The sequence below is a fragment of the Eleutherodactylus coqui genome, chromosome 7 (assembly GCF_035609145.1).
Source record: "Eleutherodactylus coqui strain aEleCoq1 chromosome 7, aEleCoq1.hap1, whole genome shotgun sequence".
NCBI lineage: Eukaryota > Metazoa > Chordata > Amphibia > Anura > Eleutherodactylidae > Eleutherodactylus > Eleutherodactylus coqui.
Window position 1 is genome coordinate 93,331,622 of NC_089843.1, and position 144,179 is coordinate 93,475,800.

Consider the following 144,179-nt stretch of genomic DNA (forward strand, 5'->3'; position numbering starts at 1 on the left):
CAGTTGGGGGGTCGTCTTATACGCCCCGTCGCCTTATACGCCTGTATATATTTTTATTGTAACACATTTCTGGATGAATTGCAGGGAACGGCTTATATATTTAAGCCCTTCCCGACAATTCATCCTGCGATCGCCGGCAGCCCATTGCTTTCAGTGGAACCTGCTGTATTGCTGGCTCCATTGAATTCAATGGGCAAACATCGTTCTTCTCTGCCACAGCTGTTACAGCTATGGCAGAGGAGTACGATCTTTACGCTGACAGTGCGGGGGGGGGGGTGCCCACTCTTGCCGCTATTGTGGCTTAATAGTGGGACCTGGGAACTTGAGATGCAGCCCACCATGTAGCCCCTCGCCTGCCCTATCCGTTGCTGTGTCGTTCCCATCACTTTCTTGAATTGCCCCGATTTTCACAAATGAAAACCTTAGCGAGCATCGGCGATATACAAAAATGCTCGGGTCGCTTCAATGGGGTTCGTTACTCGAAACGAACCCTCGAGCATTGCGAAAATTTCGTCCCGAGTAACGAGCACCCGAGCATTTTGGTGCTCACTCATCTCTAGTCGCTAGGATCGCAGACGGCAGTAGAAAAGCTTACAGAAGGAAGGAGAGGGTCAATATGTGATAATATACACTACCGTTCAAAAGTTTGGGGTCACATTGAAATGTCCTTATTTTTGAAGGAAAAGCACTGTACTTTTCAATGAAGATAACTTTAAACTAGTCCTAACTTTAAACAAATGCACTCTATACATTGCTAATGTGGTAAATGACTATTCTAGCTGCAAATGTCTGTTTTTTTGTGCAATATCTACAAAGGTGTATAGAGGCCCATTTCCAGCAACTATCACTCCAGTGTTCTAATGGTACAATGTGTTTGCTCATTGGCTCAGAAGGCTAATTGATGATTAGAAAACCCTTGTGCAATCATGTTCACACATCTGAAAACAGTCTAGCTCGTTACAGAAGCTACAAAACTGACCTTCCTGTGAGCAGATTGAGTTTCTGGAGCATCACATTTGTGGGGTCAATTAAACGCTCAAAATGGCCAGAAAAAGAGAACTTTCATCTGAAACTCGACAGTCTATTCTTGTTCTTAGAAATGAAGGCTATTCCATGCGAGAAATTGCTAAGAAATTGAAGATTTCCTACAACGGTGTGTACTACTCCCTTCAGAGGACTGCACAAACAGGCTCTAACCAGAGTAGAAAAAGAAGTGGGAGGCCGCGTTGCACAACTAAGCAAGAAGATAAGCACATTAGAGTCTCTAGTTTGAGAAACAGACGCCTCACAGGTACCCAACTGGCATCTTCATTAAATAGTACCCGCAAAACACCAGTGTCAACATCTACAGTGAAGAGGCGGCTGTGGGATTTTGGGCTTCAGGGCAAAGTGGCAAAGAAAAAGCCATATCTGAGACTGGCCAATAAAAGAAAAAGATTAAGATGGGCAAAAGAACACAGACATTGGACAGAGGAAGACTGGAAAAAAGTGTTGTGGACGGATGAATCCAAGTTTGAGGTGTTTGGATCACAAAGAAGAACGTTTGTGAGACGCAGAACAAATGAAAAGATGCTGGAAGAATGCCTGACGCCATCTGTTAAGCATGGTGGAGGTAATGTGATGGTCTGGGGTTGCTTTGGTGCTGGTAAGGTGGGAGATTTGTACAGGGTAAAAGGGATTCTGAATAAGGAAGGCTATCACTCCATTTTGCAACGCCATGCCATACCCAGTGGACAGCGCTTGATTGGAACCAATTTCATCCTACAACAGGACAATGACCCTAAACGCACCTCCAAATTGTGCAAGAACTATTTACAGCAGAAGCAGGCAGCTGGTATTCTATCGGTAATGGAGTGGCCAGCGCAGTCACCAGATCTGAACCCCATTGAGCTGTTGTGGGAGCAGCTTGACCGTATGGTACGCCAGAAGTGCCCATCCAACCAATCCAACTTGTGGGAGATGCTTCTAGAAGCGTGGGGTGCAATTTCACAAGCTTACTTCAAGAAATTAACAGCTAGAATGTCAAAGGTGTGCAATGCTGTAATTGCTGCAAAAGGAGGATTCTTTGACGAAAGCAAAGTTTGATGTAAAAACAATGTTATTTCAAATACAAATCATTATTTCTAACCTTGTCAATGTCTTGACTCTATTTTCTATTCATTTCACAACGCATGGTGGTGAATAAGTGTGACTTTTCATGGAAAACACAACATTGTTTGGGTGACCCCAAACTTTTGAACGGTAGTGTATATATAGGAATAGATAGAGGGTTAATGCTTGATTTGTGTAAAGCTCTGTTCCCCCTTGTCACCCCCCCTTCCCTTCAGAGTTTAGTGAGATTTGCAGAGAAGGAATGTGTGCTTCTCAAGGACAAAGATTAGAGCGGAGAACCCTGGACAAGTAGCCTTGCTTGCTTGAACAGAATTGAATCCATTTGTTTGCAGGATGAGGACAGTTGCATCATACGCGTTACGTCCTGTGTGAACTCTTACTAATATTTGAATGAGACTTGACTGCATGAACGGATGCAAGTTAATGACCCGTGTTCAGACTGTAATGAATGTAAAATGTGTGATGTAGGTGCTGTGTGCTGATGAGGTGTCAGTCAGCCACCCACCGCATGTAGGCGCTGTGTGCTGATAATTTGGAAGCCTGCCAACAAGCCACAATTATACTGCCACTGAGAGAATGTTCTGTAGAAAAAAAAACAAAAAAAACGTGCAAACGGTCATACCTGTACTTACACCTGCTGCCAAACTCTGCACCTTTCTGGGCCTTGTTTCATACTGCCGCCCATGGGTCCACTCTGTTTCCGCTCTTATGCAACTACTCCATGACTGCCTTTCAATCATTCTTTTCTCTCTCTCACCCCTGAAGCTCATTTCTCACCCTTTTACACTTTATCATTTATTCTTTTCTGTACTGAATTTTCTGGCCAGGTGACAGTATTGACACAAAGGCACGGAGGACAACCACGGCCACTTGGGTACTACCCCAGGAGGCTGTATCCAGTGGCTCGAGGAGCTCCCTCATGTGTTTGTGCGGTGGCAGCAGTACAGGCAATGGTTGACAAATCTTCGGAGTTGGTATTGAACTACCCCCTAGTGGTCCTCACCCCCCCCCATGACATCCGGAGCATATACACGCAAGTGCAACCCAAGCACTTATCTCTGGCCTGTCAGATCCAGCTACAATGTGCTCTTTTCATTCTTTCCAATGTTGCTACTCCTTTCAACCTGGCTACTCTTTTTTTTAATTTTTTTATTAAGTACCCTAGTTTAAAGGGGGGGGGGGGGGGAGAAGATATAGGTGATCTAGGTATTGCAGGTCAGCTATTTTTAAATAAAAAAAATATATATATATATATATATATTTTTTTTTTTTCTTCTCTCTTTTCCTTCTTGCAACAAGGTTATGATCTATTTGAAATAGAATACCAGCCTGATTGTCTAGTGGTAATCGGTGCAAGGGGTTTCAGGAGTGCCAACTCAGCTGGCAGAAACTGAACCACTTGAGGTAATGTTTAAAGGGTCGCGATTCCTCACGCGCTTCCTTGTGCTGGAAGGTCCTGAAAGCATATTGGGAACTGACGTGATGGGACCCTTGGGATGTTGTATCAAACTTCACCCATCCGGTGAGGCTCGTATACACCCCGGGTCTGAAAGTCACCCGACCTTCTGTCGGATGGCAGCAGACCAAGCGACACCTCTCCCTGTCCTCACTCTTACGCACGCAGAGGAACAAGCTCTTAGCCCCTTGGTCCGTCAGTACCCCCTGGCACATGTCCAGGAAGATGCAATTGCAGACACTGTCTCTTCTTTATGTTAACTTAAAGCCCTTAAAGGGGTTGTCCCGCGAAACAAAGTGGGGGTATACACTTCTGTATGGCCATATTAATGCACTTTGTAATGTACATTGTGCATTAATTATGAGCCATACAGAAGTTATTCACTTACCTGTTCCGTTGCTAGCGTCCTCGTCTCCATGGTGCCGTCTAATTTTCAGCGTCTAATTGCCCGATTAGACGCGCTTGCACAGTCCGGTCTTCTTCCTTTCTGAATGGGGCCGCTCGTGCCGGAGAGCGGCTCCTCGTAGCTCCGCCCCGTCATGTGTGCCGATTCCAGCCAATCAGGAGGCTGGAATCGACAATGGACCGCACGGTGCACCGCATTAGGTAAGTAAGAAGTTGCCGGAGCGCGGGGATTCGGGTAAGTACTGGCCGTTTTTTTTTTTTTATTCCTGCATCGGGTTTGTCTCGCGCCGAACGGGGGGGCTATTGAAAAAAAAAAAACCCGTTTCGGCGCGGGACAACCCCTTTAAGGAATGTGTCTTCCCAGCCAATACCCCTTTTGTTCCCCATTAACAGAAAGAGTTTAAAGGGCCAGCCAGACTGTCAGTAATTGTTTGCATTTATTTTCAGAGGAAAGCAGTACTGCTGGACAGTGCTGCCATAAGGGGCACGGAATAGCCCAAAACCAGTTCCCCAGATTCATGAAACTGATATTAGATGCCTGGCCAATTCCCGAGGGCACCGCCCTCTTGTAATATGTTGATGACTTACTTTTTGTGTGCTCCTGACCCAAATAGTTGCCTCAATGCATCACTAAGCCTTTTGTGTTTCCTCCATCAGAGTAGAATGGCTGCAAAGCCAGCAAGACAAATTTCAGTTCTGCAAATCTCACGTAGTGTTCCTGGGCCACTGCCTAGGTCCAGGTACTAGACACCTGACGCCGGAACGCACGAAGGTGGTAAGTGACATGCAACTTCCCACCTCCCATGCTCAGCTGCGTACCTTTTTGGGACTGGACTCATACTGGCGGCCGTGGACACGCTCTGCCTCCATGACCATGCAGCCTCTGTACGACTGTTTGGGTTTACGGCCATTTGCCCTGACCCCGCGGGGAAAGTACAGATAACCAGTGCACCCGCACTGGAGCTGCCAGACTATGACAAACCTTTCCAGATGAACGTCACTGAGATGGCGGGACACGCCACCACTGTACTGACACAAATGCATGGTGACAAAAAGCAACCTGTAGCATACTACAGTGCCCATTTTGACGCGGTGGCTAGAGGGTCTCTATCATGCGTCCGAGCGGTTCTAGCAGTCCAGGCACTACTGGACAAAAATTCTGACGTTGTCCTAGATCACACCATGGTGATCTACACCCCACAGGACATACATGGTATCCTGACTCAGGTAAGCCGCAGACATCTGTCTCTTGCCAGACAGATACAATAGAACTCGCAGTGCATTCCTCCTCGAACATCTCAAGCCAAAGGTGCACCACCTTGAATCCAGCCACCTTACTTCCATTAGGTGACGTAGATTCAAAATGGGGGAGTAAGTACAGGGGACTAGCTTTTTGCAAACTCCCTGACTGACGAACAGGAGGCATTTGACATCGGAAACCAGCATGACTGTGTGGCCCTCATGGCCCAGGAAACGGCTGGGTTTGCGCATGTCACAGACAAGCCCCTGCAGAACCCCCAGTTTGAGCTGTTTTTGGATGGATCTAGATACCTAAATGATGAGGGAAGGTTTGTAACAGGTTTTACAGTGGTCACGCAACAAGATGTCCTAAAAGCAGAATGCCTCCGCATGTCTCAGGGCAGGAAGCGGAATTGCAGGCCGTCACTGAGGCGTGTAGAGTGGCAAAAGGCAAGATGGCAAACATTTACACTGACTCCCGGTATGCATTTGGCATAGCTCATGATTACAGCCCAACATGGAAGGCCAGACAGCTTGTTACCTCAGCAGGACAGCCAATTAAGAATGATGCAGCGGTGCAGAGTCTCACAGAGGCCCTACTTACTTCGACCTGACAAAGTGGAAAGCTCACACCAATTCCTACAACAGAGAAACAAGAGGCAACGCCATCACAGACCACACAGCAAAGGCAGCGGCCCTCAAGCCATGGAAGAAAAGAAGAATTTAACAAAAACTTTGGACTTTGATACAAACTTTGGACTTTGATACAAACTTTGGACTTTGATACAAACTTTGGACTTTGATATAAACTTGGACTTTGATATGCTAAAGACTTTTACAGTTACAAGCCAGCAAGGAAGGAAAGAATAAATGGACTTCATATGGGAGCAGCAGAAATGGGACGACGTATGGCAAACAGTCAACAGCACTTGCCCACCACGGTCCCTGTGCCCCATGATGGCCCAGCTGATGCACGGAAAGACACACCTATCAAAGCAGCAATGATGTCGACGCTTGAACGAGGACGGGTGGCTCCTGGGTTTTCTGTAGCTGCTGCATCATCATTTGTCCAATTTTGCATGATCTTTGCCGTAAGCAACAGGGCAGAAGTAAATTTGCCACATAACACTTGCCTAGACCACTCTACCCATTTCAGGGATTGCAAATTGGCTACTCTCAACTCCCACTTGTTGGGAAGTATGAATATGTGCTTGTTGTTGTTGATTTCTTTTCAGGTTGGAGACCTACCCCGTTACTAAAGTAAATAAGCAGGTAACCGCACGGAAGCTCATGAATGAGGTAATCCGCAGAGACGGGGTACTAGAGACAATTGAGAGTGACAGAGGTACACATTTTACAGGTAAAGTGATGCGAGAGGTGATGTCAGCCCTTGGAGTGGAACAAGCGTTTCACACCCCATACCACCCGCAGAGTTTAGACAAAGTTAAAAGACTAAAATGGTACGCTTAAGTTAAAAGAAGTGTTGTTTGGCTCTATGCCAAGATTGGGGCTGTATCATCCACAGGCCCTACAGCAGGGCTATAACACAGTAGCCGGATATGTAAAGCACCTGTGTGACCAACTACCAGTAACCCAGAATCTAGTCTTTTTCTCCCATTCCAGACCCAGAAAACCTAGGGGGATCTCACTCCCTACAACCTGGAGATTGGGTGGTCGTAAAGAGGCGTGTCCGGAAGGGGCCCTATCAAGTCCTGCTGACCACACCTACTTCAGTAAAGTTGAAGGAGCTGTTGCTTGTCTTGAGACTAATGGGACTTTTCACGCCCTACTCTGCCCCCCATGAGAAGAAAAATGAAGGACATTTTGTTTATTGATGGACTTTTTGGACTCCTCACTCCATGCTTCGCCCTTGTGAGAGGGTGCAAAAGGACAATGCCCAGAACCACTTTGTTAGACACCACCAAATACTGGTAGATGGACTGAACACCTCACAGGTGAAAGACTGTTGGACTTGTACACACACCTGGTGCCACTAGTTTTCCTTTCTTGGCTGTTCCTGTTCCGTCGAAAGAACTGTTTGCATGGACAAATGAAAACTCAGAAACCAGAGATAGCTGGTGGGTAACACATTTAGTTCTTTGAACCCTGCCAATAGGTTTTCTGGTTTAGGAGATTGGTTCATGGGGATTCTACGAAGTATATTACAAATTGTGATGATTTTATTATGCATTTATAGAGCAATTAAGGTTATAATCTCATGTATTTCTAAATGTACTGAAAAAGTTTTCTCTGCGCCGATATGAATTACGTGTTTATGGACTAGGAGTCGTACTTGTCTTGACTCCATGTCCAAAATGGGGGAGATGTAGAGGGTTAATTTAGTTGCTAGGCTATCAAAATACGAATAAATAGTTTTAAATACAAAATGTGTTTTGGTTAGAGAAACAGGTGGTTAAGAATGGACTTCTCAGAAGCAGTCCAAGGTCTCTGTCTTATCTAGTGAACAAGAACATCCTGTGTTCTAAAACCAACAAGCTGTACTGTCTCTAAAACTTCTTCTTTTGCTTTCTCATTAAGAAGAAATGTATCCTTGCAATTATTTGCTGACCACAAGACAAGCCCCTCCTGTCTGGGCAGTGGTCTATGGTCTTTATAATCCAATGTATTTCTTTCAATAAACTAGAAGTCATTTTGATCACACTCTGGGTCAGCGTGTCTTCTCCGAGCGCTCGTTAATTGCTTATACCAATTTGGACCTAGGCGACATCAGCACTTTGGTCCCCCTTGGAGGACCCCCGACACTGACATGACCCACAGTTTCACTGTGTCTTTTAGAGAGGGAAGGGGAGGGGGAGAGCTCCAGGCTGCCACCTGGGATTTCTTGGTTTTCCTTCTTTGTGATACTTAGCCCACTTCTTTATAGCAGCCTTGTCTCCTACTGAGCTATTGTTTCAGCTGCAGGCTGGGGGGTTCCCCAGCAGCCACTCAGTCTCTTTTTCCCTCCTGTTGTGAGGCAGCTTTGATTGTAATCTCGGAGTTCCCTACTAGCTGCTCAGTGTCTCTCCCCTTCTGCTGTGCTACTGTTCAGTCTATCCTCCCCCCTCCTGTGAGGCAGCTTTGATTGGAATCTGGGGGCTCTCCAACAGCCACTCAGTGTCTCTTCCCTCCTGCTGTGCAGATGCTTTGGCTGTAGGCTGGGAATTCCTCAGTAGCAGCTCAGCCTCTCTCCTTATCGGCTGTGTAAAACGGGATGATCAGCTGCGGCCACAGGCAAGGCGACTGCAGGACTCCCAACACCTCTTGATCACCTCCTCAGCTTCCTCCTGAAACTATGTCCGGGTGTATGGCCCTGCTGTAGTGCTGTGCTGGCTTCTGCTTGTTACCGTGTGGATCATGGTATACATCGCATCCTGCCCTTGTCCTATGAATTACATAGGAAAAACAACACAGCAGTTCAGGAGACGCATTCTCGCGCATATAGGCAATATCAGAAGGGAAGAACGCATGCCCTTAGCCGATCACATGCGTCTGGTTCATAAAGGTGATGAATTCAATCTTAAATTCCAAGGCATTAAAATCATATGATCCCAGGGAAAGGGTGGTGATATTGACAATCATGGACTGCAGAAGGAGGCACAATGAATATATCGAGTGGACTCAGTACACCCGAGGGGTCTTAACGAGATACTATCTTTCACTAGTTTTCTATTACTGGATCACTCCACTCATCCTTTGTTTTCTTCTTTCTCCCTCTCTATCCATCCCTGAACCCACCTTAAATCCATATCCATACATAATTATCTGGATTCTTTAGAAACTTATAATATGATCAGTTTCATAAAAGGTTCTATATAGGTTGAATATACTGTGGCTCTATGGCGTTGTTTTATTATGACAATGCACCATCTATCTCTTATCTATGTCTGCACCACTCTGCCATTAGCAGCGGCGCCGTGACATCATCATGTCCTGATGCTGGGCCGTCCCTTCCTAAAGGCCGGCAGCGGTATCTTCTCACAAGGTTGCAGTATGGGACACTCCTTTTTCTTCTATCATTTACATTGCAAGCATCATGGTTTCCATGGTGCTGCATCACATGACAGTCACATGATCGCTGATCTTTAACATTCACATTGCAAGCATCATGGTTTCTATGGTGCTGCACCACATGACGGACACATGATCGCTGATCTCTGGAGGCGGTCCCTTAGCAACAGCTCCTACATAGCATCGGCACATCACTAGGGGCGTTACTAATTTACACGCCCACCTTTTGATTGGATAATGAGATACATACCCTCCTGTAGGCTGGACCAGGCAGGGACTATATAACAGGAGCATTGTGGCTGGTCTCTCATTGCTCTCCAGTCTACCACTAAGGCTGGAGACTATATCTGTGTCCTTGTTTGTTATTTTTAAGGGGTATGGGGAATTTTTCCTGGCCTTGGCAAGATTGTTCACTAGGGCTTTAGATAGCTGAGCTTCAACTAGCCAGTTTTCCACCCAGTCAGACAGGGACAGCATAGTGGAGAGTATTCTAATCTACTAATTTGAGTATTTTTGTAACACTCTTAGGGCGCCCACCCACTGGCGTTTGCGATTTCCGTGCGTGAAAAACGCAGCGTTTTCGGCGCGTTTTTGGCGCGTTTTCCGCGGCGTTTTTTGCGGCGTTTTCGCGGCATTTTCGCGGCTTTTTCGCGCCATTTCCATTGACATTCATGGGTGCATTACGAGAAAAATAAGGACACATATGCAACTGACAGTTCCTATGTTAAAAAACGCAACGGACCGAAAAAAAAAACGCCAGTGGACAGGAACACATTCAAAACTAATTGCTCTTGAGAAAAAACGCAAAACGCAAAGGAAAAAAAAACGCCAGTGGGTGGGCGCCCTTATTTTTGAGTGCTATACTTTATTTTAGCTACTCCATACTACTCTCCTTTTTTACAGTTGTTCTGGAGGCTCACAAGTGTTGCTTTTCATTTTTAGAAAACCAGTATTCCAAACATCCTCCTTTTGAGCCATTTGTAAAACTTTCCAAAGGTTCTATTTTTTCATGGGTTCCTGAGGAGTCGCTCTTGCGACAAGATGCGTAAAACCACGAACTGAACCGAGATCTGAATATGAATAAAATTTGTAACCAAATCTGAACCCTTTAGCAAACAGACTTGCTGGTCCAACTCACTGAACCCATCATCCATGTTGAGTTTGACCAGAAATTCAATTCGCCGCTTAAACCTTTTCCTTATCTCCATTTGGAGTTGGCTTCTCAGACTAGGGGTTAAACCGCTTTAGGTCGTGTTATATGCTGCCCCACACTTTTGTCGGTATACCCAGTCCTGAATATTCCTAAACAAAGGGGGTTGTCTACCAGACCTCCAATGCCCCTATTTAAGCACTGCAACACCTCACACCTATGATGAGTCGTGCAGTCTCTATATACGATTGCTGAGTAATATCCTTCCACATTGCCGTTTTTTACCCGGCAGGGTAGTTACTCACGATTTTGCACTTTTAGAGAGGTGGAGACATATATATTGATCACCTCTTTTACGCTGCCAGAAACAAGTTCACACTGGCACCATAGTCATTATTACATAGGTGTAAGGGGAGAGTTCTGTAGGCTATTGTCTGCACCTTTATTGTAGGTGCTTAAGATAGTACATAGCCTACCGCTAGTGTATATGCACGTGGGTGATGCAGTTTTCTTGCATCAGCCTCACTTGATACATATTTGTTTGCCTTTTGCTACTGCTCCTAAAAAAAACATATTTAAAGTTTTTAAATTGTATTTAATAAAGGTTATATTTTAAAGGGGTCCTCTCCCGTGACACTGGGTCGCTCGCAGTGTGCGCTCGCTGCACCATCTTGTGGCTGCCTCTGAAATCGAGGACCCTGCTTCTCCTTGCTTGCCAGGCATAGAAGGCCATGGTGAAAAATAAAAAAAAGGTGGCTGAGAGAACGAAAATCTCCTTCACTGCTGTCCAGCAGCTCAAGAAGGTCACTCAGGGCAATCTGCAGAGTTGGAGTCCAGGAAATAAGGTAATTGTCTGTTTCTTTTGTGTGATAGCTTACTCTTTCATGTGGCTGCTCTCTCTGCCGACTTAGCCACACCTCCAGGACTTTTAATATATTATCACATTCTGTAATTGAGAAGGGTGAGCAAGGCCTTGTTTTATATGTTTCATCTGCCTCTACAAATGCTATTATGCAGGCAATTTCAACACAAGCTAGTGGTGTGAATATGCAAAATGATACACAAAATGAACCTATTCTATGTACTGTTTTTCTAGCTGTGACTAAAAGCTATACAGTTTGGTCTTGGATTTATAAGACATGATTTGCAGAAAGTTACTGAAAGATTATTTTAAGCAGAGACACATATTAATGAAATAAACGAAAACATTGTTCTTATGCAGGATACAATTAGTACATTCAAGCAGTTTATCTGTATTTTGCAATATAAAGCAGAAGAATTGTATCTGGATAATTTTTTGAGATCAGGACGTTATTTTAAAGAGAGTTAAAGAAATGAAAAAGCTAACTATGCATGGTCTTCGTATAGCTGTATTTCTATATTATTCAGTGGATATACAAAAAGTGTTTTCAGTTTCATAGTGTTAAAAGAGAAGGTTATAGGGATTGCAGATGCCTTATGCTATTTTGCATCTGGAACAGCTGAAAGTTGTGATACAGCCGGAGACTTTTTTCTTTGATAATTCTAGGAATGCTGCCTCCTAGATAAAATAGAACAATATTTATATAACAGTAATGAGTAGTCCTTTATATTAGTGGATTACACAGGTCTGCGATGAAAAAATTGTAGCATATTTAATTAGTGGGTTTAACAGTATTTTTTGTGCTGATTACGGTAAAAATAGTGAAAAATTCCATCACCCCTAGATAAGTCACAAATTTCACCTGAAATTTTCTTATTTTCAGGGTTTTTCAGGTTCGGTACGTGTACGACAACGAATCTAAACTGTCTGCTAGGCGTGACCTTGACTGCAGTCAGTGACTCAGTGTGGAGCCAGCCACTGTGGTGTACGCATCAAACAGTTTTGTGATACAGTATTTAGAAGAAATGGCTACTAGAAGATGTGTCAACTCTCCTAACTGTTTCTGTAATATTTGTGGGTCTTATACCGTCAAGAAGCAACAAAGGAACATTTCTAATTTTGTTCAGAAGGTGTATTTTGCATACTTTGGTATGAAATTAGGGGACCAAGATAAATCTTGGGCTCCCCATATAGTGTGTTCTGTGTGTGTTGAAGAACTGAGACAATGGTTTCAAGGTAAGAAGAAATCATTTCGTTTTGGAGTACCCATGGTTTGGAGAGAGCCTAAAAATCACAGTGATGACTGTTATTTTTGTTCTTGTTCAGTGCAAGGTTTCAATTTAAAAAACAGGAAGGACATTTCATACCCAACCAACATACGTTCGGCTATTCGCCCTGTTTCTCATGGACCTAACTTGCCTATTCCTTCACCTCCGGATACCCTGGACAATATTTTAGACGATTTAGACCAAATGTCACATAGTAGCAGCGATAATGATGACAACTATGATCCAGGTACCAATGACCCTGAACTTTTCTCTCAATCAGACTTGAACGATTTAGTATGAGATCTGGGCCTACCAAAGGATTCAGCGGAAGTGTTAGGGTCTAGACTTAAAGAAAGACATATGTTAGCCTCCGGTGTTTCATTTTCATGGTACCGACTTAGAGAAAAGGAATTTGTCCCTTTTTTTTACACAAAAGGGTGAACTAGTTTTCTGCAACAATGTACCTGGAATCATGGAAATGTTCAACATAACGTATGACCCAGAGGAATGGAGATTTTTCATAGATTCGTCAAAAAGGAGTTTGAAAGCCCTACTTCTTCACAATGGTAACCAATATGCTTCTGTGCCTGTTGGACACTCAGTCCATTTGAAAGAATGCTACGAAAATCTTGGGTTTGTTCTTAATAAGCTCAGCTACTCTGACCATAAATGGACCATTTGTGGGGATTTGAAAGTTATTTCCATGTTACTAGGTCAACAAAGTGGTTACACAAAGTTTCCATGTTTCCTCTGTGAATGGGATAGCTGTGACAGGAAACAACGCTATGTCAAGCAGACCTGGCCAATCAGAAAGGCTCTTATTCCTGGAGTTAAAAATGTTGAAAGACAAAGTTTAGTGGATCCTAAAAAGATCTTACTTCCACCACTTCATATCAAATTGGGACTAATGAAACAGTTTGTGAAAGCATTACACAAAGAAGGAGAGTGTTTCAAGTATCTTTGTGAACAGTTTCCTGGTCTATCAAATGCTAAGCTGAAAGAGGGAGTCTTTGTTGGGCCTGACATAAGAAAACTTTTAAAAGATGAAATCTTTGTCACTAAAATGGAAATGGAAGAAAAAAAAATGTCTGGAATTCATTTAAACTTGTTGTAACAGGCTTTCTTGGAAATAAAAAAGACCCAAACTACAAAACTTTGGTTGCTGAATTGTTACAAAACTACAAAATCTTGGGCTGCAACATGAGTGTGAAAGTTCATTTCCTTCACTCACATCTGGACTACTTTCCAGAAAATCTTGGGGCTGTAAGTGAGGAACAAGGAGAACATTTCCATCAAGATCTAAAAGAAATGGAGCACAGATACCAAGGTCGATGGAATGTCAACATGATGGCAGACTACTGTTGGATGTTAAAAAGGGAAAATTCACAAGAACACAGCCGAAAAAGTACCAAAAGAAGCTTTGATGGAAAAAGAAAACGTTTTTACAAAGACTTATAATAACTTTGCAACACATGTGTATCACTATTAGGCCTTAGTCACACGGGCGTTTTTTCCCGCGATTTGCGGATCGCATGACGGATGCGCATCCGCAAATCGCGTGACCGGGGCCAAAAAATCGCCCAAAAAAACTGCTCCTAGCAGCGTTTCATTAGAAACGGGCCGGAGCTGTCCAGCGCATTGAATTCAATGGAGCCGGCAAAACAGCCGGCTCCATTGAAAGCGATGGGCTGCGGGCGATCTCACGATGAATTTTCGGGAAGGGCTTAAAAATTAAAGCCCTTCCCTGAAATTCATCCAGAAATGTGTAAAAACAAAAAATATATATATATATACTCACCTGGTCCCGGCAGACGGAGTTCAGCTGCGGCCGGCCGGCAGTTCTCCTGAACTGCTCTGAGTAGTATTCAGCAGCCGGGGATTTAAAATCCCCGCCTGCTGAATGAGCTGCCTCTGATTGGTGAGCCTGTGACCACAGGCTCACCAATCAGAGGCAGCTCTCACTCACCCATTCATGAATTCATGAATGGGTGAGTGAGTGCTGCCTCTGATAGGCTCAGCGCAGGGACCAATCAGGGGCAGCTCTCAGCTGTCATTCAATAGCTGAGAGCTGCCCCTGATTGGTCCCTGTGCTGAGCCAATCAGAGGCAGCACTCACTCACCCATTCATGAATTCATGAATGGGTGAGTGAGAGCTGCCTCTGATTGGTTAGGGCTGTGACCAATCAGAGGCAGCCCATTCAGCAGGCGGGGATTTTAAATCCCCGCCTGCTGAATACTACTCAGAGCAGTTCAGGAGAACTGCTGGCCGGCCGCGGCTGAACTCCGTCTGCGGGGACAAGGTGAGTATATATTTTTTTTAACTTTTTACACATTTTTGGATGATTTTCAGGGAAGGGCTTATATTTTTAAGCCCTTCCCGAAAATTCATCCTGCGCTCGCCGGCAGCCCATTGCTTTCAATAGAGCCGGCTGTATTGCCGGCTCTATTGAATTCAATGGGCAAACATCATTCTTCTCTGCCACAGCTGTTACAGCTGTGGCAGAGGAGAAGGATTTGTGTTGTATATGTTCTCAATGGGGTCGGCGCTGCTGCCGCCGGCCCCATTGAGTGCATATAGAGAAGACCAGGAATCGCAAATCGTGCCTATCTGCTGATTTCTGTTCTATAATTAATCGGACAAGCGCATAACAAGCGCTCATGTGTCCGATACCATTGCAAAGCAATGGTTCTATAAAATCGCCGATTGCATGCGCAAATCGCGTGAAGATCGCGTGAATGACAGCTGAGAGCTGCCCCTGACTGGTCCCTGCGCTGAGCCAATCAGAGGCAGCACCCACTCACCCATTCATGAATTCATGAATGGGTAAGTGAGAGCTGCCTCTGATTGGTGAGGCTGTGACCAATCAGAGGCAGCTCATTCAGCAGGCGGGGATTTTAAATCCCCAGCTGCTGAATACTACTCTGAACTCCGTCTGCCAGGACCAGGTGAGTATATATATTTTTTTTGTTTTTACACATTTCTGGATGAATTTCAGGGAAGGGCTTATATTTTTAAGCCCTTCACGAAAATTCGTCGTGCGATTGCCGGCAGCCCATTGCTTTCAATGGAGCCGGCTGTATTGCCGGCTCCATTGAATTCAATGGGCAAACATCATTCTTCTCTGCCACAGCTGTTACAGCTGTGGCAGAGGAGAATGATTTGTCTACTATATGTTCTCAATGGGGTCGGCGCTGCTGCCGCCGGCCCCATTGAGCGCATATAGAGAAGAGAACAGGAATCGCAGATCGCAGATAGGTGCGATCTGCGATTTCTGTTCTATAATTTATCGGACGAGCGCATAAAAAGTGCTCATGTGTCTGATACCATTGCAAAGCAATGGTTTTATAAAATCGCCGGACGCATGCGCATGCGCAAATCGCGTGTAAAAACGCCCGTCTGACCGAGGCCTTATGCTTATTTTAGCTAGGTATTGTTGTTGGTATTTTGCTTTTACTTCATGTTAAAATAGTAAAAACAAATAAAAAATTTTCAGTTTTTTGTATTTTTTCCAAATACTTCAACTTTATTTTGTAGGCAAGCCTTACGTGATAGAAAAAAAAACATGTCATTTTTGAAATCTGTGCAAAAAACTACATAAAGATGATTTAACAAAATCAAAACAATTTTTAAAAAAGTTTTTTTTGCAGACCTGTGTTATTGGTGCAGTATTTGACCACTTGAAATTAGATTATTTCTCAAATAATTGGGAGATTCCTGGGTACTGCTCCTTAGTATTAGTGATCTTACTGTGATTTTGCTTTATTTTACCACTATCACTATGCCTAGGTGATTAAATCCCTGGGGAATATTGGCATATGTGTGTGTGGTTGGGTGTTGTGGGGTGGTATTTTTTTTCTTCCCTCCTCTCTCCTTCTCTTCTATCATGCATTGCAATAGCATCTTAAATTATATGTGTAAAATATAAATAATGAATTTAATTTACCACTGTTCAAGAGGTTAATATAATTTCACTGAATGTGTAGGGTATGGGGGATAAAACTAAAAGATACGCTGTTTTTTTTATCTATTTCAACCAGCTACTGTTTGTCTACTAAAAACACACTTAACAGGAGATACTATGTATTTGCTTCACCATTCTGTATGGGCACGTTCTTTTCATTAGGTGTACTCGAGCAATTCACGTGGAGTAAGTGTACTGATTCATAAAAATATCTTTTAAATGTGAGTCATCTTTTATAGATTCCATGAGGAAATTTGTTTGGCTTAAATGTATTATTGCACAAAATAAATATTTTTGGTGGCAATATTTATCCCCCTGCCATATTCCAGTGAATGTATTAAGAAGATTTTGGAATTTGTGGCTATATATCCTGCTGCTCGTACATTAATTGTGGGTGATCTTAATAATTGTCTGGATCTCTATTTGGATAGATTTAATAAAGGCCCTTTAGCGGCTTCTACTCCCCCAACTGCTTTTGCATGCTTTATTAATGAAATTGTTATTCCCCTTAATGCAATTTCTAGAAAAAAAATATCCTAATAGGTACTCCATCTTTGTTTCTTTATGTTCATAGAGTGGAATATCTACCATGAACTTTACTTGTCCTTGAATATGAATGGTGGGGGTTTGGTTTGGATAGAATGTTGAGGTTAAATCCCTTTTGGTTGCACCTGCTTGATGGTAATGGTAGAGCAGAGGAGGCTCTAGTGGAATTTTTTCAAATAAATATTGGCTCTTTCTCAATGTCTGTAGTGCAAAATGCTGTGAAGATATTTATATATGGTCAGATTAACTTTAGAGATGAGCGAGCCTACTCGGCCATGCCCCTTTTTTGCCCGAGTACCGCGATTTTCGAATACTTCCGTACTCGGGCGAAAAGATTCGGGGGGCGCCGTGGGTGAGTGGGGGGTTGCAGCGGGGAGTGGGGGGGGGGAGAAGGAGAGAGAGAGGGCTCCCCCCTGTTCCCCGCTGCTACCCCCCACTCCGTCACGCCTCCCCCCGCCCCCCGGCGCCCCCCGAATCTTTTCACCCGAGTACTGAAGTACTCGATAATCGCAGTGCTCGATCGAGTAATTACTCGAAACGAGTAGGTTCGCTTATCTCTAATTAACTTACATAAGTCTAAATCCCTATGTCATTAGGGCCCTTCAGTGATAAGCTTTAGATGCAGAGAAATCGTATATATATATAATCTCACTAATAAGGCAGAAAATCTATTGGAACAGGCACTGAGAGGTGTTGCATAGACTTTTTATGAAGCAGAAGATCTTTGAGCAAGGGGAAGCAGGGGGTTGTTTTTTTGGCTTCTAGAATTCAGGCACAGGAATCATCATTATGTTGCAGTATTGAGAAGACCTGATAATTCTTTGGTTATAACGGAGGCTCCCTTGACACTGAATGAGATAAGGAATGTAGTAGCAACACTTCCTAATAGTAAGATGGTTCTTCCAAATTAATTTTTTATGTGCTATCAGGATATGATTTTGCCACATTTATTGATGGTTTTTAATGAGTTATTGCATAAAGGCATACTTCACCATCACTGAGAGATGCTCTGATTGTTTTAATTCCTAAGGCCTCGGTCAGGCAAGCATTTTTTTTAGCACCAATAGGTGTGCAAAAAAAATTGCATGTGTCAAAATTGCATGAACGGGCAATGTTTCATGCACAGAAGACTCGAGCTTCATGCGCATGAAAATCGCCCATTCACTGCTCCAGGAGGAGAGAGAGAAGAAGCCCCGCAGGGCTTCAGGATTTCCCCATTGCAGGGAGAGAGAGCGGAGCTATGGGGGATTAACCCATAGCACAGAAAGAGTGGGCAGGGCTATAGGGCTTCTCACAGAGAACCCCCCATAACAAACATAGAGGGATGTGGCTAGAGGGGTGGGGCTAGAGGGTGGATACCTCTAGCCATACCCACTCCTCCCATGCTCTCAGAGGAAAGCCCTGTAATCCCGCCCCTTTATCTCCACGCTATAGGGAAGTCCCTTGGGGAGAGAGGGAGAGGGAGCCCCCTACTGCCCCCCACTGCTTGGGAATTGCCCAGCAGGGGGGCTGGAGCAATACCTGACTGCTTACAGCAGGACATGTAAAATGTGCTGCACAGAAGCACATTTTAAATGACATTGTAAATTCATGTTAATTCCCGCAGAGATTAACAGAACACTTGGGGACTTCCCTCATCCCTGCGGGGATTAACAGGCGTTAACAGTGGGACATTTAAAATGTGCTTCTGGGCAGCAGGTTTTAAATGTCCTGCTGTTAGCAGCAGGGAATCTATTCCCAGCACAGGAGTTTCCTTTAACTCCTGCTCTCATAGGAGACAATGGAAACTCCTGCACATCATGCACCAAAGATAGGTTAGATCCTATCTTTGTTAAGTGCGCACTGTTTCGCGCACCTAACAATCTCTCATGTGAGCGCTTCTATAGGAACCCATTGGTTCTTTTAGAAGTGCTCTTTTTGCACGTTTATTGGTGTGCAAAAAAACACTTGTCTGATTGAGTCCTAGACCAGGGAAGGATTTGTTGTTTTTTCTGATTCAGCCAATATCACTATTGACCACTTATGTTAAAGTCCTGGTGAACGTACTTGTGAATAGATTACTTTTTAATAATGATTTATTTAATATATGAGGATCAGACCGGCTTTATGCCAAATAAATCAACTGCTATTAATTTAGGGATATTATATCTGAATCCCCAGGCGGATCATCAAGTTTGTGGGAACAGGACTGTTTTTTCAAAGATTTTGACAGTATCGAATGGAATTATTTGTGAGCTGTTCTTCATAGGATGGCTTTTGGTGATAAATTTGTGACATGGATTAAACTGCTCTTTTCTATGCCAGGGGTAAGAGTTAGGCCTTAGTCAGACGGGCGTTTTTTCGCACGATTTGCGGATCGCATTACGGATGCACATCCGCAAATTGCGTGACCGGTGCGCGCAAGTCGCCCGCAAATCGCCCGAAAATCTGCTCCTAGCCGCGTTTCATTAGAAACGGGCCGGAGCTGTCCAGCGCATTGCATTCAATGGAGACGGCAATACAGCCGTCTCCATTGAAAGCAATGCGCTGCGGGCGAGCCCGGGATGAATTGTCGGTAAGGGCTTAAATATATAAGCCCTTCCCTGCAATTCATCCTAAAATGTGTAAAAATAAAAAATATCAATGTACTCACCTTCTCCCGGCAGCCGGAGCTCCGCGCGGCCGTCCTGCAGTGGGTGTGAAGGGGGTGTGAGTCAGACCTGCCCCCTGATTGGCTCAGCGCTGAGCCAATCAGAGGCATGCCTCATTCACACCCATTCATGAATTCATGAATGGATGTGAGTCAGACCTGCCCCTGATTGGCTCAGCGCTGAGAGGCAGCAGTCACTCACCCATTCATGAATTCATGAATGGGTGTGTGAGTGTTTTCAGCCTCTGATTGGTCAGGGCTGTGACCAATCAGAGGCAGATCATTCAGCAGGCGGGGATTTTAAAGCCCCGCCGGCTGAATAGTGCCAAGAAGCAGTTCAGGAGAACTGACAGCGGCTGCGCTGGACTCCGGCTGCAGCGGAAAGGTGAGTATACAATTTTTTTTTATTTTAACACATTTTAGGATGAATTGCAGGGAAGGGCTTATATATTTAACCCCTTCCCGACAATTCACCCCGCGCACGCCAGCAGCCCATTGCTTTCAATGGAGCAGCTGTATTGCCGCTCCATTGAATTCAATGGGCAAACATCGTTCTTCTCTGCCACAGCTGTTACAGCTGTGGCAGAGAAGAATGATTTGTCTTCTATATGTTCTCAATGGGGTCGGCGCTGCTGCTGCCGGCCCCATTGAGCGCACATACAGAAGAGAACAGGAATCGCAGATCGCAGATAGGTGCGATCTGCGCTTTTTTGTTCTATAATTTATCGGACGAGCGCATAAAAAGCGCTCATGTGTCCGATACCATTGCAAAGCAATGGTTTTAAAAAATCGCCGGACGCATGCGCATGCGCAAATCGCGGCTAAAAACGCCCCGTCTGACTAAGGCCTTAGAGTAAATGGTCCTATTTCGGAATGGATGGTGTTGGAGAGGGGAGCCAGGCAAGGGTGTTCCCTGTCCCCTCTTCTCCGTGCTCTTGCAATTGAGCCCCTGGCTGTTTTGATAAGGCAATCACCTTCTATAGTTAGATTGCAGTATGGAAAAATTGAGAGATGTATTTCACTATATGCAGATGATCTATTGTTGTATACAGGGAATGTGAATAGATTGATGAGTCCTGTTATGCCCATCTTTGATGTATTTTGGTAAGATATCATGTCTAACTATTAACTGGGGAAAATCAGTAAATCTTCCTTTAGATCTTTTGCTGGTGGACTATTAATTAGAACATATACAATTACAAAACCTTTAAATATTTTAAAACTCTGGTTTGGATTCTATCATGATATTTTTTTATACTCCATACGATATTTAGGAGTTTATTACGGAATAACAAATCTGCTAGAATTAAATTAGAGACTTTTCAAAGAGATAAACGGACTGGAGGGTTTGTAATTCCAAATGTCTGGATATATTTTTGACGTCTGAATTGCAACAGTTGAAGGGGTGGGTAGAAAGAAATGGGATGGGTTTGAGTAGCAGATTAGCTTCTAAAGTGACAGGTTGTAGCCCACTATAATGGTATGTGAGAGAGGGATGAAAAGGGGAAAAAACGGACTATATCCAAGAATTATTTTAATAATTTAATTTTACAGTATAAATGTCAGTAAATTTTGCAACTAGGTGGATTTACTATATACATTCTCCTCTGGAGGAACCCTAAATAGTCTTTTTTTTTTTTTTAGATTGGATGGATTTTCACCATGGGAGAAGAGAGAGGTAATCTTTTTGGAACAGGTTTGGGGGGCTTTTAATAGTTTTAAATAATCTAGTGATATGATGTTCCCCACAGTTATTTTTTCTAGTTTCTTCAGTTACGACATGTGTTTGCTGCTTAGGCCTGGTCAGTATCTGTGCTTACAGTTAGACACCCTGTTCTACACCTAAGGGTGTAATATCTTATTTATGTAGTCAGATGCTTTCCTATTATTTACAGAAATTCCCAATAAGGGTAAAACAAAAATGGTAAAAAGATTTAGGCCATATTAGTGAAGACAAATGGAACATAGTGTTGCGTATGATTGCAATCATATCTATCTGAAAGTCAATAAATATCGTAATTGACAAGGGCATAATGATTATCATACTCCAATAAAGTTGTTTGACATGGGTTTTAAATTAAACTCAGACTGTCCAAAATGTTATATGAATGGTGCAGATTTAATGCATATTGTCTCAGATTATATGACAATTCAGTGAATTTCGAAATGGGGTACTAGAGTTAATTTAAAAAATGTATCTTGTCATTATTGCTCCTACAGAACTTGTATATTGGGGATTGTTGATGGGTTTGATGGACATACTCTTTTGGAAATTCAGAGAGCATTGTATCAAGCACAGAAGTTAATTACTGCCCGTTGGATGCAGCCTACCCTCTGCTATTAAAAGATTGAGTTGCAAAGATAACACAGGTTATATCATTGGAAAGGGGGATATATTAAAAAGAGGCTGTTTGATAAGTTTGAGGAAATCTGGGGAACATGGTCTGATATATGTAATGGATCATTAATATTAAGCACTGGTTGCATTGAGATATTGTAGAAAAGCTGACGGGATTTAGAGAGGGTGAGGGAGAGAGAGATAAGAGGGTGGAGGAGAATTAGGTTATTTTTTTGTTCTTTTGTTCTGTATGTGTCTAAATATTCTTTTTGGGGGCAATGGGGAGATTGTGATTTCTTTAAATATAGTGATTAATTGTATTGTTTGAGTAGGATAATGATATGTTTTATGCATATTATGCTTATGCAAGTTGGAATGTGTAGAAATTTAGGGGTAATTGTATTCAAAAATGTAACTTCATTAAAAATGATCTGATTTAAGAAAGTTTGTAAATTTTGGCAGATAAACCTAATTTGCAATGGGAGTTTAATAGGGATGAGCGAGTATACTCGCTAAGGCACTACTCGCTCGAGTAATGTGCCTTAGCCGAGTATCTCCCCGCTCGTCCCGAAAGATTCGGGGGCCGCCGCGGGGAGGGGAGCTGCAGGGGAGTGCAGGGAGGAATGGAGGGGAGATCTCTCTCTCCCTCTCTCCCGCCCACTCTCCCCTGCTCCCCGCCGCAACTCACCTGTCAGCTGCGGCGGCCCCCGAATCTTTAGGGGCGAGCAGGGAGATACTCGGCTAAGGCACATTACTCGAGCAAGTAGTGCCTTAGCGAGTATACTCGCTCATCCCTTGTAATAATTTGGATTGAAACTGTATGTAAAATTATGGAGGGCTAACAGGCTCAGTAAAGCCTGCAGCAACTTCCACACTGATGATAATGGCAAAGCAGATATCTGTACTGACCTATGGGAAGGTTGTGTTACGTAATAATGTGATACACCACCTCTACAATATATGTTCAGTATGGAGATTCACAAGCAGTGAATTCCAAATTGTATGGAACTCGCCAACTGATACAAATGATTTTGCTCATCTTCTCCCAGGAGCTTTGGTTACCTGAATATTTATGCAATTCCAGAATACAGGAGGAATTTATTAAAATTGGCATTTCATATGCCGGTTTTAATCTAAATTGCCCTGGAGAAATATGTGCCAAACTTATTAAGTTCAAAACTATGTTGGCTATGAGCTGGCATCGATTTGTGCTATAATTTATACTAGTTTCTGGTGTAAATTATAGTAAATCTGTCAAGCCCTAGATGCCCTGCCGCTCACACTAAGTCATAGCCACTTTTTGTAAAGGAGAGGTACTAAATGTATAACAAGTCACAAATTATTGCACAGCTGTGGTACACAACCTTTAATAAATCCCTCCTTTCAGCATATTCCAAGATAGAGCTTCAATTTAAATATCAGTAGTAACTGTAATAACATATATATGTAACAATATAGTGTTCTATGTTTTAATTTATTAGGTTTTATTGCAAAATGTACCTGAATTGCACTCATTCCTCTTTAGGTCTGTTTTTGTATAGGGTATAAATAAATCAAATTTTAATCCATATCAACCTATATAATAAATCTGCCAGCATCTCTCGATTTCTGTTTCTGATTAATTACAGCAAAATTCAACAATGAATCCTGTTCCATCTCTCACTGCCTTCCCATGTTTACTAGTTGTTGAGAGTGAAAAGCAAAATAATTTGAAGGTCAGACAACTGTTATCAAGTACATTCATAAGGGGATTAAGCTTCTGCCATAAGGAATGGTATTAATGTTGTCTAGAAAAGTTTGTGCTTGAAAATCGACTGTATAGAATTGAGTAAAAACTTGTTTTCTTTCTGGGCGATTTCCGCAGAACATCCAGTAACGTGTAAGGCAGAAGGGGCCTCAGGTGCAGTGTTATATATTTAATGTATTCAAAAAACTCAGATTTAATGCTGTTGCTCAATCTGTTTTTATTTCTGGATCACTGCATTGTTGTCAGGATGAAATATATGGCATTTTCTAAGATGAAATATAAAGTTAGCTTTCTGACAGAAACTCATATTTTTCAATATACCTTCTCTATTTTCTAACAGGCTTCTACATTGACATACAAATGCATCTAGAGTCATTTGCAATTTTTCTCACAATATGTTCAATGTGGGAGCCTCAGTTTGCCCATATATTATTCTTATTGTAGATAAACCTAAAAACTAAAGTACATTGGTTTATGGTGATTCTAAGCACTCGTGTCATGGCCATGTTAGGGTTTCGTACAAGCTATAAGTTGGATTGAGCCACCACACACATCAGGTGTACATGTATGTTGGCTATTGCCAAGGGGTTAAAATTCAACTATGCATCTATGCTAAATAATTTCATATAAAAACTTGGAGTTGGAGCTCCAGTTTTTGTAAGGCAAAGCTCCAAATCTTTTAGCTCCCTTCACAAAGTAAAATTATAAAATTCAAACTGCCATAGAGGAGAGCTCAGGAACTTACTTTATACAGATTTATAATTGAGTTCAATGTAAATATGTATGCAGAAAGCTCCCCCTAGAGGCAGCAACAGGCAGTGAGAATTTTAGAGTTTATATGACTGTGTTAAGAAATTTATAGCTCTATACCATTACTTTGATTTTGACTAAAAAAAGTTAAATGGTGTTCATGGACATTCACCTTAACCTGTTAGCAACCTACAACATAATTTTACATCATATGTCACTCCATACCGGTAGTTGTCAGCTGTTTCTGACAGCTGGAAACAATGGCCACCATCAAAGTAGCTCTAATCAATGTTGTATATCTGTTTAGATATCACTGTGAATGTAGACTATGGCATTGGTGCTGATAGGCCCATATGGCAGCCTGGATCCTTGTGTAGGCTCTCAGGGCTGCTCTGTAGTTCAGCCTATTAAAGGAGTTGTTCACTTTCTAATGTTTTTACGTTTTTTATTTATTGTCCTTAGTTATAGAATAGGAAATCATACAAACATGTGTATAAGAAAATTGTAAAATTCTGATCACATTCCTTTCTTATATCAGTGCAGTGCCCCCTATTTGCACAATAGAATGCTTTAGTCCATGGACTGGTCTGTCAATTGTAATAGCTGTCAGTCATGTGACCCACCAAATATGTCATGTGACCCCTGTTTTTCAACTGATACTGATCTGACATCTAATAGCTGAATAGTAGATTATTGAAGAGAAGAACTCACAAAATATGACTACTTGCAGCATCATCGTGTCTGTCAATGTCTATGGAAAAGCAGCTCTTATTATCTTCTTCCCATCTCCTATGGCTGCTCTTTTTCCAGTTAACACCTTAACACTATATGATGTAAGTTTACATTCTTGCTGCAGGGTACTTAATGCAGCAGGATGTAAACGTACTTCAAGTGGATGGTGCGGGCTCAGTGAGAATTAGAACATTGCTCTTCACTGTTAACCCCTTACATGCGGTGATATATGTAGATTGCAGCATATAAAGAGTTCACAAAGGGAGCTCTGTGATGTAATCACGGAGGGCCGATGGGTTGCCAAGGGAACAGGATACCAGATACTGGTGTCCCAACTTGCCATCACCTATGATCGCTATTGTAAGCAATAAGGCATTGCAATACAAAAGTCCTGCAATGCATTATCATATTGATCATTGCTGAAAAAGTGTAAAAAAAGTTTAAAAAATATATATTTTTCACACTTTCTTCTATTTGTATATATGTGTGTGTGTGTATATATCTATATATCTATATATATATGAATTCCACATATTTGGTATCATAGTATTCGTAATGACATGTACAATAAATTGAACACACTATTTATCCTGCATGGCAAAAATTGTAAGAAAAAAAACAAAAAACTAAAAAACAGAGGCAAAATGCTTATTTTGTTCACTTTGCCTCCCAAAAAATGCATTAAAAGTTATTTAACAATCTATATGTATCCCAAAAAGGTACCAACAAAAACTACAGCGCTTCATGCAAAAAACAAGCCTACACTGAACTCCATGGAAAAATAAAAAAGTTATGGAACCTTGAACGTAAAAATGTAGAAAAAATTTATGATTTCCAAAAAAAAGAGTTTTATTGTGCAAAGGCAGAAAAACCTAATAAAACAAAATTATTTGGGGATCTTAAGAATCATACTGACCCGCAGAAAGAATGTATCGTGTCATTTATGCTGCATGATTAATGCTGTAATTTAAAAAAAAAAAACACTAGCAGAATTCATGTGTTTTTTCTCCCTGCTCTCAAAAAAAAAAAAAAAAAAGTTTTATAATACATTATATGTACCCAAAAATGGTACCAATAAAAACAACAGTTGGCCATGAAAAAAAACAAGTCCCGATATGGCCATATCAATGGAATAAAAAAGTTATAGCTTTTGAAAAGTGGAGATTAAAATCCCTGCCGTGTTCTTATAGCCAAAATAGAACATGTCCTTAAGTGGTTAAATTTATTAACAACAATATGACAACATCAAATGGAGAAAGTTGTGTGGTTTTTTTTAACAACTTTGTTAAGAACAACTGTTCAAATACACAAGAGTCTTCAGGTGATGTTCTCATGTTATTGTTACTAAAGTTAACTAAAAAAAGAGCACACAGAGGAAATAAGAGAAAATATAGGAGCTGCTTCTCCTGCAGACACTGACTGACATGAGACGACTAGTAATTATTAGAAAATTGTAGTACCAATGTTTCTGGTGGAACAATGTGCCACACAGCTGTGCTACATGGTACATCCATTATGATCCCCACACATTACACACACAGCTCTACTACATTCATCCTGATTCCCACACATTACACACACAGCACATCACACATACAGCCCTGCTACATGGTACATCCATTATAATCCCCACGCATCACACACACAGCTCTGCTACATCCATCTTGATTCCCACACAAGACAAACACAGCTTGGCTTCTCCTACAGCAGTTATGTCACCACAGGTCCTTTAGCTCACCGGATCTTTGAGGTGACAGTAGGTCGGTGTCTTCTGTCAGGACCGCTGAGTTGTGTCTGAGATAATAACAGCTTAGTTGTATTCTCATTTTGCTATTTTTGACCTCCTCTTCCAAGAGCCCTAATTGTGTTCTTCTGTCACTCAGACTCTGTCTTTTACATATCCTGTAGGACCTGTAATGATGTCACCAGGGTGCAGAGCATGAGAAAAACCCACATATAGTACTTTCTACCAAACTGCAGAATGGCTACTCCCACAGCAGTGATGTCACAACAGGTCCTTTAGCCCACCGGATCTCTGTGGTGGGGGTAAGTCTGTATCTTCTGTCAGGACTGCTGAGTTGTGTCTGAGATAATAACGGCTTAGTTGTATTGTCATTTTGTTATTTTTGTCCTCCCCTTTTCCAGAGCCCTAACTTTGCTGTTCTTCTGTCGGTCAGGCTCTGCGTTTTATATATGGTGTAGGACCTTCGATTACATCACCAGGGGGCAGAGCGATGACATCACCAGGGTGGAGCATAAGACGCACTTACATATATACTTACAGACAAGTGATCATTAGTAGTTTGATGTTGTAAGTAATAATACTATGTGATTTCTGCTCCTCAGTAATCTACTATTCATCTATTAGATGCCTGATCCATCTCAGTTGAATAACAGGGTTCACATGACATGTTTGGTAGGATGTCCATTACTATGGACAGACTGCCCATGTACTTTACCATTCTGCTGTGCAAGTTTGAATCACTGCACTGGCAAAAGAAAGATATGTGGGCAGAATTTAAACACATGTATATCAGAAAATCGTTTGACTTCGTATTCTATAACTAAATAAATGAAAGCAGTAGAAAGTGGACAACCCCTTTAACCACTTAATGACATTGCCTATTTTGGCGTTGAGGACCAAGCGATTTTTGGTATTTTTCCATCTCCATTTTTCAAAAGCCATAACTTTTTTATTTTTCCGGCGACGCGTACGTATAAGGGCTTTTTTGCGTGGCGAACTGTAGTTTTTATTGGCGTCCTTTTTGGGTACATTGACTATATCGTAAAACTTTTATTATTTTTTTTATGATAACAGGGAGAGAAAACGACTCAAATGTGCCATAGATTTTTTTTTTATAGCGTTAATCATGCAGCATAAATGACACACTAAATTCTTTCTGCGGGTCGATATGGTTACAACGATACCAAAATTCTTATATTTTTTTAGGTGTTTACACTTTTTTGCAATAAAAACCCTTTTTTTGGAAATTTTTTTTTTCTCTATAGCTGCATTCAAAGTCCTGTAACTTTTTTATTTTTCTATGTACGGAGCCCTGTGAGAGCTTATTTTTTGCGAGACGAGCTGCAGTTTTTATTGATACCCTTTTTGGGAATGTTCGGCTTTTTTGATCACTTTTATTGCATTTTTTGGGAGACAAAATGCTAAAAATTAGCATTTTGCCTCTGTTTTTTAGCGTTTTTTTTACGCTTTTTGCCGTACAAAATAAAAAAGCATGTTCAACTTTTTGTACGCGTCGTTACGGATGCGTCAATACCAAATATGTGGGGTTTTAATTTTGTTTTTACCTTTTTTTATGCTAATATTAAAAAAAGCACAAAAAAGTTTTTTTTTATTTTTTTTTACATTTTTCTTTTCTTTACACTATTTTGAGTCCCTCTGAGGGACTTACAGTACTGCACTTATGATTGCTGTGATAAGGCATGGCAGAGCTACCAGGGTCCTGTGGTATAGTATCACTCTCGAACCCCTTTCCTCTTCGGGTATGAGAGTGGAAAGGTTCTCCTTATACCGTGGGTCGAGCAGTGTGTACACCCAGTAATCCGTAGTGGCCAGAATGCGTGTAACGCGAGGGTCACGAGAAGGGCATCCTAACATGAAGTCAGCCATGTGTGCCAGGGTACCTGTACGCAACACATGGCTGTCCTCACTAGGAAGATCACTTTCAGGATCCTCCTCCTCCTCCTCCTCCTCCGGCCATACACGCTGAAAGGATGACAGGCAAGCAGCATGGGTACCCTCAGCAGTGGGCCAAGCTGTCTCTTCCCCCTCCTCCTCGTGCTCCTCCCCCTCCTCCTCCTCCTCAACACGCTGAGATATAGACAGGAGGGTGCTCTGACTATCCAGCGACATACTGTCTTCCCCCGCCTCCGTTTCCGAGCGCAAAGCACTGCCTTTATGCTTTGCAGGGAGCTTCTCAAGAGGCATAGCAGAGGAATGGTGATGCTAATGATTGCAGCAACCCCACTCACCATCTGGGTAGACTCCTCAAAGTTTCCAAGGACCTGGCAGATGTCTGCCAACCAGGCCCACTCTTCTGTAAAGAATTGAGGAGGCTGACTCCCACTATGCTGCCCATGTTGGAGTTGGTATTCCACTATAGCTCTACGCTGCTCATAGAGCCTGGCCAACATGTGGAGCGTTGAGTTCCACCGTGTGGGCACGTCGCACAGCAGTCGGTGCACTGGCAGATTAAACCGATGTTGCAGGGTGCGCAGGGTGGCAGCCTCCGTGTTGGACTTGCGGAAATGTGCGCTGAGACGGCGCACCTTTCCGAGCAGGTCTGACAAGCATGGGTAGCTTTTCAGAAAGCGCTGAACCACCAAATTAAAGACGTGGGCCAGGCATGGCACGTGCGTGAGGCTGCTGAGCTGCAGAGCCGCCACCAGGTTACGGCCGTTGTCACACACGACCATGCCTGGTTGGAGGCTCAGCGGCGAAAACCAGCGGTCGGTCTGCTCTGTCAGACCCTGCAGCAGTTCGTGGGCTGTGTGCCTCTTCTCTCCTAAGCTTAGTAGTTTCAGCACGGCCTGCTGACGCTTGGCCACCGCTGTGCTGCCACACCGTGCGAAACCGACTGCTGGCGTCGTGCTGCTGCTGAGACATCTTGATTGCGAGACAGAGGTTGCGTAGGAGGAGGAGGGTGGTGGTTTAGTGGAGGAAGCATACACCGCCGCAGATACCAGCACCGAGCTGGGGCCCGCAATTCTGGGGGTGGGTAGGACATGAGCAGTCCTAGGCTCTGACTCGGTCCCAGCCTCCACTAAATTCACCCAATGTGCCATCAGGGAGATATAGTGGTCCTGCCCGCCTGTGCTTGTCCACGTGTCCGTTGTTAAGTGGACCTTGGCAGTAACCGCGTTGGTGAGGGCGCGTACAATGTTGCGGGAGACGTGGTCGTGCAGGACTGGGACGGCACATCGGGAAAAGTAGTGGCGACTGGGAACCGAATAGCGCGGGGCCGCCGCCGCCATCATGTTTTTGAAAGCCACCGTTTCCACAAGCCTATACGGCAGCATCTCCAGGCTGATCAATTTGGCTATGTGCACGTTTAACACTTGAGTGTGCGGGTGCGTGGAAGCGTACTTGCGCTTGCGCTCAAACACTTGCGCTAACGACGGCTGGACGGTGCGCTGAGAGACATTGGAGGTGAGGGTGTGGGTGCAGGCTGGGAGACGGTCGTGCCTGTGTCCTGAGAGGGGGGTTGGATCTCAGTGGCAGGTTGGGGCACAGGGGGAGAGGCAGTGGTGCAAACCGGAGGCGGTGAACGGCCTTCGTCCCACCTTGTGGGGTGCTTGGCCATCATATGCCTGCGCATGCTGGTGGTGGTGAGGCTGGTGGTGGTGGCTCCCCGGCTGATCTTGGCACGACAAAGGTTGCACACCACTGTTCGTTGGTCGTCTGCACTCTCAGTGAAAAACTGCCAGACCTTTGAGCACCTCGGCCTCTGCAGGGTGGCATGGCGCGAGGGGGCGCTTTGGGAAACAGTTGGTGGATTATTCGGTCTGGCCCTGCCTCTACCCCTGGCCACCGCACTGCCTCTTCCAACCTGCCCTGCTGCTGCACTTGCCTCCCCCTCTGAAGACCTGTCCTCAGTAGGCTTAGCAAACCAGGTGGGGTCAGTCACCTCATCGTCCTGCTGCTCTTCCTCCGAATCCTCTGTGCGCTCCTCCCTCGGACTTACTGCAATTACTACTACCTGAGTGATAGACAACTGTGTCTCATCGTCGTCGTCCTCCTCACCCACTGAAAGCTCTTGAGACAGTTGCCGGAAGTCCCCAGCCTCATCCCCCGGACCACGGGAACTTTCCAAAGATTGGGCATCGGTCACGACAAACTCCTCCGGTGGAATAGGAACCATTGCTGCCCATTCTGGGCAGGGGCCTGAGAACAGTTCCTGGGAGTCTGCCTGCTCCTCAGAATGTGTCATTGTAATGGAGTGAGGAGGCTGGGAGGAAGGAGGAGCAGCAGCCAGAGGATTCAGAGTTGCAGCAGTGGACGGCGTAGAACTCTGGGTGGTCGATAGATTGCTGGATGCACTTTCTGCCATCCACGACAGGACCTGCTCACACTGCTCATTTTCTAATAAAGGTCTACCGCGTGGACCCATTAATTGTGAGATGAATCTGGGGACGCCAGAAACGTGCCTCTCTCCTAATCCCGCAGCAGTCGGCTGCGATACACCTGGATCAGGAGCTCGGCCTGTGCCCACACCCTGACTTGGCCCTCCGCGTCCTCGCCCATGTCCAAGTCCTCTAGGCCTACCCCTACCCCTCAGCATGGTGTATTACCAGTAGTGCAGAAACAGAACGCTGTAATTAAATGTGCCGCTTATTGGCCTGTGGTTGGAGGCTGACTTCGCTTACGGAATGCACAGCAGAGCCAGGAAAGAATTTTGCGCAACCCTGTAGTGAGACGTAGGTGCGTATGACTGAGCTATTGGAATTCACAGCGCTCAAGCAGTCAAGTGGCCAAACGCCACTAGTAGGCCTTAAGTGTTTTGCTTCTATCTTTTGAAAGGCTGAGTTGAGACAGCAGACAGATACTGTAGGCAGCGTATATATGTATACTGTTTCCCTGTCGACGGGATGACGGCGGTGATGTCACGGGCAACGCAGAGCCAGGAAACAATTTAGAGCACGCCTGTAGTGAGACGTAGGTGCGTATGACTCAGCTAGTGGAATTCACAGCGCTGAAGCAGTCAAGTGGCCAAACGCCACTAGTAGGCCTTAAGTGTTTTGCTTCTATTTTTTGAAAGGCTGAGCTGAGACAGCAGACTGATACTGTAGGCAGCGTATATATGTATACTGTTTCCCTGTCGACGGGATGACGACGGTGATGTCACGGGCAACGCAGAGCCAGGAAACAATTTAGCGCACGCCTGTAGTGAGACGTAGGCGCGTATGACTGAGCTATTGGAATTCACAGCGCTGAAGCAGTCAAGTGGCCAAACGCCACTAGTAGGCCTTAAGTGTTTTGCTTCTATTTTTTGAAAGGCTGAGTTGAGACAGCAGACAGATACTGTAGGCAGCGTATATATGTATACTGTTTCCCTGTCGACGGGATGACGGCGGTGATGTCACGGGCAACGCAGAGCCAGGAAACAATTAGCGCACGCCTGTAGTGAGACGTAGGTGCGTATGACTCAGCTAGTGGAATTCACAGCGCTGAAGCAGTCAAGTGGCCAAACGCCACTAGTAGGCCTTAAGTGTTTTGCTTCTATTTTTTGAAAGGCTGAGCTGAGACAGCAGACAGATACTGTAGGCAGCGTATATATGTATACTGTTTCCCTGTTGACGGGATGACGGCGGTGATGTCACGGGCAACGCAGAGCCAGGAAACAGTTTTGCGCAAGCCTGCTGTAACACTTAGCTGCGTATTAATTAGGACTACTACCCCCAGCAGACACGCAGTACACTGAGGACGGTCACAGGCAGCCCAAATATAGTTTTTTTCCCCAAATTTGCTTGAAAAAGCCCACTGCCTATATAGACAGTATATCTCTTTCATTTTTCCCACTGTCCCTGCCTCACCAGTACTGTCCCTATACTATGTACAATGACTGCAGACGCTCATCTCTAATATATATATCTATATATATATGCACACGAGTTAATTAAAAGAATATATTATTAATATTAAAGTTAATATTAAAGTTAATGTATTAACTCTTTTAATTAAAAAGCACAAATAAATAAAAACTGGGGAGGATGCGGGTGACAGGGGAAATTGGATTGGAAAGCGTTAAGGATCATCAGATAATGTCACTCTATACACATTAAAAAGCATTAAACAAAATTACAATGTAGGAATTGTTCCAGGTTTTCTTCTCATGAAAGTTAGAATCAGTTTAGGGGCTTTTGAATAAAGGAGTAAAAGAACTATTGAAAGGCATGGATATTTGAATTTTCCTTCAATCTTGTGGGTATGAATTGCGTATTCCACTTTCAGGAGAAAAATCGCGGCATGCTCTATTTTAGCATGGATTCTACACAGACAGCCTCCATTGAAGTCAATGGATGCATTTGTCCCATGGCTTATTCGCAATTAATATTGTGTATGAGCGGCGAAATCACTCGGAACTAGGTATGAGAATACCTATAGAAGCCTAGCCTGAAATCAGGCTGGACAAGAGACAATGAGGGACCTCAGCGATGTTCTACTACTTATCCGCATACAGAATCCAACCTGTTCATGTGAGCCCGGCCTTATTCACCCATATTTCAGTGGCACTCCAGACTGCTGGACTGAAGTTCAACTCTTTTGTGTATCTGCCTTGCAGAACACTATGCAAAATGTAATTCTTACCTCGCAAAGTGACTTACTATGTGCTACTTTCCTCTGTCTGTGAAAAGTTTAGAAACTTTGGACATGGGCTTATATTAGGTATATTGTTATTTTGATGAGGGTAATTCCTTTATAGCAATATAAGTTAGTATGCCTCTACACACTGTGAATCTCCACCACAAAAGCATGCAGATATCTGATGAATGCCAAGAGACACCTGGACTTGTCATTGTTTTAGTTGTCATGTCTAGGTACAAACTGGCAATCACCAGATATCCAATTGCATTTGCAGTGCAGAGCAACATGTCCTGGTGCCTTAGCTGTACAATTATAAATAAGTAGCACCCTTATGGCTGCACAGCAGGAGATTTCATGTGAATACTATTGTTATACAATAGTTATAACCAGGTTTAGAAACCTCTTTCAGCCCATAGTTTATTAAAGTTGATTCCACAATGTGAACAGAATAGTAACCCATTTTCTCACTTATTCATTCTGATCACCAAAGCACACGTAATGATCTGACATTTCCTGGTTTCTGCAGCTCACTTTTCACCTTTGCTGTGTAGACTGTGACTGGGTAAGCAGAGTTTCTTCATTACCATTAGAGCATGAAGGATTCAATAACAGATGACAGTTCTGTTGCATTAATGGATTGCCCAGATAAGGCAGGATAGGAAGACTGTACACACATTTGAAGCTCTGTCTGCATATCTCCCACCGCTAAATGTTTATGGAGAAAAAGACTGTGCTACATCTCTTACTGAAAATTGAAGTAGCCCAGTTGCTATAAATCACACATCCATGTTGCACTGTCTATATAGACAATGCAGATGTGAAGTCTGTGCCTCCAATATAGCTGCCCCTGAGAAATTTTTAAAATTAAAAAAAGAAATAGCTACAGCATATAATGAAATAACTTACACAATGATTTTGTCAGGACAGGGTCTGGGATACTGGAAGTTCTTGAAGAAACCCACAACCCCTGTCCCTACCTACTTGCCCCCCTGGGCTAAACCCCATGGTGACAACTGGGCGGCGGTCCCTACACTCAACTAGGGAAGCAGAACATGGGAATGACAAACAGACACTGGAGAAAAACAAACAGTAGAATATCAGACTATCCGGGTCGATGGGGGGTGGGTACGTGGTACAAAGGGATGAGGCAAAAAACAAAGTCAGGTCCAGAAAGCAGAAAGTCAGAAAGCCGGGGTCACAACAGGAGTCAAACAAAATGCAGGTGCAGCTGGAAGACCAAACTAACACTGGCAACTATTTGCACACACAGACAGGTTTAAATCCTGTCAGAGCTCCCACCCCAGCAGCTGATTGGGGCAGGGAGTCTGACAGCCACTGGGAACACCCAGCCCAGCTGGGGACCATGCCCCCAGCCCTGCAGGAGGCGGAAAAGGAGATGAGTTGCCATGGGGCAGAGGACGAGGCGCGGGGCTGCCCTGTCGCGTCCCTAGCAACCCGGCAGCAAGGAGGAGGGGGAGATAACAAGGACTGTGTGACAGGACCGGCAGTGAGGGAACAGACCCGCAAGCTGCCGGTCCTGACAGATTTTATTCTACAGTCTGTGATAAAACTGCAATAGAGTTACCTGTAATCCATGATACCTTATAAAACTTTATTTACAAAATCACCATGATTTACTGTTAATCATACTTAAGTCTACCATCAATCGCCATATGCCGCCAGCCAAAAACTGCTTAATGACAACAATGTTAGTTGTGGATTGTCTATTGAGCACTACATTTTCTGTACTTCATCTATGGCTCTGTTTGCTTCTTAAATCACAAGTAAATGTAAGTAAATTATTTCCAAAGAACAAAACATCTTCTTGTCTTTTACATGTGTAAAGTGGTTACATTCAGAACACAGTCTTTTCAAGGACTCATTGCTTTGCCTGCCGTCCTGCTGTGTTGGATTGCACATCTGAGGTAACAAGTTTTGCCAAATCACTGCTTTCAAATTATTTCACTCTAATCTAACCACTGTGTTTTGTAATCCTGGGTAACTATAAAAAGCATTTTGTTTTACTAATGATTTTAAATAGCTTAATGATTTTAAATTGCTATTAAACTATTAGTCCAGTATACTCACTAAATAATTGGAAATTACAATAAATTGCTGAAGCTTGAATAAATAAAATCTTCTCAAGCTACTGCTGCTTTTTTCCTTTGCTACTTAAGTTGAAAAGGCATTGGATAAATATAAGTAAAAGAAAAAAGAAGAGGCAGATTAAATATGAATTTTATTTTAAGGTTAGGAGATATTTCCAGTTTATATAATATCTTATTAGGCTTAGCGTTCTATTTTTTAGAACTCCAGATCCTCTATTTCTTTACTTACAACCATAAAGTTAAATGATACAATTCAGTTCAAATGTATCTGCCACTAGAGGGAGCTTATTGTATTTACATTTATGCAACTTCTGCTAAAATAAAGATGATATGAGAAAGAAGAAATTCGGAATCAGGAAAATAAACTCTATTATTTTTTATTTGCAATGGGGACAATAATAGAAGGCAAAGAGATGCAGGTCCAAGTGACACTCATAAATTATGAGCAGTTTTTTTCTAAATTATAGCATAAAATTGCGCAACGCAACCAGCAGCATCATTTGTTTATGAGGAAAGCCTTTATTACCTGGATACTTTTATTTAAATATGATATTTATTAGTGTTGTGCAAACTGAACCAATATTAGTCTGTTTTGGGTTGAACTTTGTTAAAAGTTTGGTTAGGCAAAGCTCAGCCAAGTTCTACCCGAAACAGAGTTCTACTGGTTCGGTTCGCTCAACAATAGTCCTGAACACTGTCTAAGAGCCATAAAAAGCCATGTTTAACACTGTCCAAGAGCTATTAAAGCCCTATATAACATTCTTACAGTGTTATAGAGCAGGGGACCCCAACTCCAGTCCTCAAAGACCACCAACAGGTCATGTTTTAAGGATATCCTATGGTAAGAACACCTGTGGCAATGTCTGAGGCACCGACAATAATTACATCACTTGTGCAACACTGAGGAAATCCTGAAAACATGACCTGTTGGGGCCCCTGAGGACTGGAGTTGGGGAACACTGTTATAGAGGGATGTTATGGCTCTGAGACAGGGTTATACAGGGATTTTGGTGAACTTTCGCTTCACTTCAAACTAATTCAGACAGAACTGAACTTTTTGCAAAAGTTCAGTGAGCGGCCGAATTGAGCTTTATATTTATTGAACTGCATGCATTGCTATATGCTATATTTTGAGTAATAACAAGCAGATTTATATTATCTTCAGATATTCATTATGTTATCACATGCTATAGTAGATTGATTGGAAGTAGGTAAGTACACCATCATCCATTGGTCACTTTTGATTTGAAACTATTCAGCTGCATTATGTGATCTAATCTAATGATTTGGACAAACCTGTTTGAAACATGTAAGTGTCACTTCGGCCTGCATCTATTTGGCATCTTTCTATGGTCTACATCGCAAGTAAAGAATATTGGATTTCTTTTCTTGATGCTGGATTCCTTTTATCAACTTCTACTAAATCGAATTATAAATCCTTATTCAGCGTGCTTCTTCTAGTGGTGGCTGCACATAGCCATTCACAGAGCTATCACAGTCAATTTAAAGTTTGATACATCTGTAGTTTTTGAAATAATAAAATGTTATAGTGAAAATAGAAAAAATATTTGTCTACACAATGCATTGAACTCCAGCATCTTCTTGATGAACGCAGTTTCCTTTCCCCCAGCCTAGGAATTTACAATCTTTGATGGAGCTTTCAGTTCCTATACATTCAACATCATCCATCCATATTGGTCCAGATCCTGAATAGAACAATCATTCAGTTAGTCAGGCTAGGTTACTCAGCAAGTGCATTGATATCAGCTAGTGGAAAGCCAAGACTTGCCACAACCAAGTAAATAGTTAAATAGCAGTGTTTATACCATAGAAGCATACTATATATATGGCTACTATAGAGTTCTTAAAGAAAGAGGGCCCAGCTTTTATGAATCCCACCCCATTTACTTCTGAGTGTCGAGAATCTCTCTTAAGGACTCTTCTTGCCAAATGAACTACATTTAGTCATAAGAGGTATTTTTCTTGCGAGACAAGTTGTTTTTTTAACGGTACCATTTAATGCATCATAAAATGTATTAAAAAACTTTTAACAATTCGTAGGTGGAGAAAAATGAAAAAAAATGCACTTGTTCCATTTTTTGGGGGTATAGTTTCTACAGAGTACAGTAAAAATCATATATGAACTTTGTTCTGTGGGTCAGTATGATTATGCCAAATGTATATAATATTTATTTAGGTTTTTCTGCTTTTATCAAGTTAATAATAAAAAAAATTCCTTTCCATTATATTCTAAGACCCATAACTTTTTAAATTTTTGTTGATTGTACTATATGAGGGATTGTTTTTGGTACGGTGAGTTGTATTTTTTAGTAGTATCATTTTGGGACATATATCTTTTTGATCAATTTTTATTCAAGCTTTAGGAGCCAGGATAACAACAAAAAAACCTGCAATCTGGCATGCTGTACTTTTTATGGCTTTCATCATATGGGACAAATATTTTGATATTTTATTGGTTCATTGGACTCTTTTTACATATTAATGTGAAAATGGGAGAAGGGGCTGTTTTGAACTTTTAATATTTAAAAATTTTTTTACTGTTGAAAAAACTTTATTAAACTTTGTTTTACCCTTTTTTTAGTCCCTACGAGGGACTTGAAGTTGCAATCATTTAATCACTTGTACTATATACTGCATCATTTCAGTATTGCAGTATATAGTTATTTTAAACATTGCCAATGAAGCCCTTAATAGGACTTGATAAGCATCTACGCATAATTGCCATGCGAGCCTTCAGTAGGCTCTAGACTGCTGGAAAAGTTATGAAATAGGCAAAGAAGAGAGCAAGCACCAAACCCTTCATTCTTAGTTGATAAGACTTAGAATCATAGATGTGTCTTTCCTTACATTTAGATCTGTTTTGAGCCATGCCAAGCTAAGCGATGTGAGATGACCCATTTAAAAAAATTAAATTACTCACAACGCCCGACAGAGTAACATTTTTTTTTTTTTGCAATGTTCTAGATTAGAGATGAGCGAGCATACTCGCTAAGGGCAATTACTCGATCGAGCATTGCCCTTAGCAAGTACCTGCCCGCTCAGAAGAAAAGATTCGGCTGCCGGCGGCGGGCAGGGAGAGGCGGGGGAGAGCGGGGAGGAACAGAGGGGAGATCTCTCTCTCCCTCTCCCCCCCCCCCCCCCGCTCCCCCCTGATCACTGCCGCAACTCACCTCTCACCCGCGCCGGCAGCAGAACCTTTTCTTCTGAGCGGGCAGGTATTCGCTAAGGGCAATGCTCGATCGAGTAATTGCCCTTAGCGAGTATGCTCGCTCATCTCTATTCTAGATCTTTTTTCTGCACAAACCTTAGTTGCTGTGAACTACAATTTGCTTTACCTCTGTATGACCCGATTTTTTAATGACTTTGCAGAGGTGTTCCATCACAGTGCATATCAAAGTGCCTTTTAATCATATATCAATCTGAGTACTCTCATAAGTACACAATAAAGTACCACATGTCATAAGAGAGCTAGTTATAGTAATAAATAATTTTTTATTGTTTTAGTAAGAATTAAACTAAAAGTCTTGTAGAAAAACCACAGTTAATTAAAGACCCTAAATATGTTTATGATCAAATAGACTACTTGCTAGCCCCCAAACTGCATGAATGGTCAGCTCACTGACAGTTAATCGGATCAGTATCATTTGTGTACAGGAAATCCAGGGGCAGGAAACAAATTTTCAAAGCATAGCTATAGTTTAGCAGCAGGTGAACTGAATAAAGAAAAGATTCCTTCAAAGTATGACACAATGATAAAACAGAAAAACCCACCAACAAGATTACATGTTTAAGCTACAAAGCTATACGCAAATCCTCATTCTGTCATACTTTAATAAAGATTTCCTTTCTACGTTCAATACAACTAGTGCTGGGCTATGCTTTGCAAGTTGCTTCCTGCTTCTGTTCCAACTGATGCCCTCCTGTCTGCATCTGTCCATCAAAATACATCATTTCTTATCTCTATGTCCACCAAACCATGTCTCCAGATGCACATGTTGTGGTTACATTCCATAATTCAAATAAGAGTTTGGAAGAGAACAGGGCAAAGTAATCTACTCAAGGAAAGAGAAATAGTGATTGAAGATGGTCCCAGGTAGTAATGGGCATGGAGCTAAGGATTCTGTTACATTGTTAAAGGGTAACTTTGCAGAGGAATTTGACTTTAATAGTGAATTTAAAGCAAATCTCATTTTACTAGTTGAAACCATGATATTAAATAGAGATGAGCGAGCATACTCGCTAAGGACAATTACTCGATCGAGCATTGTCCTTAGCGAGTACCTGCCCGCTCGGAAGAAAAGGTTCGACTGCCGGCGCGGGGGAGTGGTGAGTTGCGGGAGTGAGAATGTGGGGTAATACACAGGTGAACGGCTACCCAAAGGCATTGTTTGCATAACAGGGGCCCTGTTTATAGCTGCAGTGCTTACATTTTGTGAATTGACCGCTGATTTCAGCTGTCACATCAGCACATTGCATTAACTTCTGTTAATAGTTACACCATCTATAAATGGTGACTGGATTCTTTGAGTGCTGTCTACAAAACAGCAGTTGGGAAACAGCAATTTCCTTTAGCTTTGCAGGTTTATTATCCATATACCTTCTGCATTAAAGTGATTTCAATTTTATCATTTTACAAATACTGCATATTTAGGAAGCTACTTATGATGCTGTTATTTAATTTAATAGTTGAAGCATCAATATTATTACTTTCTGAATTCAATGACCATGTATAAATCTATCCTCAGTTTGTTTCCTCTAGTAGCAGCAGACATTTTGAGAATTACCTAATCATACATTGATAGAAATTATCTTTAGGCCTCAGTCACACGGGCGCATCGGCACCCGTACACCGGTGCCGATGCGCCCGTGTGACTGACACCAGCAGACGGACGTACCTAAAGACGGCCGTCTCCCTGCCGCGCCGGAGGAAAGAACATGTGACCGGCTTCATTGCCGGTCATGTGTTCTTTCCTCCGGCGCTGCAGAGAGACGGCCGTCTTTAGGTACGTCCGTCTCCTTCCTGCAGTCACACGGGCGCATCAGCACTGGTGTACGGGTGCTGATGCGCCCGTGTGACTGAGGCCTCAATCATAGAAGCTAAGAAACTGTTACAGTAATAATAATATAAATGTGTTTCTTATTTCAGCCTGGGCAAACACATATATATATATATATATATATATATATATATATATATATATATATATATATATATATATAAAATAAAAAAATTAATATATATATATATATATATATAAAATCAACCTTCATAGGAAATAGCTAGCAGTTAAATGGTTGATGAGCTCAATATTATGCCCTGGTACGTACAAGTACAATGTTGAAGCTAACCCCTCTGCATCTTCCCAGCGCTAGCTATCAAGGAGAGGAACTTCTTATCTCTGACTGCATTTCTTCTCTCAGATTGGAATATTAATAAGGTCTATGCTGCATGGGTATATAGTAATTACGTGTTCATATAGCAACATACACCTGGGGCGTAAACATATGTTAATCATTAGCATCATTGCATATTAGGCCAATCATGAGTTGTTATGATGTTGCGGGGGCATGCATGTAATTGGTGGGTCATGTTCATTATATTTTGTATTGTACTTCCTTTGAATAAATCAGAAGAGTATTTGGGGGGGGGGGGGGGGTGACAGATAACATCCGTGAGATCAAATACATATATTCATGCATGAAGCTTCTCATTATAACCAATCTGGAAGAAATCAGTGAAATTTTCTGGAATATGATTTATTCCCTAGAAAAAAACTTATTATCAAAATGCTAGTTTAATCAGAAATTCTTATCATAAAATTGTTACCTGGTCCAAACCTTAGATCAGTAACAGGCAAAAAAACATCTGAATATGCCAGCATCTTGCACACCACTCGACCATCTCTTATATCCCACTTATCCTTACACACGGTACCCCATTGTCCATCATGAAAAACTTCAACTCTTCCTTGATAAGGACGTTTTCCACCAACAAGTCGTATGTTGGAATCTGGGTACGAATAATTTAAGAACATTATATTAGATGACTGATGCACATATACTTACACTTCTATACAAGCATGTAAAACTAATATTTTGTTCTAGCATGATTGAAAGTTCCTAAAATCCCCATCCAACTCTTTTATAGAACTAACATTTTATTTAGGTTCTCATAGAAAAAAAGTATCCATATGTCAAGTACAAATAGTAGATTAGTTACTGGGTATCAATGGAAATTTGAAAGTTTTATTAGCAGCTTTGCAAACAAGGAGGTAAAAATATGCTGCACATATATAGTTAGTCCAAGAGAAAAGATGTGTTAAAATAATTTGTCAAAAATCTATCAGTCTAAACAGACACAATGCATGATGGATGTCTGGATTTATGTGCTTCATCCTCCAGCCCTACCATTTGCATAGTGCTGCAAAAACTGAGCTTTACCAGAAGGGTGACCATTTTTCATGTTCTATAGCTGTTAGGTTTTGATCAGCAACTGACAGGAGTGGAAACTGGTGTGGTCTTCTTTTATTTTTACTAATTACATCGAAGATCATATCAGATAAGTAAGAGGAATTATATGTAGTCTACTTTCTTTATACTGCAATTATCCACTTAAGTTAATTTGATTTTTGGATGACTCCTGGCGATACTAAATTAATAGTACTAAAGCCATTGTTTTTGCTACACTAGTGATTATTAAACTATCGATGACTGAATATTTCCAGCCTAACCTATTGGCAAAATCTCTTAATATAAGCCTTAATATATGGATGTACAAAAATGAAATTTGCAACACAATGGATATACCTGATTCCATCTTTTCCAGAGGAATGCCCTCAGAAAGTATCAAGGGGTTAGAGGAAGAATAGTATTTTGTGATACTCTTTTCCATATGTGTGATTGTTCTCAGTAAGGGCTCAGTCAGATGAGCATGTTTTACACTCTGCTACAGCAGCGTGTAAAATCACACTTCCATAGCAACCAATAGGTTGCTATGGAAGCACTTACACGGACCCTTTTTAGAAGCACAGAATCTGCGTTTCTAAAAAAGAACAGACAGCGAGTGACGACTCGCCTGTCAGTTCCGTGGTGCGTGCTGTCCAGTGTGCTTACCAAAGACTACTATGGGAGCCGTGGAAGCACACAGCCCGCACTACGGATGTGTAAATGCGCTGCTTGGTGGAGCTGGGGGCAGCTCATTCATGCGCAGAGTTTACTGCATGTCAGCAGCATGGTTTACACGTTGCTTAGCAGCGTGTAAACCACGCTTGTCTGACTGAACCCTAAGAGAAACCAGGTAATCTTGTACATATGATACCTTTTAATGGCTAACAAAAATACATAATGTTACAGCAAGCTTTCAGGTTCTTCTTATCGACCATTCATCAGGCTAAAATGAAACTGGTTTGTATGTGACAAAAATATAACCATACAAATACAGAGGGGAGGAGGGACACCCCTCTTGATCTAAATAAATGTTCACACACAGAAATTTGAGACTTAAAATAACACAAGACAATCTGAGCAAAGAGATAAATACTTAATCAGTCCACTGAGCTGAGAAGTGTGATAGTTTTATGATGTCTGTTATCTCTACTTTATAAACTTCACATTGAAGGAGATGGAAACACTACCTCTGCAGCCTTACCTATTGAATGGCAACATTCTTACAATCAATTTCTGAATTTTTATGAAAAAACGAAAAGAAAAAAACGCTCACTCATTGGAAAGAGGACACCAATCTTGACCTCTTTCAGACCTTTCATATTCTGTTGCAGTTGATGATTAAGTTATTGTCACCTTCCTATCTGGACGCTGCTGTCTGGTCTGTTTGTCCACAGAACAGGCACTTGATTTATGAATTTTCTGCACCTATTTCTATAAAAATCCCATCCTGCACCAACATCATGTTCAGACTCATTCAGATCACATTTCTCACCAATTATGGCATTGTATTTGAATAATATCTGAATATATTAACCATTTGAACATGTTTTTGTGAATGTATGAACGTACAGTCGGACAAGTAAGGACAAAGGGCATCAGCATTTTTGCTTAGCCACAGTATCTTACCTGCAATTTTATTTTAATCAGGGCCAAACAAATTCTACAAAAGCTCATTGGTATTTCATAATAATTTCAAATGTTTCCAGTGATAGCTAGTGTGTGCAAAAAAGAAACAGACACAATAGAAACATAGATTATCATTTCACATAATTATTGTATGTTAGATCATTGACATTATTATAATTTCCAGAAGAAGTTAGAAGCAGTGGCAGCATAAACCGGAGTAAATATTAAAAAAGCAACCTTTTTATTTCTCCATAGTCTTAAAATGGTAGCCTACGTTTCGGCCCTTAATGAGCCTTTATCAGGATGTTTCTTTTTTGGCATTTTACCCAGGTGATAGTTTTACGGCCTTATTTTTTTTCAGCTACCAAAATTATTTTGACTGCATTTTTTTAACGTGATGTATAGGGCTATTTTTAATGTCTTTTTTACCCCACTGAATTTTATTTCAGTTTTTTCAATCTTTTTAGGGGTAAAGGGCTAAAAAATATTTCTTAAATAGGCTATGTTTAGGCCCATAATGAGCCTTTATCAAGCTTGATAAAGGCTCATTAAGGGCCGAAACGTATCCTACCATTTTAAGACTATGAAGAAATAAATAGGTTGCTTTTTTATTATTTACTCCGGTTTATGCTGCCACTGCTTCTAACTTCTTCTGGACTGCATGGGATCATTTGGCTCAGACCTACTATAGTGCCGTGCATCTGCTTTCCACCTCACCCGGAGGAGCTATATCTTGTGAGTGCTGCTGTATACCTTTTCTTTCTCTGAATCATTATAATTTCCAACAGAAGTCAGGTGATTACATTATCCTTAACCTCCTCCCATCATACATACAGCTATATACATTCTAACTGCATATGCCCAGGGCAGGTAGAATGTCTACAGCTGTCCAGAGCATATGCTGTACATGGAGCAGGCTTGGGAACGGAACCTGCTGCACACACATTAGGTTTTGGGTGTCTATGACAGCCGGCACCACACCCGGAACAGCCTTGATCAGAGATAATTCTGATTACGTCTGTTAACCTTTAAATGCCAATGTCAGTTCTGACAGTGGCATTTAAATGTTCCAATCAATTGAGATTTAAATGTCCCAAATTACCCCGCTATGATTAGATCATGGGGGTGCTGTCTGGGTGTCCTGGCAGCCTGGGTCCTTCTGAAGGCCCACAGGTCTGCCATGATTGTTTGCTTATAAAAGACATGCCTATGGCACATTTTTAACATGTTTACATGCAGTATAATGAAATACTAGTATTGCATTATACTATATAAGGGTACATTCATGCAAGCATGTGCGTACATAGGTGCGCACAAAACCAAGCACCCACATACATGCACAAACACTCATAAATGCAAGTCCATGCAGCATTGCTTTTAATGGGGCCATGGTGTTCAGTGACAAGGAGACTCCCCATGAAGAGTGATGAATCCCCTGCCACAGCTCTGGCAGAGGATCTCTTCATCCCCAATGGGAGTAAAGAATCCTCTGTCACAGCTGTGACAGCTGTAGCAGAGGATCGCAATGTTCCCCCATTGCTTTCAATGGGACCAGTGCTTTTGCAGCCCCATTGAAAGCAATGGGCTGCCGGCAAGCCTTGCAGGGATTTTCAGGGAAGGGCTTTAAATATAAGCCCTAGAATGTGTTAAAAATAAAAAAAAATATACCCACCTCTCAGCAGCTGCCAGGGCTCAGGCGTGTCCAGCCATGTCTTCTCTCTGCACTGCTCTGAATCTCTTTCAGCAGGTGGGGATTTTAAATCCCTGCCTGCTGAAAGGGCTGTATCTGATTGGCTGAGCCCTCAGCCAATCATAGGCAGTGCTCAGCCATTCATTGAATGACAGCTGAGCACTGCCTGTGATTGGTCAGATGAAGATGAAGAAATCCTCTGTGACAGCTGTCACTGCTGTGACAGTTATGGCAGGGGATTTTTTACTCCCCACGGGGAGTCCCCTTGCCACTAAACACTGTGACAGTGCTGTCACAGTGTTCAGTGACAAGGGGACTTCCCGCTGGGGAATATTGAGCGCACCACGCACCTATGTTGCATGCATGTCTTATGTTTTGCAGTTACGTGCGTTTGCACACCTGTAAAACATGGACATGTGAACACACCATAGGGAACCAATAGTTATAATAGATACGTGGTTTTGCGTGCACCTATGTACGCACACGCTTGTCTGAAAGCACCCTAAGCAATCAAACAATTGCAACTTCAAGTTACTTATGAGGAATAATACAAAAATAAAAATAAGTAAATTAAAACATTTTAAAAATATATTAAAAATAAATATTATCAGACCTTTTTATTTACAATAAAAAACACACATGTAAAAAATAAAAAAATCTAAAAATGTCCATCGCTGCATCCGTAAAGGTCCAATTTATTAAAATATAACTAATATTAATCCCACATGATTAACTGCATGACAAAAAAAATACCCAATCGAAGATGTGTGCTTTTTTTGGTCCCCGAATCTCCAAGAAAAAAATTGGTATAAACTACAGGTTGCCCTTCTAGAAAACAAGCTCTCACACGGCTTCATCAATGGAAAAATAAAATTAAATAGAATCAATCATTTTTTTTAACTTTATTACTTTATACAAAACTATTTAAATCTAGTATCACTGTAATTGTACTGACCTATAGAATAAAGAGAACACATTATTTTATTGTACCATAAAGAATAAGAATTACTCCTCCCCAAATGGTGCAATTTCGTTCTATTTTCCCATTTTCGCCCACTTCAATTTTTTTTTTTAAATATTATGAAAAGGGTACCATTGAAAAATACAATAGATTTATTTTCATGGCAGTGAGGTGCAATATTCATGGAAAGGAGCTGCACTATTTCTGGAAGAAAGCAGTCATGTTTTTCTAATCTTGTACAATACTTCATTAGCAGTTGCACTTATCCTAAATCCTGTCACTAGGTCCTAAAACCTTTTGATATTGCTGTTTACTTTACTGTAATCAAACATGACCAAACAATGTTTACAACATAGCATTTTTAGGGCTCGGTCAGAAGAGTGTTTTTTATGTGCGCTCAAAAAGAGCGCTTCTAAAAGAACTAATGGGTTCCTATAGAAGCACTCACATGAGAGAATTAGGTGCGCTAAACGGAGTGCACCTAACAAAGATAGGATAGTGTTGCGCTGTGCAGGAGCTTCCATTGACTTCTATGGGAGCAGGAGTTAATAGAAACTCTGGCGCTGGGAATAGATTCTCCACTACTTATAGCAGGACATTTAAAACGTGCTGCTCAGAAAGCACATTTTAAGTGTCGCGCTGTAAACTCCTGTTAGTCGCTGTGGGGAAGAGGGTTCCCTTCATCCCCACGGGGACTAGCAGGATTTTACAACAGGACATTCAAAAAGTGCTTCTGGGCAGCACCTTTTAAATGCCCTGCTGTAAGCAGCAGGGTATTCTTCCTGCCCTGTTGGGCAAATGCCCAGCAGCGGGGGCAGTAGGAGACTCCCTCCCACTCTCTTTCCAAGGGAATTCCTTTTAGGAGGGACAGAGAAGGACGGCGTTACAAGGCTTCCGCCAAGGGCTTTCCCCGAGAGCGTGGGAGAAGGGAGTGGGGCTAGAGGGAGAATCCCTATAGTCCTGCCCACTCTTTGAAGTCCTGTCCACTCTTTGCGTTAAGGGGATATCTCAAGGCCGTGAAATGAAGCGGATCTATGGGGGAGAGGCCAGAGCAATAGGGGATTAACCCATAGCCCCGCTCCATCTCTCCCTGCTATGAGAAAATCCCCCATAGGTTCGCTCCATCTCTCCCTGCTCTGGGGCAATCGCAATGCCCTGTAGGGCTTCTTCTCTCTCTCTTTCTGCTCCAGGGAATGGGCAAATTTCAAGCACATAAAGATCAGCTCTTCTGCGCTTAGAAATTTTACCCGATCATGCAATTTGTTACATGCAATATTCTTAGGGCACCTGTTCATGTACTAAAAAAATTGATCATCTGACCGAGCCCTCAAGATGTGTTCACATTTACGTGCTCATGGGGAAAAATGAATTATATAGTACTCATTAAATCAGCAATGGATCTTGTAGAAATGGATGTCATAATGCCAGTGTAAATTCTATTGTTAACCTACATTTTTTTTAAAAATGTACTTACTCCTTGTTCCAGAAGAGAATGCTGAAGGAGTTGCTTGTGTTACTGTTGCTGTTTCACCATTTTCCCTTTTCTGACCCTTTTCATATGGGGAATAAATATAGAGCAGTTTAGCATTGGGGTGGCATTTTGCAGTGTTATTTGCTTCAAAACAAATTTAGGCTTCAAGATTTAGTACCATTTATTCTGTGTCTTCAGTTAGAAATAACAGCTCCTCATACAAGACTTACACAAGCCTGCAACTAGCTATTTTATGTTACAATTCTAGAAAGTGTAAAACATGATTACAAAATTATAATTGCACCATTTCTCTGTAACAAACCATAAGTTTATTGGTAAGTTGTAGAGATGAGCGAGCACCCAAATGCTCGGGTCCGCGATATTCGAGTCGAGCTTTTCGGAAAATTCGAGAGCTCTACTGGAGTAACGAACTCCATTGACTACAATGGGAGACTTGAGCATTTTTGTATGTGGGATCCCGGATGCCGAGCTTTTTATTTCTTGGTTCGTTCTCTCTCTCTCTCTCTCTCTCTCTCTCTCTCTCTCTCCCCCAGCCAGCCAGCCAGCCAAAAAATTCGTCATTGACGTGCGCTGCGGTGGGGAGGGGCCAAAAAAGGCACGTCACAGCAGTGAGGAGCCAAAAACTGGGGCGGGGTCAAACACGGCTTGATGCTCGTTCAAGTAATGAGCACCATTGAGTACGCTAATACTTGAATGAGCATCAAGCTCGGCAGAGTACGTTCGCTCAACTCTAGTAAGTTGTATAGCATCAATGTAAGTAAATGGATTGACTTGTACCAAAGTTCGTCTTGAATTAGGATGTTAAGAAAATGTTCTGTGCTACAGTTTTTGTCATTTCAATGTCTCCTTAATAGCATTTGTTGTATTAAGATAATAGCTTTTCATTTGCTTTAGATAGAATAACTTTGAGAAAGTTACCACATTCAATTTAAACTTTGTTATATCTTCAAATTAGAAATAGCAAAATGTGCACATCTGTACTCTTTGATGGAGGTTTCAGTTCCTAAACAGTCAATATCATCATTACATATTAGTCCAGTTCCTTTATAAAAACAATCATTCAGTTTTCCAGTCTCTGTTATCACACAGCAAAGCCATTCATATCAGCTAATACAAAGACAACAATGGTCCCTACCAAGTACATAGTTGAGCAACAGTATTTATACCATAGAGGCAATACCATGTGGCCGATTGGGGTGTCTTTGGGAGAAAGGAGCCCAGATTTTGTTAATCCTACCCCATTTGCTTAGGCATGGCAAGAACCTTTGAAATTTTCTTCTTGCCAAAGGAACTATACTGTTAGATAACTTGGGGAGGAGGTCTCGTTCTAAGGGCTCCCACACACTTGCGTTTTTTTAACACATATCGCAGAATTAAAAAAACGCAAGTGGGTAAGAGCCCTAAGGCTGCCTGTCCACGGGAAATGATCCGTGAGCGATAAATCGCCTGTGGATCACTCTCTCTGAAGCTTTCCATAGCGTTGCTATCGAAAGCGCAGTGCTGGTGGCCACGAGCAGCTAGCTGCGTACAAGTGTATATTCCAATTTTTAAATGAGTAGAGATGTGATTACAGTGTTATGATTGTACCGTTTCTCTGTAACTACCCACAAACATACTGATAAATCATACAACATCAATGTAAGTGAATGAATTTGTAATGTAGTGTTCTGAGCTACAGTTTATGTGCCCTTTCAATAGCACTTCTATACTTTTTGTTGTGTTAAGATAATAGCTTATCCATGGCTTAAGATTAGAGATGAGCGAACACCAAAATGTTCGGGTGTTCGTTATTCGTAACGAACTTCCCGTGATGCTCGAGGGTTCGTTTCGAACAACGAACCCCATTGAAGTCAATGGGCGACCAGAACATTTTTGTATTTCGCCGATGCTCGCTAAGGTTTTCATGTGTGAAAATCTGGGCAATTCAGGAAAGTGATGGGAATGACACAGTGACGGATAGGGCAGGCGAGGGGCTACATGTTGGGCTGCATCTCAAGTTCACAGGTCCCACTATTAAGCCACAATACCGGCAAGAGTGGGCCCCCCCCCCTCCCAACAACTTTTACTTCTGAAAAGCCCTCATTAGCATGGCATACCTTTGCTAAGCACCACACTACCTCCAACAAAGCACAATCACTGCCTGCATGACACTCCACTGACACTTCTCCTGGGTTACATGCTGACCAACCGCCCCCCCTCCCCCCCACAGCGCACACCAAAGTGTCCCTGGGCAGCCTTCAGCTGCCCTCATGCCACACCACGCTCATGTCTATTTAGAATTGCGTCTGCCATGACGAGGGACCGCAGGCACACACTGCAGAGGTTGGCACGGCTAGGCAGCGACCCTCTTTAAAAGTGGCGGAGCGATAGCCCACAATGCTGTACAGAAGCAATGAGAAATAGAATCCTGTGCCACCGCCATCAGGAGCTGCACACGTGGGCATAGCAATGGGGAACCTATGTGCCACACACTATTCATTCTGTCAAGGTGTCTGCATGCCCCAGTCAGACCGGGCTTTTTAATTCATAGACACAGGCAGGTACAACTCCCTATTGTGAAGTCCCTGTCGACCCACAGCATGGGTGGCTCCCTGGAACCCACCGGCGGTACACAGAAATATCCCATTGCATTGCCCAACACAGCTGAGGTAGTAATGTCGTGCTTAATGCAGGTGGGCTTCGGCCCACACTGCATGCCCCAGTCAGACTGGGGTTCTTTAGAAGTGTACAGATGTAGTAAAAACTCCGTGTGCACCTACAGCATGGGTGGGTGCCAGGAAGCCACCGGCGGTACATAGAAATATCCCATTGCATTGCCCAACACAGCTGAGGTAGTAATGTTGTGCTTAACCCTTTCCAATCCAATTTGTATATGGTTTTCCTAGGGGGCTTACTCTTTTTCTGCCGTTATACAACGGCGCTATATGCTGGCTAAAGCCAGTACTGCATGAGCTGACACGTAGGATAGGCTCCGACAGCAGAGAGGCTGGCAATATACAGTAAGAGAACCCCGACGGACGTCTACCAACAACGGAGCTGTACAGCCTTAAACCCTAATGTCTTCACAGGTCACACAGTGGACTGGAAAGGGTTAATGCAGGTGGGTTTCGGCCCACACTGCATGCCCCAGTCAGACTGGGTTTCTTTATAAGTGGAAACAGATGCATTTATAATTCCCTGTGGACCCACTGCCTGGGTGGGTGCCAGGAAGCCAGCGGCGGTACACAGAAATATCCCATTGCATTGCCCAACACAGCTGAGGTAGTAATGTCGTGCGTAATACAGGTGGGCTTCGGCCCACACTGCATGCCCCAGTCAGACTGGGGTTCTTTAGAAGTGTACAGATGTATTAAAAACTCCGTGTGCACCTACAGCATGGGTGGCTCCCTGGAACCCACCGGCGGTACATAAAAATATCCCATTGCATTGCCCAACACAGCTGAGGTAACGTCAGCTGTAATGCAGGTGGGCTAAAAATTAATTTGATTACACTGTAGGCGAGGGCCCACAAAAATTGCTGTATCAACAGTACTAATGTACATCCAAAAAATTGGCCATGGCCAGCCAAGAGGGCAGGTGAAACCCATTAATCGCTTTGGTTAATGTGGCTTAAGTGGTAACTAGGCCTGGAGGCAGCCCAGTGTAACGAAAAATTGGTTCAAGTTAAAGGTCCAATGCTTTTAAGCGCATTGAAACTTATAAAAATTGTTCTGAAAAATTATTTGACTGAGCCTTGTGGCCCTAAGAAAAATTGCCCGTTCAGCGTGATTACGTGAGGTTTCAGGAGGAGGAGCAGGAGGAGGAGGAGGAATATTAGACACAGATTGATGAAGCAGAAATGTCCCCGTTTTGGATGGTGAGAGAGAACGTAGCTTCCATCCGCGGGTGCAGCCTACGTATTGCTTACGTATCGCTGCTGTCCGCTGGTGGAGAACAGAAGTCTGGGGAAATCCAGCCTTTGTTCATCTTGATGAGTGTTAGCCTGTCGGCACTGTCGGTTGACAAGCGGCTACGCTTATCTGTGATGATTCCCCCAGCCGCACTAAACACCCTTTCCGACAAGACGCTAGCCGCAGGACAAGCAAGCACCTCCAGGGCATACAGCGCGAGTTCAGGCCACGTGTCCAGCTTCGACACCCAGTAGTTGTAGGGGGCAGAGGCGTCACCAAGGATGGTCGTGCGATCCGCTACGTACTCCCTCACCATCCTTTTACAGTGCTCCCGCCGACTCAGCCGTGACTGGGGAGCGGTGACACAGTCTTGGTGGGGAGCCATAAAGCTGGCCAGGCCCTTAAAGACTGTTGCACTGCCTGGGATGTACATGCTGCTCGATCTACGCACATCCCCTGCTACCTTGCCCTCGGTACTGCGCCTTCTGCCACTAGCGCTGTCGGCTGGGAATTTTACCATCAGCTTGTCCGCAAGGGTCCTGTGGTATAGCAACACTCTCGAACCCCTTTCCTCTTCGGGAATCATAGTGGGCAGGTTCTCCTTATACCGTGGATCGAGCAGTGTGTACACCCAGTAATCCGTCGTGGCCAGAATGCGTGCAACGCGAGGGTCACGAGAAAGGCATCCTAACATGAAGTCAGCCATGTGTGCCAGGGTACCTGTACGCAACACATGGCTGTCCTCACTAGGAAGATCACTTTCAGGATCCTCCTCCTCCTCCTCCTCCTCCTCAGGCCATACACGCTGAAAGGATGACAGGCAATCAGCCGGTGTACCGTCAGCAGCGGCCCAAGCTGTCTCTTCCCCCTCCTCCTCATCCTCCTCATGCTCCTCCTCCTCCTCCTGTACGCGCTGAGAAATAGACAGGAGGGTGCCCTGACTATCCAGCGGCATACTGTCTTCCCCCGCCCCCGTTTCCGAGCGCAAAGCAGCTGCCTTTATGGTTTGCAGGGAATTTCTCAAGATGCATAGCAGAGGAATGGTGACGCTAATGATTGTAGCATCGCCGCTCACCACCTGGGTAGACTCCTCAAAATTACCAAGGACATGGCAGATGTCTGCCAACCAGGCCCACTCTTCTGAAAGGAATTGAGGAGGCTGACTCCCACTGCGCCGCCCATGTTGGAGTTGGTATTCGACTATAGCTCTCCGTTGTTCATAGAGCCTGGCCAACATGTGGAGCGTAGAGTTCCACCGTGTGGGCACGTCGCACAGCAGTCGGTGCACTGGCAGCTTAAAGTGATGTTGCAGGGTGCGCAGGGTGGCAGCGTCCGTGTGGGACTTGCGGAAATGTGCGCAGAGCCGGCGCGCCTTTACGAGCAGGTCTGACAAGCGTGGGTAGCTTTTCAGAAAGCGCTGAACCACCAAATTAAAGACGTGGGCCAGGCATGGCACGTGCGTGAGGCTGCCGAGCTGCAGAGCCGCCACCAGGTTACGGCCGTTGTCACACACGACCATGCCCGGTTGGAGGCTCAGCGGCGCAAGCCAGCGGTCGGTCTGCTCTGTCAGACCCTGCAGCAGTTCGTGGGCCGTGTGCCTCTTATCGCCTAAGCTGAGTAGTTTCAGCACGGCCTGCTGACGCTTGCCCACCGCTGTGCTGCCACACCGCGCGACACCGACTGCTGGCGACATGCTGCTGCTAACACATCTTGATTGCGAGACAGAGGAGGAGGAGGAGGAGGAGGGTGCTTTAGTGGAGGAAGCATACACCTCCGCAGATACCAGCACCGAGCTGGGGCCCGCAATTCTGGGGGTGGGTAGGACGTGAGCGGTCCCAGGCTCTGACTCTGTCCCAGCCTCCACTAAATTCACCCAATGTGCCGTCAGGGAGATGTAGTGGCCCTGCCCGCCTGTGCTTGTCCACGTGTCCGTAGTTAAGTGGACCGTGGCAGTAACCGCGTTGGTGAGGGCGCGTACAATGTTGCGGGAGACGTGGTCGTGCAGGGCTGGGACGGCACATCGGGAAAAGTAGTGGCAACTGGGAACTGAGTAGCGCGGGGCCGCCGCCTCCATGATACTTTTGAAGGACTCCGTTTCCACAACCCTATACGGCAGCATCTCAAGGCTGATGAATTTTGCGATGCGGACGGTTAACGTTTGAGCGTGCGGGTGCGTGGCGGCGTACTTGCGCTTGCGCTCCAACAGTTGCGCTAGCGACGGCTGGACTGTGCGGTGCGAGACATTGGTGGATGGGGCCGAGGACAGCGGAGGTGAGGGTGTGGGTGCAGGCCATGAGACGGTCGTGCCTGTGTCCTGAGAGGGGGGTTGCATCTCAGTGGCAGGTTGGGGCACAGGGGGAGAGGCAGGGGTGCAAACCGGAGGCGGTGAACGGCCTTCGTCCCACCTTGTGGGGTGCTTGGCCATCATATGTCTGCGCATGCTGGTGGTGGTGAGGCTGTTGGTGTTGGCTCCCCGGCTGAGCTTTGCGCAACAAAGGTTGCACACCACTGTTCGTCGGTCGTCAGGCGTCTCTGTGAAAAACTGCCAGACCTTAGAGCACCTCGGCCTCTGCAGGGTGGCATGGCGCGAGGGGGCGCTTTGGGAAACACTTGGTGGATTATTCGGTCTGGCCCTGCCTCTACCCCTGGCCCTGGCCACCGCACTGCCTCTTGCAACCTGCCCTGCTGATGCCCTTGACTCCCCCTCTGAAGACCTGTCCTCCTGAGTAAGCGTTGCACACCAGGTGGGGTCAGTCACCTCATCGTCCTGCTGTTCTTCCTCCGAATCCTCTGTGCGCTGCTCCCTCGGACTTACTGCCCTTACTACTACCTCACTGCAAGACAACTGTGTCTGATCGTCATCGTCCTCCTCACCCACAGAAAGTTGTTGAGACAGTTGGCGGAAGTCCCCAGCCTCATCCCCCGGACCCCGGGAACTTTCGAATGGTTGGGCATCAGTGACTATAAACTCCTCTGGTGGGAGAGGAACCGCTGCTGCCCAATCTGAGCAGGGGCCCGAGAACAGTTCCTGGGAGTGTTCCCGCTCCTGAGCAGGTGTCATTGTAGTGGAGTGAGGAGGCTGGGAGGAAGGAGGAGCAGCAGACAGAGGATTCGGATTTGCAGCAGTGGACGGCGCAGAACTGCGTGTTGACGATAGGTTGCTCGAAGCACTTTCTGCCATCCAGGACAGGACCTGCTCACACTGCTCATTTTCTAATAACCGTCTCCCGCGTGGACCCATTAATTGGGCGATGAATGTGGGGACGCCAGAAACGTGCCTCTCTCCTAATCGCGCAGCAGTCGGCTGCGACACACCGGGATCAGGAGCTCGGCCTGTGCCCACACCCTGACTTGGCCCTCCGCGTCCTCGGCCGCGTCCACGTCCTCTAGGCCTACCCCTACCCCTCAGCATGCTGTATTACCAGTGATTTGATTTCACAGGCAGGAAATAAATTGGCGCAAGACTGCAGGCCAAATATAATTTTTTCCCTTTTTGGAAAACGAAAGGCCCCACTGCCTCTAGTGAATGAATAATCTAAGTTTAATAACTGTGCTGTGTCCCTGCTAATGTGTCACAGAACGTGAGGGTAGCAGAGTTATTATAACTCTGGCAGAGCAGGTATTTTTTTTCCCAATTAAGGAAAGCAAATGGCGAAGCCAGCAGTACAGCGTAGCTGGGTGCGTCTGATTTAGCAATGTTGTTCACGCAGCTCACACGTGTCCACAGGCGTTAGGACGGACAGAGGCTGGACAAATAGATTTGTTTTCAGTTTTTTTCCACCAAAAGGCAGCACTGCGTATATTCAATGAACATGAGAAGTTTAATAACTGTGCTGTGTCCCTGCTTATGTGTCACAGAACGTGAGGGTAGCAGAGTTATTATAACTCTGGCAGAGCAGGTATTTTTTTTCCCAATTAAGGAAAGCAAATGGCGAAGCCAGCAGTACAGCGTAGCTGGGTGCGTCTGATTTAGCAATGTTGTTCACGCAGCTCACACGTGTCCACAGGCGTTAGGACGGACAGAGGCTGGACAAATAGATTTGTTTCCACTTGTTTTTCCACCAAAAGGCAGCACTGCGTATATTCTATGAACATGAGAAGTTTAATAACTGTGCTGTGTCCCTGCTAATGTGTCACAGAACGTGAGGGTAGCAGAGTTATTATAACTCTGGCAGAGCAGGTATTTTTTTTCCCAATTAAGGAAAGCAAATGGCGAAGCCAGCAGTAAAGCGTAGCTGGGTGCGTATGATTTAGCAATGTTTTTCACGCAGCTCACACGTGTCCACCGCCCGTAAGGACGGACAGAGGCTGGACAAATAGATTTGTTTCCACTTGTTTTTCCACCAAAAGGCAGCACTGCGTATATTCTATGAACATGAGAAGTTTAATAACTGTGCTGTGTCCCTGCTAATGTGTCACAGAACGTGAGGGTAGCAGAGTTATTATAACTCTGGCAGAGCAGGTATTTTTTTTCCCAATTAAGGAAAGCAAATGGCGAAGCCAGCAGTAAAGCGTAGCTGGGTGCGTATGATTTAGCAATGTTTTTCACGCAGCTCACACGTGTCCACCGCCCGTAAGGACGGACAGAGGCTGGACAAATAGATTTGTTTCCACTTGTTTTTCCACCAAAAGGCAGCACTGCGTATATTCTATGAACATGAGAAGTTTAATAACTGTGCTGTGTCCCTGCTAATGTGTCACAGAACGTGAGGGTAGCAGAGTTATTATAACTCTGGCAGAGCAGGTATTTTTTTTCCCAATTAAGGAAAGCAAATGGCGAAGCCAGCAGTAAAGCGTAGCTGGGTGCGTATGATTTAGCAATGTTTTTCACGCAGCTCACACGTGTCCACCGCCCGTAAGGACGGACAGAGGCTGGACAAATAGATTTGTTTCCACTTGTTTTTCCACCAAAAGGCAGCACTGCGTATATTCTATGAATAATAACTGTGTTGTGGCCCTGCCTATACAATTCTTTCCCTGCAGTATCAATGGAGGGTGGAATGCTCTGCAGAGGCGATTTTGAGAAGCCCAAAAAAAATGCAGCACAGCTAACAGCAGCCTGGACAGTACTGCACACGGATAAATATGGCCCTAGAAAGGACCGTTGAGGTTCTTGCAGGCTACACTCACTCCTAACACTCTCCCTGCCTATGCAGCACTTCTGTCCCTAATGCCAGGTGCAACGCTCTGCAGAGCCGATTTTGAGAAAAAAAAAATGCCACTGCTAACAGCAGCCAACACACAGCTATCAGTGGCCCTAATAAGGACCTTTGGGGGGTCTTGAAGCCTACACTAACTACCAATTCTTTCCCTACAGCAGCTCCGGTATAAACAGCACTGTCCCTCATCTAACTCACACCGCATCTGAGGCGAGCCGCGGGAGGGGCCGACTTTTATATTAGGCGAACACCTGATCTCGCCAGCCACTCACAGCAGGGGGGTGGTATAGGGCTTAAACGTTGCAGGGGGAAGTTGTAATGCCTTCCCTGTCTTTCAATTGGCCAGAAAAGCGCGCTAACGTCTCAGGGAAGGAAGTGAAAGTAACCAGAACACCGCATGGTGTTCGTTACGAATAACGAACATCCCGAACACCCTAATATTCGCACGAATATCAAGCTCGGACGAACGCGTTCGCTCATCTCTACTTAAGATGAGATAACTTGTGAAAAGTTAGCACATCCATTTTAAGCAATGCTACATCTGTAAAATAGAAACAGTAAAATGTAAATTGAAAAAAAAGATATTTGGCCATACAATACAACGGACTCCGATATCTTCACTATGACCGCAGTCTCCTCCGCCCCAGCCAGAGAATTTACAATCCTTGATGGAGCTTTCAGTTCCTAAACAGGCAACATCATCCATCCATATTGGTCCAGTACCTGCATGGAAACAATCATTCAGTTATTCAGGCTAGATGATCACACAAGGACATTCCTATCAGCTACAGCCAAGTGAAAAATTATTTCCAGGGATGTACTTGATAAAAGCATATATTCCAAAAAAGCATACCATGTGGCTGTTATGGGGCTCTAGCAGAAAGGGGCCCAGATTTTGTTAATCCTACCCCTTTGGCTGCTAGGTGACAAGAAGCTTTTTAGGCATTTATTTTGTCAAAGAAACTAAATTGTTAAGTAACCTGTGGGTGAGAAATCATTCTATTGTAGGGGCGTAACTATAGAGGATGCAGGGGATGCGGTTGCACCCGGGCCCAGGAGCCTTAGGGGGCCCATAAGGCCTCTCTTCTACATATAGGGAGCCCAGTACTATGAATAAAGCATTATAGTTGGGGGCCCTGTTACAGGTTTTGCATTGGGGCCCAAGAGCTTCAAGTTACGTCTCTGTTCTAAGGATTATGTAATGAGGAAAAAGGAAAGCAAACACCAAGCCCTTCATCCCTCAGTAATAAGACTTAATACAATAGATAAGTTGTGCGAGTTGGCCAGCTTTAAAAAAAAATCTTCTAAATCACAACTCATATTCTCTGCAAAGCTAATCATGTCAGGACATTGATTTTTGGATATCTGTAGCTTCCATTTTAATATCTGTTAGGGGGTGCTCTCTGTACACCACTGTTCTCGATTATGCAAACAGTACCTTATTCTCTCCTGCTGTGAAAGTTGTTTCATCGTTCTAGTTTTGAGTATTCCTGTTGTATAACCTATATAGTTAATTTGGCAAAACGTGCAAAAAATACAATATATTACATGGTCCGTTCTACAACTGATGAATTCATTAATAGATGCATTTTGGCACGATAAAGTCTGATTGGCTGCATATTTACGGATTACATATTGATTCTGTCCACATGCTAAATTAAGTATATAGGCTGTACAACATGAATGCAGCAAGATGCCAATGACAAGTAGAGAGAGGCAATGGCTAAGCAAAAAGAAGACAGTGAAAAATTCTTTGCTAAACCAAAAGAGGCAAATGGAAAACTCTTGGAGCGGTTGAGAGCTGACCATGAGTCTATAAGAGCACAACAGGAAGTGTTCTTGCCAATGGACTGTGTTGCAGAGGTCCAAAATGCTGTTCTATCTGGAGAACAAAAAGAACAAACTACTGATGCTATGAGAGACAAGCGACAGGAGCCATGGCAGGGTTTTCTGCAAATGGACTGCTGCTTGTATGATTGTCCAGTTGCAAGTAGTCCCATTCAAGTATTCTGCAGTCTACAAAACCAACTGGGCAAAAAATTGGGCATTGTTTATGGACATTATGATGCCATGTGTTAAGGCACTAGGCCTGTATAGCAGACAGGACTAAAAAGCCAATGGTATTTAATGGCCAGATGGCCATGGTCTTGTTCGTGTATCGTGTACACTTTGACAATTAACAACGTGTGAAGACTGCATTATTGCTGCTGAGGTTCTGCAATAAAAGAGCTGACTCCAAGTTTCACTTCTCTTCTGGCCTGAATGTGGCTTTCTGGTGTGCTGACACTCATCTAGTAAAGGAAAGATGGCAGTTTCATGAGCTCAATACCCCCGACTTGCCAAAAATAATAGTTTGCATAAGGCAATCCTTTTTTAGAGCTGCTTACATTTTCTGAATTGACCACTGATTTGAGCTTTCACATCAACATATTCCATCAACTTGTGTCTAGTCCATTCATAAAATACACCACCTGTAAATGGTCTCTGAATTGAGTGATGTGTTCAAATCAACAGTTAGGAAATATCAATTTCCTGCAGCCCTACAGGTTTATTAACCAAATAACTTCTGCATTACAGGAATTATAATTTTGATTATACCAGTATACGAGAGACATAATTAATTTTCAAATCAGAGAGTTGCTTGTGTTGCTGCTATCTAACGTGTCAACGACCGATGTAAACGGGCGGATTTGATTTGCGGTTGCCGACGATAGGGAAGCATGGGAGTCCGCAGCTGAATTAAAGCATGCAGATTTATTTTGTGGACCTTTTGATGAAGAAAACAAATTGCAGCATGCTCCATTTTAGTGTGCATTCCGTGCAGACGGCTTCCATTAAAGTCAATATATATTGCGGACGGGCCGCGGATTCTGCGGCAAAGCAGGAGCTTGAAAAGAAAAAAAACTACTGCGCATTTGCGCTGGCCTGCACTTCCGTACACATCCACAGTAGAGAAAAAAGAACACCAGGACATATTCACAAAGTCCTCGGCCACGAGTAGAGTCGGATTCCACTGCAGGCTCCCGCATGCGGAATCCGACCTTCCCGTGGAGATGAGGCCTTAATAGTTGAAGCATGAATATCATTTTTTTAAATTATTGTTCACTGAATTCAATGACCATATTTAAATCCAGCATCAGTTTGCTCCCTGTAATGACAGGTTTCTGCTGTAGTAATTTAGGCAAAAACCAAACCATACATGGATAGAAATTGACTTTCTATTGCAGAAGCAAAAAAGCTTATTATCAAAATGACAATTTAATGAGAAATCCTTAACATAAAATTGTTACCTTCACCAAACCTTTGCTCACTAATGTTGATAGCAACGCCTGAATATCCCAGCATCCTGCACACCACTTGACTATCTGCGTTATCCCAATAATCATCACAGACGGTACCCCAACGTCCAGCATGAAAAACTTCAACTCTTCCTTCATTAGGACTTGTCCCACCAACAAGTCGTATGTCAGAATCTGTGTACCCGATAATTTAAGAATGTTACATTAGATAGGTAACACAAATACATCTACATTTCTATACAAGCATCTAAAACTAATATTTTGTTCTAACATGATTGGAAGTTCCTAAAAAAAACCCTGTCCAAGTTTACAGAACTAACATTATATTTAGGTTCTCATAGAAAAATACTATCCATATGTCAACTACAAGTAGCAGTACTGGGGAGCAATGAAAATTCAACATGGTTATATAGGAACAGGGTAGAAAAAACATGCCACAAATATATTGTTAGTTGGTCTAAGGGAAACATCTGTCAAGAATTGATCAACAACAGACAGGAGTGGAACTTGGCTTGGTCTTCTGCTCTTTGTCAAGCATCATAACAGATAAATTGGAGAAATTGTATGCAGTCCAGTTTCCTTATACCCCAATTATCTCTGTGTTTCACTAGTTTGTTTCTTGGATGGGTTCTCCTGTCGATACTAAATTAACAATCCTAAAGCCATTGTTTTTGCTAAACTAGCAATTATTAAATTATGGATTACTCTGAATATTCCCAGCCTAACCCACTGTCAAAATCTCTTAATACAAGCCATTTATATGTAGGTGTATAGGCAAAGGAATTTGTGAAGCAATGGTTATGAGTGATTCTATCTTTTCCAGGGGAAAGCTCTGGTAATGCATGAGGGAGTTAAGAGGAAGGAGGGTATTTAGTTTTTACTTTTTTCTGCATGTTGCAGTTGATACATGCATCATGGTGCTTGACAGCCACGGCTATCTGTTACTTGAGCAGTAGGGCATCCTGCATGCTGCACTTCCTCCTCAGTCTCCCTAGTCTCTGCCTGTAGGGCTTGCATGTGATGCCGCCTTCTCGTTTTAGTTTTCTTCTTCATGGGAGAGTAAGCCACATGTGCGTAGTATCACCATTAAACTAAACAGGTGTTACGGAAACCAACTTACCAGTAACATTGGAGGAGTTATTCAGGATTAGAAAACCATGACTACTTTCTTTCAAAAAACAGCGCCACTCTTGTCCACAGGCTATATGCGGTATTGCAATTGCAGCTCAGTCTAATTTAGTTCAATGGGACTGAGCTGCAATACCCATGTATAGGAGTCACACTATTGCTGGCAGATAGCGTCCATGTTTTTCTAATTGTATACAACCCCTTTAACTCCTTAATATGGGCCGTAATGACCAACCAATTTTTCAGTTTTTTGTGGGTTTTTTTGGTCATTTCATTCCTAGACCCATTACTTTTTGTTTATTCGATCAACATAGTCATATGTTTTTTGCAGGACAGCTTGTATTTTTTAATGACATTATTGTTAGGTACATTAAATGTATTATATAACTTCTATTATATATTTTTATTTGTTTTGAGGGGAGGGGATTTGGGAGAAAAAAATCTGCCATAGCTTTTCTTTTATTATTCTCTGGGTCCACTCAATTCCAGCAATTCCAAGTTTCTACAGTTTGTTTTTTTATTCTGCAAGCCTGTACTATTAAATCAATACCAAATTTATAAATAATTATTATATTTCTACTTGTATACAATTTTTTAATAAAATATGTATTTTTTTATATACTTGCATTCAAAGACCCATAACATTTATTTAATTTTATCAATGGTGCTGTGTGAGGTGTTTTTTTTCGCAGGACGAGTTATACTTTTTAATGGTATCATTTTTTGGCAGGCGAGATATGCGAAATTACTTATCTTCATCATACTTTTATTTGTTTTTCATGGCATGCACCATGCAGCTCAAGTAATGTACTAACTTTTTTACACGGGTCATTACAACCATGGCGATACTAAATTTGTAATGATTTTTTTTTCACATAGTAACGGATGAAAAATGGGGCTTTGAATTTTTTTATTTATCTTTATTTTTATATTTTTTACTTTTGTTATGCTTTTTAAACTTTTTAGAATTGTTATGGGACATGAATGTCACTGCATTTGATCTTTAGTATAGTACACTGTGATTCTTCAATATTGCAGTTTATTATAGTGGTCTTTGAGGCACAGCTAGAGACTAAGCCTCGTATTGGCCACTGTATTTTGCAGACTTGGAGCCCTTTACTTCTGTCAACCATTCACATGTTATAATCATGTAAAGGATTAAACAACTGAATTAGGTGGATTCTCTGGTCCACGCCAATAGAGCTGGAGCCTGGTTATCATTAGGCAGTTGTCCCTCCCCATTCCTATCAGCACAGGGGATCCGTGTCAGTATTCTGATGTAGCACCATTAAACGGCAATGCATCAGAATAAAGCCCATCAGTGACTGCCATAAAAAGGCATTGCATATGGGCAGTCACTAAGTGATTAATAACATTTGGAGCTATCCTTATTTCTATATGCAAATCATAAAACATTTTGTTGGTGATGTTTATTGTACTGTAATCAAAAATTGGTAACTATTGTTTTACAACTTAAGAAGTCTGTTACCAACTTTTAGCCCTATAAGTTAAAATATAGGCTGAAGGTAGGTGACCCTCTCAGTCCAGGGATGTAAGTGTTATATTTACCTTTCCTGTCATTCCGCTGGTGTCAGCGGTGAAAACCGCCACTCAAGCACTATGCCCGTTTTAATTTAATAATAAGCGGACTACTTAGCACACTGCTCAATGCATTGAGCCGGAGCTTTCAGCACTGACCCTAGGGGAATGACAGGGAAAGTATATAAAACTTCCCATGTTCACCTATTTCAGCCCATAAGCAATTCACCTATTTCAGTCCATAAGCTTAGCTTATTGGGCTAAAAGTAGGTGTCAGATGCTCTTTAACAATTTTTAGGATTTTTCACTTACACGTTCTAGGGGGGAAATAGATCGTAGTGGATGATAAAGGACTCATTATATTAGCCATGGATCTTGTAGAAACAGACAGTGCAATAGCAGTGTAAATAATACCCTATAGTAAAAAAATATTGCTTACTTCTAGAAAGATCTGCGTGCGTTGATGATTCTATTTCACCACTTTCTCCTTTCTGAACATCTTCGGTACCTGACAGAGAAATAATAACGCAATGTTAACAGAATTCCATAAAGGTTTTAGGAAAGTACTTATGCATATGTAACTTGGCTTAGACTGTGTGGGTATGAATACATCCATATACAGAGGTGTCCACACTCCACTTTTTGTGAGTTTCAATAAGGACTCCAACTTCTTATGATATAAATTCAATATATTCGCAACATTCTAGGCAGCAACTCGCATAATAACCACTGGGTGATCCCACATAGACAAATACATATACATCTCCCCAGAGCAAAGGAAGGATAAATCTGCAGTAAACAAGTGTATTTATTTCTAAACTACATGTACATGTATAGCAGCACAGAGTCTCCTAGTTCATGTTGCACCATATGTAAGGTCCACAGCATTCTAGCTTGTAAACTAAAACACAAGCTCAGCATATCCCTACCATTGTTCAGGTCATACTGGAAGTTGTAGATTCACATGGTAAAACCTTCTATAGCACACCATTGGTTGCCAATAATGCTTTGCTATATCAAGCAACTGTGTGGTAAATGATGTAAAACAAAAGGGGGACCCACTGATCTATATAAACCTGCAGCTAGCCCTGTGTGAAGGCAGCTGCAAAGGGACACATAGAATCAAGAACATTATCTATTGCCACCTATCTTCTATGTTCCTTATCTAGTCTCAAATACAGATATATTCACCATTACCTTAGATTTGATTTGGGTAAGGACTAGAGATGAGCGAGCATACTCATCCGAGCTTGATGCTCGTTCGAGTATTAGGGTGCTCGAGATGCTCGTTACTCGAGACGAGCACCACATGGTGCTCGTCTCGATTAAACGATCACTGACCATTGAATTCAATGGAGCCGGCAATACAGCCGGCTCCATTGAAAGCAATGGGCTGCCGGCTAGCGCGGGATGAAAATCATCCTAAAATGTGTAAAAAGTTAAAAAAAAAATATACTCATCTTGTCCCGGCAGAACGATGTTACCCATTGAATTCAATGGAGCCAGCAATACAGCCGGTTCCATTGAAAACAATGGGCTGCCGGCGATCGCACAATGAATTTTCGGGAAGGGCTTAAATATATAAGCCCTTCCCTGCAATTCATCTAGAAATGTGTAAAAATAAAAAATATATATATACTCACCTGGTCCCGGCAGACAGAGTTCAGCTGCGGCCAGCTGGCAGTTCTCCTGAACTGCTCTGAACAGCTGTGAGTAGTATTCAGCAGCCAGGGATTTAAAATCCCCGCCTGCTGAATGAGCTGCCTCTAATTGGTCACAGCCTGACCAATCAGAGGCAGATCTCACTCACACCCATTCATGAATTCATGAATGGGTGAGTGAATGCTGCCTCTGATTGGCTCAGAGCAGCTCTCAGCTGAATGACAGCAGTTCAGCACCACAGTGCAGGGGACAGCAGGAGAAGACGCGGCTGTGCCCCGGCAGCTGAAGAGAGGTGAGTATCTATTTTTTTTTGTTTTTTAAATCACTTTTAATTCATTTCCAGGGAATGGCTTATATGTAAAGCCCTTCCCTGAAAAAGAATTCAGGTGTGTCAGCAGACCATTGTCTTCAATGGAGTCGCCGGCAGCAGCAGCGGCTCCATTGAAGAGAATGCCTGCATTTTTATTCTTTTTTACACTAAAATCTTTCTTTTTCAGGTAAGGGCTTATATTTTTAAGCCCTACCCAAAAATTCATCCCGCGCTTGCCGGCAGCCCATTGCTTTCAATAGAGCTGGCTGTATTGCCGGCTCCATTGAATTCAATGGGCTAACATCGTTCTTCTCTGCCACAGCTGTTACAGCTGTGGCAGAGGAGAACGATCTTAATGCTGACATAATTTTTTTTTTATTTTTACACATTTTAGGATGATTTTCAGGTAAGGGCTTATATTTTTAAGCCCTACCCGAAAATTCATCCCGCGCTCGCCGGCAGCCCATTGCTTTCAATGGAGCCGGCTGTATTGCCGGCTCCATTGAATTCAATGGGCTAACATCGTTCTTCTCTGCCACAGCTGTTACAGCTATGGCAGAGGAGAATGATCTTTATGCTGACAGGGGGGGGGGGGGTGTGTCTCACTCTTGCCACTATTGTGGCTTAATAGTAAGACCTCGGAGCCCAAAATGCAGCCCTGCATGTTGCTCCTCGCCTGCCCTATCCATTTCTGTGTTTTTTACATGACTTTGGTGATTTGCTAAGATTTTCACAAATGAAAACCTTAGCGGAGCACCAGTCATATACAAAAATGCTTGAGTCGCCCATTGACTTCAATGGGGTTCGTTACTCGAAACGAACTCTCGAGCATCACTGAAAGTTCGACTCGAGTAACGAGCACCCGAGCATTTTGGTGCTCACTCATCTCTAGTAAGGACTGCAATTTCTCATGAAACTAATTCCATACAATATTGTGACATGCTAGCAAAACTTTTAAATTATGCAATGCACATCCCAACCACTGGGTAACCAGAAGAGACACATATAGGATACACATCTCTTGACAGAGTATCACAAAATCATGTTGTCTTGGAAAGCTAATAATCTTGTGACACACATACCTGATCATATCCAGCCAAGAGAAAGCATAAGTATGGAAGGGCAGATCAGTAGTTAAACAATTTGGTGTGACAAGAAGTCAGCTTGTTTGTGATCCAAGACTCATTACACACCATCCCTTAAACAATTTATAGTGTGTGAACAGAGGGTAAACCTGGTGAGTGCTAATGTCATTTATCTAGAAAGAAAATATAATAATCCGGACTTGAGATGAGAATGATGGAATAGCCTGTGGCATGGAAGTACGCTGGAGACAGGGATAAGTTTACTAAGTGTTTTTGCCAATATGAGGTGAAAATGCAGTGTCATCTTTTAGAAACACAATGCAATCCATGTTGAAGGCTGATAACATGACTTACTTCATGCAGTCTACTTTCCCTTCTTTCTAGAGGCTATTACTAATATTTTAAGCTCACATTACAAAAATGATGCAAAATGCATTTACTGTATGTGTAATATAGATTAAAGATTTGGAACATTTCAGTTTTCGGCATTGTTGAACATTTGCTTAATTAAATTAACTATTATTTCTTAAAATACAATGATCATGTAGTGTAAAACAGAATCTTAATAATCTGTCTAAATTACTAAGTCAATGAAAAATACCCGATTATTATTATTGCATCTGTTTAGTGCATTAACCCCTTCACTCTGACGCCATTTTTCTTCTTTTTCACTATTGTGTCTATCTTCATTTTCTAAGAGCTATAACTTTTTCATTTTTCCGTAGACTATATTAGTGCTTGTTTTTTTGTAAGACAAGCTATACTTTTTAATAGTACCATTTAATGTACAATATAATGTACTGAAAAACATTTAAAATTTTCAAAGTGAGGTTAAATGGAAAAAATGCAATTGCACCATTGTTTTTTGGGTTTAGTTTTTACGGAGTTTACACTGCAGTAAAACGACTTGTTAATTTAATGGGTCAGTATGATTCCAATGATACTGAATTTATATAGTTTTATTACTCTTGAAAAATCCCAAAGCCATAACTTTTTTAATTCTCTTGACTATGGGGTTCTGTGAGGGCTAGTTTTTTTGTGAGACCAGCTGTAGTTTTTAGTGCTGCCATTTTTAGCAGTTTTATTCAATGTAATTTGTATGTATATATATTTTTTTCTTCAACGCTTTATTAATTTACTGCTATGATTTTTTTTCCCATTAGGGGACTTAAATTATTAATTACTTCATTCCTTGCACAATATACTGCAAATGTTCTGTTTTGTAGCATATTGCACTTTCCAACATAACTTATTAAGCCTTGCCTGTAATAGGCATAAATACATAGCAACCATGAGAGCCTTCACAAGGCCCCAGTCTGCTATGACAACCAAATGGCAACCTGAAATCAAGTCATGGGAGGGCTGAAAAGGGGACAGAGTAAACCCCTTCACTCTGTCTAACCATTGACAAGCAGTGAGTGCCGTGAGACCAAATGGTTCTGACAGACACAGGGGCTTGTAACAATAGTGCCATGTTTCTCTGGATGGGGGACAATGAAATAGATGGAGCTGCTCGTGCTTGTTGGAGAATCAGATGATCCTCTCTACTGGTGGTCAGTCAATGGCATACAGAGCCCGGTTGCCTTGTATGTGTGCCCTCATGCATCCTAACAGTTTGGTCAGAATGGCCGAGATGGCGGGCAATTTGTTGACACAACCATCCAGCTTCTCACATTCCGATAATGCACCCCCACTCAAACTCTGTTAACTCTTAAAATCTCTCAAATTGCATAGTCCAGTGGCCAATGAGCTCTACACACAAGTAGCCTCTAAAAGCATTTTTTACAGGCCAAAGGTGGAACCACTAAGCTGGTTAGCATGTGTGAGAATGGCTGATGTTGCTCTATACTAACTCCATTTTGTCTTTCAGCTTGTGTAAAGACATTACTTTAAAAAAGGCAATCAGCTTACACAGATATTTTCTCCTACAGATAGCTTCCTCATTTCAACAGGAAAACGCTCGCCACGTACTAAAACTTGTTAGAACAGTAGTCTCTGTCTTACTATGAGACATAAAGCTATTTCCTCTTTGCAAATTGAAGACGACCATTGAGCAATGTGTAACTCATGATAAGGAGAAGAATCTGCCTGGAAACCTGATGTATCACCACATGATCAGCGCTTCAAGAGAAAACCAAACCGTATATATATATATATAATGAATGTTGCAATTATTTGCTGCAATATAGAATGATGGGGGACTATGTTGATTAAACTAAATGAGTGTAACGTGTCTTAGTTTCTTGGAGTATTCCACCAATCTCTTATCAATTTGGATCACCAAGATATACCCGAAGCACTCAGATAGCGCTGACACATGTAAATACTTATGTGGATGGTAACATGGATCCTCAAAGCTGCGTGAGCAAGAATCAAACACACATGAAAAATATTGTAATTAGAAACTGTATAGTGAGTGCATCCTCAGGCTTTGAGCTTGCAACTAGAAATATATTTAAAACTGTTTTCACATTTGTAAAATATTCTATTAAAAGGGTTCTCCATTAGCTTGTATGGGACAAGCTGCAGTATCAGATGCAGATACCCATCCGATGATGTGTCTATGCACACTCATACTTCCATGAGCGCCATAGACCTTCACTATACTGTGCCTTCCTATACTATTAAAAAAAGTAACTATGCATACTAGCCAGATGGAAGCGAAAAGGGAACTATTTTTGCTTTCTCGAATAGGGGCCTATGAATATAATTTACAAATGCATTGAAGAGTAAAGAAATAATGAGCTATAAACACAGACTTAAAGGGATTTTCTGGGCAGCGACTGTTAGCACAACTGAGATGCATGGGGATCAGAATGGAAGTTCCTGATTTTACCTCTGTGTAGTGGCTGACGCTCTGATTGCAGCAAGCATGAAGTGCAGAGGAAGGGCACAGGACCCCTGTCCTCTGGATCAGTAAGCAGTTGGACCCTCCATCAATCAGACTTTGTCAACTATTCTATGAGATCATTTCTATGTAAACACTACAATACACATGTTTGCAGACTTTATAAGATTTTGTAAATGTTTTATTTTCCATTGCTGCATACTAACCTGTACTCTATGGTTATATAGATGGATCTGTGTGTAGGCATGTTGGAAATTCAATCTAATGGGAAACCATTTGACTTTTTTAAATTCTGATTTATATGCTGACACTAAAATGATTCCTCACATGTCACTGGTTTCTGTGATTCACATTGAGGCTTTCTCATCCTTTCATATGCATGGTGATATTGGTCTGACCGGTCTCATGACTTAGAGAACTTGTTTTAATGTATTTTTTTTTTCAATTGATAATTCCATCTCATTCCTAAACTATTTCAATGGTGTTTAATTACGTACCTCCTGCTCCAGGCAGTCCCGGGTATCCTCTGTCTCCCTTTTCTCCTTTTGGACCTGGAGGACCTATATTATAAAACACAGAAAGGTCAGGAAATTACATTGTTGGTGCATCATAAAAACTAAAGCAAAAGACTTGTGGAGAACTTAACCAATCAGGTCCCATAGGGTTCCTGCACACTTGTGTTTTTCTTGCATGTTTTTTTCACGCGATTGTCAATGGTACTTTCTAATGTTAAAAACTAGAGATGAGCGAGCATACTCGTCCGAGCTTGATGCTCGTTCGAGTATTAGGGTGCTCGAGATGCTCGTTACTCGAGACGAGCACCACGCGGTACTCGTCTCGATTAAACGAGCACTGATCATTGAATTCAATGGAGCAGGCAATACAGCCGGCTCCATTGAAAGCAATGGGCTGCCGGTGATCGCGGGATGAATTGTCGGGAAGGGCTTAAATATATAAGCCCTTCCCTGCAATTCATCCAGAAATGTGTAAAACAAAAAATATATATATATACTCACCTTGTCCCGGCAGAACGATGTTAGCCCATTGAATTCAATGGAGCCGGCAATACAGCCGGCTCCATTGAAAGCAACGGGCTGCCGGTGATCGCGGGATGAATTGTCGGGAAGGGCTTAAATATATAAGCCCTTCCCTGCAATTCATCCAAAAATGTGTAAAAATAAAAAAAATATGTATACTCACCTGGTCCCGGCAGACGGAGTTCAGCGCGGCCGGTGGCAGTCATCCTGAACTGCTCTGAACAGCTGTCAGTAGTATTCAGCAGCCGGGGATTTAAAATCCCCGCCTGCTGAATGAGCTGCCTCTAATTGGTCACAGCCTGACCAATCAGAGGCAGATCTCACTCTGCGGGGGGGGGGGGGGTGTCTCACTCTTGCCACTATTGTGGCTTAATAGTGGGACCTGGAAACTTGAGATGCAGCCCAACATGTAGCCCCTCGCCTGCCCTATCCATTTCTGTGTCGTTCCCATCACCTTCTTGAATTTCCCAGGTTTTCACAAATGAAAACCTTAGCGAGCATCGGCGATATACAAAAATGCTCGAGTCGCCCATTGACTTCAATGGGGTTCGTTACTCGAAACGAACTCTCGAGCATCACTGAAAGTTCAACTCGAGTAACGAGCACCCGAACATTTTGGTGCTCGCTCATCTCTAATACTCACCTTTCCGCTGCAGCCGGAGTTCAGCGGCGGCCGCCGGAAGTTCTCCTGAACTGCTTCTCTATAGTATTCAGCAGCCGGGGCTTTAAAATCGATTGGTCCCGCTGAGCCAATGAGAGGCAGCAGTCACTCACCCATTCATAAATTCATGAATGGGTATGTGAGTGAGATCTGCCTCTGATTGGTCAAGCTGTGACCAATTAGAGGCAGCTCATTCAGCAGGCGGGGATTTTAAATCCCCGGCTGCTGAATACTATAGAGTAGCAGTTCAGGAGAACTGCCGGCGGCCGCCGCTGAACTCCGGCTGCAGCGGAAAGGTGAGTATACATTTTATTTTTATTTTTACACATTTCTGGATGAATTGCAGGGAAGGGCTTATATATTTAAGCCCTTCCTGACAATTCATCCTGCGCTCGCCGGCAGCCCATTGCTTTCAATGGAGCCGGCTGTATTGCCGGCTCCATTGAATTCAATGGGCAAACATCGTTCTTCTCTGCCACAGCTGTTACAGCTGTGGCAGAGAAGAATGATTTGTCTTCTATATGTTCTCAATGGAGTCGGCGCTGCTGCAGCCGGCCCCGTTGAGCGCATATAGAGAAGAGAACAGGAATCGCAGATCGCAGATAGGTGCGAGCTGCGATTTCTGTTCTATAATTTATCGGACGAGTGCATAAAAAGCGCTCATGTGTCCGATACCATTGCAAAGCAATGGTTTTAAAAAATCGCCGGACACATGCGCATGCGCAAATCGCGTGAAAAAATGCCCGTCTGACTAAGGCCTCAAGCTTAACTACACCTGAGTTGGTACAGTCTGGTCTCTACGCTCCCTTCCCTCCTGGTGATATATATCCCCCTCAGATTTTAAAAATTAAAGATGTCACTGCTATTTCAAATTTGTACTATAAACTGCTTGCCCCACTGTCTGCACTACGTAGACTACATTTTGGTTACCCACCAGTTTACTAAATGTTCAATTCCCTCTCTGTAAGTTCAAGTGGTTTTGAGGATGAGGCAAAAGTGATGTCTTCTCCTTTAACCCATTTTCCAAATAACTAAAGGCCCATTTACATGCAACGATAATCACTCAAAATTAATTCAAACAAGCGAAAATGATCGATATTCATTAAATGTAAACGCACTGCCATCATGCACTATTCGTTCACTTGTCATTTATCGTTGAGTTTCAGCCTGCATAAAGATAGTCGTTAGTTTGTTCGCTTCTCGTGTAAATTACACTAGTTCAGTCATTTAGTCTTTCAAATGACTTGAGGGGAGGGGTGATTGTTTGCCATGCTAAACACAATGACTACATGTTTACTCATGTGGCAGTAGACAATGTCTTTTGTTTGCTTAACTAAAAACCTCCCAGCTATAGATTCCTCGCATAAACACACGCCCACCTGAGAAAACAACATATGCAGGGTTTACTTTAGCTAATGGGGAAATTAAGAGGATTTCAAATTATTATTTTTAGTGTAAATGCTCAGCCTTTGGAAGCAAAAAAGTTGTTAATTTGTCTGTTCTTTCAAACGATAATTGTTGTGTATAAATGGGCCTCAAGCCTCAATCCTCATACTCCACTCTCTATACCTGTACTTACAGTAAGCATTGTGCATTTAGTACCATATTTCTATACATTGTACTAGGACCCTGAGCATCTCACTCTGCTGTTTGCTTTGAAAAGATATGTTGCTATTGTGTCTTTTCATGTTCTAATAAAAAAATATGGCATTAAAAAAAACAATGACAAAATTATCAAACACCTTAAGTCCAGATTTAGAAATGATCTGAAACCGAGCACCAGCCAATCACATGCATCTCCCATTCATCATCTAATGGAGAGTCACTGTATCTGTTCCCTAGATTATGCAATACGCCATAGCTTGCTCACTGAGAATCATAGACAACGTCTCTGATCCTCACTCTTCCCATCTCAGTAGATATTTTATTGGATTTAGGCCGCCTGCAGACGAGCGGAAATCCCGCCGCGGGATTTCCCGCGGGATTTCCGCCGCTGAAAGTCTGCATAGGAGTGCATTACAATACGCACTCCTATGCAGACGGCCGCGGTTTGGCCGCGCGAAATCTCGCGCGGCAAACAAACCGCGGCATGTTCTAATTTTCTGCGGGGCACGCACTCACCTGGCCGCCGGCTCCGGTCTGCGCATGCGCCGGCTGCGCGGCAGCCGGCACATCAAAGAGCCGGGGCCGCCAGGCGCGGGTGAGTACGCGGTCGTCCCTGCAGGCTCTGGGGTCGGATCGCGCGGCGAGATTTCTCGCTGCCGGATCCGACCCGCTCGTCTGCAGGCGGCCTTACTGAAAGACAAGGTCATATCTAAACAAATAACAAACATCAGAATGTTTCATCAGAAAAAGTCCTGTTGTATAAATAAACTTTTTATGTTAAACATATTTTAAAATAATTCTTAGTGATTTTTTTTCATTTTCATTGCCATGATTTATATTTTAAATAATCCTAAACTCCTACATTTTTCACACTATATCCATTGAGCTTAATCAACTGAAGCTGCCTGTTCTGTGGAGAAAACAACTCAACAGTCATCTCATTATCATCACAGGCAAGATTACAATGAAAGATAACACCTATACATAGATAGCACAGGATCCACCATTTATAATAGGTGATTGTCAAAGCGCACCTCCTCCTCCTCCCTGCACAGTGACCTCTGCATAGGATACAGAATATATGTAGGATACTCTTCCATAAAAATTAATGGGTCAGCTCTTGCCCACTGTGTGAATGGCCCAGAATTTCTGCTGTAAAGTATTTCTCTAAATGTTATTTAAAGCACCTTAGGGAGAAAGGCTGCATCCCACCCCCATAGTCATGTACAGACAATAGAATAAAGAAAAATCTATAATCAAAAAATAAAACAGATTAAAAAATAGAAACTCTTTCAGCGTTTGACTTTAAATAGTAAAAAATATAGGTGATACAATCACCTTAACCCCTTAGTGACCAAGCCTGTTTGCGCCTTAATGACCAGGCCAAATTTTGCAAATCTGATATGTGTCACTTTAACATGGAAAAACACCAGAAAGGTTTTGCATATCCAAGCGATTCTGACATTGTTTTTTCACCACATGTTGTACTGCATTTAGGCGGAAAAAATAGACCAATAGAATTTGTGTTTATTTATTAAAAGCGCCAAAATTGGGAAAATTTTTAAAAAATCATTTTTTCACATTTCCAACTGCAATATCTTAAATATGTGCAAACATAATATAGAAATTTTTGCTAAGATATATATTTCCACCCGCTTACTTTATTTTGGGTGCACATTGGAAAAACTTTCGTTTTTTTTTTAACCATTTAGGAGACGTACAAATGTAACATTACTTTTCAGCATTTTGAGGAACACTTTGTTTTCCTACACCAAGCCAAGATTGGAAAGGCTCATGAGTGTCAGAATAATAGATACCCCCACAAATGACCCCATTTTAAAAACTACACCCCTTAGTGTATTCACTGAGGGGTGTTATGAGTATTTTGACTACACAGAGGAGTAAAAGTAAAATTTCATATTTTTGCAAATCTGTCATTTTAAAGACATATTTTTTCCTATAGTTTACATGAAAATGAGGATTTATACCCCAAAATGGATACCCCTGTTTCTACCGTGTTCAGAAATATACCCATTGTGGCCCTAATGTTATATCTGAGTCCACAACGGGGCCCAACATGAAAGGAGTAGTCAGTATCTTTCAAAACAGAAATTTTGCTTGAAGTCCTTTTAGGCCCCATAGCACACATGTAGAGTTCTTGAGCGCCCAAAACCATAGAAACCCCCCACAAATGACCGCATTTTGAAAACTAGACCCCTTAAGGAATTTATCTAGGGGTGTACTGCATATTTTGACCCCACAGTTTTTGAATGTATTCAAGCCAAGCAAAAGGAAAAAAAATGTGATTTTCATTTTTTTGGCAATTCTGTCATTTTAAAAACAGTTTTTTTTGTACAGCACACATATGAATGAAGACTTGCACCCAAAAATGGATACCCCTGTTTGTCCCGTGTTCAGAGACATACCCATTGTGGCCCTAATCTTATGTCTGGATGCACAACAGGGCCCAAAATGAAAGGAGTAGTCAGTGGTTTTCAGAACATAGATTTTGCTTGAAGTCCTTTTAGGCCCCATTGCCCACTTGTAGAGTTCTTAAAGGGGTTGTCCCGCTCCGAAACGGGTTTTTTTTTTTTTCAATAGCCCCCCCGTTCGGCGCGAGACAAACCCGATGCAGGGGTTAAAACAAAAAACCGGACAGTGCTTACCTGAAAGGAGTAATCGGTGGCTTTCGGAACATAGATTTTGCTTGAGATCCTTTTAGGCCCCATTGCCCACTTGTAGAGTTCTTGAGCGCCCAAAACCATAGAGAACCCCCACAAATGACCCCATTTTGAAAACTAGACCCCTTAACGAATTTATCTAGGGGTGTACTGTGTATTTTTACCCTACAATTTTTGAATAGATCTAAGCAAAGCAGTAAGAAAAAATTACGATTTTCATTTTTTGGGCTATTGCGTCAATTTAAAAACAGTTTTCTTTGTACAGCACATGTATAAATGAAGACTTGCACCCCAAAATGAATACCCCTGTTTATCCAGTGTTCAGAAACATACCCATTGTGGCCCTAATAGACTTACAGGACACATGGCTAGGCCTACAATGAAAGGAATACCCGTTGGATTTCAGGGTACAACTGAATAAATTCCAGGCCCCATTGCCCACTTATAGAGCCATTGAGCGGCCAAAACTATAAAGAACCCCCTCAAATGACACCATTTTGAAAACTAGCCCCCTTAACGAATTCATCTAGTGGTGTACTGCCTATTTTGACCTCACAGTATTTGAATGAATCTAAGCAAAGCAGGAGGAAAAAGTAACGATTTTCAATTTTTTTGGCAATTTTGTCCATTTAAAAACAGGTTTTTTGTGCAGGGTACATAGGAATGAAGACATTCACCCCCAAATGGATACCCCCATTTGTCCCATGTTCAGAAACATACCCATTGTGGCCCTAATTTACTTACAGGACCCATGGCAAGGCCTATAAAGGAGGGAACACCCGTTGGATTTCAGGGCACAACTGAATAAATTCCAGGCCCCATTGCTTATTTGTACGGAATAAAAATTGACTCCCTAAAATCACACACACCACACACACTCAGCGCCCTTTTCGGCGTTCGCAAATCTTAGATAAAAGTAATAATTTGAACTGTGTGGTATTTCCGAAGACAGGAGTAATTACGGAGGCTGGTTGGGAGGGGTACATGGGGCAATAAAACCGTGTATCCCCCTCCTCTCATGCTTTTTGGGGGTCATTTATTGACCTCAGTGGCGGGTATGGGGTGTAAAAAGTGGCGCTCTGTGAGTCTCCGTAAGCTTGCTGAGGTACGGCGGTCTCACACAGAAGGCGCTCAAGGTGCTCCTGGAACTGCAGGAAGGCAAGCGTTCCCGGAGCTTCTTGTAAAATACGTATTACTGGTAGCGGTCTGAATAACTCCGGGCTCACGTAGCCATAGGTGGAATTCTCTTGCGGAGGCCAGCGGCGGATCCCAGCTGTGAGCCCGGCTGTGTACGGCCGTGTAATGTACTGCGCATAACTGCCTACTCACACAGGCGGTCATGCGCAGTACATTTTTTTTGTTTGTATTTCCCGCACCGTCGTTTAGCGATGACACGGGTACCCACAGCCCGTATACAATGTAGTTGCGTATAGGCAGCGGGTATATCCACGACCATGGAGCTCAATGGGCTTTATGCTGCGGATAGCCGCGGTAAAATAGAGCCTGCTGCATTCTCTTTTCTGCGAGTGGATTATGCAGTTCCGACCCACTAATGTGAGCGGAATTGTGTAATCCAATGCGATTGATCTGTGTAATACCGCGGATCAGACGCATGCGGAATCCATAATTCCTATCCGGTCATGTGAGTCCGACCTAAGGTAGATCTCTACCTTTTTATCACGTGACCGGGGACTGCTCAACGAGGCCACCCGCCACTGTTCCAGGCTCTCGGCGACCGTTAGTTGGAGATTTTGAGTTTCCTTGGCTCCCCGACTCCTGCGCATGTGTCCGGTATTTTGCCGGCGGTCGCATGTGCAGAATCCGGGTAATTTCACGGATGAGGATCGCGTCGGGGTGCAAATACGGAGGCCTCCGGTAAAAAGTTTCCTCTCATCTCACCGATCGCATCGGTGAGGGGAGATGAAACTAACTTTTTTTGAAAACTTTTACGTGATCGCCATTATCCTTGGATAACGGCGAACACGTGATCAGGAACCGCTCACCGCAGCCCCCCGTTAAATTTCCAGGCTCTTGGCTAAGTTTTGTAGCCAAGAGCAGGGAGATTTTCAGTTATCCTGGCAATCCACGGCTTTTGCGCATGCGTCTGCCGCTTTGGCGACGGCCGCGTGCGCAGAAGCTGTGGTAAGGTCCGTGGATAAATCCGGGGGCCTTAGGTATGTAATTTCATCCTCCCTCACGGATATGATCTGTGAGGGGAGATGAAATGTAAGTGTTTTAAACTTTTTAAACTTTTTTTTTTAACTTTTTTACACTTTTTTAAAATTACCTTTTTACACTTTTTTTTTACTTTAAATGATCACTGCTATCCATTGGATAACAGTGATCATCTTTGCAGGGACATCCCTCTGCTCCTGGCTACACATGGCAGCCAGGAGCAGAGGGATTTTAAATTTCCCGGGTCCTGAACCCCTCTGTGCACGCGCCCGATGTCAATCATCCGGCGCGCATGCGCAGAAGGGGACTCCGATCCCGGAAGACCGGGACACCGCTGAGGACCGGGGGTGAGTATTTTCACCGGGGGTGAAATTAAGCTTAGTTTTACTTTTTTAAAAACTTTTTCGCGATCGCCGCTATCCACTGGATAGCGGTGATCGCGGGCCTGGGGACTGCTCGCCGTGGTCCCTGAGGACATCCCCTGGTTCCCGGCTACCTTCAGGAGCCGAGAACCAGGAGATTTTAAAGTCCCCGGGGTTCCCAGTCTTCTGCGCATGCGCGTGACGTCATTCGTCTGGCGCGCATGCGCAGAAGAGCCGCGCTGGGTCCCGGAGGATCCATTCTCCGCGGCAGACATCAGGGAAGCTGGGTGAGTAACTTCAGCTGCCCTGATGGATCTGATCCATCAGGGCAGCTGAATCTTTAACTTTTTAAACTTTTTTTTACACTTTATTGCGATCGGCGCTATCCATTGGATAGCGCCGATCGCAATGCCGGGGGGGACTGCCCGCAGCCCAGGATGACAGCTCCATGCTGTCGGCTACCTGCAGGCACCGACAGCATGGAGCTGTCACGTCTAGAGCCCACGGGGCTTTATTCTCTGTAGGACGCATGTTTTTACGTCCTCAGAGAATAAAGCCCTCTTAGGCAGGACGTAAAAAGGCTATGGGCTGGTCGTTAAGGGGTTAAAAATCACAGAAAAAAACATACTTACAGTGGTATAAGGGCAGGTATAAGCACCATTTCCCAGCATCATGGAAAAAGGTAAAATGCTATTTGGGGAGGGTGCATAGGTGCAAAATACTAATGAAATTCACAGAAGGGGCATCTGAAGTCTAACCAAAAAATAAAGCCCTATTCACAGAAAAGACTTGAAGTAAAATAATAAACTTTATTAATAATCCTTTATAAACCACACTTAGGGCACAACATAAAACAAAAAGTCGTGGGTGTCTCATCCACTTCTTAGATGATCAAACTACGGAGTGGTGGCACAACCAAACCAACGTAGGACAAACAACGACAGACCACATATAGGTATGGTCTCCACCAATAGGAGTTGGATCACTTAGTGTGAAAGCATTTGAGATACAGATGTATTCCACATCCAAGAATAGGAAGTGTTCGAGGGAAACGATATCAGTTTGGTTACTTCACTAACAGCAATCTGCTTTCATGTATAGACACTATAATGGGTTGTGATAAAATAGATGGAGTACTAATTGAGTCAAAATGATCCACTTAAGGACTGGCTGTATCCAGTCATGTGAGAATCACAGCACAATGTGGGGACTTAAATGAGGATACTGAGGTTGTAGACATTCACTCATAGAGATTTTTCTCATATAGTGACTTGGACTTAAGGTATCACTATGCGACCATTCTTATGGAGAATTACCCCCCTGATGGCCAGTCTTATGGTCGCTATATGAGAAAAATCTCTATGAGTGAATGTCTACAACCTCAATATCCTCATTTAAGTGGATCATTTTGAATCAACTAGTACTCCATCTACTTTATCACCCCCTATTATAGTTTCTATACATGAAGCAGATTGCTGTTAGTGAAGTAACCAAACTGATATAGTTTCACTCGATACATCTGTATCTCAAATGCTTTCACACTAAGTGATCCAACTCCTATTGGTGGGGACCATACCTATATGTGGTCTGTCGTTGTTTATCCTAGGTTGGTTTGGTTGTGCCACCACTCCGTAGTTTGTTCATCTAAGAAGTGGATGTGACATCCCCAACTTTTTGTTTTATGTTGTGCCCTTAGTGTGGTTTTTAAAGGATTATTAATAAAGTTTTTTATTTTACTTCAAGTCTTTTCTGTGAATAGAGCAAAATACTAATGAACAACCACTCACATGCACCATTAACCCCTTCCCGCTCCTGGACGTACCTGGTACGTCATGGTAGCGGGATACTTCCCGCAACATGACGTACCTGGTACGTCCTGGAGATAGCGCGGGATCACATAAGATCCCGCGCTATCCCGCAGCGGGAGCCGGCTGTCAGTCACAGCCGGCGTCCCGCTCCAACAGCGGGGGGACATCGGAGATGCGCCCCCGGCTGTTAACCCCTTCCCTGCCGCGATCTAAGTAGATCGCGGCAGGGAAAGAGTTCACAGAGGGATCGCGATCCCTGTGTGTCTCCGGCCGGAACTCGCGATGTGATCGCGAGAGCCCGGCCTGTCACCATGGCAACAGGACGCCAGACACTGGCGTCCTGTATTGCCTGTGCCTATAATCGCTGTACAAGCGATAAGGCATGGCAGAGCAGTAGCTTTGCCATGCCTTATGACAGCGATCATAGGCACAGTGATGTAAGTCCCTCAGAGGGACTCAAATAGTATAAAAAAAAGAAAAGAAAAGTGTAAAAAAAAAAAAAATGTAAAAAAAAAAATGTAAAAAACCCCTTTTTTATGCTTTTTCTAATATTAGCATAAAAAAAGGGAAAAAAAAACTAAAACCCCATATATTGGATATTGACGCGTCCGTAACGACGTGTACAAAAAGTTGAACACGCTTTTTATTTTGTACGACAAAAAGCGTAAAAAAAAACGCTAAAAAACAGAGGCAAAATGCTAATTTTTAGCATTTTGCCTCACAAAAAATGCAATAAAAGTGATCAAAAAAGCCGTACATTTCCCAAAATGGTACCAATAAAAACTACAGCTCGTCTCGCAAAAAATAAGCCCTTATAGAGCATAGAAAAATAAAAAAGTTACATGACTTTGAATGCAGCTATAGAGAAAAAAAAAAGATTTCCAAAAAAAGGGGGTTTTATTGCAAAAAAGTGTAAAAACCTAAAAAAAATAACAATTTTGGTATCGTTGTTACCGTACCGACCCGCAGAAAAAATTTAGTGTGTCATTTATGCTGCATGATTAACGCTGTAAAAAAAAAAAAAAAATCTATGGCAGAATTGATGCGTTTTCTCTCCCTGTTATCATTAAAAAAAAAAAAAAAAAAAATTTACGATATTGTCTATATACCCAAAAGTGGCACCGATAAAAACTACAGATCGCCACGCAAAAAACAAGCCCTTATACGGCCGCGTCCACGGAAAAATAAAAAAGTTATGGCTTTTGAAAAATGGAGATGGAAAAATACCAAAAAATCGCTTGGTCCTCAACGCCAAAATAGGCCGTGTCATTAAGGGGTTAATGGGGCGGCTGCTTAGTATTATACTTGCACATATGTAACTATTCCATAGGGGGGCAGCATTTTACATTTTATGTATGCTGCTGGGAATTGGTGTGTGAACCTGTCCTTGAACCCTTGTATCATTAAGTGCTCCTTTGGCTAATTTATGCAAATAAGTAAGGTGGAACAATACCTCCCCAGCGCCACCTGTTGGATGGCAGCATTCCTTCAAATCAATGTACGACTCTTTAACCAGTCTGTAAAACAATAACTGGGAATAGGAAACCAAGCAAGAATCCATACACAGACAGCTGTTTCAGGGGGTTTCCCCCTAATCTGTGTGCAGTAGGTTTCTGGCTTGGCAGGTGAGAGACCTGTGATATGGGTCAAAAGAGGTGTCCTTTCTCCTTAAGGAGAGTACCAAAAAAGTGTGTGGAGACACCTAGGGAGTGAGTGGGTCATGGGAGGGGGATTGTCTAACAGGTCTACTGGTTAATTATTATAGCTATGCACTAGTGTAATCTGCACTCTGAGATATTTTTTTCTTGACTGGTATATTTGCTATTGAATGTTGCCTGTCAAACTTATTTAATTACATAGAAATAAATTTGAAAACTAGAAATAAAAATCTTTCACAATATAATTGCTCCTTGTGTTTGTTAGAAACCTCACCTTGAATTAGTGTCAAATTTTTCAATGTACTTGATTGTTCCCTGGCTCGTAATTGGAGGTCATTAGTAATATTCTTTAATGCTTTTACATCCTCCTTCACTTTTTCTTCCAGCGTGCAATAGTTTTGTTTAAAATAAATGAAATCTTTTGAAGCGTTCTGAAGAAATGAATATTGTTGCCCAATTTCCTTTGAAAAAGACATAAACAAAAGTATTGCAATTATTTTTAAAGGCAAGCCTTCCTCAAATAGGATGTCCCACTTCTACCTATCCGAAGAAAGGTCATCACTTGCAGATCAACAGGGGACTGCTACCCAGGAACCCCTGGTGATGATCTATTCACTGGGGTCAGCATCTTTGTATACTGAGCTGTTTTGCTGCAGAAATCAGATGGATCTGCACATTGTGCAGTGCCCTGGATTGGTATTACAGACTAAGGTCTCATGCACACAGGCGGATTTTTGCTGTGGAATCCGGAGCAGGTTTCAGCCTCTGGTTTCTGCAGCAATAACCCATCATAGCATGCTATAGAAAAATGATTCTTCATGCACATGAGTGGAAACCAATTGCAGTTTCTGCTTGAGGATGAAAAATTGCAGTAGGTTCAATTTTTCTGCGGTTCCCGCACAGACAGCTTCCATTAAAGTCAATTGACAGCAGTTTAAAAAAAAATCTGTACTGTGCATGTCCGACTGCGAGCTGTGCGGACCATCCGCAGTACAGAGAAGCCGGAAGAAGACAGGTCTGCGCGGACGCCGGCAAAGAAGACAAATACAAGTACGCAGGGGTCACCCGCCACAGTCAGGACCTGATTTCATGCGGGATTATGCAGGTTGAATCTGGACCTGCCTTGCGCATGAGGCCTTAGTCCCATTTACTTCATTAGGACTCAGCCTGCAGTACCAACCTCGGCTACTGTGTAACACTCAGAGCTTCCTGTTTCCTGTAGCAAAACAGCTCAGTACACAAAGACACTGACCTGGGGTCCTAGGTCTCTGTCCCCTGCTGATCTACTGTTGATGACTTATCCTACAAATTTCTAAAGGAAGTGCAATGAAAAAATGCATTGATTTTATGGCATACACAGTGAAACAAAATTGACATGCTAGCTCTATTCTGTGAGTCAGTATGATTATGGTGGTACCAAATTATATAGTTTCTTTTGGCTGTACTACTTTTCAAAAAAATAACATTTTTTAAAAATATATAATTTCTACTGCCATCTTCTGACTACCATAACTTTTTTATGTTTCTGTCAATGGAGTTACATGACATTTCTAAGGGTGCATATGACTTTAAGATCACCTTTTGTTAAATTCTATCTTGGCGATGGGGTGACATAAGAGTGCAAATCTAACATTTTGTATCTTATTTTCTGAAAGGATTTACCATTCCAGATAAATAATGTATTATTTTACCAGATCGGACTTTTACTATACAGGAAAACCTTTGTTAGTTTTTTTAATTCTATTTTAAAAATGGGAAAAGAGTGGGTGTTAAAACTTTTAATATTGTTCATTTTTTTGTAATAATAAAAAAACTTTATTTAACTTATTTTCACTTTTTTAAATCTCCCATAGAGGACCTAGTCATAGAAATCCTTTAATTGCTTATGCAATATACTGCAATACTTCAAAATTGTATTTCTGCAGACATTCTATCAAGTCATGCCATATGCGCAGCTTAAAAGGTAGAAATGCATGGTAGCCCTGGGAGCTATCGCAAGCTCTACACAAGTGGAAGAAGAGGTCACTACACACAAGGAGCCTCTGAGAGCCATTTTATAGGCCAAGGTAGAACCACTTTTAGGGACTCAAGTGGCAAGACCGTTCATCTAATCACACCACAACTCTAATCATTTACATATCTGCCTGAGATGTAACTGCATGCCACATTTTGCAGCAAAACAACAACTCCTTCTAGGGGCTTGATTTTTTTTTACAAAAAAAGTGTACATTTAAAAGGGGATTCCTGAAAAAATATTTGCAATTAAATCGTTCTGCAAAAGTTTTTTGTAGCTTATGCATCATAGCTAAATTTCAGCAACAATAGGAGTGAGGAAAACAAAGGGCAGCATGAAATGTTGCATTTTGACACCACAAATTTTCTGGAATTTGCTTTTCTAAAGCATAAAAGAGACACATTATGGACACATTGATCTGCACTGGAGCTGTAGACAACAAATAGTAAGTCTGATTTTTCACCCAAGATAATAAGCAAAGTTCCTTCATATAAGTCTTTAAAGCAACTCTATGGTTTCGGGACAAAATTATGTCCTGAAACAGGAGGGTGGAGAAAGTATATTACCTGTAATTGATTTTTTTCGACTTTTCTTTCCTCTGCACTGCTTTCGGTTCTTTTTTCAGTTGGCTAAGATGGCTGCTGCCATTTTTAGACTACCTAATAACCCATAGGGCATTGGTAGTGTTAGACTACCAATGCACTGTAAATGTTCTGGGATTCGGCAGCACTATTCACTTTATCAGTGCTGGCCAATAATAGAGCAATGCATAGTCTAATCAGAAAAAGATGGCTGCCATCTTGACTGCCCTTAAATGAGACCAAATCCAATAAAACAGAGGAATGGGAGAGAAGATCAAGTGCAAGTAATATACCCTCTCTTCCTTTAATCATGGGACAGAATTTTGTCCTAAAATCAGAGGTCCACTTTAGGTGCATTAGACATGTAAGGTATCTCTTTGTCAGCTTGTCTAAATGTGCAAGCTCTATTGTGAATATTACCCTAGGACATGCATGATGACAAGTCTTCCACAGTCTTCTATGTTTTATGGCACCAATAGTGCTTTGATGTTGTAAAGAACATACCTTTTCCATTAAATAAACCTTTTCATATACTGTAGTATTTAGGTATTCCATTTTCATTTTGCTTCCATCCAGTGAAACTGTTAATTGGTCAACTACAGCACGGATCTTTTTTACTTCGTCTTCTGTTTTTCCATACTGCAATATCTTGTCATTTAATATTTCGGTCAAGTTTTTCAGTCCTTCTGAGTTTATTGAGGTTTGTGCTTTGCAATTTGAGAGGTTTTGCAGTAAATCCTTTATGATTTGAGGGTAATCTTGTACATTGTTTGTTTCTAGTGCTTGCATATTTTTTACCACCTGATGTTTTTCTTGTGCAATGCTTTCACTTCCTTCAAAAACAGCAACACGTTCTACAAAACAGGAGTCAAAACACACCACATGCACATGTTATAATGTACTTTCTTACTGGAGTTAAAAAGATTCTGTCAGCTACTTTAAGCGCTATTAATTAAGTTTATGGTTTCAAAATAGCTGACCCACTGAGTCCAGGGATGTAAGTTTTATATTTAGCTCCCCCACCATTCCGTAGCTGTCAGTACTTTTAGCAGCACGCTAAGCAGTCCTCTCATTCTAAATTTAAGGCCCATTTAGACGGGACGAATGTCAGGGACAACCAATGCCCAATACTCGTCCCGGCACAAACTAGCTCCCATGCTGCTGTACGGGAGCTAGTATTGCTGGCTCACAGAGGGGCAACTGGAGATTCCACTCTGCATAAATGATGGGCGATGAGCTGAACGCTGATAGTTCAGTGTAAATATCAGCCGTTCAGTATTGAATGGCTACTATGTTAAGTCAATGGAGAGGGGCGGGGGAGAGCAAGGAGTGAAATCTTCTGCAGCCTCTCCGCCCCTCCCTGTTGGCTGCTCTGTGAGTGAGCCAGCAATACTAGCACAGCACAGGAACAAGTGTATGAGGGATGAGTGTTGGGAATCGTTTGCCCAACATTTGTCCCATCTAAATGGGCCTTTAGAATGGAAGGATCACTGAGCACACCATAGCAGTGCAGAGCAGCAGCTGGTTTCAGCATTAAAAATGGAGAAACGGTTGGGAAGTTTAGCATAAAACTTACATCCCTGGACTCGGCAGTTTAGCTACTTTGAGCTCATAAGCTTCCCTGTCAGGATAAAAAACTTTTGTAAAATATAGTAACAAAAAAGAGAAAAGGTTATGGACCAAAAGTCATGGGACAGGAACTAATATTGTCTAGGACCCCCTGTAGCCCAGTAAATTGCAGGAACTTGATGTGCATCAATTCCACAAATAGATGGAAGATGTCTGGAAGGATGTTGAACCAAGTTGTCTGGAAAGCCACTGACAGCTCAGTGATATTTATAGGTGCAGAATCTCAGGTGCAAAGACTTCTCCATTATATCCCATAAATGCTCAATTGGGCTCATGTTGGGTAAAGATTCAGGCCACACCATTTCTAAGAACTGCACAACTTGGGCCCGATGGCACAGTGCATCATCTTGCTGGAATGTCTCATCATTGTAGGGGTACCATGCCATATGTTGCCAGTCTTTTAGGGTCCAGTTAGCAACAACACAAGCCCTGGTGAGGTACTGTCTCCACTGTTGTGGTGTTAAGAGAGGCACTCGGGTGGGTTTTCAGCTCCTATATGCCATGTAAGCTGAAGAACACTGTACTGACCTGCAGGATATGCATGTGGGACCTCCTACATTAAATGTGGATGTGGATTATTTCAGAGACTGTTGCTAATTCGCACACACAATTCTAGTCAGATGCTGCAAGTCATGGCCACTGTGCTGTCCATTGTGGGTGGTAATGCCTTCTGTGACATATTCTCGGTACACACGTGATGTTGTGGATTGAAGAATGTTAAATTTTTGCAGAATTTTGGAAATGGAATATCCCATTTGTTTGGCACCCACTATCACTTTTCATTTAAACTCTGATAATGCACTTGCCATGAGCATGCTGATCAGTATTCAACCTCACTCACAAGGTAAGACCTCACAACTTATACTAGTGTGAACGATCCAAGCTGTCACCTTAAGTAACATCAGTTCATAATCAGTTTACGTACTGCTATCCCATGACTTTTGGCTTGTCAGAGTATATACAATATTTTGCACTCCTCTGGATAATATATTGCATATATATTACATATATGAGACATACAAAATACTAAAAACCACTAAATCAACCCTCCGATGATCCTGGGACAAAATATGCCCAGGAACCAGAGGAGGGAAGTTATATTACCTGGTGCCCTATTTTCTTCCTTTTCTACCACTGATTTACTTATTCTGGGAGTCCATCTATAGTGTTTCAAGATGGCCGCGGTGATTCTTAGACTAGCTGTGCACACTGAGCATTGGTGAGTATCACTAGGCTAAGAAACTACATGCTGCTCTGATTGGCCAGGAGTGTTCCTGTGAGCAGCACTGGACAATCTGAAAGCAACATGCAGTAACTGATTGCATTGAGAAGTGACAGGAGGGCCATGTCCATCTTGGAACACTGCAGAGGGGCCCGAGGAACAAATAGATCAGCAGAAGGGCTCTAGGTAATACAACTCTCCTCCTGTCCTAGAGAAATTTTGTCCCTGGAACCTCATGGTCCCTGTAAAAAGCTATAACAAACAAGTACTTATGACTTACTAATAATAAAGTATATAAGATATCAGGAGGGTCAATTTAAAATTATTTAAGAAATGCTTCAATTACATTTTTTTAGTACCTTGTAGTTTGATAGTAAAAATAAGGTGGATCAGGACAATAATATATAGTATTGCAATGGCGGCAATTGTAATGTTCAGTTTCTTTTCAATACTTTTCATGTTACCTAAAAGATAAGGATGGTGTTTTATTCTCAATTTATAGATATGAAACACTGCAAAACAAATCCACTTGTTATAGGAGTTATCTCAGGAAGACAACCCAGGTACATGTTCTCTGTGGTTGGCCCTCTTTTATATATGATTGAAGAGCTGCTTTGATGAACGTGCATTGGAGTGTGCCTTTAACAATGTGACTGTGTATATTATTGTGTACAGAAAGGATCTGACATTCAGACAAATTCTGTTTTCTTTGTGTTTATTGTTTCATCCGTCTTCTACTTACATAACAAAAAAGTTGTTCATTTGTTAAAATCTCTAACAGAAATATGCTAGTTTTACATTTCAAGGTCAGAGTGTATATGGATAAAATATGGACTTTTTCATTCTTTTATGGTCACAAAAGCATGCAAGAAATTACATAACCAAGTGCTAAGTTTATTGATTATGCTGAACTCTCAATCATGTGTAAGGATCTTCAGAAATATATACAGATATATACAATTGAATTTTAATGCATTATGATAACTTTCTGTACTACAGCTTTTTTGCCTCTCCAATTGCTTTGCAATGGTTTGGTTGTGTTAATATAAGGTGGCAATGGCTTTTCAATGGCTTATGATGACTTGTAACTAGAGATGAGCGAGCACGCTCAGATAAGGCAGTTACTCGAGCGAGCATCGCTCTTCTTGAGTAACTGCATTCTCGTCTGAGCAGGCTCGGGGGGCGGCGGGGGGAAGAGTGAGAGAGATCTCTCTTTCTCACCCCCGCCGCCCGCCCGAGCCAACTCGGACAAAAATGCAGTTACTCGAGAAGAGCGATGCTCGCTCGAGTAACTGCCTTATCCGAGCGTGCTGGCTCATCTCTACTGGTAACAAAAAGTTATCACAATCAGATTAGCCCCTTAGTGACCGTCCCATTGTGTTTTTACGTCCTGGCTTTATGGGCTTTAATCCCCAAAGCCATAAAAACACACTCGCCCTGGGGATTAAAACCGTGGGGGCTTTGGACGTGACAGCTCCCTGCTGTTGGCTGCTGGAGGTAGCCGTCAGCCTGGAGCTGTTAGGGGGGCAGGGATATCCGACCACAGCCAGTAAAGTAAACAGAAAGTAAAATAAAGTTAAAGTTTCAGCTTCCCTCATGGATCGGATCCATGAGGGGAGCTGAAACTACTCAGCTCCATCCCCTGTGATGTCCCTTGGCATTCTGCTCCTTGCATACGCAGAAGGCCTGCGAGCCTGAGAGATTTAAAACCTCCTTGCTCCTGGATAGTATGAGTAGCTAAGAGCAGGGAGATGTCACCGGGAGCTGCTGAATGTAAAGTAAAAAAAAGGAAAAAAATAAGTTTCATCTCCTCTAATGGATTATATCCATGAGGGGAGATGAAATTACATACCTATGGCCCATAGATTTATCTGCAGACCCCACCTTAGCTCCCGCGCACGCCTGTCACCAAGATGGGGGGTGCATGTGCAAAATCTGCGGATTACTGGGTAATTTAAAAATCTCCCTGCTCCTGGCTACCAAAGGTAGCCGAGAATCTGGAGATTTCACAAGGGGCCACGGTACGTGGTCCTTGGTCATGTGATCACCATTATCCAATGCAGCAAATGGTTCAGCAGCAGAATAGTGAGAAAGGAGGGCTCTAGATAATATAACGTTCCTCCCATCTCTGAATCCTAGAGAAGATAACGGCGGTCATGTAAAGGTTAAAAAAAAGTTAAAGTTTCAACTCCGTCACAGATCCGATCCATGAGGGGAGGTGAAGTTACTTACCTAAGGCCTCTTGCAATGTCTCCCAAGGGGATCCTTATCTGCAGACTTCTGCCTAGCTTCGGCGCATGCTTCTGTCGGCAAAATAGCGGACGCCAGGGCAGAAGATGGAGAGAGCCTGGGAAATTTAAAATCTCCTTACTCCTGGCTACTAAAGGTATCTGAGGGCTTGGAGTAGTGACCAAGTGCTGCCGTGAGTGGTTCCTGATCACATGATCATGGTTATCCAACGGATAATGGTGATCAGTCATGTAAAAGTTAAAAAAAAACAAAGTTTAATGATCCTTTTGGTTTTGGGCTCCATTGTGCATACAGACATAAGATAAGGACCACAATGGGTATATTTCTGAACACAGAGCAAAAAGGGGTATCCATTTTGGGGTGAAAGTTTTCATACATATCTGTGCTGTACAAAAATAAATGTTTTTAAAATGATACAATTGCCAAAAAAAACAATATCGTAATTTTTTCCTTCTGCTTCGCTTAGATTCATTCAAAAACTGTGAGGTCAAAATATGCAATACACACTTAGGCCTTAGTCAGACGGGCGTTTTTAGCCACGATTTACGCATGCGCATGCGTCCGGCGATTTTATAAAACCATTGCTTTGCAATGGTATCGGACACATGAGCGCTTTTTATGCGCTCGTCCGATAAATTATAGAACAAAAAATCGCAGATCGCACCTATCTGCGATCTGCGATTCCTGTTCTCTTCTCTATATGCGCTCAATGGGGCTGGCGGCAGCAGCGCCGACCCCATTGAGAACATATAGAAGACAAATCATTCTTCTCTGCCACAGCTGTAACAGCTGTGACAGAGAAGAACGATGTTTGCCCATTGAATTCAATGGAGCGGCAATACAGCCGCTCCATTGAAAGCAATGGGCTGCCGGCGTGCGCGGGGTAAATTGTCGGGAAGGGGTTAAATATATAAGCCCTTCCCTGCAATTCATCCTAAAATGTGTTAAAATAAAAAAAAATTGTATACTCACCTTTCCGCTGCAGCCGGAGTCCAGCCGCGGCCGCTGTCAGTTCTCCTGAACTGCTTCTTGGCACTATTCAGCCGGCGGGGCTTTAAAATCCCCGCCTGCTGAATGATCTGCCTCTGATTGGTCACAGCCCTGACCAATCAGAGGCTGAAAACACTCACACACCCATTCATGAATTCATGAATGGGTGAGTGACTGCTGCCTCTCAGCGCTGAGTCAATCAGGGGCAGGTCTGACTCACATCCATTCATGAATTCATGAATGGGTGTGAGTGAGGCATGCCTCAGATTGGCTCAGCGCTGAGCCAATCAGGGGGCAGGTCTGACTCACACCCCCTTCACACCCACTGCAGGACGGCCACGCGGAGCTCCGGCTGCCGGCAGAAGGTGAGTATAGCAACCATGCCTAATGCCACTGCTGATTATGAATGGATTAGATAGTAAACCTGAGGAGTACTGAAGCATTGGGAGATGAATAGAGATGAGCGAGCGTACTCGTCCGAGCTTGATACTCGTTCGAGTATTAGGGTGTTCGAGATGCTCGTTACTCGAGACGAGTACCACGCGATGTTCGAGTTACTTTCACTTTCATCTCTGAGACGTTACCGCGCTTTTCTGGCCAATAGAAAGACAGGGAAGGCATTACAACTCCCCCCTGCGACGTTCAAGCCCTATACCACCCCCCTGCAGTGAGTGGCTGGCGAGATCAGGTGTCACCCGAGTATTAAAATCTGCCCGCCCGCGGCTCGCCACAGATGCATTCTGACATAGTTCAGGGAAAGTGCTGTTGATGCCGGAGCTGCTATAGGGAGAGCGCTAGGAGTGATTTTAGGCTTCAAGAACCCCAACGGTCCTTCTTAGGCCATTGAAATCGCAGATCGCACGTATCTGCGATCTGCGATTCCTGTTCTCTTCTCTATATGCGCTCAATGGGGCCGGCGGCAGCAGCGCCGACCCCATTGAGAACATATAGAAGACAAATCATTCTCCTCTGCCACAGCTGTAACAGCTGTGGCAGAGAAGAACGATGTTTGCCCATTGAATTCAATGGAGCCGGCAATACAGCCGCTCCATTGAAAGCAATGGGCTGCCGGCGTGCGCGGGGTGAATTGTCGGGAAGGGGTTAAATATATAAGCCCTTCCCAGCAATTCATCCTAAAATGTGTTAAAATAAAAAAAAATTGTATACTCACCTTCTCCAGACAGCCGGAGCTCCACGCGGCCGTCCTGCAGTGGGTGTGAAGGGGGTGTGAGTCAGACCTGCCCCCTGATTGGCTCAGCGCTGAGCCAATCAGAGGCATGCCTCACTCACACCCATTCATGAATTCATGAATGGGTGAGTGACTGCTGCCTCTCAGCGCTGAGCCAATCAGGGGCAGGTCTGACTCACATCCATTCATGAATTCATGAATGGGTGTGAGTGAGGCATGCCTCTGATTGGCTCAGCGCTGAGCCAATCAGGGGGCAGGTCTGACTCACACCCCCTTCACACCCACTGCAGGACGGCCGCGCGGAGCTCCGGCTGCCAGGAGAAGGTGAGTATACAATTTTTTTTTATTTTAACACATTTTAGGATGAATTGCTGGGAAGGGCTTATATATTTAAGCCCTTACCGACAATTCATCCCGGGCTCGCCCGCAGCGCATTGCTTTAAATGGAGGCGGCTCTATTGCCGTCTCCATTGAATGCAATGCGCTGGACAGCTCCGGCCCGTTTCTAATGAAACGCGGCTAGGAGCAGATTTTCGGGCGATTTGCGGGCGACTTGCGCGCACTGGTCACGCGATTTGCGGATGCGCATCCGTCATGCGATCCGCAAATCGCGCGAAAAAACGCCCGTCTGACTAAGGCCTTAGAGGAATTTGTTACGGGGTCTAGTTTTCAAAATGGGGTCATTTGCTGTACAAGTGTGCTATGGAGCCAAAAGCAAAATTTCTGTACTGAAAGCCCCCGGCTGCTCCTTTTATTTTGACCCTTGTTGTGCATAGAGATATAAGATTAGGACCAGAACAGGTATGTTTCTGAACACAGGACAAACAGGAATATCCATATTGGGGTGCAAATCCTCATTTTCATGTGTACTATAGAAAAAAATCCTGTCTTTAAAATGACTCACTTGCAAAAATATGAAATTTAGTTTTTTCTACTCTAAATTAGCGATTAATTGCTATAGTGGTCACAATTCATAATATAGTCTATTCAAATGTGGTTACAGGGTGCTATTTTGAGGGTCACAGCAGCCAGGAAGAGGCATTGTCTTATATATTTTTATAAAGCTGTTCTATGGATGAGATATGTATATATCTACATATGTATAGAAGTTCAACTGCAAGGCAAATAATTTATTTAAAAATAAGTAATAATAAAACATTTCTCTAAGGGCTCAGTCACATGGAGCGCCGATGCGCCCGTGTTACTGTATGATAAGACGGCTGCACTGGATATGGACATCTCTCTGTATGACCAGCTCCATTGCCGGCCATGTGTTCTATCTGCCGGCCAGTCCAGAGAGTCGTCCGTACTGGCAGTGCAGTGGTCTTATCCTGCAGAAACAGGGGCGCATCTGCGCCCCGTGTGACTGAGCCCTCAAGATGCATTATTTTTTTTGCTACAATAGTTTTTTTGAAATAAAAGACATTTCAGTGAATCAATTATTGGAATGAAAATGACAAGAAATGTTTGTTGCTAATGTCCAGTACATGGAGACAGAATCATATACAGCTCTATTGAATTGACTACATTCATAAAACATTTGTATACTTGTATCATTATATATCATTGCAAGTGCTTTAAATCTACAAATGTGTAGTATTTTATTGAGTCAAGATTAAGTTTTATATACTGTGAAAAAGCACAAATTAAAGAGGTTGTCTCATGAAGAGAATCAGTTTTTCCAACCCCGCAAAATCACAGAGAGAAACCACACTTGGCCATACATTTAATGGCCACTGCAGGGGACATGTAGCATTATATACTGACTATTCAAATAATGTGTGGATCAGGAAATGCATGTACAAGTCAGGTCTACCAGAGCACCTCTGTGTTTTAGCTCATAACAGGATATAATCAGGAGATTGGTCTTTATAGTGTTCATATGCCTTGAAGACCATATGGGTGGGGGTTGCATTCATGAAATAACTCATTTAACAACTATCAAGATTAAATATTATCAATGTATTAGATCAAGACTGTGGATCACTTTTAAATCATACAGTAAAAAGGGCAGAACTATGTGAGAAGAGAATTGAATTCCAAGTTTTTGTCCTACCCTGTACAAACAGCTCACCAAAGATGTATGTTTACTAATGAGGCTAGACTGACAAGTTGCAGAGGTATACTTTCATCTAAAATGATTTTGCAGGAAAGTAGTATATTTAGCTATCAAACAAGCTTACAAAATCAATTCCTAAAGAATCCCTCAAAGTTAAGAAAATTAGAAAAGTAACAAATATTTATATGACCCATTATTTATAGAGTTGTAGTATATTCTTGTGTTGTCAAGTGTCATCACTTAGAATAATAAAAAGCTATGAATGAAATGGAAAAATTAAAAAACAAGTAAACTATTCAATTACTGAAACAATCAAAAATAACAAACATCACCTGGGATTGGGGATTGTGTTGACTGTTCATCCCATTGTTTATCCTGTAGATCATTTAGACATGTAATTTCCAACTCATTTTCAGGTTTTTTTGACCACATTGCCATTTATCTGTGAAATGAAAAAAAGAAGCACAAATCAAAGTATGACTTTAAAATCTTCTTAAAACCTAGGGTTGATCTTTAATTTGTTAAGGGAATACGTCTGTATACTTTATTATTCATTTCTGTGAACCAAAACTAACTTTAAAAAAGATATTGAAATCCTCTTACCGTCATGTGAAGAGATATTATAAATGAATTGAAGTGCAGTGTTCAGCTGCTAGAATTTCCATAAAACGTTAGGTGCTTCCTGGTCATTTCTTTTTTAAATAAGGGAAATGAGTCAATATCTGACACAGACGTAACTCATTTTATGCAATATAGGAAAATTAATTATGTTTGCTGCATAAGCAGTTTTTATGTATTTCCTATGTAAACAAACTACTGTAGTATAGCCAATGGGAATATACACTATAGTCCTGCATGTATATATATATAGGATATAAAGACAATCTCAGAAAATATATAAAACAATTTTTTAGATAATTTAACAGCATTTTTTCAGAAACAGTGGCAGTCTCGTTCATGGGCTATGTTTAGTATTACAGCTTGGCACCTTTAAGTGAATGAGGCTGTGCTGCAAGCAAGGCAATCTATGGACAAGACTAGTGCTGTTGTCTGCTTTAGAAACATCATTTTAAGGGCTTATTCACATTGGCATACTCGTTTTTACTTTCGCCCGCCATCAACGTAAAAACGTCTGAATGGGCTCACAAATCTAATGTTTATGTGCCCATTCAGATAACACGGGCTTGGCGCATATATACGCCAAGGCCGTAATGCCGTTGGGCGTCGGGAGACAGTTTAGCTCTGCTAAGCTGTCTCCCCCTTCCCTCCCTCTTGCTGGCTCACCTCCTCTCTCCTCCCCTGTGCCTGTTTGCAATATGAGGGGGCGTGACGCCCCTTATCCGCAGCCAGCAATAAGAGGGAGTGGAGAGGGATGGAGCTTAGATCGACCCCCTCCCTTTGCAAACAGCCAGAGGGGAGAAGAGAAGAGAAGAGAAAAGGGAGGGAGTTTAGCAGTCACGCTGCTAAATTCTGTCCCACCTCCCTTCTCCAGCCACTGTCATCGGCTCCCATAGAAGTCTATGCAGCGGCTGATGTATTCTGGGCAGAAAGATAGTTCCAAGACTATGTTTCCAGACTGGCGTAAAAGCGCCCGATGCTATATTTTTTACCGGCTGGGCGCTTTTACACTGCAGGAATATGCCTGTGTGATTTGATGCATTGGAATCCAATGCATCAAATGGTAGCGTATATTAGCTGGATTCAAAATTCTGAATCAAGCTTACTGTATTTTGGGGAAGCCTTGTAACAAAAAGAAGTTTGTAAAATCTCTTTAAAGACACACTCCAGTATTTCCTCTTTCCTCTATAAATAGGAAGCCATCATGACATAATGTATAATTATTTCTATTTTTAACAATGCTTTGTTTTCTTCTGCTTTTTGTATTTTGATGCAATCAATCCTTCTGCTGAAGCAGCTCCCAACACAATTCTTTTAGCCTCAATGCACACCAATTTCCCTAATATCATCATAATACCCCTTTGCAGTTTATGTCAGGAGAAGTAGTGGTCTGTGCAGATCATGGTCTGACCCCATCTTATTTTTTCCATTAGGGTTTCTGGAAAATTCAAGAATGGAGGGGCAGCATGATAAGTCATGCAAGAACAACTTACATGAGGTAGAACCACTTCAAGATGTTCCAAGATGGTCAATAAATTGAAGAAAGGGCGGATATGATAACAAACAAGAATCAGGGAAACAATGTAAAAGTTTAATAGCAGTTTAGCTTCTAACCAGTTTAGCTTTTATTGACCTCCCAAAATACTGAAGTGCTTCTGCCTAGAGTTCTCATAATAAAGCACTTTAATCACTTTATATATATGTATTACCCCAGCTTTTCTAGATTGGTCTTTTGTCTGACAACCAAATTATTTTTGTGTACTCCTTTGAACACTTGTGGATCGTGATACCTTGAACCATTTCTATTCCTGTATGCTGTGCACCATTGATTTTCATGTGTTTTCTTAAGAATAGTAAAAATTAAAGGGGTTGTCTCGCGCCGAAACAGGTTTTTTTTTTTTTTGCATAGGCCCCCCGTTCAGCGCAGGACAAACCCAAGGGATGTGTTGAAATGAAAAAAAAAAAAATTTACTTACCCGAATCCCCTCTCTGCAACTTCTTCCTTCTTTTCCTCCAAGATGGCCGCCAGGATCTTCACCCACAATGCACCGCGGGTCTTCTCCCATGGTGCACCGTGGGCTCTGTGCGGTCCATTGCCGATTCCAGCCTCCTGATTGGCTGGAATCGGCACACGTGACGGGGCGGAGCCAGAACGCCGCTCGTGCCCGGACCGACCAAAAGGGAGAAGACCCTTCTGCGCAAGCGCGTCTAATCGGGCAATTAGATGCTGAAATTAGACGGCACCATGGAGTCGGGGACGCTAGCAACGGAACAGGTAAGTGAATAACTTCTGTATGGCTCATAATTAATGCACAATGTATATTACAAAGTGCATTAATATGGCCATACAGAAGTGTATAACCCCACTTGCTTTCACGGGACAACGCCTTCAATGCTCTTAAATAATTTGCTAACGTATGGAAAAGGACAACTGTGGCCTTGTAATAATTTTCTGTTTAGTAGAAACTTATTTGTAGGAGGAAAACATTGCATAATGAGTTGTTGAATTCTGGAGTCATATTTGATTTCTATTCTTCTTTTTTCAAGCATGTTTCAACTTGATTTTACAGCTTATAGTCACACTAATGTAATTTAATTATAGTCAGATTCTAAGGGTTTTCATACTGTTATATATAATTATTAATAATAATAATACTTATTAATAGCTGTGTAGTCCTAGCCTACAGGTATATTCACATGTAATAGCCAGAATGAGACTTAATAAAAGATATAATCATTGTTGCAACATTGCTAAAGATATGCTCACGCAGAGTGTATCAAATCATTTCCGACTAAAATATAATTGCACCCCTAATAGATAATGAATATGTGAAACAGAAAGAAGTTAAAAATATTGCTTGCATGCTATCAATGCAAGAATCAAAATGTATCTGTTACCCTGAGCAGAAGATTCATATGCAAAATTAGAATTTGGGTTGACCACTTCTAAGGGTGGCTTCACACGAGTGTGTTTTTGTGCGTACATAGGTGTGCACCCATGTATGTGCAAAAACTCACGTGAATGCAGGTCCGTGCATTGTTTTCAATGGAGTCGTGGCTGCTGCCGGTGGCTCTATTGAAGTTAATGGTCTGCCAATACCCCTGCATTTTTTTTTCAAGGAAGGGCTTTACAAATAAGCCCTTCCCTGAAAAAGAAAAATTTTTGCGTAAAAAAAGAAAAAGTATATTACCTGTCTGCCACTGCCGTGATCTCCGCTAGTTAAAAGAATTCACTGCTGCTACATCTGCCACATCTGTGACAGATGCAGCAGAGTTCTCAAGTGTGTTCACCAAAGAAAAGGAAATGCCACACGAGATGCAGGGGAATAAAACGAACTCCTCACAAAATATCTCATACCTAACGCAGGAGGAGGTGCGGAAGCGTCTAAAGAAAACTAAGATTGATAAATCACCGGGCCCAGATGGATTACACCCAAGGATACTAAAGGAACTAAGTGACGAGATAGCTAGGCCGCTATACCTAATATTTCTAGACACTATCAAGACCGGAGTAGTACCATTGGACTGGCGCATTGCCAACGTGGTTCCAATTTACAAAAAAGGGAGCAAAAGTGAGCCTGGTAACTACAGGCCAGTAAGTCTCACTTCAGTAACGGGAAAAATTTTCGAGGGGATTCTGAGAGACGCCATCGATGAGTACCTCAAGGAGATTAAGGGAATAACTCCTCACCAGCATGGATTCATGAAGGGTCGCTCATGTCAGACAAATCTGATCAGTTTCTACGATGAAGTAAGCTCTAAGCTGGACCAGGGAGAATCTATTGATCTTGTATATCTGGACTTCTCTAAAGCCTTTGACACCGTGCCACATAATAGGCTAATATACAAAATGAGGCAGCTCGGACTGGGCGAAAACGTGTGTAAGTGGGTAAAAAATTGGCTCAACGATAGAAAGCAGAGGGTGGTAATAAATGGTTCGTACTCTGATTGGACCACAGTCGCTAGCGGGGTGCCACAGGGTTCAGTATTAGGCCCCACTCTGTTCAACATATTTATCAATGACCTGATAGAGGGGCTGCACAGCAAAATATCAATATTTGCAGATGACACAAAATTATACAATATAATTAATGCAACGGAGGACAATGTGCGGCTACAAACGGACCTGGATAAGCTGGGGGCTTGGGCAGAAAAATGGCAAATGAAGTTCAATGTTGAAAAATGTAAGACTATGCACATGGGCAAGAGGAACGGATGTCACAAATATTCACTTAATGGGGTACCACTAGGGAAAAGTGATATGGAAAAGGATCTGGGGGTATTAGTGGATAATAGACTGAGCTGGAGTAACCAATGCCAGTCAGCCGCTGCAAAGGCAAATAAAGTCTTGGGGTGCATCAAAAGAGGTATAGGGGCGAAGGACGAGAACATTATCCTTCCATTATATAAGGCACTTGTCAGACCTCACATGGAATACTGCGTACAATTCTGGACACCGGTGCTCAGGAAAGATGTCACAGTGCTTGAGGGGGTTCAAAGAAGAGCGACTAAACTAATACATGGAATGACGGGACTGGAATACCCAGAGAGGCTATCCAAATTGGGACTATTTACTCTAGAAAAAAGAAGGTTAAGAGGCGACCAAATAACCATGTATAAGTACATGAGGGGACAACACAAGGATCTCTCCCGTGATCTGTTTACACCCAGGACTGCGACGGTAACAAGAGGACATCCGCTACGATTAGAGGAAAGTAGGTTTCATCACCAACACAGAAAGGGGTTCTTTACTGTAAGAGCAGTTAGACTGTGGAACTCTCTACCGGAGGAAGTGGTGATGGCAAAATCCATAGAGGAGTTTAAAAGCGGACTTGATGTCTTTCTGAAGAAGGATATTACAGGATATAAATTTTAGGTTAAGTGTCAATCCTGGTATATAGGCAGGTAGGAACTATTAGGGGTTGATCCAGGGAACAATCTGATTGCCATTAGGGAGTCGGGAAGGAATTTTTTCCCCAAAAGGGCTAATTGACTTCTGGCCTTGGGGTTTTTTGCCTTCCCCTGGATCAACACAGTAGGATAGACAGGCTGGACTAGATGGACAATGTCTTCATTCGGCCTTACATACTATGTTACTATGTTACTATGAGTAACTCTTCAATTCTCTACCGCAGCTGTCACACATGTCAGCTGCAGTAGAGGATTCTGCTGCCGGCAATTGATTTCAGGGAAGGGCTTTAAATATAAGCCCTTCCCTTAAAGTCAAGTAAAAGTGGTTTAAAAAACAAAAGAAATAGATACTCACCTCCCTTCAGCTGCCAAGGCTCAGCCGCGTCTTCTCCTGCTGTCCCCTGCACTGTGGTGCTGATGTATCAGCAGGCAGGGATTTAAAATCCCTGCCTGCTGAAAGAGTTGAATGTAATTGGCTGAGGTGCTCAGCCAATCACAGGCAGCTCTTCCCGAATGAATGGTGGGCGAGAGCTGACTGTGATTGGCTGAGCACCTCAGCCAATCACATTTAGCTCTTTCAGCAGGTGGGGATTTTAAATCACCACTGCTGATAGATCAGCACCGCAGTGCAGGGGACAGCAGGAGAAGACACGGCTGTGCCCCGGCAGCTGAAGCAAGGTGAGTATTTTTTTTTTTAACCACTTTTACTTGATTTTCAGTGAAGGGCTTACATTTAAAGCCCTTCCCTGAAATCAATTGCTGGCAGCAGAATCCTCTATCGCAGCTGACATGTGTGACAGCTGCGGTAAAGAATTGAAGAATTCCACTGCTGCATCTGTCACAGATGTGGCAGATGTAACAGCAGAGAATTCTTTTAACTTGCGGGGATGAAGCAAACATCTGCCGCATGTGGCAGATGTGTTCTTTATCCCCGTGGGGGTCACGGCAGCGCGGACAGGTAAGTGTATTTATTTTATTTTTTTTGCACAAGAATTTTCTTTTTCAGGGAAGAGCTTATATGTAAAGCCCTTCCCTGAAAAAGAATGCAGGTGTGCCAGCAGACCATTGTTTTCAATGTAGCTGCCAGCAGCAGCTGTGGCTCCATTGAAAACAGTGCGTGCATTCCCTATGGTGCACGCATGTCCTATCTTTGCAGGCACACGCCTGTACAGCACGGACATGTGAACACACCATAGGGAATGCAATGTTACAAATAGAAGAGTGTTTTTGTGCATGCGTATGCACGCACAAAAACACGCTCGTGTGAAGCCACCCTAAGACTGATGTGATGTACCAAAATTTCAGTCTGGGCACAATCTTCATAAATTCTGAAATACCTAAATTCTAAAATACCTTTATGGAGTTAATAAGTATATAATACAATGTATTACTGTCTTAAGGCATGTTTCACAGTGAGAATAAATGGGTTCACATACACGCATACCAAATATTAATCAAGTTTATTTAAAGTGATAAAAAGTATGCATCCCTAAAGTACATACAATATATCAAAAAAATATGTTATCAAAAGAGACATATATGATCAAAAAATACAAACAAAACATACAAAAAATATATGAGCAAGGCACGGAATAACAAAATAATATTATACATCCATACTTGGCAAATCAATCTGGGGATAGGGGGAAGATCACGTTGATATTCATTATCCCCAAAGGTTGAAAATAGACTTCACCAACAGCATTACATGGTGGAATTCCCCTGTCTTTGTCTGCGGTGAACTTATAAACAATGGTTAACGCTACATGATATTTTCACAAAATTATCCTAGAAGATGTTTTACAACCATTCTGTCAGCTGTTGTAAGGTAAAGCTTTCCTTTTATCAGTTAGCCACTACGCAGGTGAGAATATTTTGCATTCCTTAAAGGAGATGTCCCGCGCCGAAACGGGTTTTTTTTTTTTTTAAACCCCCCCCCCGTTCGGCGCGAGACAACCCCGATGCAGGGGTTAAAAAACCCACCCGCACAGCGCTTACCTGAATCCCGGCGGTCCGGCGTCTTCATACTCACCTGCTGAAGATGGCCGCCGGGATCCTCTGTCTTCATGGACCGCAGGGCTTCTGTGCGGTCCATTGCCGATTCCAGCCTCCTGATTGGCTGGAATCGGCACGTGACGGGGCGGAGCTACACGGAGCTACACGGAGCCCCATAGAGAAGAGGAGAAGACCCGGACTGCGCAAGCGCGGCTAATTTGACCATCGGAGGGCGAAAATTAGTCGGCACCATGGAGACGAGGACGCTAGCAACGGAGCAGGTAAGTATAAAACTTTTTATAACTTCTGTATGGCTCATAATTAATGCACAATGTACATTACAAAGTGCATTATTATGGCCATGCAGAAGTGTATAGACCCACTTGCTGCCTCGGGACAACCCCTTTAAGGAATTAAAGCAGTGTTCAGCTAAAGTAGCAATACATAAATAATCAGGTCAATCCATAGTTCCCAAGTTGCCACGTGTTTGCTGCAGTGATTGGCTGAGCCGCGGAGCTGGAGAGCCAATTACAGCCAGCGCTTCCAGGAGGCAGGGATTTTGAACCTTCACACCAGGTAGCGCTGATTGAAAACTAAAAGCAAGTCTGCTGGAGCAGCCAAGGAGACGTGCAATGGAACCAATTTCGCCTATTAGGTGATGTATGTTTTTTTGTTGTTTTTTTTTTAATGCAGCTAGGGCTTATTTTCCAAGCCCCCTGAAAATCCCGGTAAAAGAGCACTACAAAGTCGCGCAACTTTGTAGCGACACAAAAACATGATATTGCCGTGAGAAAACACAGCAATATGGCACAGAACACAGATGCAATATCGCTGTGATTTTCTCACGGCAAAATCGCTGACGCCCATGTGAAAGAGGCCTTGAAACATTAAGTATTGACAACAGCATTTGTCCTGATAATCTACACATTTGTGCTGTTCCTACAAAATACCTCCAAATATATAAAAATTATGACACAAATACTTGTCAGTCAGTGCTTAAGGACTGGACAGCAGACTCCTTGGTAATCTGTGTTAGAACAGCCTTGTGATTTGCTTCCACTTCCAAGAAACATTTGTTTTTCTTCTTTGTCATTAGTAAAAAGTCTGAAAATTCATGGTCTTTGAGCCCAACCTTGTCGTAGACATAAGTACCTGAAACTCTGCCCCAAATAAAGGTTTGTTATTAAATGGAAAACAATTAGAGGGTGTTTTGCTTTATAGTTGAAAGCTGAGCTTTTTGGGCCACCCTAATGCTGATGCCTTCCTGTCTCAACTGGTGATGATGAGAAAACATGGATTTTTATATATGATCTTGAGTTAAAACAGCAGACACCGCAGTTCCCTGCATCCAAAGTAGGTTAGAGTGCAGAAGTCATCATCCAAGGTGATGGCTTCTGTCTTCTGGGATAAAGATGGGATGCTGCTTGTGGACTACCATCCAAAGGGGTCGACTATCATGCTTGTGTATTACACGACACTTCTGGATAAACTGAAGGAGGCACTGAAGTATAAAAGGTGCAGAAAATTGAACCAAGATGATATCTTCTTGCGCAGCAGGGTCTCATCCCATACAGTGGCCATCATTCAGAGCAAACTGGCTTGACCTGGCCTCTTAGAACCTGACAGTTATAGAGGTAAGTACAGATTCAGGTCACCCCTTCCTGCAGGAACAATCTGTCGCAGTTCACTTTTGCAAAACATTTCTGTAGACTGACATGGCATTAACAAAACAGGTTCTTCGGTAGCTGCAGTGTATATGACACTATTCTGCATCCCAGCTGCTGCAAAACAGAATAATACACACCTCAGCTATTCTAATCCTTCCATTTGAAAATGATGAAAATGTTTCACATCAATCAATGGCAGACAGGAAAGGTTCTGCAGCAGATGAGCTTAGTATTATAAGGAGTAATGTAACTTATAGTTCTTTGGTGTGTATAAATATACTTGGTCTGCTACCTTGTGCTTTTGGCCAAATGCACACGGCGGGTCGGATTCCAACTGCGAGATCTCGCAGCAGAATCAGACCCTATGTCCCAGCGGTGACTCCCGTGTACCTGTCATGTTGTCTTCTCTCTGCTCTGCGGATGTGCCGACTGGCACGCCGCCGCACATGCGCAGTGCAGAGAATGATGCACTGGCGATGATGCAGATCCACAGTGACTCGCCATGGATCTGCGGCAACTGGCCATGGGGCGGATAGCTTTCATTGACTGCAATGGAAGCCATCCATGTGAGGCTGTGCGAGGTTCGTACTAGAATAGGACATGCTGCAATTTATCCCCCGCAAGTGGAAAATCGCAGTTGATTTCCGCTCATGGGCATGGAAAAGCGTTTTGCTTTGCATGTCTATGGGCAGTATTTGCTGCAGGATCCGGAGGCGAATGCTCACTCCAAATCCCGTAGTGCAAATATGCCCGCGTACATTGGGCCTTTATATGACACTTATAACTGTTCCTATTATTTACATGGGGTGGGGGAATATTGAATATATTCTTAGTATTAAGGTTGCTAGGTGTAAAGCATTAGTGTTTGCAAATCCACCTTAATACCCCCCTCCTCTGCAAGGAGACATGTACCAAAATACAACATAAGGGCTCATATGCACGCATGTGTACAAAGCTTGTATGGCAGCACATGGAGGGTGTAAGACTCAATTGTATAGAGAAATATGGTATCCACTCAATGATGTATAGTTTATTGGATGCCATGCATGTACTATTTATATAAGCAATGCTTCTAGGAGAGTATATAAGTAGTACATAGGTCCTGTCTGTTCAGACATCTTGGGCCTGCTCTGGGCCACACCTGGCTGTACCGATAGTCAGCACCACCACTTTTCTATCCTGTACTGTACTCCTCAGTAAACGTATGTCGCACAATGTGGCTCGAAATGAAAAAGTGCCACATACTGTCCCCCATAAAAAAATGATATATATCAGAGACTTCATATCTATAAGACAACTTTTATACTTTTATAACATGGTAGATACAATGGCTCAACTGTAGTATACCTATAAGTAATGCAGTACCATATAATAAATCAACGACTGACAAGGAGACTGCCAGAGGGTCCGAGGTGAACAATGAAAGCCGAAAAAATCAAGAATTCACTAATTAGCTACCATAAAGCATAACCTTTATTACATGTGCTTTTAAAAAACCTCCATAAGCCAAACATAAAGACAGACTTCAAACCACATACAAAGATAACTAAATATGTGTAGAAGGTACATAAGTCAATGGGGAGGGTAAAAATGTATCCCTATTGTTACCCTATTGTACAGCCCTATCTAAAAAAGCTGAATTAGTGCCGTCAATGTCAGCAGTCTGTTTACAAACCTTAAAAAAAGAGTATCAATATTCTATCCAAGCGGGATTTCAGTAATATTGATATATTTCTAAATTGTGTCCTCAAAGATATCGACACTCTAAAGGCCCAGGCTGGTCCAATACCTGTGAATTTTTACCAGGAGGAGATGATGGCATTGCTTGGTTTATGAATAACCAGGCTTTTGTTGTGAAACCTTTGAGCAAAATGGGAAATGTGGTGATCTTCAACACATCCCAATATAAGACTATGTGTACAGTATGTTCATTATAAGAGATGAAGCAAGCTTGAGGTTTTGAAATTTGACCCTGTGAAGGAGTATCAGAAGAAATGTCGCATCCTATAGCAATCCTTGGCAAAAGACTTTTGGATCAAAATGAATTTGACTTTTTAAATCCAGCACATCCAAGGGTGGCAACCTTCTATCGATTACTGGAGGTCCATAAAGGTCTTAATCCACTCGACCACGATTTGTATTTAATGTTTGAACATCTGAAATATTTTGTGCTGACCGGTGAAGGTGGACTTGTAGTGACCCAGCACATCATCCTGGGCTCCCCAATAAATGTCATACATGTTTGTCTCATGTAGATGCACTGTGCAAAGACTGTCTTGTCATTTTCAGTATGTGTGTTGCCCAGCTGCAGTGCTTGAGAGGTTAATGTCTGCAAAAATCCAATGTTTGCATGTAAATGTATCAAGTCTGTCATGTCATGTGGTATAATAGGAGGTTATTAAAATGAATGCTTGAGATGGGAAAGAGTCAATGTCTTCAGGAGGTTTGCTGTTCACGAGGTCCCAGTACATGGGGACGCCTTTTGTGCTGGAATATGGGGACGCTAATTTTTACTTTAATTTCATGGGAGAACGGCAAGCCGTACCTGGATTATTATTGTGGCTACCTCTGAGATCTGCTAATCTCCTCCTTCTTTCCTGATGTCTGAGAACAGTACTCTGACAGCATCTCCCTCTACCAGGTCCCTGAGGTTTAAGGATGATGAGGGTCCATCAGTAAGTGACCCGACTGTATCTGGGGCACAAGGTGGAAGCAATCAGTGATACGAGCTGACAAGAATGGCGTTTCCACATAATAACTTTCATTTTCAACAATAGACTCTTTTTGTAAGAGACATTGCTCTTTTCCCCAGTTATGCCCCTTCTAAAGAAAGGACTTTAAAGTTTACCTTTTTTGCATAATGCATTAACTGTTTTCACATTGAAAAGTTTGATTGTTTGCAACGTTATAATGTTCTAGTAATGTGCAGGAGGAGAAGTAAGGGAGTGTTTCATGTTTATATTTCAGTTGCTCAAGCTCTCTGAAGTAATTTCTTGCTGAAGTCATTTATATTCCCATGCATATATGTCTAATTAAAATATAATTAATTAATGCTAATTTAGAAACACTAGTTTAGCTAATGCCACTATCAGGACCAGCGGCTCGCGGCTCCCTCGTGCCCTCACCGCCGGTCCTGTCAAATGGGCTGCTGCCGTGCAGCTCAGGGGAGCCCCAGTCCTCATCACCTCCCCTGGCCGTCGAGCTCCTCCTCGCCGCCGGGTTGCAAGGGACGCAGTGGGTGTTGCCCCACTAGGCATCCTTGGTACCATGGCTACCCGGCTGGTGTCTGCTTCTCTGCCTCCTGCAGGGCTGGGGGTGGGTTCTCCAATGCTGCTAGGTGCTCTCAGCTGCTTTGAGACTCCCCGCCCCAATCAGCTGCTGGGGCGAGAGCTCTGACAGCATTTAAACCTGCTTGTATCTGCATTCCAGTGCCGGTGTTAGTTTGGTCTTCCTGCTACACCAGCACGCTTCTTTGTGACTCCTGACTTGTTGACTACCTGTTTTTGGACCTGACATTGCCTTTTGCCTGACCCTCTTGTACCGCGTACCCTCTCGTTGCTGACCTGGATAGTCTGACTCTCCTTGCTGTTGTTTGTTCCAGTTTCTGTCTGTTTGTTAGTCCCGGTGTCCCCCTTTCCTAGCGAATGTAGGGACCGTCACACAGTTGTAGCCCTGGGCCTTAGCCCAGGGGGGCAAGTAGGTAGGGACAGGGGTTGCGGGTATTTTCAGGGACCTCCATTTTCCTGGACCCCCTTAGTCCCATCTTAATGTTAGCAGCCCATTTCAGCCCGTCTCAGGGGGCGGGGCCTTCCGTTCACCTTTTTACAAATCACGGACAGCAGTATTGACGTAAGCTACTGACTATTTCGCTGATATTTTTTTGCTCTTTTTCCTGCCAGTTACCCTTTCATATTTTTGTGTGTTTCTTTCTCTAAAAAGATAGTGATGTTCATGCCACTTATCTTATCTTACCAGTCTTTGGAGCAAAGATTCATGTAGGAAGATCCATAGCAATACTAGTGCTTTTGAATTCTGTTCAGCCTAGTAGATTTTATACAAATGTACTTGCAAGTCATAGTCCTTACACGCTGTCATAAATAAAAAGTCACACTTTTTTTAGTCACACTACACTGGGAGTGGGTACATCCTGACATATAGATGACCAGGGGTAGGAGTTGTGTTTACAGGTTTCACCTTGCACACTCCATGACTGCGCAGTGTTTTCTTAAAGGGAATGAAAGTAATACACTCAAGATGGCCCGACTACAGATTTATAAACTCTGTTTTGGAGGCGCCGGGGTTGGCTTATTCTTAAGTAGGGGAGAATCTGTAGTTGCCCAGCACATAGGTCTGGTCATAAATGTCACCCGTGACAACTACAGCCCCTATTTTCCTGTGTTATTGGCATTCCCTATCAAAGGGTGTCTATGGTGGCCCGCAGTAACACTCTGGCCTTGACTGCGTGTATCCCTCCGGGAAAGGAGTTTGGTAAATGCCGCCATGACAAGCCATCACTTTACCCTCATAGCTCCCCACGTATGTCAGGTGTCCGGGGTCTCCCTATGGGATGCTGCAGACTGGCTTAAGTTAGTGGTCTGATATACTATATCTGAAGAGAGTTTGATTGTGGGAATATAGCCTGGTAGCCTTTTAAATGTACATCTGGTTTAGACAGGTTTCTTGCATTAGAATCAACCAGTGTCTGGTTTTTATGCAACCATAGACTATTGTTACGCTACCTAGAGAAAAGACCAACCTACTATATGAACTAGTTATGTATGAACATCTTAATAGAATTATATGTTTAACTAGTTGGTCTCTTTAAATGTCATCTGTTGACGCATTGATAAAAGGCACCAAATGTTTCTGGATACTGAGTGGTTAGTATAAGAAATATGATTGAGTATATCACTATGATTCAGGAGTGTCTATGTGACAGCCTCAAGCCACAATCATTCTTCTCCTGGCTCTTATTGGCTGTGGCCATAGGCACAGTGCTGATGGAGCAGATGCTTACATCTGATTTACTGTGATTCCTTTTTATTGGTTCTATTGGTATATTAACCAAAGATGTGACCCAACCATATGGTTCTCAGTGATCACAGGTGATGTAATCTCTGATTGTAGTCCTCCAGTTTTGTTTGTTTTCTATATGCAGACCCTTTAATATGCAGTACCCTAAAATATGAATTCTTTATTATTGCTGCAAATAGCCACCACGCCACCATCAGGGCTAGCGGTCACACTACTCTTTTCTTTTCTTTTGACCCTCTCTTACTTAGGCTCTGCACTATATCCGGAGCAAGTATAGGTAGTTCAGTATCTCCAACTGGCTAAATTAGATTGATACTCCACAGGAACATCACCTGTAACTATCCTAGCTAGCTGCCATCTTGCCATATAACCGAAGTCACTTAGTAATAGCATGCAGGAATATCAGCGGTAGCTATTTTGACAGGATTTTTGTAGTGGCATGTTTAGATCTGGAATTCTTCTACTTAGGGTCTGACTCTGAGTTTTGAACAGCGAATTAAGTGTTGACCACTACATTTGAAGTCTGGACTTTTAGTATATGGTTCTATACTAATCAGCACAAGAGCTAGTATACTAGTTTTTCAGTTGTTATTAACTATTTAGAAATCTCATATTACTTCTAGCATCTCCCATTTCATTTATTATGGGATTTGCATGAAAGGAAACAGGGCTACATTAGCTCCTGGTCTCCCATCTTTCTAATATGACCACCAGGTTGCTGAAGAGTTGAAAGGTCCAAATGAAATGCATTGAACCAAATGAACCAAACTATAGTGTACTAAAACTGAATGAACCATATTAAATGTAAAACTGATGTATAAATTTGGTATGATTGGACACCCCCCAACTGTGGGTGATTCCACTAACCAAACTCTGATTTTCTATATACATCAGGCTTGTTCTATCTTCTCCTAAACACTTGTAGGCCAATTGTAGAAGGCTGCAATACCTCTACAGGAATACTCAAATATTGGGGTGGGGGTTCTGAGTAATTGACTAGTACTACAACATCTGCCGGTCTGCAATTAGGACATACTAAGGGTTCCCCCTCTGCATATCCCTCATAGTTAACCCTTAACTTGTACACCAAATTATGTTTATTTTATGACACCCGTTTGTCTGTTTTGTCTTGTTAGTTCATGGCCCAATGATTTTAAAAAAATATCAATAAATAATTCATATTTTAGGGTACTTATCTGTGAAAGGGCTAGATTTATTTAGGTTCCCTCTGCCTCGGTGAATTAATTCTCTATAACCACCATGAAGACTGCTTCCAGCCATGACTCATTTTGGCACATTCTCCCCATCCTACTGCTATCCCTGGTAGGCCTTTGAGTATCTCTATATAATAATAGTGCCATATTTTGTGCCCCATAAAGTTATAGTGTTGCCACACAGTAATAATTGCCTACAACAAGAGATAATGCATCTTTTATGTCCCACAGTAATAGTGCCCTTCTTTGTGCCTCCCACACTGTAATAATTTTTCTTTGTGCCCACTCACAAGGTGATAATGCCTGCTTTGTGCTCTGAAAAAGTAGTAATGCCCTTCTGTTCACAAGTTAATACAACTCTCTATGTGACCCTACAAAGTATTGGATCCCTCTATGTGACGCTACAAAGTAATAGAGCCCGCCTATACTTTCACAAAGTAATAAAACTCCTTATATGCCCTTAAAAAACAATAGAGCCCCTACTGTGTACCTACACCGCAATATATTCCCCATTGTGCCAGCACAAATGATTGATATTAAATTGTTTAAAAATCTAGACTCACATAACATTATGTAAATAAGATTGTTTTTTTTTTCAATATAGATAACATTGAGTACGGAATAACTAAATAAATAAGTGAATGAATGGCTGGATGTTAGCATATTTAATATTAACCCCTTAATGACGCAGCGCTTTTTTCCCCCATTTTCGTTTTTTTATTTACCCATTTAAAAAAATCCTAACTCCTTTATTTATCCATCCACGTAGCTGTATAAGGACTTGCATTTTATGGGTTGAGTTTTAGTTTTCATTGGTACTATTTATTGTACCATATAATGTACTAAAAAACTTAAAAAAAATTCTTAGTGGAGTAAAATGAAAAAAAACCAAACAGCATTCTACCATCTTTCAGTGCGTCTTGGTTCTATGACGCACAAACTGCAACAAAAATGACATGATAACTGTATTCTACGGGTCAGTACGATAACTACAATAGCAAACTTACATAGTTTTTCTTTTTGCTGTACCACTTTTTTTTTTTTCAATGACAGTTGATTTTTTAAAATCATATTCTGCCACCATCTTCTGTGCGCAATAACTTTTAAATTTTTTCAACAACATAGTTGTGCGAAGTCTCATTCTTTGTGGTACATCCTGTAGTTTCCATCAGTACCATTTTGGAATAGATACGATTTTTGATAGCTTTTTATTGCATTTTTATTTTGGAGACAGGGTGTTCAAAAAGCTTATATATATATATATATATATATATATATATATATGTGTGTGTATTCTTGTCAAATGGTGTGTATAATCCATTAAATGAATAGAAGATAAGGTAAAATAATTAGGTATAAACTTACCATCTAAAGATGCTTACCATGTATATGAAACACAGTTTTTTAGGCTTTGAATACATGAAACATTTTTATGGTATTTAAATGGCCATTTTGGTGGGATTAAAAGGGCAGGAGGAGAAGAGAAAGATGTACGAATGAAACAATATGGGTCAGAAGCGGCGCTCCAATGGTATGTGGAAAACAGTGGAAAGAGGACTGGTGTAAAGGGAGACTCACCGCAACTGAACCGATCCTGCGAACTAGGAACCGGTCAGTTTGTTGGTCCACGTGAGCCTCTTGTACCAAGGTTTGGTAAAATAGGAATCAACGGTCCTAGGACATCCCAGAGGGAGAGCAGCAGAAGGCGACTCCAAACAAATGCGTTTAAGGAGGAAAGAATATGCAATCAGGATAAAAAGGAAAAAACACACTTTAGCGCTCCGTCGAACTATGTCAATACATGTCAAGGTCTTACTTGTTAGGGGGTGCCTGGACTCCTGGCACCCCTCACATCCAAAGAAGCAGAAAATCCAGTTGAGAAAGGCGTATTCCTCCCAGCTGGCATCTGTGTCTATGCGACAAGCTGCTTTAGAAGAGAAAGATGTTGTACGAATGTGATTGGCTGGTTTGTATTCACAGCAAACAGAACCCAAAGATTGAATGACTGATTGTAGTCATTCCATTTCAGTGAGCTGAAATAGCACAACTAGTGACTACTGAAAGATGTCTCTCTAAGTGCCCTGTCAAGGGCAGTGTCATGTGTATATGATTATTTGGGCGACTATTGGCCCATGTAAAGTACCTTTAGACATTGAATTCTACAATCAGACAAAACCTTGAATTATGTAGTAGAGAAATTACACTTCTTCTAGGCCTAAACAAATGTTTACATTAAGATTACATGAAGGACATTTAGTTATTGCAGGCATAAGGCTTTGCTAACATCGTAAGGCAAATGTAAAAGCATAAGAATACAATTATAAGTTTAGGATATATTGGCATTATTTGCAAAATATATATTTATTTTCTTTATCACTTGTAACGAGGGGCAAAACCAGACAGATATCTCAATTTGTTTTGTATTGCTGAAGCACCATTAAATTCCCATTGTAGAGGCAATCACTGAACTGGAGCCCTGGATTAGCATGCAGAAATGGATCTGAAGTGCTTCTGACAACCTACCGTAGGTGTAGGGATAAGGAGCATGATAAAAATACAGCTTGATGATGGATAAATATGACATTTACAAGATATAGTATTACAAAGTGTTCAGCATAAGACAAAATTAATTTAATATCACAGTCATACTATTTTTCACATGACATGTATCATAATTCAGCTTTTTCAGTCTGACAAGGTCAAAATTTACCACATTGTACACAAGAAAACATTGAGCTGGAGAGGTTTGATCACATCTTAAATCAGTGTCTGCATAATTTTAGACATGAAATCTAAGTCTGTCACAACTGGAGTACTTCTCACTGTGATATGACAAATAAAACTCTGTAAAACTTTGAATTAAAGTGCATAGAAAAGAACAAAACCATAAATACTTCACAAGGGTGACAGATAATTAATATGAATTATCTGTGATTGAGTTCTCACTTAGAAGCTATCAAAATATGAAATGTGATGCATTGGAAAAACACTCTTGCTTCTCTATGTATAATATAAAACATCAAATGACGAAATCTCAGATATTATCTATCTATCTCATATCTATCTACCTATCTATCTATTTCATATCTATCTATTTCAGATCTATCTATCTATATATATATATATATATATATATATATATATATATAGATCATGTCTATTTATCTATCTTAAATCTATTTATCTATCTATCTATCATATCTGCCTATATATTTAGCTATCTATTTATTATCTATCTATCCCATCTATCTATCTATATACTATCTATCTATCTCATATCTATCTATCTCATATCTATCAATCACATATCCATCTATCTCATATCTATCTATCTATCTATCTCATATCTATCAATCACATATCTATCTATCTCATATCTATTTATCTATCTATCCATCTATCTAATTTTCCAAAGCAAACAGGAGATGTTCCTGTTCCCAAAACAAATAGGACATTTACTGCACAGGTATAGCTATTAGGTACCTGGGGCATTCACATGTTTTATGTCCAATATTGTGTATATATCTTGTTCAGTAAATGTCCTGTAACGGGCCTTTATGTTGGAGAAACAGGACAAAAACTTAAAGCAAGAATGAGATCACACAATTAAAGAAAGAAAGACCAAATTACCTGTGGCGGAGCACTTTTCTAGTCCTGCACTCAACATAGAATATGAAAGTTACTATACTAAGGGGCAATTTCAAATCTCAACGTCACAGAAGAATTTGGGAGTACAAGTTTATAGCTATCTTTGATACTCTCAAGAATGGAATGACAGTCGGAGGGGGCTTCTTGCATCAGTGGAGAATATGAGAAATCTTTAGCAGAGATAATGCGCTGGCCTGGTGACCCCTTACCACTAATTTAGAGACCATAAAACTTCCACATCCTTTATCAGTGGACTAATTAAGTATTTACTCCTCTGCTCATCCTGTTCTGGTATTATGTTAAGTGCAAATTAATCCCACCATGTCTGTGCCTTTTCATGATGATGATTTATCCATTCAGTCGTTGCTGACTTTAGTTTACCTTATGGATCAGCATACAATATACTTCCCTGTCTTCGGCTGCTTCCTTCAGATTTTCCACAGTCATGTTCGTGTCAACCTTTGATTGTGTCTAGCTAGCGTGTTCTTTGGTGTCCTCATCTTCTGGAATGCCTTTTCATATGTATGTGTGTATATATATCTATGTCTCTTCGGATCTATTTCATTAAGCCTGAAGAAAAACCCTAAGTAGGTTTGAAAGCGCGCTATGGCATCATGTATTTTTGCTAACCATTAAAAGGTATCATATCTACAAAATTACTTAGTTTCTCTTACTTAGAACAATCACATTTTGCTTTACAGGCTAACACAGTGTCAAACGTTTTTCGAGTACACCCAACCCAGAGCTGGCAAGCCACATATGACTCATGAGTGGAGATGAGCGAGCACACTCGTCCGAGCTTGATGCTCGGTCGAGTATTAGGGTACTCGAGATGCTCGTTACTCGAGACGAACACCACGTGGTACTCAAGTCAATTGCATTTCCTTCCCTGCATGTTCAGTGCCATTTTCTAGCCAATAAACATTCGGGGAAGGCATTACCACTTTCTGCTGTGACGTGCCAGCCCTCTCCCTTCCCACAGTAACGAGTGGCTGGGCCGATCAGGTGACCGCCGAGTACTTAAAGTGGTCCCGCCCGTGGCTCGCCTCAGACGCATGCTGGCAGAGGTTAGGGATAGTGCTGCTGTTGAAATAGGGACAGTGTTAGAGTAGGATCCTGTCGTCAAGAACCCCAACGGTCCTTCTTAGGGCTACTCCACATCGTGTGCATTATTGTTGCTGCTGGCTGGGAGCAGTAGTGCACCAATTTTTTTTTAAGCATCTCAGGCTGTGCAGGCCATTTCAACTATAGCATTCTTAGTCTGCAGTGTATTACGCAGAGTTTAGGGACAGAGCTGCCTATATAGGGAAAGTTTTACAGGACTCCTGATCCTCTGTGCAAGAATCCCAACGGTTCTTCTTAGGACTACATCTGACCGTGTGCTTTACAGTTGTGGCTAGCTGGGAGCAGTAGAGCACCAACTTTTGTATTACGCACCTAGGCCTGTTTCCAGCCTTTCCGTAATAGCGTTCTCAGCCTGCAGTGAAACCACCGTGAAACTGCAAAGTAGTTCAGTTATACCGTTCTGTGTCTGCAGTGAATTAGACAGAGGTCTCACCGCTAAACAGTACTGTAATATTTCCTAGGCCACTGCAAACTATTTCAGTTATATCATTCTATGTCTGCAGTGCATTAGACAGAGGTCTCACCGCTAAACAGTACTGTAATATTTCCTGGGCCACTGCAAAGTATTTCAGCTCTGCCTTTGTGTAGAGCATCTCACAATACCCTTTCCTTGGTGGGGTTGAGATAGCCGCAGTTACCAGCACTATCCACTGACTTTAGAGTCTTCTCCCACTCCTTACCCCTAGGTATCAGCGCAAGACAGCGGGTTAATTTTTTCAAGTCACAGCATAGAGCCTCCACTATCTACAAGTCTCTGTGTGCGGTGAATTAAGCCCCAGTTGTCAGTGCTGTACAGTGGGGTAATTTATTTGGGCCCTGCTCTATTCTTAATCCGCCATGATGAGGAGTAGGGGTAAGGGTCGAGGACGCGGATGTCCAAGTGAGGGTGTAGGCAGAGGGCCGAGTTCCTGGGCGTGGTGAATCAGAGCCGGCTGCTGCGGGATTAGGAGAGAGGCAAGTTTCTGGGCTCCCCAGCTTCATATCACAATTTACGGGTGAGCGTGGTAGACCTTTATTACAAACAGAGCAGTGCGAGCTGGTTCTGTCGTGGATGGCAGAAAACGTGTCCAGCAATGTATCAACCACCCAGTCTTCTACGCAATCCACTACTCCCAGCCTAGGTACTGCAACTCTGAATCCTCTGGCTGCTCTTCCTTCCTCCCAGCCTCTTCACTCCATGAAAATGACATATTCTGAGCAGGCAGACTCCCAGGAACTGTTCTCGGGTCCCTGCCATGAGTGGGAAAAAATGGTTCCTCTCTCACCTGAGGAGTTTGTTGTGACTGATGCCCAACCTTTGGAAAGTTCCCGGAGTCCAGGTGATGAGGCTGGGGACTTCCGGCAACTGTCTCAAGAGCTTTTTGTGGATGAGGATGATGAGACACAGTTGTCTGTCAGTGAGGTAGTAGCAAGGGCAGTAAGTCCGAGGGAGGAGCGCACAGAGGATTCAGAGGAAGAGCAGCTGGACGATGAGGTGACTGACCCCACCTGGTTTGCTTAGCCTACTGAGAACAGGGCTTCAGAGGGGGAGGCAAGTGCAGCAGCAGGACAGGTTGGAAGAGGCAGTTGAGTGGCCAGGGGGAGAGTAAGGGCCACAGCAAAGAATCCCCTAACTGTTTCCCAAAGCACCCCCTCATGGCAAGCCTCCGTGCAGAGGGCTAGGTGTTCAAAGGTGTGGATGTTTTTTAGTGCGCGCGCGGACAACCGAAGAACAGTGGTGTACAACTTGTGTCACACCAAGATCAGCCGGGGAGCCACCACTACCAGCCTCACTACCACCAGCATGCGCAGGCATATGATGGCTAAGCACCCCACAAGGTGGGACGACGGCCATTCACCGCCTCCGGTCACACCGCTGCCTCTTCCCCTGTGCCACAACCTGGCACACAGATCCAATCCCCCCCCAGGACACAGGCATGAGCACCTCCTGGCCTGCACCCACACCCTCACCTCCACTGTCCTCCACTCCATCCAGCAACACAAGCGTTGGAGCAAAAGCGCAAATACGCCGCCACCTACCCACATGCACAAGCTTTAAACATGCAGATTGCAAAATTAATCAGCCTGGAAATGCTGCCGCACAGGCTTGTGGAAACGGAGGCTTTCAAAAACATGATGGCGGTGGCGGTCCCACGCTACTCGGTCCCCAGTCGCCACTATTTTTCCCGGTGTGCCGTCCCCGCCCTACACCAGCACGTCTCCCGCAACATAAATCGTGCCCTCAGCAATGTGGTTACTGGGAAGGTCCACTTAACCACGGACACGTGGACAAGTACTGGCGGGCAGGGCCACTATAGCTCCCTGACGGCATATTGGGTAAACTTGGTGGAGCCTGGGACCGAGTCAGAGCCTGGGACTTTGAGGAGTCTACCCAGATGGTGAGCGGCGATGCGACAATCATTAGTGTTACCATCCCGCTGCTTTGCCTGCTGAGAAGTGTGCTGCTTAGCATAAAGGCCGACGCTTTGTGGTTGCAACAGGAGATGGGGGATGACAGTATGTCGCTTGATAGCCAGACCACCCTCATGTCTATATCTCAGCATGTTTTGGAGGAGGAGGGGGATAGGGAGGAGGAGGAGGAGGGGAAGAGACAGCTGGCCACACTGCAGAGGGTACCCATGCTGCTTGCCTCTCATTTGTTCAGCGTGTATGGGCTGAAGAGGAGGAGGAGGATCCTGAAAGTCATCTTTCTAGTGAGGACAGCGATGTCTTCCGTACTGGGACCATGGCACAAATGGCTGACTTCATGTTAGGCTGCCTATCCCGTGACCCTCGCGTTAGACGCATTCTGGCCAACACGGATAACTGGGTGTACACCCTTCTCAACCCACGATATAAGGAGAACCTTTCCACTCTTTTTCCCAAAGAGGAAAGGGGTACGAGAGTGATGCAATACCACAGGGCCCTGGTGGAAAAAGTGATGCTAAAGTTCTCATCTTACAGCGCTAGTGGCAGAATACACAGTTCAGAGGGCCAACTAGTAGGGGAGGCGCGGGGATCAGGCAACATGTCCAGCGCAGACAGGGGAACACTCTCCAAAGCCTTTGCCAGCTTTATGGCTCCCCAGCAAGACTGTGCCACCACTACTCAGTCACGGCTGAGTTGGAGAGAGCACTGTAAAAAGATGGTGAGGGAGTACCTAGCCAATCGTACCACCGTCCTCCGTGATGCCTCTGCTCCATACAACTATTGGGTGTCAAAGCTTGACACTTGGCACGAACTTGCGCTGTACGCCCTGGAGGTGCTGGCCTGCCCTGCCACTAGCGTCTTGTCAGAGAGGGTGTTTAGTGCAGCTGGGGGAATCATCACGGATAAGTGTACCCGCCTGTCAACTGACAGCGCCGACATGCTTACCAGCATAAAGATGAACAAAGGCTGGATTTCCCCAGACTTCTCTTCTCCAGCAGTGGAAAGCAGCGGATCCTAAAGAACCTTTTTGCTGCAACAGGAGAAAAATGCATCCTCTATCACCCCAAAAAAGGGGAGAATTAGCTTTGTGTATCCCTTTCGGATATTATTACTCCTCCTCCTAAAGCAGTTCCTCATGCTGAACTGCCAATTCAAAAAGGCCCAAAATGCTCTGTTTAAAACTTTTAAAAGTTTTAGTAGTTTTTACAGTTTTAAAAGTTAAACTTAAACCAATTTTTGCGGAGGGCTTTCTCCAGGCTCTGTTACAAATTAACCAATTACGAGCTGTATCTTCAAAAAATGTTTGTGGGTTTTACCTGCCCTCACGGTTGAGTAATTTTTCAGGAGTACACTTGTACTCTTGGTACACCAATTTTTCAGGCCATTGCCAATACTGTTAGCAAACTAATTTTTCCAGGCTTCGCCCATATTCTTGGTAAACAAATTTTTACAGGTGTTCGCCTATACTCTTGGTACACCAATGTTTTTGGGGTTCGCCTATACTATTGCTACAGAAATGTTACAGGGGTTCGCCTATATTTTTGCTACAGAAATGTTACTGCGGTCCACTTATACTCTTGCTACAGAAATGTTACTGGGGTCCGCCTATATTTTGGCTATTGAAATGTTACTGGGGTCTGCCTATACCTTTTCTACTGAATGGTTTAAGGGGTTCGCCTATACTTTTGCTACAGAAATGTTACTGGGGTCTGCCTATACTTTTGCTACAGAAATGTTACTGGGGTCCGCCTATACTTTGGCTACAGAAATGTTACAGGGGTCTGCCTAATTATTTTGCTACAGAGATGTTACTGGGGTCCACCTATACTTCTGCTACAGAAAAGTTATTGGGGTCTGCCTATACTTTGCCTACTGAAATGTTATTGGGGTCTGCCTATACCTTTTCTACTGAATAGTTTGAGGGGTCTGCCTATACTTTTGCTACAGAAATGTTACTGGGGTCTGCCTATACTTTAGCTACAGAACTGTTACTGGGGTCTGCCTATATTTTTGCTACAGAAATGTTACTAGGGTCCGCCTATACTCTTGCTACAGAAATGTTACAGGGGTCTGCCTATACCTTTTCTACTGAATGGTTTGAGGGGTTCGCCTATACTTTTGCTACAGAAATGTTACAGGGGTTCGCCTATACTCTTGCTACAGAAATGTTACAGGGGTCCCCCTATACTTCTGCTACAGAAATGTAACTGGGGTCCGCCTATAGTCTTGCTACAGAAATGTTACTGGGGTCCGCCTATACTCTTGCTACAGAAATGTTACAGGGGTCTGCCTATGCTGTGGGTGCACAAAGACTTCCCATTGCGTTGTTTTACCTATCTGGCACAAATACACTGACTGACTTGGGCAGAAATGTGGGCCGAGGCCGAGGTCCTTGGTGGGGTGAAACTCTGCCATGTTAGGGCACTCTGACTTCTTCCTGTGTAATACCATCTTTGTGCACCAACAGCATAGGCGAGCCCAAGGAACTCAAAGACTTCCCATTGCGGTGTTGAGCTATCTGACACCGGCACAGAATGAATAGTGTGGGGACACATGGATTTCCCATTGCTATGTAACTCAGGTCAAACAAGGCGGAGGCTGGGACCGAGCCTGACCTAAGGCCTGCTCATGTACTTCCCACACAGAGTACTGCGGGTCCTACCTTGGTCATGGTTTCTTGGCCTTGTGGTCATGGGATCAGCACTAGGCAACATGTATTTTCTCTTGTGTTACCACAGTTATCTGAGACACTGGTTTAGGCCAAACAAAAGGAACGTTACTGCATTAATGAGACGTTCACAGCTGCACTAGCATCCGAGTCCGCTTTATGCCCACGATTACTGAGGGTGTGAGCCGCGGTTGAGGTCCTTGGCAGGGTGAAACTGCCTTGTTTGGGAGCTCTGATTTCTTTATGTGTAATACTTTCCTTGGGTTCCAGGGGCTCACCTATGCTGTGGGTGCACAAAGACTTCCCATTGCGTTGTTTTACCTGTCTGGCACAAATACACTGACTGACAAGGGCAGAAATGTGGGCCGAGGCCCTTAGCAGGATGAAACTCTACCATGTTTGGGCACTCTGATTTCTTCATGTGTAATACCATGTTTGAGTTCCTTGGGCTCGCCTATGCTGTGGGTGCACAAAGACTTCCCATCATAGCGTTTTACCTGTCTCGTACAAATAGACTGACGGACTAGGGCAGAAATGTGAGCCAAGGCCAAGGCTCTTATTAGGATGAACCTCTGCCATGTTGGGCACTCTGATTTCCTCATGTGTAATACCATGTTTGAGTTCCTTGGGCTCGCCTATGCTGTGGGTGCACAAAGACTTCCCATAGTGGTGTTTTACCTGTCTGGCACAAATACACTGACTGACTAGGGCAGAAATGTGGGCCGAGGCCCTTAGCAGGGTGAAACTCTGCCATGTTTGGGCACTCTGATTTCCTCATGTGTAATACCATGTTTGAGTTCCTTGGGCTCGCCTATGCTGTGGGTGCACAAAGACTTCCCATCGCAGTGTTTTAGCTGTCTGGCACAAATACACTGACTGATTTGGGCAGAAATGTGAGCCGAGGTCCTTGGCGGGGTGGAACTCTGCCATGTTAGGACACTCTGATTTCTTCCTGCGCAATGCCTGACAGCATAGGCGAGCCCAAGGAACTCAAAGACTTCCCATTGCGGTGTTGAGCTATCTGACACCTACACAGAATGAATAGTGTGAGGACTCATGGATTTCCCATTGCAATGTAACTTGTGGCACCTTGGGTCACACAAGGTGGAGACTGGGACCGAGCCTGACCCTGGGCCCGCTCACTTGCTTCCGACACAGAGTATTGCTGCATTGTGGAGATGTGTAGAAGTGCTGGCACTTGAGTCCCCTTTATGCCCACTTTTTGCGCCTCCTAACAGTTTTGTGACGGAGGTGGCACGGGATTGGAATGATGATCGTACGTTAATTTATCATCAATTCTCAACAGCATTGTGGGCGATCGCCCACACTTTCAAAGAGGGTCACTGCCTAGCCCTGCCAACCCTCTGCAGTGTGTGCCTCCGGTTCCTCCTCATCCATTACGCACCTATAAATAGACATGAGGGTGGTGTGGCTATGAAGCGAGCGTGTGGCATGAGGGCAGCTGAACGCTGTGCAGGGAAAATTTAGGGTGCGCTGTGGATGCAGGGTCATGCACGGGGGTTGGACAGCAATGCTAGCATGTAACCCAGGAGAAGAGGCAGTGGTGTCACCCACAGGAAGTGATTGTCCTTGGTTGCAGGTAGTGTAGTGCTTAGCTAAGATGTGCCAGCGCGTGTGCTAATGTGGGTTTGTCCAAAGTAAATTGTTAGGGGGGGGGTGACGCCAGACTCTTGCCCCCATTTTGGCTGAATAGTGGGACCTGGGAGCCTCAGATGCAGCCATGCATGCTGCCCCTACCCTTCCCTATCCATTTCTGCGGTGTTTCCATGACTTTCTGATATTTTCTGGTGTTTGACAAGTCATCATCTATGTGGAGCATCGGTCCCATACAAAAATGCTCGAGTCGCCTATTGACTTCAATGGGGTTCGTTACTCGAAACGAGCTCTCGAGTAACGCGGGAAGTTCGACTCGAGCAACGAGCACCTGAGCATTTTGGTGCTCGCTCATCTCTACTCATGAACATTTGCTGTGTGGCTCACAGACTGCCTGTTACAATGAAAATTGGCAGCAATCTAAAAAGCAGTCAACATATATTTTGGTAGTGCAGTGGTTTACGTTGTAGGAAGAGCTATAATGTCGCTGTGGCTTTCTTCTTCTTCTCCAGTGTTAAATGTCACTTGCTCTACATCAAGTGCTTTGAAGTAGCTTCTAGGAGGCTAAATTGCTTGCTCCAAAAATCTGCATGGGATTCCACCATGTGAAAATACCCTCCTAGTGCTGTGTAGGGCAGGAAAAGATTTTCAATACAATTGTTTTGAGTAAAACCTACAATAAAAGTTGAGTAACTTTGTAAATACATTCCTTCATTTATCCTTTATATTTCTCGCCACTGATGGTTTCCTATTGGAATCTATATGGTGTTTATCTGCTATTTATAAAATTCATGTGACTTAACATCTGAGCTCTAATTGTGTAACCGTCATTTAATTAAAAAGCAGAACAAGATAAGCAGAACAATAGATTTACAAAATATTTAGCATTCAATATTGTGAAATTTCAGAACTGTGTTAAGCAAAGGAAGAGTTTTCCATTAAATGTGTTGCTGAAAGAACAAAAAGTAGATTGTTAAGGACTTCTGCTAAGTAGTAAAACAAGTCTGACATTTAACATTTTGCTTGCTCCAGATTTCTGTGGAAAAAATAGCAAACTTTTCTGCACAGCTATTTAGTAAAATTGAGGCTTTTAAAAAACCTTTTTTTTTCAGCCTGGCACTTTTTTTTAAGTGGGTGTGGCTTGCAGGTGGTGATATGGCTGTCCATGGCCCGTCAGATTTACTATTATTTATGCTAGAAGCTAGCGTAAATTAAGACTGAAATTAACGCCAGTCTGTAGTATGGATTTTGTAGTGTAAAGAGAGGCCAGACATGTGCCAAATTTATTAAAATGTGTGCACTTCTTAATACATTTGCCCTGCGTTGCTCCAACGTCATTTTTTCCTTAGACCAGCATATGAATTACCCCCAATGTGCATGGAGGCATGCAAGAATGCACTGACCTTTAGGGAGAAACACAGTGTGTAATTGAGGCAACATCTGTATTTCGTATATTGCAATCAGTGTATACTGGAATACTCCCATGCAACATCTTCGAATATCTCCATAGCAAGACATGTGACTTGTTTAAAAATTGGCACATGGAATCCCAGTAAAGCCCATATTCTTAGCTTGCATATATGGGTCGCTCATATGTATGAGCCCTAACACTAATCCCTATAACAGTTATAAAGTGCTGCTGACTTTTTGGGCTGTGTGGTAATATAGATCGAAGTACAGCCACACGTATTCCCATACTATCTGTAGGATTCATATTTTTTAAGAATCCTTGTATATTGCAGTTTTCATACTGACTATTAAGCTTAATAAGAAGTTCATGTATAGAGAAAAAAAGTTTCAACACTCAACTCATTTTCATCATGGTATTGTATTAATAGGTAACACCGATTTATATTTAACATAGGATCCACCAATCACAGTAGGTGATGATCACAGCTTACATCCTCCCCATCCCAGCACGATCACCTATGCACATGCCACATAGCATGTCCACAACACTCTCTCATAGAAGTCAACGGTCCAGGTACTACTCATTGCACTTATGCCTCATGAGGCTGCAGTAAAGCATATCTCTAAGAGCAGTTTCACACGGCCGTATGCGCAGCTATGCTCGACACTACAGAGAGTAGTCACACATGAACAGGGTTTTTCTTTTTTTCCTCTTGAGCCATTCAAATTCCACGCCATAGCGCATTATTTTAGATAAAACAGTGGGAAGATAGGACAAGTCCTCTCTTTTCTTGTCCATACTACTAACATGAGAGAATCCCACTCGTGCAAACGAAATCATTGAAATCAATGGATCAGTTTTGTCCCATTATGCGGCCATGATTATCACAGCCGCATAAGGGCTCAGTCAGACGAGCGGATATACATGCACTTTTCCGCATGTAAATAAAGCGCACCGCATGTGCGGGTGAAAATCCGCACCTATCAAAGATAGATCATATGGGTGGGAATGGACGTGGTTGTGTGGATTTTTCCCTGCACACGCATTGGGTTTTTTTCCACGCGGAAAAATGTGTGAATCTCCACTTGTCTGACTAAGCCCTAACAGGACAAAAACACATCCATGTGTTTAAGCTCTCAATGCTGTTAACAGCAGCTTAGATAAGATGGCTGACCTCATAGTTACATACAAATAGAATTTAAAAAATCCATAATTAGAAAATGAATACAGATTACAAAAATGGAATATGATTCACAATATTGTTTTAATTTGTAAAGAAAGCATAGGTAATACATTTATTTTAAGATAATAATAATCTTTGTATAGCGCCAACATATTCCGCAGTGCTTATATAGACAGGGGGATACAGAAAAAGAAAAGTACAAAAATACAAAAACCACGGTTACATAGTAATCAGTTGATGGGAACAGTAGGAATGAGGGTCCTGCTCCAAAAAGCTTACATACTACAAGTAATGGGGTGATACAGAAGGTAAAGGGTCTGGAGATGTGCACGGTATGGCGGCGTGGAGAGTGAAGGGTGCTATACACATAGACAATGGTCAGACATTAAGCCATGTGGTGGCTGAATCGGTTGACTGTAGGGGGCAGTTGATGGCGGCTGACAGGGGTTGCAGTCACTAGGACAGGGAGCATGTTATCAGGCGGAGTACAGAGGGGTTTGGTTTAGGGTATATAAGATCACAATTAGAGATGAGCGAGCACCAAAATGCTCGGGTGCTCGTTACTCGAGACGAATTTTTCGCGATGCTCGAGGGTTCGTTTCGAGTAACGAACCCCATTGAAGTCAATGGGCGACCCGAGCATTTTTGTATATCGCCGATGCTCGCTAAGGTTTTCATTCGTGAAAATCGGGGCAATTCAAGAAAGTGATGGGAACGACACAGCAACGGATAGGGCAGGCGAGGGGCTACATGTTGGGCTGCATCTCAAGTTCACAGGTCCCACTATTAAGCCACAATAGCAGCAAGAGTGGGCCCCCCCCCAACAACTTTTACATCTGAAAAGCCCTCATTAGCAATGCATACCTTAGCTAAGCACCACACTACCTCCAACAAAGCACAATCACTGCCTGCATGACACTCCGCTGCCACTTCTCCTGGGTTACATGCTGCCAAATCCCCCCCCCACGACCCAGTGTCCACAGCGCACACCAAACTGTCCCTGCCCAGCCTTCAGCTGCCCTCATGCCACGCCACCCTCATGTCTATTTATAAGTGCGTCTGCCACAGGAAAAGCAGGCACACACTGCAGAGGGTTGGCACGGCTAGGCAGCGACCCTCTTTAAAAGTGGCGGGGCGATAGCCCACAATGCTGTACAGAAGCAATGAGAAATCCAATCCTGTGCCACCTCCATCTGGAGCTGCACACGTGGGCATAGCAATGGGGAACCTATGTTCCACACACTATTCATTCTGTCAAGGTGTCTGCATGCCCCAGTCAGACCGCGATTTTTTATATATAGTCACAGGCAGGTACAACTCCGCAATGGGAATTCCGTGTGCACCCACAGCATGGGTGGCTCCCTGGAACCCACCGGCGGTACATAAAAATATCCCATTGCATTGCCCAACACAGCTGAGGTAGTAATGTCGTGCTTAATGCAGGTGGGCTTCGGCCCACACTGCATGCCCCAGTCAGACTGGGGTTCTTTAGAAGTGGAAACAGATGCATTTACAACTCCCTGTGGACCCACAGCATGGGTAGCTCCCTGGAACCCACCGGCGATACATAAATATATCCCATTGCATTACCCATCACAGCTGAGGTAGTAATGTCATGTTTAATGCAGGAGGGCTTCGGCCCACACTGCATGCCTAGTCAGACTGGGGTTCTTTAGAAGTGGACACAGATGCATTTACAACTCCCTGTGGACCCACAGCATGGGTGGCTCCCTGGAACCCACCGGCGGTACATAAAAATATCCCATTGCATTGCCCATCACAGCTGAGGTAGTATTGTCATGTTTAATGCAGGTGGGCTTCGGCCCACACTGCATGCCCCAGTCAGACTGGGGTTCTTTAGAAGTGAAAACAGATGCATTTACAACTCCCTGTGGACCCACAGCATGGGTGGGTGCCAGGAAGCCACCGGCGGTACATAAATATATCCCATTGCAGTGCCCATCACAGCTGATGTAATGTCGTGCTTAATGCAGGTGGGCTTCGGCCCACACTGCATGCCCAGTCAGACTGGGGTTCTTTAGAAGTGGACACAGATGCATTTACAACTCCCTGTGGACCCACAGCATGGGTGGCTCCCTGGAACCCACCGGCGGTACATAAATATATCCCATTGCATTGCCCATCACAGCTGAGGTAGTATTGTCATGTTTAATGCAGGTGGGCTTCGGCCCACACTGCATGCCCCAGTCAGACTGGGGTTCTTTAGAAGTGGAAACAGATGCATTTACAACTCCCTGTGGACCCACAGCATGGGTGGGTGCCAGGAAGCCACCGGCGGTACATAAATATATCCCATTGCAGTGCCCATCACAGCTGATGTAATGTCGTGCTTAATGCAGGTGGGCTTCGGCCCACACTGCATGCCCCAGTCAGACTGGGGTTCTTTAGAAGTGGAAACAGATGCATTTACAACTCCCTGTGGACCCACAGCATGGGTGGGTGCCAGGAAGCCAGCGGCGGTACATAAATATATCCCATTGCAGTGCCCATCACAGCTGAGGTAGTAATGTCATGTTTAATGCAGGAGGGCTTCGGCCCACACTGCATGCCTAGTCAGACTGGGGTTCTTTAGAAGTGGACCCAGATGCATTTACAACTCCCTGTGGACCCACAGCATGGGTGGCTCCCTGGAACCCACCGGCGGTACATAAAAATATCCCATTGCATTGCCCATCACAGCTGAGGTAGTATTGTCATGTTTAATGCAGGTGGGCTTCGGCCCACACTGCATGCCCCAGTCAGACTGGGGTTCTTTAGAAGTGAAAACAGATGCATTTACAACTCCCTGTGGACCCACAGCATGGGTGGGTGCCAGGAAGCCACCGGCGGTACATAAATATATCCCATTGCAGTGCCCATCACAGCTGATGTAATGTCGTGCTTAATGCAGGTGGGCTTCGGCCCACACTGCATGCCCAGTCAGACTGGGGTTCTTTAGAAGTGGACACAGATGCATTTACAACTCCCTGTGGACCCACAGCATGGGTGGCTCCCTGGAACCCACCGGCGGTACATAAATATATCCCATTGCATTGCCCATCACAGCTGAGGTAGTATTGTCATGTTTAATGCAGGTGGGCTTCGGCCCACACTGCATGCCCCAGTCAGACTGGGGTTCTTTAGAAGTGGAAACAGATGCATTTACAACTCCCTGTGGACCCACAGCATGGGTGGGTGCCAGGAAGCCACCGGCGGTACATAAATATATCCCATTGCAGTGCCCATCACAGCTGATGTAATGTCGTGCTTAATGCAGGTGGGCTTCGGCCCACACTGCATGCCCCAGTCAGACTGGGGTTCTTTAGAAGTGGAAACAGATGCATTTACAACTCCCTGTGGACCCACAGCATGGGTGGGTGCCAGGAAGCCACCGGCGGTACATAAATATATCCCATTGCAGTGCCCATCACAGCTGATGTAATGTCGTGCTTAATGCAGGTGGGCTTCGGCCCACACTGCATGCCCAGTCAGACTGGGGTTCTTTAGAAGTGGAAACAGATGCATTTACAACTCCCTGTGGACCCACAGCATGGGTGGCTCCCTGGAACCCACCGGCGGTACATAAATATATCCCATTGCATTGCCCATCACAGCTGAGGTAGTATTGTCATGTTTAATGCAGGTGGGCTTCGGCCCACACTGCATGCCCCAGTCAGACTGGGGTTCTTTAGAAGTGGAAACAGATGCATTTACAACTCCCTGTGGACCCACAGCATGGGTGGGTGCCAGGAAGCCACCGGCGGTACATAAATATATCCCATTGCAGTGCCCATCACAGCTGATGTAATGTCGTGCTTAATGCTGATTCCCCCAGCCACACTAAACACACTCTCTGACAAGACGCTAGCCGCAGGACAAGCAAGCACCTCCAGGGCATACAGCGCGAGTTCAGGCCACGTGTCCAGCTTCAACACCCAGTAGTTGTAGGGGGCAGAGACGTCACCGAGGACGGTGCTGCAATCGGCTACGTACTCCCTCACCATCCTTTTACAGTGCTCCCGCCAACTCAGCCTTGACTGGGGACCGGTGACACAGTCTTGCTGGGGAGCCATAAAGCTGTCAAAGGCCTTAGAGAGTGTTCCCCTGCCTGCGCTGTACATGCTGCCTGATCTCTGCGCCTCCCCTGCTACCTGGGCCGCGGAAATGCGCCTTCGGCCACTAGCGCTGTCGGATGGGAAGTTTACCATCAGTTTGTCCACCAGCGCCCTGTGGTATAGCATCATTCTCGAACCCCTTTCCTCTTCGGGAATGAGAGTGCAAAGGCTCTCCTTATACTGTGGATCGAGCAGTGTGTACACCCAGTAATCCGAAGTGGCCAGAATGCGTGTAACGCGAGGGTCACGAGAAAGGCATCCTAACATGAAGTCAGCCATGTGTGCCAGGGTACCTGTACGCAACACATGGCTGTCCTCACTCGGAAGATCACTTTCAGGATGCTCCTCCTCCTCCTCCTCTTCCTCCTCTGGCCATACACGCTGAAAGGATGACAGGCAAGCTGCATCTGTACCCTCAGCAGTGGGCCAAGCTGTCTCTTCCCCCTCCTCCTCATGCTCCTCCCCCTCCTCCTCCTCCTCCTCCTCTGGCCATACACGCTGAAAGGATGACAGGCAAGCAGCATCTGTCCCCTCAGCAGTGGGCCAAGCTGTCTCTTCCCCCTCCTCCTCATGCTCCTCCCCCTCCTCCTCAACGCGCTGAGATATAGACATGAGGTTGCTCTGACTATCCAGCGACATACTGTCTTCCCCCGCCTCCGTTTCTGATTCCAAAGCGTCTGCCTTTATGCTTTGCAGGGAACTTCTCAAGAGACATAGCAGAGGAATGGTGACGCTAATGATTGCAGCATCCCCGCTCACCATCTAGGTAGACTCCTCAAATTTTCCAAGGACCTGGCAGATGGCTGCCAACCAGGCCCACTCTTCTGTAAATAATTGAGGAGGCTGACTCCCACTGCGCCGCGCAAGTTGGAGTTGGTATTCCACTATAGCTCTACGCTGCTCATAGAGTCTGGCCAACATGTGGAGCGTAGAGTTCCACTGTGTGGGCACGTCGCACAGCAGTCGGTGCACTGGCAGATTAAACCGATGTTGCAGGGTCCGCAGGGTGGCAGCGTGCGTGTGGGATTTGCGGAAATGTGCGCAGAGCTGGCGCACCTTTCCGAGCAGGTATGACAAGTGGGGGTAGCTTTTCAGAAAGCGCTGAACCACCAAATTAAAGACATGGGCCAGGCATGGCACGTGCGTGAGGCTGCCGAGCTGCAGAGCCGCCACCAGGTTACGGCCGTTGTCACACACGACCATGCCCGGTTGGAGGTTGACAGCGAGACAGAGGTTGCGTAGGAGGAGGAGGAGGGTGGTTTAGTGGAGGAAGCATACACCCCCGCAGATACCACCACCGAGCTGGGGCCCGCAATTCGGGGGGTGGGTAGGACGTGAGCGGTCCCAGGCTCTGACTCTGTCCCAGCCTCCACTAAATTCACCCAATGTGCCGTCAGGGAGATATAGTGGCCCTGCCCGCCTGTGCTTGTCCACGTGTCTGTTGTTAAGTGGACCTTGGTAGTAACCGCGTTGGTGAGGGCGCGTACAATGTTGCGGGAGACGTGGTCGTGCAGGCCTGGGACGGCACATCGGGAAAAGTAGTGGCGACTGGGAACCGAGTAGCGCAGGGCCGCCGCCGCCATCATGCTTTTGAAAGCCTCCGTTTCCACAAGCCTATACGGCAGCATCTCTAGGCTGATCAATTTTGCAATGTGCACGTTTAACGCTTGAGCGTGCGGGTGCGTGGCGTCGTACTTGCGCTTGCGCTCAAACTGTGGCGCTAGCGACGTCTGGACGCTACGCTGAGAGACATTGCTGGATGGGGCCGAGGACAGCGGAGGTGAGGGTGTGGGTGCAGGCCAGGAGATGGTACTGCCTGTTTCCTCAGAGGGGGGTTGGATCTCAGTGGCAGGTTGGGGCACAGGGAGAGAGGCAGTGGTGCAAACCGGAGGCGGTGAACGGGCATCGTCACACCTTGTGGGGTGCTTGGCCATCATATGCCTGCCCATGCTGGTGGTGGTGCCTCCCCAGCTGATCTTGGCGCGACAAAGGTTACACACCACTGTTTGTCGGTCGTCAGGCGTCTCTGTGAAAAACTGCCACACCGCAGAGCACCTTGATCTCTGCAGGGTGGCATGGCGCGAGGGGGTGCTTTGGGAACCAGTTGGTGGATTATTCGGTCTGGCCCTGCCTCTACCCCTGGCCACCGCAGTGGCTCGGCCTGTGCCCACACCCTGACTTGGGCCTCCGCGTCCTCGCCCGCGTCCACGTCCTATAGGCCTACCCCTACCCCTCAGCATGGTGTATTAGCAGTAGTGCAGAAACAGAACGCTGTAATTAAATGTGCCGCTTATTGGCCTGTGGTTGGAGGCTGACTTCGTTTACGGAACCCCAGGAAATAATTTGGCACAAGCCTGCTGTAACACTTAGCTGGCTGCGTATTTATTTGGAGAAATACTACCCCCAGCAGACACGGACCCAGAACACTGAGCAGAGTGACAGGCAGGCCAAATAGATTTTTTTCAAATATTTTTTTCAAAAGGACCACTGCGTATATTCAATCTATAATATATGTCTTCTGGCCCTGCCTACACAATTCTATCCCTGGAGTATTACTGCAGGGCACAATGCTCTGCACGGCCGATATACCAAAAAAAAAAAAAAGTGCAACACTGCTAAAAGCAGCCTCCACAGTACTGCACACGGTTAGATGTGGCCCTAAGAAGGACCGTTGGGGTTCTTGAAGCCTACAATAACTCCTAACGCTCTCCCTACCTCCACACTTCTGTCCCTGGACTATTACTGCAGGGCGCAATGCTCTGCACGGCCGATATACCAAAAAAAAAAAAAAGTGCAACACTGCTAAAAGCAGCCTCCACAGTACTGCACACAGTTAGATGTGGCCCTAAGAAGGACCGTTGGGGTTCTTGAAGCCTACACTAACTCCTAACACCCTCCCTACAGCAGCTCCAACACGATACCACTGTCCCTCAGCTATCTCACAACGCATCTGAGGCGAGCCGCGGGAGGGGCCGATTTTTATACTCGGGTGACACCTGATCTCCCCAGCCACTCACTGCAGGGGGGTGGTATAGGGCTTGAACGTCGCAGGGGGAAGTTGTAATGCCTTCCCTGTCTTTCAATTGGCCAGAAAAGCGCGCTAACGTCTCAGAGAGGAAAGTGAAAGTAACCCGAACATCGCGTGGTACTCGTTACGAGTAATGAGCATCTCGAACACGCTAATACTCGAACGAGTATCAAGCTCGGACGAGTACGTTCGCTCATCTCTAATTACAATGTATTATAACAGTTGGGGATGGTGACTCAAACACTGTATATAAAACTTGAAGCATTTCAAAGTTTCTCCATTTCATTTCTCATTTGTTCAATAAAGCAAATTCTTACCATCATGAATGAATGGAGAGGATTATGTCCCCAAATGAACCTTTGACTGACAGAGCTACATAGAAGAGTTCATAAAAGCTGCCTTCTATTTAGAAGTTTCAAATGGCCTTTACCCCTGCAATTCTACCTATAAGCCCCACATTCCTGACTCAAATGTTTTACTTTAATTTGTGTTTTGGAACTTTTTGATTTTTTGCCCAGAATACATAGTAAATATTTTTATCTTTAGTAATATGAAATATTCAGTCTGCAATAAATAGCATCAGATGCTCTGCTAAGATTAAGATCATAGTACATAATTTATTGGTATTGACTAAATGTCAGCTGAATACTCACAGTCTTCCAAACTGCATTTACTTGTAATGCAAACTGATACATTTTACCTTCATTCCAGAGAAGATGTTATTTTTATTTTCCCTATGAGTGAACATCATTTTTCCTCAAAGCCACTGTACATCACATAGTGACTGTAAAGTAGAATCGTTCTTTTTCTCTATGAATCGGAGCAATCATTTATGTATACAATGGTTTATTTCATAATGATTATATCTAAGACAGTTCAACATCCAAGTAATTTCCCAAATGTAATATTTGATATTAGAATCATGAGTTCAATTAAGAAGCTCAAATCAATGTATCAGCAGTGAACAAATGCTCCACTATCAACTATGGGGACTTAAAAGTTTCTTATCTTATAACTCATATTTCATATGAACATTGGGTATTATAAGTTACATCTTTCATTGTGTTACATCCTCAGACATGCAAGTTAAACTGTGCTTGCAAATTTACTTCACTGACAGCCCTATACACCATTAAAAGTTATTTCCTCAATTCCATTGTCACTAGTAACTGGCAAAGAATTTTTTGTGACATTTTCACTGTGTTAATAAAAATTGAGGACAGAACAGTCAATACAACTAAGAAATCACACCATAATAACAAAAAGATAGAATACTGTTATTGTATAAGGTGGAAAAAAGGGAAAAAACTGCTCACCAGTCACATCCAGCATGGATGGACAGAGGATAGGCCAAACGTAGAATATGGAACACTACAAGAAAAAGGTCCAACTCACCTAGTAGTTCAAAAATACTAATTAAAAATGTAAAGCTTTATTAGATATGGAGAAAATACCATTATAACAGCAAACCATGGCACAGATGCTTTTTTGATGCATCTGACACCACCCGGTGTCCTTAGTCATTGTTGTAGTATCTAATAAAGCTTTTTGAACAACTGTATGGGCTGGACCAGTTTCTTGAACTGTTATTCTGTGCATAGCTGAGCAATAGGAGCATGTTTACACTGCACGCTAGGCAATATATATAATGTATTGTAAGCGAATCGATTTTTCAAAGCCTATTTCCACATAAGATCTACACAATTTTTAGGTCATGCTACGTATTTTCTAAATTTCTATTCTGGCAAATTTCACTCTTGTCTTCAGTGAACATATGCAAAAGAAATAGTAAACCATAGGAGTCAAATAAGAGTCAGTGGAAGCTACTCAAAAGACAATCAGGAGACCCAGAATATATATGTATATCTAGGTTGAAATGATGTGCTCATCAGCATCATCTCGGTTTAGACTACAAACTCATCAAACTTTGGCAAAAGGACGGCCGAGTCTGATGCTGGTTCTCCCGATACCATCTGCACATTTTGTCGGTCTATGAAGCTAAATATATCAAGATAGTGTTCCTTGTAACATGTATGATTTGTATTTCAGAGCAACTATTTTATAAATAGCAGATTGAAAAAAGGCTACTAAAAATAATGCTCTACCATGCTTCTGCAAAATGAACAGTCTACAGCCTGCATCTACAGTTTCTTAGACCTGTATCTGTGCCTTGCTAGCATCCTACTGATAATTTGGAATAAGAATAATCTTATTTATATAGTGCCAACACATTCCCCACCAGTTTACAAATTGGAGGATACAGGAACAAAAAAATAGGCATTTGTAGACAGCATTAAACTAATTGCAAGCAAGAGCTTACAATTTATCAGGAAATAAGCGGGACATGATCAGTAAAAGTTTTTTTACCGTTTTCATTTTTTATTTTATAATCATTTTTTTATGTCCCAGTGGGTACTAGAACCTGTAATCCTATGATCACTATGATAGACCTGCTCCTTTTTATCACAGAGCCTCATGTAGTCTATCCTGCAAAAACTCATCTCAGACTTTGTTTATCTTGCAACACTTATCACACATGCTGGGAATTCATGCAGGAATCCAATCACTTGCCATATCTTTAGCACATATCAGTGTACTCTTGCATGGTAGCATGCACCATTTGCAGAAAGTGTTATAGGCATGACCTCACATCACTACAGGGAATCCCTTCATCCCCATGGTGATAAAGGATTTCCCCAGCTGCGGCTAAAGGCATTCCCTCAGCCACAGAAGAGGTTCATGGAGCTCTCCCATTGCTTTCAATGGGAGGGGAGAGAGAAGCATTGAGAGACAGAGAAGCAACCGTAAAGAAAAAGAGAAGCAGCGAGAGAGAGCAAGAGAAGTGGCAAGAGAAAGAGAGAAGCAGAGAGAGAGAGAAGCGTTGAGAGAGAAGTAAAGAGAGAGAAAGATGGTGATAGAGAGAAGCGTTGAGGGAGAGTAGCATCGCGTGAGAGAGAGGAATGCGGTGAGAGAGAGATATCTGCTCCAAATACGAAGTGACATTCTGAATAATCACCTAACCAAGCAGATTTAAAAGTTCACAACAGCCATTACTCCAAACATTTTATGTTCGCGTAGCAAACATCAGGTCAATCTAGTAGTTCAAATATATAGACAGTTAAAGGAGATGTCCCGAGGCAGCAAGTGGGTCTATACACTTCTGTATGGCCATAATAATGCACTTTGTAATGTACATTGTGCATTAATTATGAGCCATACAGAAGTTATAAAAAGTTTTATACTTACCTGCTCCGTTGCTGGCGTCCTCGTCTCCATGGTGCCGACTAATTTTCGCCCTCCGATGGCCAAATTAGCCGCGCTTGCGCAGTCCGGGTCTTCTCCTCTTCTCTATGGGGCTCCGTGTAGCTCCGTGTAGCTCCGCCCCGTCACGTGCCGATTCCAGCCAATCAGGAGGCTGGAATCGGCAATGGACCGCACAGAAGCCCTGCGGTCCATGAAGACAGAGGATCCCGGCGGCCATCTTCAGCAGGTGAGTATGAAGACGCCGGACCGCCGGGATTCAGGTAAGCGCTGTGCGGGTGGTTTTTTTAACCCCTGCATCGGGGTTGTCTCGCGCCGAACGGGGGGGGGGGGTTTAAAAAAAAAAAAACCCGTTTCGGCGCGGGACATCTCCTTTAACTTAAAAGATAAACAGAAAACCATGGAAGTAGATGAGTAGTTATTAGATAAAAAGAGAGTAATTCAGTCAGTATTTACCATCTTACCATATTGGTTCCTGGGCTTGTCATGAGAATAATGTTTTATAATTTACCCAATATACACTTGGTACATCCAAGCTCTCTATATTAGATAACCTTTTTAGAGGATGTAAAGGTATTGTATGCGAGCATTTTCTCATAAACATATGCATGATTTATCAAGGCTATAGTTTCTTCTATATTGAAGACCTCTACACTTTTCCAGTGACTCACTATAACAAGATTTGATAATGCCAGCATTTTACATCCAGTACTTGAATTTTTAGTGGAATTGCATATGAGCCAATATTCCTGTTAAGGCCTTAGTCAGACGGGCGTTTTTTCGTGCGATTTGTGGATCGCATGACGGATGCGCATCCGCAAATCGCGTGACCGGTGCACGCGAGTCACCCGCAAATCGCCCGAAAATCTGCTCCTAGCCGCGTTTCATTAGAAACGGGTCGGAGCTGTCCAGCGCATTGCATTCAATGGAGACGGCAATAGAGCCGCCTCCATTTAAAGCAATGCACTGCGGGCGAGCCCGGGATGAATTGTCGGTAAGGGCTTAAATATATAAGCCCTTCCCTGCAATTCATCCTAAAATGTGTTAAAATAAAAAAAAATTGTATACTCACCTTCTCCCGGCAGCCGGAGCTCCGCGCGGCCGTCCTGCAGTGGGTGTGAAGGGGGTGTGAGTCAGACTTGCCCCCTGATTGGCTCAGCGCTGAGCCAATCAGAGGCATGCCTCACTCACACCCATTCATGAATTCATGAATGGATGTGAGTCAGACCTGCCCCTGATTGGCTCAGCGCTGAGAGGCAGCAGTCACTCACCCATTCATGAATTCATGAATGGGTGTGTGAGTGAAACCAGCCTCTGATTGGTCAGGGCTGTGACCAATCAGAGGCAGATCATTCAGCAGGCGGGGATTTTAAAGCCCCGCCGGCTGAATAGTGCCGAGAAGCAGTTCAGGGGAACTGACAGCGGCCGCGGCTGGACTCCGGCTGCAGCGGAAAGGTGAGTATACAATTTTTTTTTATTTTAACACATTTTAGGATGAATTGCAGGGAAGAGCTTATATATTTAACCCCTTCCCGAAAATTCACCCCGCGCACGCCGGCAGCCCATTGCTTTCAATGGAGCGGCTGTATTGCCGCTCCATTGAATTCAATGGGCAAACATCGTTCTTCTCTGCCGCCGGCCCCATTGAGCGCATATACAGAAGAGAACAGGAATCGCAGATCGCAGATAGGTGCGATCTGCGATTTTTTGTTCTATAATTTATCGGACAAGCGCATAAAAAGCGCTCATGTGTCCGATACCATTGCAAAGCAATGGTTTTATAAAATCGCCGGACGCATGCGCAAATCGCGGCTAAAAACGCCCGTCTGACTAAGGCCTAAGGATGGGGTTTTCAGAACCACACATCCCACCAAAGATGATATCATCTGAAACAGAGAATCACAATGTTACTGAAAAAGAAGGCAGCTCCACACTCTATGCAATTGTGTTCCCCTATTACTAGCAATTGACCATGCAATTAGGATATATTTGGGCTAAACTGGCTGGTGTACAATACTATCGCAATGTTATTTTCATTAATGTTTCCACATGTAAGCTACTTTTTAGTGCTCTATGTGTTAGACTGTTTATCACTGGTTACTTGAGGAACTTACTCCCTCTCCCATTCCTTTAGTGGGTATAATCTTTGGAAACATGCACAGTCATGTAATAAGGTGCATATGCATTTTAACTCTCTGATTCCTCTGGAAAACATCTTGAATGTCTTCACGTTACCCTGAAGTAGCAAAATGTTGCAGACACATTTAAGAACTGATAAATATTTATAGCGATCCCCTGGAGTCAGATGATATTGGGATACCAGATCATATGGTATAAGAGACTCTCCTTGCAATAATTGTGCCAAAGTAAAATTACCTAATGAGGACCACCTAGAAATATTCAAATAGGGGTCAGTGTGCTGAAACAAATATATGACCTACATCATAGGCCTCTCACTAGCCAAGCTAGAAACCTACTGCACACTGATGAGGGTCGAAAACCCCAAAACAGCTGTCTCTGTATGCTTTTCTGGTTTGGTTTTCAATTCCCAATCATTGTTTTAAAGACTTGTTTAAAGGGTCTGACATTGATTTGAAGATATGCTGCCATCCAATAAGTGGCGCAGCAGAAGTATTGTTCCATCTTCCTTATTTGCATATATTTCCATATTTCCCAGAGGTGCACGGATGGCCTTAAAAGAACTATTCACTCACCTTCTAGGTGCCTCCACACACTGTCTAGGTGTTCTGCTTAAGGAGAGATGATGCCCCTGCCGACCCACGTCATAGGCCTCTCATTAGCCAAGCCAGAAACCTACTGCACACTGATGAGGGGCAAAAATCCCGAACAAACAGCTGTCTTCGTATGATTTTCTGGCTTGGTTTTCAATGCCCAATCATTGTATTAAAGACTTGTTTAAAGGGTCTGACATTGATTTGAAGGAATGATGCCATCCAATAGGTAGTGCTGCAGAGGTATTGTTCCATCTTTCTTATTTTAAATAAATCTAAAAATGTGTATTCCTTTGGGAGGAAACCCTGGGGTTTTGCATGGTCATGAAACATTTCCACGCCTTTAAAGATATATAGGTTAGTAGGAGGAGGCAGGAAGGTAGGGGTAAGTTCCATAAAAAATTGCAAGTAAGGATTTAGTCAAGACAGGAGATGCTAAGTAACTCTCTATTTGGACCCAATCTTTCTGTGTCTCAGTTCTCCACGATGGAGTTAGTTGGGAAATGTGTAGCCAGAAAATAATTGTGGATATCTAGGAGGCTCAATCCTTCTCATCTGTTTTTTGTAAGTATTGTATTAGCTTGGTGAGGTTATTGCGCCCAAATAAAGTAATATAATATTCGATTTATAGTTATAAAGAAACTTCAGTGCAATGGGTAGACTACAAAATAAATATAATAATTTTGGCAGCAGAAGCATTTTAAAAGTAGCTATTCTTCCCAACTACGATATCTTGAAATTAGATAATCTTTGAGACTCCTCCTGCAAAACATTTAGCATAATTTTCACTGAGGCAGAGTAGTCTATGTAATTTTTAGAGGTCCTTCACAGTATAGACATATAGCAAAAATCATAAACTCTAACATAATCATTAAAAGCAGGGAACAGGGTTGGGTTGTGTGCACCTTACTTGTGTTAAAGAAAAAGAGCAAGTTCAGGTAGGCTAGACAGACACACACATATTAGACTCAGACATAAACAACATTGAGAGCATCCATGTTCAGGTATTCTACTGGGGGTCAGTGTCCTATCTGTTAGTGTAAATAACAGAGGAGGTCTGATCCCCTATAGTTATTAATGGAAAATTTGTATAATGTCCTACAAAAAGTGATTTAGCGGGTTAATCGAATGTGCTATTACTAATTCCCCATTCTACATACTTATGTTGACTTATTTTAGTTTTTTAATGTATCGATTTTTTGTCTCTGATTCATTTAAAATGACAACTTTATTGGTCTACGGTTCTACGCGTTTCCCAACTTAGTTTGTAGTTCATCAGGAAACTATTGACCTATGTAGGAGGGAGGGTGTGATGGATACTACCCCTCCAGTATATAGTAAAACCCAGTTCCACTGATGTTGTATCTGAGTGCTAACATAAGTCGCAACCAGAAAGTGCTAAGAGAGAGAACTAATAGATATCTAAGAGCCCTGCCTAATTGTTCTTGAATAAATGCAGAAGTTGTGATCTACCCTCAAACTGATCTGATAAGGAGCATCTTGTCTGCTGCTAGCCAAAGCATATTTTCTACTGGTTGCTGAGTAGATACAGAGCTAAAAATAAAAAATCATGAGGTAAAGCCTGTAGCCCGGATGGTGGACCACAGGCATCTGTTGGTCTGGCAGTATTAACCCTGCATATATAGCAGTAATGGTCCACCCTAAGATCAAGTCATCATTGGTCACACCCAATCCCTCTTGGGGTGGAGGGATTTACCCAATTGCCTCAGACACATAAACAGACCTGCAGCCAAATCTTATGGTGTCCCAATTAATCAGGCCCCTGGTAGTGTATCACTCCATACCAAGTTTGATTTTATGGGGCCTCGGGTTTCAATAAAGTTACATACGGTACATATTGGGGAATTAGTGATAGCTCTTTCGATTAACGTGCTAAATCACTAGGACATTATACAAATTTTACATTAATAACTATAGGGGATCAGACCTCCTCTTTTATTTACACTAACAGATAGGACACTGACCCCCAGTAGAATACCTGAACATGGATGCTCTCAATGTTGATTATGTCTGAATCTAATATGTGTGTGTCCGTCTAGCCCACCTGAACTTGCTCTTTTTCTTTAACACAAGTAAGGTGCACATGACCCAACCCGTGCCCTGCTTTTAATGATTATAATAAAGTTTATGATTTTTGCTATATGTCTATACATTTAGCATGGGTTCAAAATTATGTTGGTAGAGGCTTTTGTGTAAGGGGGTTATTATTGTGCCCAGATATTTAATACCCCATATTGTCAGTCAAAGGAGTGCTTATTTTCTAGATTGTATAGTAGATCCTTAAAAACAAATATAGACAAAAGCTGGGACTTTGGTGTATTTATTTTATAATAAGAAATCTGACCTCCAGTGCATTGCCTATAGGATCTATTAATTTCAATATAATATCATCTGCATATAGCAATATCAGAGGTATGCAGTATCCAATGTGAACTCCTCTGATTAAAAGGTTTTCTCTAAGAACCTCGGCTAGTGGTTCAAATGATAATTTAAATATCAGCAGAAACAGTAGGCATGCCGTCTGGTGCCATTCGTTATATTAAAATCATCTGATAGGACCCCTTCCGTAAAACCTCGGGCTGAGGATTTGAATATAATGCCGATATAACTTGAAAGAAAAATCCTCCAAAGCTTATTTTGCCCAAGGCAGCAAATGCATGTGATCAGTTTATCTGGAGATAGCAGAAATGCCAGAATTTTTGTAGTTCCGATAAACAGCGTGATATTTAAAACCCTTCTGGTATTATCCAGAGTTTGGTGTCCTTTCTCAAATCCCACTTGAACTTCCTTGATTAATGATTTCAAAATAGGTGCCAATCTAGAGGATAATATTTTTGCGTAGATTTTGATATCAGTGTTTAGTAGAGATGAGCGAACACCAAAATGTTCGGGTGTTCGTTATTCGGAACGAACTTCCCGTGATGCTCGAGGGTTCGTTTCGAACAACGAACCCCATTGAAGTCAATGGGCGACCAGAACATTTTTGTATTTCGCCGATGCTCGCTAAGGTTTTCATGTGTGAAAATCTGGGCAATTCAAGAAAGTGATGGGAATGACACAGAAACGGATAGGGCAGGCGAGGGGCTACGTGTTGGGCTGCATCTCAAGTTCACAGGTCCCACTATTAAGCCACAATACCGGCAAGAGTGGGCCCCCCCCCCTCCCAACAACTTTTACTTCTGAAAAGCCCTCATTAGCATGGCATACCTTTGCTAAGCACCACACTACCTCCAACAAAGCACAATCACTGCCTGCATGACACTCCACTGACACTTCTCCTGGGTTACATGCTGCCCAACCGCCCCCCCTCCCCCCCCACAGCGCACACCAAAGTGTCCCTGGGCAGCCTTCAGCTGCCCTCATGCCACACCACGCTCATGTCTATTTAGAATTGCGTCTGCCATGACGAGGGACCGCAGGCACACACTGCAGAGGTTGGCACGGCTAGGCAGCGACCCTCTTTAAAAGTGGCGGAGCGATAGCCCACAATGCTGTACAGAAGCAATGAGAAATAGAATCCTGTGCCACCGCCATCAGGAGCTGCACACGTGGGCATAGCAATGGGGAACCTATGTGCCACACACTATTCATTCTGTCAAGGTGTCTGCATGCCCCAGTCAGACCGGGCTTTTTAATTCATAGACACAGGCAGGTACAACTCCCTATTGTGAAGTCCCTGTCGACCCACAGCATGGGTGGCTCCCTGGAACCCACCGGCGGTACACAGAAATATCCCATTGCATTGCCCAACACAGCTGAGGTAGTAATGTCGTGCTTAATGCAGGTGGGCTTCGGCCCACACTGCATGCCCCAGTCTGACTGGGGTTCTTTATAAGTGTACAGATGTAGTAAAAAGTCCGTGTGCACCTACAGCATGGGTGGGTGCCAGGAAGCCACCAGCGGTACATAGAAATATCCCATTGCATTGCCCAACACAGCTGAGGTAGTAATGTTGTGCTTAACCCTTTCCAATCCAATTTGTATATGGTTTTCCTAGGGGGCTTACTCTTTTTCTGCTGTTATACAACGGCGCTATATGCTGGCTAAAGCCAGTACTGCATGAGCTGACACGTAGGATAGGCTCCGACAGCAGAGAGGCTGGCAATATACAGTAAGAGAACCCCGACGGACGTCTACCAACAACGGAGTTGTACAGCCTTAAACCCTAATGTCTTCACAGGTCACACAGTGGACTGGAAAGGGTTAATGCAGGTGGGTTTCGGCCCACACTGCATGCCCCAGTCAGACTGGGGTTCTTTACAAGTGGACACATGTAGGTTAAACTCCCTGTGGACCCACTGCCTGGGTGGGTGCCAGGAAGCCACCGGCGGTACATAGAAATATCCCATTGCATTGCCCAACACAGCTGAGGTAGTAATGTCGTGCGTAATACAGGTGGGCTTCGGCCCACACTGCATGCCCCAGTCAGACGGGTTCTTTAGAAGTGTACAGATGTATTAAAAACTCAGTGTGCACCTACAGCATGGGTGGCTCCCTGGAACCCACCGGCGGTACATAAAAATATCCCATTGCATTGCCCAACACAGCTGAGGTAGTAATGTCGTGCTTAATGCAGGTGGGCTTCGGCCCACACTGCATGCCCCAGTCTGACTGGGGTTCTTTACAAGTGGACACATGTAGGTTAAACTCCCTGTGGACCCACTGCCTGGGTGGGTGCCAGGAAGCCACCGGCGGTACATAGAAATATCCCATTGCATTGCCCAACACAGCTGAGGTAGTAATGTCGTGCGTAATACAGGTGGGCTTCGGCCCACACTGCATGCCCCAGTCAGACGGGTTCTTTAGAAGTGTACAGATGTATTAAAAACTCAGTGTGCACCTACAGCATGGGTGGCTCCCTGGAACCCACCGGCGGTACATAAAAATATCCCATTGCATTGCCCAACACAGCTGAGGTAACGTCAGCTGTAATGCAGGTGGGCTAAAAATTAATCTGATTACACTGTAGGCGAGGGCCCACAAAAATTGCTGTATCAACAGTACTAATGTACATCCCAAAAATTGGCCATGGCCAGCCAAGAGGGCAGGTGAAACCCATTAATCGCTTTGGTTAATGTGGCTTAAGTGGTAACTAGGCCTGGAGGCAGCCCAGTGTAACGAAAAATTGGTTCAAGTTAAAGTTCCAATGCTTTTAAGCGCATTGAAACTTATAAAAATTGTTCTGAAAAATTATTTGAGTGAGCCTTGTGGCCCTAAGAAAAATTGCCCGTTCAGCGTGATTACGTGAGGTTTCAGGAGGAGGAGCAGGAGGAGGAGGAGGAGGAATATTAGACACAGATTGATGAAGCAGAAATGTCCCCGTTTTGGATGGTGAGAGAGAACGTAGCTTCCATCCGCGGGTGCAGCCTACGTATTGCTTACGTATCGCTGCTGTCCGCTGGTGGAGAACAGAAGTCTGGGGAAATCCAGCCTTTGTTCATCTTGATGAGTGTTAGCCTGTCGGCACTGTCGGTTGACAAGCGGCTACGCTTATCTGTGATGATTCCCCCAGCCGCACTAAACACCCTCTCCGACAAGACGCTAGCCGCAGGACAAGCAAGCACCTCCAGGGCATACAGCGCTAGTTCAGGCCACATGTCCAGCTTCGACACCCAGTAGTTGTAGGGGGCAGAGGCGTCACCAAGGATGGTCGTGCGATCCGCTACGTACTCCCTCACCATCCTTTTACAGTGCTCCCGCCGACTCAGCCGTGACTGGGGAGCGGTGACACAGTCTTGGTGGGGAGACATAAAGCTGGCCAGGCCCTTAAAGACTGTTGCACTACCTGGGATGTACATGCTGCTCGATCTACGCACATCCCCTGCTACCTTGCCCTCGGTACTGCGCCTTCTGCCACTAGCGCTGTCGGCTGGGAATTTTACCATCAGCTTGTCCGCAAGGGTCCTGTGGTATAGCAACACTCTCGAACCCCTTTCCTCTTCGGGAATCAGAGTGGGCAGGTTCTCCTTATACCGTGGATCGAGCAGTGTGTACACCCAGTAATCCGTCGTGGCCAGAATGCGTGCAACGCGAGGGTCACGAGAAAGGCATCCTAACATGAAGTCAGCCATGTGTGCCAGGGTACCTGTACGCAACACATGGCTGTCTTCACTAGGAAGATCACTATCAGGATCCTCCTCCTCCTCCTCCTCCTCAGGCCATACACGCTGAAAGGATGACAGGCAATCAGCCGATGTACCGTCAGCAGCGGCCCAAGCTGTCTCTTCCCCCTCCTCCTCATCCTCCTCATGCTCCTCCTCCTCCTCCTGTATGCGCTGAGAAATAGACAGGAGGGTGCCCTGACTATCCAGCGGCATACTGTCTTCCCCCGCCCCCGTTTCCGAGCGCAAAGCAGCTGCCTTTATGGTTTGCAGGGAATTTCTCAAGATGCATAGCAGAGGAATGGGGGCACGCTAATGATTGTAGCATCGCCGCTCACCACCTGGGTAGACTCCTCAAAATTACCAAGGACATGGCAGATGTCTGCCAACCAGGCCCACTCTTCTGAAAGGAATTGAGGAGGCTGACTCCCACTGCGCCGCCCATGTTGGAGTTGGTATTCGACTATAGCTCTACGTTGTTCATAGAGCCTGGCCAACATGTGGAGCGTAGAGTTCCACCGTGTGGGCACGTCGCACAGCAGTCGGTGCACTGGCAGCTTAAAGTGATGTTGCAGGGTGCGCAGGGTGGCAGCGTCCGTGTGGGACTTGCGGAAATGTGCGCAGAGCCGGCGCGCCTTTACGAGCAGGTCTGACAAGCGTGGGTAGCTTTTCAGAAAGCGCTGAACCACCAAATTAAAGACATGGGCCAGGCATGGCACGTGCGTGAGGCTGCCGAGCTGCAGAGCCGCCACCAGGTTACGGCCGTTGTCACACACGACCATGCCCGGTTGGAGGCTCAGCGGCGCAAGCCAGCGGTCGGTCTGCTGTGTCAGACCCTGCAGCAGTTCGTGGGCCGTGTGCCTCTTATCTCCTAAGCTGAGTAGTTTCAGCACGGCCTGCTGACGCTTGCCCACCGCTGTGCTGCCACACCGCGCGACACCGACTGCTGGCGACATGCTGCTGCTAACACATCTTGATTGCGAGACAGAGGAGGAGGAGGAGGAGGAGGGTGCTTTAGTGGAGGAAGCATACACCTCCGCAGATACCAGCACCGAGCTGGGGCCCGCAATTCTGGGGGTGGGTAGGACGTGAGCGGTCCCAGGCTCTGACTCTGTCCCAGCCTCCACTAAATTCACCCAATGTGCCGTCAGGGAGATGTAGTGGCCCTGCCCGCCTGTGCTTGTCCACGTGTCCGTAGTTAAGTGGACCGTGGCAGTAACCGCGTTGGTGAGGGCACGCACAATGTTGCGGGAGACGTGGTCGTGCAGGGCTGGGACGGCACATCGGGAAAAGTAGTGGCGACTGGGAACTGAGTAGCGCGGGGCCGCCGCCTCCATGATACTTTTGAAGGACTCAGTTTCCACAACCCTATACGGCAGCATCTCAAGGCTGATGAATTTTGCTATGCGGACGGTTAACGTTTGAGCGTGCGGGTGTGTGGTGGCGTACTTGCGCTTGCGCTCGAACACTTGCGCAAGCGACGGCTGAACGGTGCGCTGAACTACACTGCTGGATGGGGCCGAGGACAGCGGAGATGAGGGTGTGGGTGCAGGCCATGAGGCGGTAGTGCCTGTGTCCTGAGAGGGGGGTTGCATCTCAGTGGCAGGTTGGGGCACAGGGGGAGAGGCAGGGGTGCAAACCGGAGGCGGTGAACGGCCTTCGTCCCACCTTGCGGGGTACTTGGCCATCATATGTCTGCGCATGGTGGTGGTGGTGAGGCTGTTGGTGTTGGCTCCCCGGCTGAGCTTTGCGCGACAAAGGTTGCACACCACTGTTCGTCGGTCGTCAGGCGTCTCTGTGAAAAACTGCCAGACCTTAGAGCACCTCGGCCTCCGCAGGGTGGCATGGCGCGAGGGGGCGCTTTGGGAAACACTTGGTGGATTATTCGGTCTGGCCCTGCCTCTACCCCTGGCCACTGCACTGCCTCTTGCAACCTGCCCTGCTGATGCCCTTGACTCCCCCTCTGAAGACCTGTCCTCCTGAGTAAGCGTTGCACACCAGGTGGGGTCAGTCACCTCATCGTCCTGCTGCTCTTCCTCCGAATCCTCTGTGCGCTGCTCCCTGGGACTTACTGCCCTTACTACTACCTCACTGCAAGACAACTGTGTCTGATCGTCATCGTCCTCCTCACCCACAGAAAGTTGTTGAGACAGTTGGCGGAAGTCCCCAGCCTCTTCCCCCGGACCCCGGGAACTTTCGAATGGTTGGGCATCAGTGACGATAAACTCCTCTGGTGGGAGAGGAACCGCTGCTGCCCAATCTAAGCAGGGGCCCGAGAACAGTTCCTGGGAGTGTTCCCGCTCCTGAGCAGGTGTTATTGTAGTGGAGTGAGGAGGCTGGGAGGAAGGAGGAGCAGCAGACAGAGGATTCGGATTGGCAGCAGTGGACGACGCAGAACTGCGGGTAGACGATAGGTTGCTCGAAGCACTTTCTGCCATCCAGGACAGGACCTGCTCACACTGCTCATTTTCTAATAACCGTCTCCCGCGTGGACCCATTAATTGGGCGATGAATGTGGGGACGCCAGAAACGTGCCTCTCTCCTAATCGCGCAGCAGTCGGCTGCGACACACCGGGATCAGGAGCTCGGGCTGTGCCCACACCCTGACTTGGCCCTCCGCGTCCTCGGCCGCGTCCACGTCCTCTAGGCCTACCCCTCAGCATGCTGTATTACCAGTGATTTGATTTCACAGGCAGGAAATAAATTGG

General features: G+C 43.6%; 1 protein-coding gene across 1 annotated transcript; it reads right to left on the minus strand.

The window, feature by feature from the left end:
* Nucleotides 1-35,752: 35,752 nt before the first annotated feature.
* MSR1 (macrophage scavenger receptor 1) lies at nt 35,753-93,404 on the minus strand. Its single transcript, XM_066574806.1, has 12 exons — nt 93,320-93,404; nt 93,049-93,158; nt 86,588-86,692; nt 83,882-84,231; nt 81,057-81,243; nt 69,293-69,355; nt 63,330-63,398; nt 60,215-60,397; nt 57,520-57,647; nt 47,858-47,933; nt 41,487-41,669; nt 35,753-37,344 (listed from the first exon to the last, which is right to left on the minus strand). Exons 2-12 carry the CDS (start codon nt 93,152-93,154, stop codon nt 37,211-37,213), a joined length of 1,584 nt encoding a protein of 527 aa, XP_066430903.1. The 5' UTR covers nt 93,155-93,158; nt 93,320-93,404; the 3' UTR covers nt 35,753-37,210.
* Nucleotides 93,405-144,179: the final 50,775 nt, after the last annotated feature.

Coding starts and splice junctions, on each gene's coding strand:
- MSR1 (XM_066574806.1), bottom strand. CDS start 93,154: ATGGCAATGTGGTCAAAAAAACCTGAAAATGAGTTGGAAATTACATGT. Junction 63,399..69,292: donor GGGACTGCCTGGAGCAGGAG/GTACGTAATTAA, acceptor TTTCTCTGTCAG/GTACCGAAGATGTTCAGAAA. Junction 57,648..60,214: donor TGAGCAAAGGTTTGGTGAAG/GTAACAATTTTA, acceptor GTTTCCATGCAG/GTACTGGACCAATATGGATG.